The sequence below is a fragment of the Cupressus sempervirens genome, chromosome 5 (genome assembly GCF_028749045.1).
Source record: "Cupressus sempervirens isolate cs-2001-9-10 chromosome 5, ASM2874904v1, whole genome shotgun sequence".
In the NCBI taxonomy this organism is placed as follows: domain Eukaryota; kingdom Viridiplantae; phylum Streptophyta; class Pinopsida; order Cupressales; family Cupressaceae; genus Cupressus; species Cupressus sempervirens.
This window is the reverse complement of record NC_143122.1, coordinates 128,921,580-129,065,758: the sequence shown is the minus strand read 5'-3', so window position 1 is coordinate 129,065,758 and position 144,179 is coordinate 128,921,580. Positions and strand designations below refer to the sequence as shown.

The following is a 144,179-nucleotide window of genomic DNA, read 5'->3' as shown; positions in this document are numbered from 1 at the left end:
AGTCACTTTGCACATCACTTTCAAGTATTTCATCATCTCTTCCATGTGTACTAATTTCAGAATCAAAATGTGCATTATCTTCATTCTACAACTTAGCTTCTGAATGTAGCTTGGCATTCACTGGCTGTGACTTGACTAATGCTAAAACTTGTTGTTGATTTCCAATTTGATTGGTAGCATTATCTTCAGTAGGCATTCCTTGATAGAAGTATACAAAAGATTTATAATCTTCTGGTTTCTTGGATTCATCAACTTGAACTTTGGCATGCTCATAAAAATTTACATTTGCAATCTCCACAGTCTTATTAGTGTTAGTGTTCAAACACTTATATGCTTTGCTTCTAGTGGAGTATCCAAGGAATATGTCTTCATCACACTTTGCATCAAACTTGCCATTTCTAGTATCTTTAAGAATATAGCATTTACAACCAAAAACTTTGAAATATTTTACATTGGGTGAGTGACCATACCATAATTCAAAAGGTGTTGCATTTGTACCTTTCTTGACTTGTACTCGATTCAGAATATACACAGCAGCACTTACAACTTCTCTCTGGTACTTCCATTTTTCTCCATCATCAAGGTTCTAGCATAGTCTATCACTAATCTATTCCTTCTTTCTACAATGTCATTCTGAGGTGGAGTTCTTGGAGTTGATGTTTGTCTCTTGATTCCTTTGTCATTGCAAAATGTCTCAAATTCTTTTGATGTAAACTCTTCTCCTCTATCTGATCTCAAGCACTTCAGACTCTTTCCTCTTTCCTTCTCAATCCTAGCCAAATACCACTTAAACATTTGAAATTCATCAAATTTTTTCTTTAAAAACATGGCAGTCATCATCCTAGAGTAGTCATCCACAAACAACATTATGTATCTATCTCCTTGGTAGATTTGCACTTCTATTGGGCCACATAAGTCGGTATGGACTAGCTCTAATACTTCTTTGGAAATGTAGACTTTGCTTTTGAAACTTGACTTGGTGATCTTTCCTAGTTGAAATTATTTGCACATTGTATTTTCAAGCTTCTTCAGCTTAGGCAAACCTTTGACTTTCTTCTTTTTGCTAATGCTAATCAGATTGTCAAAGTTAACATGACACAACCTTTTATGCCATAACCAAACATCATCAAGTCTAACAATAAGATGGGTTGTATCTTCCATATCTAGATAACAAAAATTACTCCTAGTTTGTTCTCCTTTTCCTATTAGATTTTCATCAGTGTCATAGATTTTGGCAGTTTTTTTTCCAAATTCTACTTTGTAACCTACATTTCCTAACTGTGATACACTCAGCAAATTGTAGTTCAATCCTTCAACATAGTATGGACTATCATATGAGATTTTCTCTATAATTTTAATAGAACCTTTTCCTTTGATTTGGCATGGAGCATCATTTCCAAATCTAACACTATTTCCATAATACTAAGTAAAGGTAATAAACTTACTTTTGTCTCCTATCATGTGATGTGAGCATCCATTGTCTATGATCCACTTGTCATTTTTGTTTGCATAGGTAACCAGTTTTGTTGCTTCATCTTCACCTGACTCATCCTTCATGGCTACATAGACTACCTCATCATCATTTTCATCAGAGTCCTCTTCTTCAAAAATATAGCACTTTATGCCTTTCTCTTTATAATCTCTGCTATCATCTTCTCTTCTGTTCTTGTTCTTATTGTCTTCTCTATTGTTCTTCTTCTATGTGCATCTTGCAACAATATATCCTAATTCATTGCAATTAAAACAAATGATAGGAAGCTTACCTTTGAATTTACCTTTGCCTCTGTGAAATCTTCTGGCTAGTAGTGCTTGCAATTGTTCCATGTCTTCTTCATCTGTGTTGCTATCACTGGATACATATTTTATCTTTTTCTTCTTCTTCTTTGGTTTCACCTCCTTAGTGTCTTTAAATGATAGCTTGGCCTTGAAATTAGATTCAAGGTTCCCAGGTTTGTAGTTATCAAAGTTGGACAATTCAAATATAGTGAGTGTCCCTATTATTCCTTCGAAAGTTAGTTGATTTCCTGGGACACACCTTAGCTCTTGGATGGCTGAAACTCTAATAGCATAGATGGGGAGCAAGGTTCTTAAGTATTTGGTATTAATAGTATCATCTTCCAAATAACCACCCAAACTTCTTATTGCACTTACCACTTCTTTCATTCTAGAGGCATATTGAGTAGCATTCTCACCTTCCTCCATTTTCATGTCATCAAACTTTCCTCTAAGCTTTCTCTTTTTTCTCTTTGAACATTCTAATCTCCTCCATAAATATTAGTAAAGGCTCTCCACATCTTGAATGCAGAGTCACATCCTTTGACGTCATCAAATTTAGCATAGTTGAGGGCAAAGGCAATCTCCAACATTGCTTGATTGTGCTCCTTCTTTTTCTTCATATCTTTTGTAGTGGGTACAGTTGGATCAACATGTTCTACTTTAATTGAGGTTTGTGCATCATCACTTATTGATCCTAGATGCAGCTTCATCAACCTTTGCCATGCAGTGAAGTTATCTCTGTTAAACTTGGGAACTTCTCTCTTGGACATCTTGATCTTCTTGCTTCTAGTACTTTTAAACTAAATTGGCATATGGCTCTAATACCAATTGCTATAAATGCTTTATAATAATTGAGAGGGGGGTTGAATCAGTTATTCAAGGTCCAAATGTCCAATTAAAACTTTTTCATCAAGTAAAGTGAGCCTACTAAACTGTTCATGCATCCAAGCTCAAATTTTTCCTACTTAGCAAGTTATTGTAAATCAACATGCAAGCATAACACATGAAAGGTCAACACATAACATAGTGATTTATGTGGAAACCCAATTTGGAAAAAATACCAGTGACATGGTACTCAATTCTCACTCTTCTTAAGTGATGCCCTGTTAAAGGCTACAACACACTGTTAAATGTGACATGGTTAAAGGATTTAACCACCCTATTAGAAGTGGGTCTGGTTAGAGGACTTTAGAACATTCACTTGGAATGCCACCTTGTTAAAGGATTTACAAATGGTTGTTAAACCAACTTAAGTCCATAGGATTTTACCTTAGCTTGTACAATTTGTTAGAGAGTAACAACAAGGGCTTTTAACCTGATACAACTCACAACTTAACTTGTAGATTTCATATCTCTGTTCAGCTCATAACATTGCTTGCTTTCAGTCTCTGTAGCTCTGACAACTTATTCTCCTTTCAAGCATTGTCTCCTTGAGTCTTCATGCTCGATGTACTAGTGCAATCTCCTATATGACCACTTTATCAAAGTAGAGTCTCTGTGCTCTATTTTTAATACCTTCTCCTTGACATCCTTCAGCAACTTTGCAGTTTGGCACCCTAGCCACTCTAACTTCTTGGCTTGTGACTCCTTAAATAGAAGTTTGGAAAATGCTTTTCCCACTTGATTCTTCCCTCCTTTAATTTTAGTTTGAATGGATTAGGTAGGATTCATTGAATCTAACCCACATCTTGTTCCTTCTAGAAACATCATAAAGAATCCTCTTAAATTTTCTCAAAAATGGTTTATCTAAAATTCTGTGCCACCAGCTCATCACCCTTATCCTCCATCTAGTTCACAAAATTCAAGGTAACAAAATTGTCAGCTCAGATCTGGTGAATCTTTGACTTTTCACATAACGCATCAGCTTGGCACTACTGAAATTCTAGTGCTCGGCACATACTATGTTACTCGGTACCAACTACGTTTACTAATGCTCAGCACCTACTGTGGATTCACTCGGCATCTACTAAGTCTTCTAATGCTTGGCACTTGAAGTTTGCTCGGCTCCTTCTATATCACTCGGCATACACTAGATTTTTAATTTGCTTGGCACTAACTAAAAATTTGCTTGGCATGAACTAGCTTGCTCGACACTCACTAATGAACTTATTTAAGCTTTGCAGATAACCTTGTTACAACTTATATTCTAAAGTTTCTAAGTGTAGCCAATCTCTGTATCTTCAAGTATTTTATCAATACATCATTTCACCATTGTCTTAATTGATCCTTGCACTTCATTACAAAACCATAACCCAACCTTTCCCTTAGGTACTTTTGTTACATCTTGTTGATTAAATCCTCTTCATCAATCAACTAAGTGATAGTACTTGGATCTTATAAGTAATTGTCATTCCATCAAATAACAGGTTTGACATCAGTGACAAAACAATGATTGAAAGCATTCTTTATCAGCAATCTTCCTCTTTGATAGTACTCTTTTTCAATCAAATTTCCAATAGATGATTGATACCTTACCTGAGCACTCTGAAGAAACATCATCCATCCTAATCGAACCAACCAAAAAGGTCAACATTGGTACATAGCAGGAACCAAGGATCATCTATTTGGCATAGTATTTAAGCACAGAGGAAAGAACCACATTCATTTTCTTCTTCAAAGAGAGGCAAATAAACTTTGCATGGTCTTATGTAGACATGCTAGGATTAAACCCAACTTTAAACCTTCATCACCTCAACATTTCTCTAGAGGTCAAGCCAGTAAAACAAAAACTCAAGAAAGTACATCCCCACGTAGCTCTACTCGTCAAAGAAAATTTAGAGAAATTGGTTAGTACCAACTTTATCTGACCCCTAGCGTATGTGTTATGGATATCAAACATTGTACCTATATCAAAGAAGGATGGTAGAATATGCATCTGCATTGATTTTCAGGATGTAAACAAAGCATGTCTAAAAGATGATTTCTTCCTTCCCAACATTAACACCATTATAGATTTGACAATGGGTTATTCCATGTTTTCACTTATGGATGGATTTTCAGAGTATAATAATTTTAGGATAGCTCTAGAGGACCAAGAGAAAATAACCTTTACTTGTGCATGGGGCACATTTTGTTGGAATGTGATGCCCTTTGGGTTGAAGAATGCAGGGGCCAGCTATCAGTAGGCCATGACCACTATCTTTCATGACATGATGCACATCTTTATGGAAGAATATGTAGATGATATCCTTGCCAAATCTCATACTTAAGAAGAATATCTCCCCATCTTGGACAAGATATTTACTTGCCTAGAGGCATTCAAAGTTGGGCTAAATCTAAAGAAATGTGCTTTTGGCGTTACATTTGGCAAGCTTCTAGGATACATTATCTCAGCCAAAGGATAGAAGTTAATCTTCAAAAGGTACAAGCCATTGTTACCATGCAACTACCGAATAACCTTAGTTAGCTATGTTCTCTCCAAGGAAGGCTTCAATCAGTCCATTGTTTCATTTCCCATTTAGCAGAGAAGTGTGTATCTTTCATCCACGTATTACACAGAGACATAATTTTCAAATGGGATGATCGATATCAGAAAGCTTTTGATTTACTCAGAACCTACTTGATGAATTCGCCTATGTTGGTGCCTCCAATGTCACACAAACCATTACTATTGTATATGTCCCTAACTAAAAAATCAATTAGAGCCCTCTTAGCATAAGAAAATGACCAAAGAAAGGAAAGGGCCATTTATTACATCAGTCACACCCTAGTCAACTATGAGCTAAATTACTCCTTTATTGAAAAGGCATGTTTAGCCATTGTTTTTGCTTTCCAAAAGCTATGCCATTATCTTTTGACACATAAGGTCAAGCTCATCTCCAAGATTGATCCCTTCAAATATATTCTTAGCAAAACAGCATTAACAAGCAGATTGGCCAAGTGGGTGATGATCCTAAGCAAATTTGATATCAAGTATGTCAATAGGAAAGCAATAAAAGGATAGGCCATTGCTGACCAATTGGTACATGCACTTATAAAGAGCTCAAATCCTATCTTAGCTAATTTTTTAGATATGCACATTCTTCAAACAGAGCCAATAACTTGGAAGTTCTATTTTGATGGTTCTTACATACATCATGGTTCATGCATTAGTATTTTGTTCATCAAGCCACTGGGTGTTACCATCCCCAAATCCTACAAACTAATTTTCCCCTACACCAACAACATGGTAGAATATGAAGCCTTGGTCTTAGATCTCAAGCTTGCTTTAGAATGAAAACTAACAATGCTAGAAGTTTACAAGGATTTCAAGTTGATCATCAATCAAGTCACTGACACATATCAGCCAAGGATGACAAGTTATTGCCTTATAAACATATGGTTGAAACACTTAAGGCATGTTTTGTTCATATTACTTTTGAACAAATTCCTAGAGACAAGAATAGAGCAGTAGACACCATGGCCACCTTGGCCTCCTTGCTTCAATTACTGAAGCAGCACGAGTGGTATGAGTTCTTAGTAGAGGAGGTGGTTCAACTTGAATTTACTCAACCTAATTCCCTTCTCATTCATCATTTAGACGCTCTTGATTCCCTCTGGTATAACCCCATCATCACTTACCTCTATGATAACACCATCCCCTCTGACCTTTCAGGAAACCAAAGAAGTAATTTCATTTGATAGACCTGACACTACACTTTGGTGACTGATATGTTGTATAGGAAGGGTCTTGACAGTTCTTTGTTTTGATGTCTTGAGAAGGACGAGTTGAGAGTCACTCTAAAAATAGTCCATGCAATGATTTGTGGGACACACTCCAATGGGTTTACAGTAGCAAAGAAGATTCTTAGGATCAGTTGTTTTTGGCTAACCATGGAAGAGGATTCTATCAACTATGTCAAGACTTGCAAAAAATGTCAAATCCATGGTAACCTTGTTCATGTGCCTGCCCAAGAGCTCAACCCTTTGGCTACACCATAGCCTTTTTATCAGTGAGGTTTTGGTTTAATTGGAGCGATCCACCCACCTTCCTCTAATGGACATAAATAGATTATCACCACCACAAAATACTTCACCAAGTGGGTTGAAGCAGCACCACTTGCTAACTCTACAGGAAAATAAATCTCTTCATCCTAAACCATAACATATGTCGATTTGGAATACCTCATGCCATTCTCACTGATAATGCCTTGTACTTAAGAATCAAATAATTAACAAATTATGTGAGAAATTTCACATTATACACCACTCCTTATCAATTTATTACCCCCAAGGCAATGGCCAAGAAAAGGCAACCAACAAGACCATTATCAAAATTCTCAAGAGAACCATCAACGATATTGGTAGAGATTGGTATTTACAGTTGAATCCTACCCTCTGGGCTTACAGGATGAGTGTTAGGACACCTACAGGTGCAACACACTTCTCTTTGGTTTATGGTTGTGAAGCCATTCTTCCCTTAGAGGTTGAGATTTCATCCTTGAGAGTTACTCTTCGTAATATCCTATTAGATGAGGACTATAGAGTGGCCCATCTAGAGAAGTTGGAGTTATTACAAGAACATTAGCATATGGCAGATGAACACCTCAAAGCATATCAGAATAGATTATCAAGACATTACAACAAAAAGGTCAAACCCCATGTCTTTCAGGTTGGTAACCTAGTGCTCCAAGAAAACCCAAAAAACCAAGCTACTAGGGAAAAGAAAGGAAAATGGGAGGCTAATTAGATTGGTCCTTACATTATCACAGAATCTTTTGAGACAAGTACTTACAAACTTTCAAATTGTGACTGCACAGACCTAGCAGAGCTTATCAATAGCATTCATCTCAAAAGGTTCTATGTCTAAAGCTTTGAGAAACACATCATCACCAAAAATACCAAAAAAAAATTAAAAAATTAAAAAACACCAAAAAAAAAAAATTAATCACCTAAAAATACCTTAAAAAAACACCAAAAATACCAAAAAAATTGGTGAGAAATGCCACCTTTGGTTTCAAAAGGAGCAAGAGATAGCACCTTTTGACTTCCCTAAACAACACAAGTCCTTCAATGTTGAAAGACACTCTAGACAGCACCCAAGCAACTTCCTCAGACACAAATTTTTCTTGTTTGTGGCTTACTTAGCACAATTGAGTTAATTTCGCACATACCCAATTGAGAAATACTTGTGGATTCCAGTTCAATGGTTTCTTGGCATCAGACACAATTCACAGCAGTAGAGATAGCCAGTATAACAGCACCAAAGGGAAGCAAAATAGATCAAGAGAAACATAGAGTCAGATTATGTATTGAGATACCATGGACATGAATTGCAAGAAAATTAGTGCACCTCTTAGTTATTCGCCATGGCCAATAATTCCCAACATCAATTTTAGCTTTTTATTCGATCCTTTTATGTTCCAAAGATCCTTTTTGCCTTCATCATCTCCAATATAGCTCCTTGAGCCCACTCTTAGCCCCTTTGGCCCACTTTGGTCTCCTTGACTCTTTAGTTGCCTCCACACGGTCCTAGCTATCTCCATACTCCAACAAATCTCACTCACATCCTCGCTTCACCCCCACCAGTTGGAAAATTGTCAAAAACTATCAAACAAATTCAAAAATTGTCAAAAATTATCAAAAAAATTCAAGAATTGTCAAAAATTATCAAAAAAATTCAAAAATTGTCAAAAATTATTTAAAAAATTCAAAAATTGTTAAAAATTATCAAGAAAATTCAAAAATTGTCAACAATTATCAAAAAAATTCAAAAATTGTCAAAATTTATCAAAAAATTTCAAAAATTATCAAAAATTATCAAAAACATTAAAAATTTGTCAAAAATTACCAAAAACATTCCAAAGGGGGTAATAATTGCCAAATATAGCTAAAAAATCAAAAAAATTAACAACACCGCAAAATTCTAGTTAAACATACTTTGTTTCAGCTCAAATAAGCTATTTAACTATGTATGAATTATTGATGAATTTTTCAAATCAATGGTGAGGCCCACTATATTGGAAAATATTTCAATATTTTATAGCATGTTTTATTACCCCATTACCCCAAGCAAAATAATATAGAGTGCCTCAATGACATTAAGAAGCAGCGTAGTTATGTCCTGAAACATCTCGCTAGGTTTTGGAAAATTTGGCACAATACGAATAGTGCAAGAGCCTCCAGTAAAGTCCCCTCTTCTTTCCTATTGTCAAGAACAACAATTCTCGAGGATTATTAGTCTTATTTATGTTGGAGTGGCCATGATTGATTAACATCCTTTCAACAAATGTATCAATGTTATCCTGAAAAGCCCAGATAGCCATCAAACTCTTTCATCAATACCTAACAGGGGGCACAAAATAAGTAAGCATAAGTTTGAGAGATGGCCATGATCTCCTCTCCTTTTAGGCCCCTAAGGTGCCTTTTTCGGCCCTCAAACACTTTTCTTAGGCCAAAGTGCCTTTTTCAAGGCCCTCAAATGCCTTTTTAGGCCAAAGTGCTTTTTTAGGCCCCTTAAAATGCCTTTTTAGGCCAAAATGCCTTTTTCAAGGCCCTGTTTCGCCTTTTTAGGCCAAAATGCCTTTTTGAAGCCCTATTTCACCTTTTTTGGCCCTCAAATGCCTTTTTAGGCCAAAGTGCCTTTTCAGGCCCCTCAAACAACTTTTTTAGGCCCCTCAAGAACCACTTCAAGCTCCTAAAGCATTTCTTTGGGCCTAACTGCCTTTTTCAGGCCCCCAAAGTGTCTCTTTAGGCCCAAATGCCTTTTTCAAGGCCTTATTTTGGCCTTTTCAGGCCCCCAAAATGCCTTTTTAGGCCCAAACGCCTTTTTCAAGGCCCTATTTTGGCCTTTTCAAGCTGGTAAAATGACTTCTTAGGCCCTCAAACACCTTTTCAGGCCCTAGATGCCTTTTTCAAAGCCCAAACATCCTTTGCAGACACCCAAGCTCCTTTTTCAAAGCCCTTCTTGGCCTCTTTTGGCCATCAAAGCCTAACTTTGGCCTTATCCTTGTCTATAAAGGCTATTAATATATACAAACTTATGCCTCACAATTGTGGTTTAGCACTTCCTATATTTTCCACCTTAAATGCCTCGGCTCTCCAACTGTTACACAAATTTGTACTCATCTTTCATTAGGAGCCCACACAGACATTCAGTTCCCCACATACAAGCGAAGGTTTGTCTTCCTCTATAGATCGTATTGTCCCCACTTTTATGAAGATTGACACTTTTCTAAATCTTTTCCAAACACCCAGAAATATTTGAATATTCCCAAAAATTTCAAAAAGATCCACAAATTCCTCAAAATTTTAAAAACATCCAAATACATCAAAAAAAATGGCAATGTTCATTCAACATATTAACATTACCACCAGTTGTCCTTTTTCTTGCTACAAAAACAAACACATATTTTATTCTATTATGACAGTGATGACAACATTACATTCCAATATCCTCCTACAGATCATTTATTCTAGCCTCCCTAGGGGAGGTGGCAAGACAGAGTGTCCAATAAATGGTGTTTCTTCAGACCTAGCTCCCGAAGAAGAAGCCCCTAGCATCAATCCTCTATCTACCCACACCGCATCCATGGAAATTGAAAACCTACCACCACATAACTTTGCATTTAATAATTGTGCAAATTTTCTATCCACATATTGTGTCTCCCATTGGTTCTCATTTGAGAATACCTAATGATAAAGTCTCATATAATAGGTAGCTTCCTGGTGTACCTTTGTCAACCATTGCATATCCATGAACACATTCTCCACCAGCTTGTTTATTCTTGGTACTGTGATTGCTCATTGTGCCACATCCCACTCCTACTACATTTGATCAGTCACCATTTGCCAATGCTTTACATCCACTTTTGCCTCACCCAACCGCTGCTGCAACTATCTCAGCTTTGACTCACTCAATGCTAATTGCTCCTGCAATTTCAATGATAGGGAGTTCAATTTTGTAATTGCCTCCCTGAATGAATCAGACTACGACTGCAACAATACTAGCTCATTTTGAATGCTCTCTAATCCCACTTGTGCCATCTTTAGGGATTCCTATAATCTTTGAGCTCATAACTGGTCCTCCCAAATCCTTGCATCATTCCCTTCTGAATGCAATTGCTCCACATGCAGTTTCACTTCTAGTGATTGTACCTACATCTGCTCCATATTCACCATCGCCCAGAGTCATTGTGCCTCCATTTTCACTCCATCTTCTTGCACCTTCTCCATCAATCCCAACAAAAATGTGACTTCATGTTCGGCATTTTCCAATTGGACTCTCTCTAAAACCAACATTCTCCATAATTCTTCCACATTGCTTGATGATTGGTCTCCACCTCCCACCTCTAGCCGCAACTCCTCTACATTTACACCACTTGCTTCCCCTTCCATTGATCCTTCTCCCAAAATTTTGAGGCTAATCAACTGACATGCTTCACTCATCCCCTCACCCACACTAACATTTTTTACCTCCCTCAAAGCTTTTCCTATAGAATTTTTAGGAGATTTTATCTCCCCTGCCTCCTCCTCCACTCTAAACATACTCTTTGTCATCTTGGGTGGACTATTCTTTGCTTGCATCATTAGCTCATTGTCATCCAATACAACCTGCAATGCGTGTTGCTTTGTAGTCCCCAACAACATCATTAATACTAACAAGGGTGTTTCTTTTGCCCTAATCCCTGCATCTTTAGGTTGTGCCAACCCTCATCTCATATGACTTGATTCACCTTGCTTTGAAATTAACACTTGTAGTTCAGACTAATACACCAACTCCTTAGAGGTTTTCCAAATGCACTTTTCTCTTTTCCCTTGCCTAATCCACCTTCCCTGGCTAGCATCACCCTCCTATTGTGACTGATTTGGTGAGCCCAACATTCTTTCACTCACATAATTCCTTAGACTTCTCAATCAACTCAATGACCATGTTATACTCTTCACCTTGCTTCATTCACTCTCTATGATATCCACCTATTTATGGCCATCACTTGCCTAGACTCATTCTTTACTAACCTTACCATGCATCCACTCTCTGCTTCCCACTGCACCCTAACAAGTACACTTTCACCATTCCTGCACCATAATTATCACCAAAAAAATTTGGCTGACATTCTTTGCCAACAAACACTCCATGCATTCTACTACAGATTTCCCATTGACACATTTCATGATTTGTTGCCTAACCATTACAAAAAAATTATCCACAGATTGAACAAATTTTACACTACTACACACAACTATCGGCACTACTAGTTTGCAAGTACTGGTTTTTCTACTATTATGCACTTCTAATACCTTGATGATGTACTCGACTAGAGGTACAAGATGAAGTCATGATACTTTATTTGCTTTTGATTTTTCATTGTTCAACTCTAGTGATCCTTTGATTTTATGCATTATTGGTGTCCACTTGTAAGCACCTCCTCTCATTTGGAAAGCCATGTGTACCTCGACCAATTTTGTATGATATCTTAGGTAAAGACTTTATCTGACATATAATTGTTTGCATGCATATTTTTTTATTTACTATGGCTATAGCATTTGTTTTTTTAATAAGTCATCATACTTTTCATGTACATCATCCATGATTGGTGGTACTTCTTAGCGTGACACAATATTCATATCACCATAGCTAAGCTAGTGGTGGTTGTACTTGGATACTTTTTATTAAACGCTCTATGATGATAGTTAATTCGCATCTCTTTACAATAGAAGCGATAGTTAGTTGCATTCATTTAGTTTGCATATCCATCTTGGGTCTATTGCAAACACACAGTTGGCACATAAATCAGGATAACACACACACAAGTCTCATCAACAGTGATCAACAAAAAGGATAAACAATTCGAGTAAGGCTACCAACGACAAGTCACAAAACAACATACTTGTGCAATGATTAAAACTCTACTATTGTGTACTTGGTCTCATCACAACACTACCATCATGCATCACACTTCATTCTCGCCTATCCTCTATCCCACCTATTCCATTATGTGGCTTTCGAATCTCAAGCAATTATAGTCACTAATTCATTACACCATTCATCACATCTTATGCGTTCACTCCTTGTTCTATTCTTACTAAGGTCTCAAGTTTCATTTCATGGCTTTTGAATTTCAAAAGTTGAGTCCCATCCCATGTCTTTTCATCTCTAGTACATTCATTTCCTTCCATTTTTCACTTTCATTCACCTTATCTTCTCATCTCCCTTATAAGTTCCATTTCATTTCATTATATTCCATTTTTTTCACATTTCATTCCCTCTCATTTCACTTCATTTTATCACATTTCTAGTACATTTCATTCTCATGTCATTCCTTTCAATTTTTTATTCCATTACATTTATCACATTTCCATTCATTTACAAATTTCATATTTCATTCTCATTTCATTTCATTCCATTCCATTTCATATTTCCTTCCCATTTTATTTCATTCCATCCCATTTCATTTCATTCCATTCCATTTTGTTTCATTTCATTTCTTTCCATTTTTATCACATTTCATTCCATTTCATTTTATCACATTTCTATTTCATTTCATTCTCATGTCATTTCTTTCCATTGTTCATTCCATTACGTTGTATCACATTTCCATTCATTTACACATTTCATTTCATTTTATTACATTTCATTTCATTATATTCCACTCTTTTCACATTTCATTCCTCTCATTTCTTTTCATTCCCTTTCATTTTATCACATTTCATTTCTTTTCATTTGATTTCATTTCCTTCCATTACATTTATCACAATTCATTACATCACATTTCATTACACCAAATCTCATTTGATTACGTACCACCTTTCGTTTCATTTAATCACATTACAACTCATTTTGTCATAGTTCATTAAATCAAATTTCATTTCATTATATTTCATATTATTACATCACATTGCATTATATCAAATTTCATTTCACCACATTACATTTCATTTCCATATATTTCATTACATCCACATATTTCATCACATTCACATATTTACTACATTTTCGTTCATTGCATTTTATTTCATTCATGCATCTTGTTACTTAACATTTTTGTTCATTTACACATTGTATTTCATATTATTACATTATGTTGCATTACATCAAATTTCATTTCATTACATTTCATATTATTATATCACATTGCATTATATCAATTTTCATTCCTGCCTATTTTCATCACATTTTCATTCATTACAACTCTTTTTTTTTGCCATTTCATTCCTTTATTCATTATCCACAGATCGTGCTACATTAATTTTATATATATATATATATATATATATATATATATATATATATATATATATATATATATATATATATATATATATATATATATATATATATATATATATATATATATATATATATATATATATATACACTACTACTGTATCCATCAAACCATTACATGCATACATGAGCCCATGATATAACAAGCATACACGCCTGTACATCTATAAGCTCAAATAACTCATAAAGCAAAAGATCACACAATATATCAAAAGAATCAAATCAACATGAATATAAGATGGACTACATCAACAGGAAGATCCAAATGATCAAATGACATGCACATCAAAAGGTCACAATGTCTATCCACATGAACATCCAAAGATCAACAAGTACCTCTGCATGAATATCAAATGAACATCAAATGAATAATACTACATAATGATGAGTAATGCCATAACACATAATATACACTCATTCATATGTAGGTAGCTGACCCAAAGGTCCCTGCTCACTGGGGGCACTCCTATGTGGTGCCTACTTGATCACGTCTATCATCACTGCAACATGTATAGCTATGGCCATCTAGCTAGTCAATGCCCCATCTATCCTTGGTGGTGGTGGTGGTGGCCTCAATGTCATCACCGCTATAAATTCCTGTAACATACTCACCAACTCACCCATCCACACCTCCATGGCACTCATTTGAGACTCTAAATAAATAGATCCTCCTTGTCTCTCTAGTGGTGGTTGCACATCTAGTGGCAACTCTTGATGCCCCTATAGTTGTGGATCTCTGATCGGGACCTATACTCCTGGCCTCTATCACTGAATAAACTAAACATCATTAGGTAACCTGGCCCTCACATGCCCTGTCCTATCCCACTGATCAGATCCTACACCACTACCCATCCCTCCTCTCACCCTCACACCTTCATGGCCCCAGATCCCTCCAAACTTCCCTGCATGCGCACCTCCTAGCCTCTGTACTGGACCTCATACAACACCCCTCTATGGTAGTACCACTACTAATTGGCCTCGACCTTTATATCTTCCCCCATGATCTAACCACACCTCTTGCTCTCCCTCTGGCTTGCCACCTCCCTCTACCTCTCTCCAGACCACCCTCATCATCTCCATCCTCCCCTCCACTAGAGCATGGGGGAAGATACAAAGGGCGAGGCCAATTAGTAGTGGTACTACCATAGAGGGGTGTTGTACGAGGTGGCTCATCAATGCTCAGAATAGGTTTTGTTGGATCTGTGTATCTCAAAAATGGATGCTTACAAAACCATCGTGAATAGTCCCCCTCCATCCCTACATCTACCTCTCCATCTCACAATGTCCATGGTTGTGGCATATCTATCATCTGTAGAAAGGCCTCCATGCAAGCTGCATACTCTAAGGTCAGCCCCTATACTTCCCTCTCTAATTGAACCTAAGCATAATGTGCTAACCCCTGTGGCATGCCCTACTGCCAACCAAACTATCTCACAACCTACCTGAAACAAAATCTCTCTATCATTGTGGGAACCCTGCCAAGAAAATACCTTGAGCCAAAGAAATATACCATCTCATCCTCATCCTCGGCCCACGACTCAATAAACCTATATGGTCTCCATATGACCTCATCAATGTCATCCAAAATCTACTGCCAATACTCTATCTTGCCCAAATGGGGACGCATGATCACACCGAAGTAAGTATATATATAAGGCATATCTTGAGGATGTCATCGCACAAATATAGGCCAAGTAATGGGTAGATGCTCCCATGTCCATAGCTATAACAATATCACACTTGCTAATAGCAATGAAGCTCTATAATATACAACCTAATGCAAGTCATGATATAAGTGGGCCAAAATGCAACTACCCCATACAAATCTTTGTGGTTGATCAATCATATCCTATATCAACTAGCCGCATCCAACTGGACATCCCTACCCTCATCTATCTGGCAACATAAACCCCCTATCAATCTAGCCAACACTGCCTGCAATGGCTCATACTGCAACATCTAGAACTAGGATACACTATCATCCCCAATGTTGTCATCTCCAAATAGATCTCTGAATGCAATGCCATCTGTAGTCTAATCATAGTACACCAAATTTCCCACTGTTGGGATCCACAATAATTGATATACATCCTCTGGTGTCACAATCATCTCACCCATGGGCAGGCAAAAGGTGTTGTGGTTCGAGTGCCATTGCTCAGCCATAGCTATCAATAGCCCTCTGTTCACTCAAAACTAGGGCATCTATAACAAATAGGGGAACCCACATCTATCAATCACCTACTACTCCTCGATCGACAATTTGCCTACTGCCTCTAGGGGCCATGGATACAATCATTGTACCATGAGCTTTCGTCTACATACCTTCTTTCATCAAACAAACAACAACATCAATTTTCATCCTAAGTGATCATCCTACATCAATCTCTAGCTAATTAGCTATTGGTTCTATCTTGAACCTGTAACATTGTCCTTCTCTATCTTGAGCAAGACATGTTTGTTTCCCTACTCTATATCTTAAGCTTGAGCATCATTCTTTTTATCACTTTTGTTAGTTTGATCCTACAACATCACTTTTCGGCTACCTAATCACTATTTTTTGTTTGTTTGTGACAAATCACTACCCCACAAACCTAGAATCTAGTCTTTTGAGTCATCTTATGTTAAATCAAGGCTTCACAATCAATTTCTTCCCTTCAAGTTCTCATTGATGCCATTTTAATAGGTACATGCACTTCAAAATCAATTTTTACTATTTCATGGGACAAATGTGCTACAAAACATAATGGATGCACTAAAATTGCCACATGCATTGTAATAAGCCTTAAAAGCACTATTCTATATCTCTGATGTGTTATAGGATGGCTATGCACTATTCCTATGCTCATATGCGCTATTTGATAGTGCCTGAGTGCTATTTGAAATAAAGTGTTAAAAAATAATGCATATGTGTTATACAATCGATCAAATGCACCTAAAAATTTGAATGTGCTATTTACGGCTACATATGCACTATTTTCCTAATAAATGCATTATTTTGCTCCTATGCTAGGGTTTCGTATGCATTGAATCATTCATCGTATGCGCTCAAACATCATTCAAAAGTGCTATAATATTACAAATGCACTAAAAGAAACTATAAATGAGCTAAAAAAGCTAAACTGTCACATTTACCACAACAATTCACACAAAATTCAAAAAAACTAGGTACACATGCAAAAATCTTAACAATGGAGGATCAATGACTTATCGGGGCACCATAGTTTGCTGGTTGCTCATACCTGTGACCCTGCTCGAATATGTGCTCTCGTAAAGGGACCACCATCCTTGCTAGCTTAGAGCTCCAAATTGCCAAATGTCAAAAGAGAGTGTGAAAATAACAAGGATAAAAGCCCTTTTGACCTATTTAACCCTCCTTAGGGGCATTTATATCACTTTTTCACTCTATTTACCCAACATTAGAACCTTTTTGCTCATTTTTGTGAATTGGGTATTGTATTTAAACCAACTTGATCCTCTTTATCCACCATGTATCAAACATTTCAAAAATAAAATTTGAACCTCCTTAATTTTTGCCCATTCATTTTTTCCAATTTCATTTCTAAGGGGCAGTATATCCATATCAAATTGGGGCATCCAAATTAGGGCATCAAAATTTTTTGAAAAATCAAAAACATTCTACCCCAGCAAAAAATTTTAACATCAAATCAACCAAAACTAGGGTATCCAAGTAAAAACATCGCAACATCAATCAACAAAATCAACAATAATCATACAGCAAGCCATCAATGACAACCAGACATCATATCAACCTGTGAAATGTCAAAATGTCATTGAACAAACATTCAATCATCAGAATTTGGCCTCAAATTAGAAAATCAAGATAGTCTTTGAACTAATATGCTTTGCATATTAGCTCAAAGAGGGGCATTTGTAGACACCCAAAAATTGGCAAAGACTTAAAACACCACAAATCTCGATCTAACAATGCAAATTGAGAGGAAGATAGCAGACTTTAAAATTAAGGATTACATCAAGTCATTAATAGATTAAATCATCTATCAAATTAATAAGACCTAAACCAACTTTAAAAAGAGGAGAAAAACAATTCAAAATCATAAAATGAAATTCAAAAAGGAGAAGGAAAAAGACAAAATTTTAAAAATATATGGAACTTTTATTAAATCAATAAATCCATTTATCCTCACAAAATGAAAATCCTCCTTTACATTTAAAAGAATTGAAAAAAATCCCCATTTATCCTCAAAATCAAGACTTTTGGACTCTTCATCTTTTCTCTTATGAGATATTTTCAATTTCACATTCACTCACTAGTCAAAGGTAAAACTTAGATTCTTACCCCAACCCCTTTTAAAATCCTATAAATAGAAGGAGAATTCAAGAGCAAAGGGACCCAAGTTTTAGGCATCTATATTATAGGCATATTCAAAGTTGTCATACTAAGCATATTAGCATTGTTATTCTAGTAAGTTTATGTCATTTTGATGGCATTTTAGCTTTGTTTTCATGTTATTTAGTATCATTTTAACACAGTTTTAGTTCATTGCATATCCATTTTGGTAGTATTCTAAGAGGTGTTACTCACATATAATCTACATTTGCATCTTAGATCTTGTATACATATCAGTAAATCTGCATTTTAAGCATACTCTCATTCTAGAACTATCGCTGAGATGTTGGTCTAAGAGCATTCTTAGTAGTTGTAGTTAGGGAAACATGGGATGTTTGTAGAGTTTACATTTAGACAATGATTTATTGGGTTTAGTCTAGTTCTTTGTCATTTTATTTGCACCATGCATTAAAGTTTCATGAATACACGAATATATTGTGTACAGTAACCTTTAACAAGGTTGACCTTTCACAGTGCATCACTTTAGAAGAGTGAAAAAGAGTAGCATGTTACTGGTGATTTTTCTCAAATTGGGTTTCCACGTAAATCATTGTGTCAAGTGTGCTATTGAATTTTGTATGTTTCATGTTTACATTTCTGCAAATTGATTTTATAGTAACCTACAAGTTTTAAGTGATTGCATAATCTTATGGATGCATGCATAAAGATAAATGTTTTATGGGTTCACTAAGCTGTGAAAAGTTTTATTTATATATCTAGACCTTGGATAACTAATTCACCCCCCACCCCGCTCTCGGTTATTCTAAAGAATTCCAACATATCCTAATACTACTCTCATTCTATTGAAGGATTCTATTATTCATTAAGATCACCCTCATAGTTTGAACACATTTGTACAAAAGGTTCATGAACCCCTTCCACTCAAAATGGGTTCTTCTATTTCTCTCAAGTCTATTCCAATTCATGGTCCTATCAATTCCTCTATATTATATATACCTAAACATGGACTCATTTCTACTAGAAATTCTCATCCTGGTAAAAAGCATTATCGATTCAAAGGGTCAAACATTAAAGAAAAAAGTATGTTAAAACATTTTTATGTCTAATGAAATACTAAAGGCCATGACATCAATCCTAAAGCTCACTCTCAAGGTGTTGGTATCCCTTCCAAATCTATTTCCAAATGTATACCTCATTCTTCACCCCTTCCATCTATATTAGGTCCATATGTTCCTTCATTCACTAGTTCACAATCCATTTACCCTTTCCCATATGTGAGTTAGCAAAGGTGCACATCTTGAAAAACCTTCCACCCACCCAAAATAACTCCACATAAATCTTATGTGTCGATTAATTCTAGCCCCTTTCCAAGTAATTTGGATGCCAAACATAAGGTCTATAAGTCAAGAAATCCACATATAGCCAAGGATCAATATGTTCATTCTAATCGACATGTCAAAGTAAAGAAAAATATGATCCAATAAGAAAAATAAGTATCAAAAAGGCCACAAAGGCCCATCAATTGAAAAGAAAAGTTAAAAACAATATGAGCTCCTAAATATCTTTTGTAAACAATGCAATCAAAGGACCCACAAAATGATTACAAGTCAAAAAATGTGGATTCCCAAGAAGCTCCTTCAAGCATAAAGTCCTAAAGCAAGATCAAAGTTGGCATCCAAAATAGCTATCCCTCCATCAATACTTCCATCTTCCAAATTCATTTTGGGTCCTTGTATCCTAGAATCCATATCATTTTGATAGGGATCAGTATCCTTCTTCACTACTCCCAATCTCTCTTAACACTTCACAAGGCTCTCTTCTAGGTCTTTCTAAGGTTCACTCTAAGACCCCACTCTGGGATCTCAACCTCCTACTCCACAATGAGATAAAGGCTCAAGCTTCAAACCTCATTCCTCACATCAGGAGCCCCACCAATGTTGTAATAGGATTGAGGGTTTCCATTTGAATGTATTTGACCAAGATTAAGGTTTTATTTCTCACAAATATTCATAGCTTCTTATACCCTCATCTAGGGCTAGTAGCACTTTATACCAATTAAGCCTCCTAATTGGGTTTCTTGCCTGTAACTTTGAAACATTTTAAACAAGGACCCTAATAAATCACATTTAATTATACCCTTTTTAGAGTTCTTGAAGATTTTTAAGGTTTTGGATCCTCATGGTGTCCTTATAGTGGCTTCCTACAGATAGGCCTATTTACAAGGATTTTTTCTATTCAATGATAGTAGTCACTTTATTGGCTTCAATAACCAGTGAAATGGATTCACCAAGCCTTATCCCTTGGTACATTCCAACTTCAAGGGATCTTCTATTGAAACAAAAACTTTGATTTTCCAAACTAATCCACTAACCTCCTTATTCATCTTATGATGTCTCTGCAATTTCTTAGGCAGTTACATAGGACTTAGTTAGGGCTCGATAGAAAAAATGGAAAACCCATAGGTACAAACCCCAAAATCCATATTCATAGATTAAATGCAATTCCCCTACATATTCTAGAACATCATTCAAGTCCAACCACTAGATTTTATTTTAGAGCTATTATTGTATTGGTTACCCTATGAAGACTAGTGAATAGTGACCAAACAAAGAATTTAACTTTCACCTACTCAAACAAAACATCAAAAAATCAAAATGTAGCACAAGAAAGTAGACACAAAACACTAACTAATCATGATAGTATAAATTCCAAGTCAATCCATTGGAGTGTAGATGTGTGGGTTGAAAACATGATTGTAACTAAGTTTGTAGATTAATTGTTGCATTCACTTCCCAAATATGTACAATAGTAATTATAACCCTTAATTTTGATAAGGAATGGACTTATATAGCTCAAGTGTTTGTGCCCTAGCTATCTAAACTATGTTTTAACCACTTCTTAGGTATTTTCTCAAAAAAAATTCAATGTTATTATGACAACTTTGCAAAGTTACAAAGTTGTCAATGACAACTTTTGCAATTTTTGCATTTGGAGAGTCATATTACTCATAGAAACTTCCAATGGAAGTATAATGGTCTTAATGACATATTAAACGATGCTTATCATATTTTTACCAATTTTTGAGTCAAAATCAAAGTTTGATCCAATTTGACTAGCTAAACATCATTTACCCTTATAAAGTTAACTTGGACCATTCAATTCCAATTCACTCCAAAATCCTACCCAGACATCCATCCTAAAACATACTTTGTACTTTATTCTTGTTGTGATTTGGAGACTAATCAAACTTGAAGATTTATTTAGTGTAGTTTCTCTTGAGATTATTTTATTGGGGTTTGGGGGCAGTGCCCCTTGTAGGGTCTTGGGGTAGCACCCCAGGTGTGCTCCTTGTCACGGTAAAGGTGGAGTTGAGGGGAAATGCCCCCATGGGATTTTTTGGGGGCAACGTCCCTAAAGCCAAAAATGACCTTATATTTTAAAAGGTGTTGACTACTATTTTCATATTGGATGACTTATTATAGCCCTAATTTTGTAAGTGGCAAAATCTTTTATAAAATGGCTTAGGATTAGGGATTTAATAATGTATGGTGATATTGCAGCTTCTTGCGGCAATATTGAGCTATCAAGGATTGTGCATTAAAATCATTGGATAATAATAATATTGAACTTGTTGTTGGTGGATGTAGCCCATGGATTGAGTGAACCACATTAAATCTTTGAGTCTTGTGTTCTCTTCTATGTGATTTATTATTTTTTGATGTTGGTAATATTTGCATGTAACTTTTATTGTTGTCTGAGATTAATCGCAACAATTCTAGTCCTCTGTGGTGTTGAAATTGGATTGAAAATATCATTGAAAAAGAGATTGTTAAGAAAGAGATTATTGAAGAAGACTATGTGTTTCAATCATTATTTTGTCACTAATGTCAAACATACTATTTGTTGGTAAGATAATTGCTTATAAGATTCAAGTACTATCACTTAGTTAATTAATGAGGAGGATTTGATCAACAAGATGTAAACAAAGCACCTAGAGGAAAGGTTGAGTTATGATTATGTAATGAAGTACAAGGATCAGCTAAGATAGTGATGACATGATGTATTGATGATCTACTTAAGGTTACAAAATGGTTGGTTGCACTTAGAAAGTTTAGAAGAATAAGTTAAACAAAGTTTGTCTGCCAAGCTTGACCTAGCGGACAATAGGTGCCAAGAAAAGTTAGTGCAAGCCAAGAAAAAAGTTAGTTGGAGTCAAGTAAAAGCAAAATCTAGTGGATGTCAAGCAAGACAGTTGATGCCAAGTAAAGTTTAGTTGACGTCAAGCACCAGTAAACTTTAGTTAATGCCAAGTGATTTTATAGTTGATGTTGAGCTATGCAGTATGTGCCAAGTATCAAAAGGTTGATAATGCCGAGCTACTACATTATGATAAAGATCAAAGATTCACCGAATCTAAGCCTACAAGTTTGTTTTCTTGAAACTTGCAAATGAGGAAGAAGATAAGATTGTTGAGCAGGTGGCATAGAATTTGATGTAAACCATTTTTAGGTGAATTCAAATGGATTCTAGGAGAAGTTTCTAGAAATGACAAGATATGGGGTAGATACATTGTATCCTACCTAATCCATCCAAAACCCTAATTTGGACGATAGATAATGAGTGGAAAAATATTCTAATTTCCTATTTATAGGAATATCTAGTCATGAAGCAAAAGAGGTTTGTGTCATGTGCGAGAACCTAAGGAGGAAAAGAAATTAAGAGGTTTCCTTCATCAAGTGACCCAAGAGAAGAGTCTACAATGGCATATTAAGCAAGAAGGCTTAAGGTGATGAATTCTTGAAGGGTGAACAAGCTATTAGAGCTGAAAAGTATGAAAGCCAAGTAGAATTGAGGACTAAACAGAGATTTGTAATCTACAAGTGAAGTTGTAAGTTGTATTAGATCAAAGCTCTACTATTACTCTCTGACAATTGTATCAGTCTAGGGTAAATCCTTTGGATTAAGGTTGACCTAACAGTCATTGGAAAATCCTTTAATGAGGTGGCATTCCAAGTGAATGGCATAAAGTCCTCTAACAAAGCTCACTTTTAATAGGGTGATTAAAATCCCTTAACCGAGTCACATTTAACAGTGTGTATTGTAACCTTTAATAGAGTTGGTCTTTCACATGGCATCACTTCAAAAGAGTGAAAAGGAGTAGCATGTTACTGGTGGTTTTTTCCAAATTGGATTTCCACATAAATCATTGTGTCAAGTGTGTTGATGAATGTATTGTTTTTTATGTTTTACACTTCTGCAAATTGATTTGATGGTAACATACAAGTTTTAGTAAATACACAATGAATGCATGCATGGGTATGAATATTTAATGGGTTCACTGAATTGTGAAAAGTTTTATTTATACATCTAGACCTTGAATAACTAATTCAACCCCCCCCCCCCCCCACCTCTCAGTTATTCTAAAGTAATTTCAACAATTGTTATCAAAGCCATCTACTTAAGAGGACTAGTTTTAAGGTACTAGAAGCACAAAGATCGAGATGTTTAAAAGAGAAGTACCCAAGCTCAACAGAGATAACTTTCCTGCATGGAAAATTTTGATGAAGCTACACCTTGGAGGGCTTGGAGATCATGCACAATCTACCACTACAGTGGAACATGTTGATCTAGTTGGAGCCCTAACTACTGAAGATATAAAGAAGAAAAAGGAACACAATCAGGCGATGTTGGAGATTGCCTCTTCCCTGAGCAATGCCAAATTTGATGATATCAAAGGCCATGACACTACAAAGCAAATGTGGGATGCCCTAAACACCATCTATGGAGGAGACAAAAATGTTCAAAGAGCCAAATCTGAGAGCCTTAGAGGTAAGTTTGATGATATGAAAATGAAAGAAGGTGAAAATATTGCTCAATATGTTACTAGGATAACAGAAGTTATTAGTGAAATAAGAGGACCTACTGGACATATAGATGATGATACTATGTTAAGTAAAGTCTTGAGAACATTACTATATATCTATGCTATTAGAGTTTATGCAATCCAAGAGTTGAGATGCATTCTAGGAAATGATCTAACCCTTGAAGGTTTGGTAGGTAGACTCACTACTTTTGAGCTATCTAACTTTGACAATTACAAACCAGAGAGTCTTGAGTCTGGTTTCAAAGCTAAGTTGTTATTGAAGGACTCCAATGAGGTGAAGCAAAAAAAGAAGAAAATAAATATAAAGTATGCATCCAATGACAGTGATATAGATGAGAAAGATATTGAACAATTGGAAGCACTATTGGTAAGAAGATTTCATAGAGGTAAAGGCAAGTTCAAAGGTAAGTTACCCATCATTTGTTTCAATTGTAATGAAGTTGGTCATATTGTTGCAAGATGTACACAGAAGAAGAACTACAGAGAAGAAAATAAGTATAAAAACAAAAGAGAAGATGATAATAGAGATTACAAAGACAAAGAGAAGAAGTCATGCTACATTGCTAATGAACATGATTCTAATGAACATGATGATGGAGTGGTATATGTTGTAATAAAGGATGAATCTGATGAAGATGAGGCAATTACACTTGTGACTTATATGAACAAAAATGATAGACATATCATTGATAGTTAATGCTCACATCACATGACTGGAGACAAAATTAAGTTCAGTACCTTAATTTGTTATGATGGAAATAGTGTAAGATTTGGTAATGATGCTCCATTCATGAAAAAGGAAAAGGCTCTATCAAACTCACAGACAAGATTTCATGTGACAATGCTTACTATGTTGAAGGACTAAATTATAACCTATTAAGTGTGCCACAATTGAATAATTTAGGGTGCAAGGTTGAATTTGGAAACAAAATTGCCAAGATATATGACACAAATGGGAAACTGATTGGAAAAGGTGATCAAAATAGAAGTAATATGTTCTATCTGGATATAGAGAATGCTACTTGTTTTGTTGCAAAATTTGATGATGTATGGCTTTGGCACAAGAGATTATGCCATGTTAATTTTGATGACTTAGTTAGTATCAGTAACATGAAGAGCATTAGAAGATTGCATAAGTTGAAGAAACCTGATAATATAGTGTGCAAACAATGTCAGCTAGGCAAAATGCCAAAGTCAAGATTTAAGAATAAAGCTTATACCTCTAAAGAAATACTAGAGATTGTTCATACTAACTTATGTGGACCAATTGAAGTACAAATCTATAGAGGAGATAAGTACATAATGCTATTTTTTGATGATTACTCTAGAATGATGATAGTCATGTTTGTGAAACAGAAATTTAATACTTTTCAAATGTGTGATGTGAATATCAGGATTTAACTGTGTGATTTTGAGTCAAACTCATTGACCCATGTTTCATGAGTAGTGATTCAACATGAATCCATCTCTCATGAGAATAAATGGAACACTTAGCACTCATTGGATCTAGGTGATGCTCACAGGGGTGAAGCACCGGGACTTCCCAGGAGGTCACCCATCCTAGTACTACTCCAGCCTGAGCGCGCTTAACTACAGAGTTTCCTCCATAGTTAAACCCAAAGCTTGCAACCCCATTTGCAAAACCTTCACCAAGTTTAAGTGGTATTTGGCTAGAGTTGAGAAAGAGATAGGTAAGATTCTAAAATGCTTGAGATCAGATAGAGGAGGATAATTCACTTCAAATGAGTTTTAGATGTTCTGTAATGATAGAGGAATCAAAAGACAGGCATCTGCCCCTAGGACCCCTCCACAAAATGGAATTGTCGAAAGAAGAAATAGGTCTATAATGGATTGTGCTAGAACACTTATGATGGACAAAATGTTGCTTTGAAATACTAGAGAGAAGCTGTAAGTACTGTTGTATATACCTTTAACCATGTGCAAGTCAAGAAAGGTACTCATTCAACACCTTTTGAACTATGGTATAGATATCCACCCAACGTAAAATACTTTAAGGTATTTGGAAGTAAGTGTTATATTCTTAAAGATGTTAAGAATGGAAAGTTTGAAGCAAAAAGTAAAGAAGGTATATTCCTTGGATACTCCACAAGAAGCAAAGCTTATAAGTGTTTAAATACTAACACTAACAAAATTGTCAAAAGTCCAAATGTGAACTTTGATGAATTTATAGAAGTATATGTGGCTAAGCCTATGAAAGAACCACATGAATACAAATCATTTGTATAATTTTATGAAGAAATGACTATTGAAGAAGATGTTGCAAATCAAGTTACAAATCAACAGCAAGTATCAGTGACTATTGAGTCACATCCTGTGAATGCCAAGTTGTATTCAGGAACTGAGCTACATCCAAATGCCAAGTTGCAAAATGAAGAAGATGCACATTCTGATTATAAGATTAGTACACATGAAAGAGATATACACAGTGACTCTGAAGCTAAGAGACAAAGTGTTGAAACAAGAGTTGAGCCAAGATTGTTTAAATATGTCAAAAGACATCATCCTACTGATCAAATCATTGAAAATAAAGATGCTTGGCCAATGACAAGAAATAGAATGAGAAGTGAATCATGTTTATTAAGCATGAAAGAGCCCAAAATAGTAAAAGATGCATTAGAAAATGATGACTGGTACAAGGCCATGGAAGAAGAAATTCAACAAATAGAGAAGAACAAAATATGGAGTCTAGTTCCTAGACTAGAAGACAAAAATATGATTGGTACCAAGTGGGTATTCAGAAACAAGTTTGATGAGAATGGTGAAGTCACAAAAAACAAAGCAAGATTAGTTTGTAAAGGAATTGATTATGGGGAGACATTTGCTCCTATTGCAAGAATGGAAGGAGTAAGAACTCTACTTGCTTATGCTACATACAAAGGTTTCAAAGTTTATCAGATGGATGTTAATTCTATATTTTTGAATGGCATACTAGAACAGGAAGTCTACATAGAACAACCATAAGGATTTGTTGATGATAACAATAAGAACATGGTATGTAGACTGCACAAAGCCCTATATGGATTGAAGCAAGCACCAAAGCATGGTATGAGAGACTTCATACTTATCTTGTGAAGATTGAATTTGAAAGGACTTATGATAACAACAATCTGTACATAAAGACCAAAAAAAAGAAAAGGTATTTTGCTATCTGAAATATTTGTTGATGATATCATATTTGCAGGACAAAATGCTTTATGTAAGGACTTTGCAAATCAGATGAAGCAAGAATTTGAAATGTCTATGTTTGAATAAATCAAATCTTTTGTGGGATTGCAAGTATATCAGATGAAGTATGTTATATACATCACTCAATCAAATTATGTTAAAGAGATATTGAAGACATTTGGACTAGAGGATTCCAAACTAGTAAGTACACCTATGGTGATAGGACACAAGTTGTCAAAGAAAGATGACTTAGCTAAGGTGAATCAAACATTGTACAGGTCTATGATTGGAAAATCACAATATGTAGGACGTAGTAGACTTGATATTGCGTTATCTATAGGGATAGTTGCAAGATTCTCTACTAATCCTAGGGAGAATCAGTTAATGGCTATGAAGAGGATAATGAGATACTTGAAAGGAATAGAAGAGTTTGGTCTATACTATAAGAAGAACGAAAGGTTTGACTTAAGAGCCTACATTGGTGTTGATTGTGCAGGAAACATTGATGATAGAAAGAGCACCAGTGGTGGAGCATTTTTCTTAGCCAAGAGACTAGTTACATGGACAAGCAAGAAACAGAGTTGTACTTCATAATCTATTTCTGAAATAGAATATGTCATTGTTGCTATAAACTGCACAAGCATTTTATGGATCAAACAACTACTCAAAGGAATGAAGGAAGAAATCTCAAAACTAATGACACTTTATTGTGATAATACAAGTGTTATAAATATATCAAAGAATCCAATGATGCACACAAAGACAAAGCACATTGCAATCAAGTATCATTATATAAGAGAATTAGTTCAAGACAAAGAGGTGAATATGGAATATGTTAAATCAAAGGAGAAAATTGTCGATATCTTCACAAAGCCATTACCTAAGGATGCTCATGAGTATCTAAGAGGTAAACTATGGATGATACCCCTATCAAAGGCTATCTAAGAAATAGAAGGAGTGCCCTACATCAAACAAGCTGATGTTCATATAACACAAATTGATGCAGTGGATCTTACTTTAGGAACTACCTAAAGTAATCACAAAGCTAAAAATCAAATTAGTTACAAGCAAGGTGACAAAGGGATAAACTGAGAAAACTGCAAAGCTTATATTTTCATATTTTAAGGACGACAAGTTTTTGGTATAAGTCTTTGGCATTGTTGTCAAAAAGGGAGAAAGTACATTAAATTGATCATGATTAGAAGAAGAGTTTTATTGATCAAGTACAAGAGATAAGTGAGAGAAAGTCCTAAACTAATATGTTGATTAGAGAGGGAGAAAGATATCAAGAATCGAGTCAAAACAAAGAGGGAGACATTGATCAGAGAGCCAGAAAGATCGCATAAGAGGGAGATACTCTACTAGTCAATCTAGTATAAAAGAAAGAGGGAGAAATCCTAATCTACCTAGTAAGAGGGAGATAGAAGAAGGAACTCAGAGGGGGTTTTAAGAAAGAGTTTTGTAACCTAATTAGAAGATGGAAGTTGTTGATAGAGAGAGGAATACAAGTTTTCTTTTTGGTATTGCCTTACTATTTTTACCTAGTTAGATTGGTTGAACAAGATGTTCATCTGTTGATTGACTTGGTTGATTAGTTTGGTTTTCCATCAATGCCAAAGAGGGAGATTGTTGAAATCTGATTAAAAATCATTGAAAAAGAGATTGTTAAGAGGGGGATTGTTGAAGAAGACTATGTGTTTCAATCATTGTTTTATCACTAATGTCAAACTTGTTATTTGTTGGTAAGACAATTGCTTATAAGATTCAAGTACTATAACTTAGTTGATTGATGAGAAGGATTTGATCAACAAGATGTAACAAAAGAACCTAGAGGAAAGGTTGAATTATGATTATGTAATGAAGTACAAAGATCAACTAAGACAGTGATGACATGATGTATTGATGATCTACTTAAGGTTACAAAATGACTAGCTACACTTAGAAAGTTTAGAAGAATAAGTTAAACAAAGTTTGTCTACCAAGCTTGACTGAGTGGACAATAGGTGCCAAGAAAAGTTAGTGTAGGCCGAATAGAAAGTTGATTGGAGTTGAGTAAGAGCAAAATCTAGTGGATGTTGAGCAAGACAGTTGATGCCAAGTAAAGTTTAGTTGATGTCGAGCACCAGTAAACTTTAGTTGATGTCGAGTGATTTTACAATTGATGTCGAGCTACATAATATGTGTCGAGCATCAAAAGGTTGATAATGCCAAGCTACTGCATTATGATAAAGATTGAAGATTTTCCAAATCTAAGCCAACAAGTTTGTTTTCTTAAAACTTGTGAACTAGGAGGAAGATAAGATTGATGAGTTGGTGGCACAAAATTTGATGTAAACCATTTTTAAGTGAATTCAAATGGGATTCCAACATGTGCCAGTGTTTCTTAATGGGAATCCTATAGATTTTTTTGAACCTTCAAGGGGGTTGAGGCAGGGTGACCCATTATCTCTTATTCTCTTTATTATTATGGTTGATTGCTTGGGCAGATATATCAGGAAGTTGGTCTCAAAAGGGAAAATTCAAGGTTTGAGACATTCATCTCATCCTATTTTCTATTCTCACAAACAATTTTGTGGATGATACCATTTTCCTTGGTAAAGATGATGTTAGGGAGGTGAGAAATCTTTAAAAAGCCCTTAATCTTTATTCCTCTACTTCTAGATAGCTGATTAATTGGAACAAGAGCTCTTTATTCTTTATTAATACTCCTTCTTTTAGATAGGGAAAGATTGTTAATATTCTTGGTTGTTCTATAGGATCTCTTCCATGTACTTATCTCGGTCTCCCCTTGGGGCTTGCTCCTTCAAATATTTTTGTTGGAAATAGGGATTACTAAAAGGGGGGGTGAATCAGTAATCTACAAACTTTAGTCACCAACTGGATATTATTTCTTATTTTAAACCATGTACAACAAAGCAATAAAGTAATGTTGAAAAGTTACAGTAACAATGCATAAAGATAACTCATAACACCATATTTTGTTAACTAGGGAAACCCTGGCCAAGGGAAAACCTTGATGGGGATGATACCCACTAGATAATATACTAATATATAAGTTCCTTGTTAGAGGATGGACCCTATTAGGAGTCAATGAGAAAATTTAGTATAAGGAGTCCCCATTATGAGACTTTGAATCCCTGTTAGGAGTTGTGGTACAATAAATGCAAGATGAGCTCAGTACCCAAAATCTACTTCTAATTACAAGAAGAGCTCATTGCCCAAACAAGTAATCAGATTTCTAGAGTATAGGTATTGTATCTTCTTTTTTGATTGATCTCTAATCTTCAGCTTGATCTCATATCACAAAATAGCTTATACAAAACTTTGCATTTATCTCTTTCACAATAAGTTTGCACATCACAATATTTGCATGACTTACATCACAAAATTACACTTCTTATCGCAAGATTTCCTTTGCATAAATACCATGCCTTTACACAAATTATTGTTGGGTCAGTTAAGACCAAAATCTACTTTTCCAACTTAGAGTAAATATCTAGGATGTTAGCCCTAATTGGACAAGTAAAGTAATTATCTTGTAAACAAAATAATCCTTACTTCAATTCTGCTATCCTATTTCACTTCAAACATGAGTATCTCTATTCTGCATAGTATGTACTAACTTCCAAGGTTATACACATCATCATCAACATGTATACTATCTCCATCTAACTTTGGTAGTTATAAATAAAACAATACATTGTTGTATACCAAATTCTATACTTAGACAATTTTTTGATTACCAATCACTAAGTATCTTTATTTATGAGGTTTCCTATAAGCATGTACACCATGTGTTGCCATAAATGAAAACAATTACAATCTTTATTAGCCAATTGTCAACAATCTCCCCTTTTGACATTGATGGCAACAAAATAGGGAAAATTGGCTAAGTAACAAAAACTACATAAACAGTATAATAACATTGCATCTATTATACTTGTCCATCTTTACATATACTCCCCCTTACAATGTACTTTACAATATTAATCTTCATTAAATGTACTTCTACCATTAATAATTTTCATGTGTACTTCTCCCCCTTTGACATCAATGACAAAGGTCAAAATGTCAAAAAAAACTATCCAAAACTATCAAAAAGTGTTGTCCTTCCTTAAGCTAATAGGATCTTCATGCAATCATCAAAGTTTGCCTTAAAATTATCCATAACCTTAATCCATGTGTCCTTGGTGGATTCAACTGAGCTGAGAATTGCACATAAAGCATATGATTCAATCTCAACTACATTAAGATTTGAAAATAAAAAGTTAGAATATGCATCCTTGGCCTTGACACATTCCTACAACTGTTTCTCAAAAAAAGATACTTTCAGGGAAATGGACTCTCTAAAATCCGATATTCTCTTCAAAATTTGTTCCTTCCAAAGTTCAAGTTTACTAATATTATTGTGGATGCTAGCCACTTATCCTTTAAAATCATCAACTTTGCAAGATGGATGTTGGATCTGGTTGGATAGAGCCTCTAGCCCACTCATCTTTTCTTCTATCTAAATGTTAATGTCCTTAGTCATTTTGTATAATAAAGTACACTTAGTGTGCAATATTTTCCCATCTTGTTGACATTTGTGAAGTTCCTTGATACAAGTATCAAGACTAACCAAATCATTCTTAATGTTCTAACAAATGGTGCTAAACAAGTTAGCATCATGTGAAATTTGTGCCTTTGCTTCTACAACATTTAACAAGTTAGTAAACTCTTCATCAAATGATTTTAGCACTACCTGTGCCCTCTGTTCAAGATTTGATTCTGTGTGCTATACTTCCAAAGTATTGTGCAGTCTGTCAGTAACCTCCATCAAGGTTTTTTGCAAGCTCTTTACTATTCTTTTCTTCTAAATAAGCTTTGATAGGGATGAGATCAAATCAGTTTGATCATCATCATTAGATGCTAAGCTGGCAAGTGAAAGTAGAGTAGATGAAATAGAATGTTTAGTGTCATCCTCCCTTTGCTTCTTGGCTACTTCTTTCATTCTTCTCTCTTCTTCTTCTTTCTCTTCCAATCTCTTCTTTTTGTCTCCTCTATTTTCTTTCTTATTTCTTCTTCTACTATTCTTTTCTTTTCCTCCTCTTCCTTTCTTCTCTTCTCATTCTCAAGCAATTTATATTTGGCCTCTTCTATTTTCTTCTTTTCTTCTTCAAGTAACCTCTTTTCTTCTTCAATTTCTCTCAGTTTGTCTTCAACATCCTTAGTATTAGGTTCATTCAGTTCGAAACTTTCAAATGGATTAGTATCATTAATGTTAATGGTAACATTGGTCTAATCTATCTATATAGTGTCATCACTCACTAAAACTTTCGAGGTTCTAGGTGATGGAGAAGATGTTGCCTTTGATTCTATCAACATCTAACTGATAGTTGTCACAGTCTCGCTTCTTAATTTATCTTTTTCACCCACCATAAATAGAAATGGTCTTACTTTATTTCTTAAGTAAGGTGTGAGATTATTCAACAATCTCTTAATCTCTTCTTCGTCATCAATCTTGCAAATAGTTCTTAGCATAGACTTCCCAAAGTTCTAGATCTTCTTCTCCTACTGGAGCCTTCTTCTGAATAAGTCTATCTTAGAATTTTTGGTTTACTAAGCCCTCAATATCCTTTAATTTCATATTATTTGCTATGATGTATCTCACAGTAGAGATATCAATCTGATCCTTCTCAAAACTATTATACAAATCATAAATTTTGTTAATCTGAACAAAGTTACCTTCATTAGCAATAGTTGTATTAATCTTTTCTATCTTTGGCTTCTAAGGTTGCTGAGATTTTCTTGTTGATTGCTTTGATGATGTTACCTTCTCTTCTTGCTTAACCTCTTGTTCTTCTTCCTCTTCATCACTGGACTCAACAATTGTCAACAATGTCTTTTGCCTTTTGCCTAGTCTGGTGGCTTGTTGGTTTACCCTTTTGTCTTAGTGGTTACAGCTTCCACCAATTTCTCAAATTTTCTCTTCAGCTCACTAGGTTGCATATTTGACATTGTTGCATATGGAATGCTTTACTTTGAAGACATCTTTACTACAGATACTAACAAAGTTTGCACATTTAGTATTCCTTGTTTCATAGGTTTCCTAACTACCTCAAATTCACGCTCAATCATATTGGCCTCTAATAAGGCTTTCTTCATAATAGACTCTATCTTCCTATGTGATGCCTTCTCCAAGGTTGCTTGATGAGCTGATTGGGTAATCACATCATAAGTTCCAAATCTGTATTCTTCTTTATCTTTCTCTTATTTCAATAATAAATCAATATAACTAACTATTGTATCATCATTCAATTTGAAACCCAAGGGATCAAGAAATGTTTCCTGAGGTTCTATTGCTTGTATATAAGTATAATCTGTATCAACCATAATGCAAATGTCTTCTTTAAATCTATCTATAATTGTAGGTGCAATTTTGAATCTCTATCTCATTTCATTCTAAAATGTTTTCATTATCAAGTTTCCATTATCCAATATCTTAGTTGTAGGATGCCTTTTGCATACTTTTGTGATCTTCTCCATTGTACATCTATCATTGCTCATTATCTCAATGACTGATAAATATGGAAATCTTTTAGGTACATGAAAGAATATGTGATTGATCAATGACTGAAATCTAAACACACCATTCTTAGTGCTCTTGATCTTCTCTAGGTTCTCTAAGAGTTGCATTCTCAGAATTTCACAAAGATTTACTTGTTCCTTCTTTACACATATCTTATATGTTGCATAGATGAATCCGACTGATAGTTCATAAATCTTTGAGCTTGCACATACATAGTAAGCAATGATTCTACTCAAAAAAATTTACATTATCTTACTTGATGGTGCTGATGACCATAGCCTTTCCATTATACACTACTTTAGTATAACTCTCAACTTTCTTCTTGACCCTTTTCTCACCTATGGGTACACTATCTTGTTTACTAAAACTAGTTACCTCATGAATTATGTCAGCAGAAATATCAATTACATTATCTTGCATCCATAGTTTCCCATCATGTATCCTACTTAATATGATCTATGTCCACTCATCTGTGTTAAATTCATGGTAGAAATGATATTTGAACAAGTCTAGTTCCCTTAAATGTTCAAATCTGAGCTTCATAGTCATGTCATGATTAAAAACTAATTACATATCCTTGTTCATGTATTCACTACCAATAAACTCAAATTTACTATTAAGATAACTTCCTACATCTTCAAGATATACTATGTTGTCCAAAGTGATTGATAACATTGAGTTAGGGTTTCCTTTAGTAGGTTTTACAAAAACAACCTTCAACTTAGATCTATCCTCCTTCTCAACATTGTGCACTACTAATGTATCCGTAATTCTATCAAATATGAACTTTTACCGAACAAATTTGTGGAAAAATTATAAAATACCTTTATCTAAAAATAGGGTTTGCTTTGAAATCACCTTGACAAGTCACTTCTAGGTGCTCTTCACTTTGGATGTATTCACAATGAAGTGAAAATCGATTTTGTACTCCATTTATTCCATCAACTTGAACCTGCATCAATTGCATACTTTGTAAATATAAAAACATTGTCAATTACATTATGTACTCAAATAACTGCTCAAGATCATTTATCCAATCTTCAGATGCCACCTAAGGTTTTCCATAGCTATTTTCCATCATGGAAAAACTCTACTGAACTTTGCTTCATGAAATGCTTTGCAAAAACATACTTTTTATCTTCTATTACAAAATTAACCTTTTCTATGATGCCAATAACTCTAAATTCCTTCATAACTTAATTAGATAAGCTCCAAATTACAAATGATCTTAGGTATCATCTTAACATAACTAGATAGACCTTTCCCAACTTTACTACTTCTAATTTAGTTTCTAGTTAAAGTTCTCAAATTTTGATGTTGTGAACAAGCTTAATTCAACTTAGTTGAATCAAACTCAACAACTGACTTTGATCTTCCTATCTCATCGTCATCTAGCTTTTCCTTTGAGATATCTACTCCTTTTACAAATGCCTCATTAAGTTCTTCTCGAAGTTCATTGACAACATTTTCTTTGTTCCTCATTGTCTCTATTAGTTATGGAGTTCCTTTTGTCATTTTTGATGTTCTTTCCTTCATTCCTTCCATTCCCAAAGTTTCTTCCATTGTTCCTTCTATCTCCAAAGTTTCTATCCATTCTTTAGTACTTTGTTGTATATCTAAAGTTGTTGCATAACTGACATACTAGTGCTCTATTTCTAGGATTCTATTGATCATCGGGTTCATGACAATTTTGAGCAATGTGTCCTAAGTTGTTACACTTATAACACATGATCTATCTTCTATCTTCATAAGATCTTCCTTCTCTAAATGTCCTTTCATTAGATCTTCTTCTATCTGCAGGGTTAGTATTTCTAGACATTCTACTATTCCTTCTATCATTATCACACTTAGGTTTCCTACAATCAATTGCTTTATGACCCATACCATGACAATTATGACAATAAAAGTCCTTAACATGATTAAATGACTTATTTGTACAATCTTTTTTCATATGACATATTTCATTACATTTAAAACACTTGCATCTAAATTCATACTTGGTTTCCTTAGGAGATTCCACTTGCTTTGCTTCATTCAAAATTTCAACTTCCTTGTTTTGCTCAACTTCTTTAGATTTATCAGAAGATTGAATAGATTCAATCTTATCATCAAATTTACATCTTTCTTTCTAATCTTTTCTAATCTTAGGTTTCTTTACAGACATGTTAATTAGATAACCAAGACCAGACTTATCATAAGTAGGTCTCTGTATTGACATTGAGTCATCAAGTTTTTCTCTACTAGAATAAAACTTCTCAAGCTGCTACTTGGACTAAGTTAATTCATCTTTTAGAATAGTATTGTACGTATGAAGTTCTTCATGATCTTCTTTCAATGTTTCAAACTTAGATGTCTTCTTTGCTAGACTAGTTCTAAGATTTGCATTCTCAATCTTCAAATTAGATTCAACTTTTCTAGGATCATTTCTCAATGTCAACTTCACATTCATAATCTTCAATTCATGCTTCAAGATTCTATAGATTTGAATAATGATCATCACTAGTTCTAGATTTAGTAGATTTAGGCTTGGATTCAAGATGTTCAATCTTCTCCTTTAATTGACCAATGTATACTTTGGAGGCTTCGTATCTATCCTTTAGCTTATCTCTTTCTTCAGCAAGGAGATCAATTTGTTCAAGAGCTTCTTCAAGGTTCTTCGTCAACTATTCCATATCCATAGGGATCTTACTTAAGTTGTTAAGCCTCTTCAAAGTACTATGCTCTGATACCAATTGTTAGAAATATGGATTACTGAGAGGAAGGGGTGAATCAGTAATCTACAAACTTTAGTCACCACCTGGATAATATTTCTTACTTTTAAACCATGCATAACAAATCAATAAAGTAATGTTGAACAGTAATAGTAACAATGCATAAAGTTAACGTGTAACACCATATTTTGTTAACTATGGAAACCCTGTCCAAGGGAAAACCCCAATGGCGATGATACCCACTAGATAATATAATAATATATAAGTTTCTTGTTAGAGCAAGGACCCTATTAGGATTCAATGAGAAAATTCAATATAAAGAGTCTCTATTCGGAGACTTTGAATCCCTATTCAGAGATTCAAGCCCTGTTAGGAGTTGTGGTATAGCAAATGCAAGATGAGCTCACTGCCCAAGCATGCACTTCTAATTACAACAAGAGCTCATTGCCCAAACAAGTAATTAGACTTCTAGAGTATAGGTAGTGTATCTTCTTCTTTGGTTGATCTTTGGTCTTTAGCTTGATCTCAAATCACAAAATAGCTTATACAAAACTTTGAATTTGTCACTTTCATAGTAAGTTCTCACATCACAATATTTGTAGAACTTACATCACAAAATTACACTTCTTATCACAAGATGTCCATTGCATAAATATCATGCCTTTACAAAAATTGATGTTGGGTTGACTAAGACCACAATCCACTTTTCCAACTTAGAGTAAACTTTTAGGATGTCAGCCCTAGTTGGATAAGTAATTATCTTGTAAACAAAATAATCCTTACCTCTAATTTCACTATCTCATTTCGCTTCAAACATGAGTATCTCTATCACTTTTCGGGCCCTAGAGAGTTGGTTAACCACTTTTGATGTGATGCCCTAGAGTCTGTACTGACTTTTGAGGTTATACACATCATCACCAACATGTATACTATCTCCATCTAACTTCTCTAGTCATAATATGACGTCAATGTCATGGATTGTAGATGATAGAGAGAAATGTTACAACCAAATATTGGAAGGAAGCAATCAACACAATAGTTCATACCTTGAACAAAGTTCAACTAAAGAAAGGTATAGATCAAACACCTTATGAATTATGGCATGGTTATAAACTTAATGTCTATTATTTCAAAGTATCTGGAAGCAAATGTTATATCCTAAAAGAGTCAAGGAAAGGAAAGTTTGGTGTAAAAAGTGATGAAGGCATTTTCCTAGGATACTCCAACAAGAGCAAAGCATATAAATGTTTGAATCTTGCTAGGCACAAAGTTATAGAAAGTGTACATGTTAAAATTGATGAGTTGCAAAAAAGAATGAAGAATAGAGCAACAAGGAACCTAAGAATTACATAACCTTTTTTTACTTTGAACTTGATACTTTACCCAGCATTCAATAGATTACCCCACCCAAGTCTAGAGTGTCAACCAAGTTGCATCCAATGTCAACCAAGTTACAACCAATGAAACTCGAGTTGGAGACAATTTGAACTGAGTCTCAAATAGATGAACTCGAGTCATAGTTTGTGGGAATGGAGTCTCAGACAACAGAAATAGAGCAAAATTTAGAAATTCATAGAACCTTTAAGCATGGTGAACCAAGTGGATCCAATCCAAAATCTAGAAGTAAGATATTTGTACTTGCTAGATATGTTAGAAGGCATCATGGACCTAACAAAATAATTAGATATTAGACATGAGGCATAATACAAGGAATAAACTAAAAGGTACATGTTTGCTTACTAAATTTGAACCTAGAACTATTAATGATGCATTGAAAAATGAAAGTTGGATAGAGGGAATGAATGAAGAGATTAAGTAAATTGAAAGGAACGATACTTGGATTCTTATTCCTAGACCCAAGGATAAACATGTAATTGGTACTAAGTGGGTATTCAGAAACAAATTGAATGAAAATGGTGAAGTATCAAGGAATAAGGCAAGGCTAGTGTGCACAGGATGCACTCAAGAAGAAGGCGTAGACTATGTAGAAACATTTTATCCTATTGCTAGACTTGAAGGAGTCAGAACACTACTTGCATATGCTACATTTAAAGGATTCAAAGTGTATCAAATAGATGTAAAATTAGCTTTCTTGAATGGAATTCTAGAAGAAGAAGTCTACATTGATCAGCCTGAAGGTTTCATTGATCCAAACAAAAGAGACATGGTCTATAAGTTACACAAAGCTTTATATGGTTTGAAGCAAGCTCCTAGAGAATGGTATGAGAGACTTCATGGATATCTGGTAAAGATTGGTTTTCAAAGATCCAATGATAACAAAAGTTTCTATAATAAAGAGGGATCAATGAACAAGATTTCATTAGCATAAATATTTGTGGATGATACCCTATTTATAGGTCACGATGACTTATGCAAGTCATTCTCTGAAGAAATGATGAAAGAGTTTAAAATGTTAATGTTTGGAGAGATAAACTTCTTTGTTAGTTTACAATTTCATCAAATGACGGATGGCATTTACATTACTCAACCAAAATATGTAAAGGAGGTATTAAAGACCTTTGGAATGGAAGATTCCAAACTAGTTGGGACACCTATGTCTACTAAACATAAGTTATCCAAGAATGATGATTCAAAAGAGGTAAATCAGACTAACTATAGATCTATCATTGGCACAATTCAGTATGTTGTTCATACAAGACTTGATATTGCATTAGCAATTGGTATAGTTGCAAGATTCTCTACAAATCACAACGAAAATCACACGATGACAATCAAAAGAGTCATGAGATATCTAAAAGGAACACAAGACTATGGTTTATGGTATAGGAAAGGAGGGAACTTTGAGTTGAAATTCTTTACTAATGCTAATTGGACTAGAAGCATTGATGAGAGGAAGAGCACTAGTGGAGGAGCATTCTTTCTTGGAAAGAGTTTAATATCTTGGACAAGTAAGAAATAAAATTACATCTCTCAATCTACAAAAAAGGTAGAATATGTTGTTGTAGCAATTAATTTCTCTAACATAATGTGGTTCAAGGAACAATTTGTCATGCCCAAATTTTACAAGGCAAAGCACAACTATTTTTTTAAGGGTAACATTTAGGATATAATGTAAGGGACTAAACATTTCCATACCAGGTTATGGAAGGCCAAGAATTTGGAGCACATATCAGTTATGATTATAGGGTTGCAACATACACTCAATCTTTAAACAAGTTGGACCTTGAAGGTTCAACTTTGATTGGCATTGAAAATCAAAAAAGTAATTATGTTTTTATAATACCATGATTAGATGTAAAGTGGTTAATCTCTATTAACTTCTCGATATTGGTATATACTGAGGTTATAGGTTGTCTTGACATGTTATTCAACCTAACAAAATTTTGTACTTGCATTAGGATATGGTTTCATTTTAATGGTGTGCTTATTGTCGATGCAAAAGTATATCCATTATGCTTGAGATTGTGGTTATGATTGGATTGACTCACTAACATAATGTGCACCACTACGCTATTAATCCTTGAATTATGAGTTATTCACTATTCCTAATCTATCACTATATAATTTTCTTTCCTTTCCTTTGATATGCATCTTTGTCAAAACATTAGATTTTGGTTCATTATAAACGTGTTATCGAAACATTAGATTTTGGTTCATTATAAACGTGTTACTTCCTAACCCTTATTAAAGTTTATATTTTTATGTAACATCTTACCCGACTTCCATCTACTAATTATCTTTAAATAACAATGCATTTTCTTTTACCAAAATCAAGTGTCCTCTCCTAAATTACAACATCAACCTTAGTTTGAATCTTTTGCAGCTTACCCCCAATTAGTGAAATTATACAATACCAAATACTATACCACTTAAACTCTACTACTCATAATATTATACACATGTATTTTTCTTTTACGTAATACCCACTAAGGAATACTAAAATTAAATAATGCTTTGACCCAACATAAACTTTTAGGCAATATCATCTCTAATAATATACTACTATAGAAATGTATTACAATTAGAAAACACTCATTTTAATTCATTCTTTAACTTACCATCTAAGTTACACTACACACCTAAAAAAAATTGTTAAAGAATTTCTAACTACTCTATGTCATATTATCTATTCTCTGATGGTCATACTCTTCTAACTAACTATCTCACTCTATAAGTATATTTTATTAGTTACTAACTATCCCACTTAATAACCTACATTCTAAATAGTATCTACCTTCCTACTCACATGACCCATCACAAAATCCTAAATCCTTATCCTAACAATTTACCCTAAGCCTTGCATGAGGGTAAAAGCACAAACCTGTGTCACCTTTTATAAAGAAATGTGATATCAGAATGTGACAATTCAACATTAATGACAAAAAAAATGGTATTTGTGTTTAAAATATGAAGATGATGTAAACTGATGAAATGTGTAGAATTGTATGAATTTTATGCCTATAATTTTTATAATTTTTTTGACTAAGAATTTATTCATTTTATTTTATTTTGAAGTCCCTTTTTTAACCGTAAAAAATATAGGATGTAGTTCCCGTCAAACAAGTATGCGCAAATCACCTTTTTTTGTTCTAATTTGAAAATATTTTATAGATAACATGTATAGTTAGTGCAAAAAAAAAGAATAATTATTTTTGATATATATTTTCTTTGTTATAAGTACTCAAGTTTGACCTTGTTAGAATCCAACAATTTTTTCCTCCCGTCAAAACTTCCCTATCAAATCTATACCTTCTTGAAAATAAATTACATATTCGTGAAGAGGATTCTCTCCTCTAGTGATAAATTTTTTTTTTTTTTTTTTTTTGATATGATTTACTATTTCTTTTCATTTTTTGAGAGAGCATCTTCTGAAATGTTGAAATATCGACTTATAATATTTTGAGATTATAACATATTATAACTAATCAAAACACTCAAAAATTTATATAATGATGATATTGAATCTAAAATCTATAAAAGGGTATTTTTAGTTTTTTTTTAAAATTGAGTTTTGATAGAGAAATGAGATTTGACCAAAACAGGTTTTTGTATCACAAACGGTGACACAGATCTATACTTTTACCCATGACTCTCCTCTCTATCCCTTTTCTCTTCTCCCAAAGTCCACGTGACCCTCTACACTTGTGCCTAGCCAACCTTAGGGGAGATCTCAAGCTCATGGCCCAAGTTGGATACCTACTCGTGTTGGTACTTGACTTGACTTGTGCATGAAGATTTAAAGAAGAGGATGTGAAACATGGGGAGAAGGGTCAATTTCCCAAGTCATCCCTATTTTATTTGAAATTTTATATTGTTGTTTTTGTCCAATCTGACATGTATGCTATACCCTCTTAATGCCTTCCACTATGGGTGTTAAACCATCCAATGGAATGTACTTGGAAATTTGGACATTGTTTTGTTTTTTAAATAAATCCGAGTCTCTTATTTTCTTATGTTACAAAGTGTCCTTTCTACTCAAGGTGCAATTCTTTTTTTTAAAGCCATTTTAACCACCTTTTTCTAATGTCATCCATCCCAAGTTTATTTCAGTGCCCAACGTGAAAGTGGTATGCTTGGAGGATGATGAGGTGATGATTGGGTTTAGAATACTCCCCTTTTTTTTATGTTAGGTCCTTTGTTGCTTTACTTTATGAGAAGAGATTTTGTGGGGATATTTAGGTTGATTATTTTAATAGACTGTATTGGATAGTGGGCTATTTTTCCACTTCTCATACAAATTCTAGAGGCCAAATATGCATGTACGTGCATGCACCTCTATAGGTTTGACACATTTTCTCCTATACTCAATTTAAGAGGCCGTGAATATGGGTTTAAGGGTGATTAAATTTGACTACTCTATTTCATTTATTTGTTGGTTTGATGTCCTTCCTTTGCATCTATCTTCTCCATTGGATAATTAATGTTCACAAGAATAATAAAGTGAGCCTATATAATGCATTTACACCATATAACTTATACTATTCCTATTGATGAATAAAATCTATATGGAATTACATCATTAGCTTGCAACGTAGTGTAAAATTTCTCATGCATACCTATGACTATTGCAACATAAGGAATTTTATTGTCACTGTATCGAATTACATATCATGAAATCTTTACCATGAAATCACTTATGTTCTAAATAGGAATACTATTACAATGAATCATCCACATGAACATTCTCTGAAATGTAACTATTGATTGAATCATGAATATACATAAGGAGGAAAAACTCATTTACATAACTTCAACATAGACTTCATACTAGTGGTTATTCCCTTACATGAACTACTTCATTTCTATATAACTTATGAATATGAAACAATCTTTCTGTTGTACTGTGAACCATATACATAGCATCACATTTTTTTTTTAATTTTTAACCTCCACAATACTAAACAAGAATATGAAAATCATTTCCTCATAAAGTAGGACACAATCAAAACACATTATAAATGACACGGGAAGGATTGATTTCTTTGACTACATGGTACTTAACAACTCTTGATTCTTCAACAATGCCAAGGGTAAATCCCTAACTTCTTCATAGATCTCATCCTCACAGCCCTGCAAAAGAAACATAAAACCAAGAACCATGGAGGGTCACCTCCCATCCTAGGCTTCTTTGAAGCCACCCACCGAGTAGGGGAAACAAGACTCAAACAGGTTACACTCATGTAGATAACAATGCATACAACATAACATCACAATACATAACAATCCCTCTAAGGCTTAACATAATGATTCACCATTCAAATCATGAAACAATGGGTGAAGGTGGGCTCTCCAAAGAGAAGAATGCCATATCCATATACACATATAAAATCTACAATTGCATAATGCCTCTTCTAGGCTATCAAAATGTATTCTCCTCATCACATCAACACACTTATACCTCCCATAATACAAACAAGGCATATGGCTTCAATGGAGCCCATACTCCATGAACAACAAAACCTTCTCCAAGAGGAGGAATATCTCAACTACAATGTTGAGCCCAACTAACCCCTTCACCTAAGGCATCTCTTCCCTCCCCAAGGTGAGTGAAGCCTTCACACCCATTTACAATTCAACATCCCAAAACAAAACAAAGAGATCAAGAAGGAAACCAAGAAAATATATGTAACACAAATCAAAATTACACCATCACAACACAATACAAGGATTCAAAATGACAATACATGAACCCATAGCAACAATACATGCTTTCAACATCATTATGCAAATGCAACAGATGGTCATGGTTTGAGCACCAATCTTGGTCCAAGCTAAAGGTAATGATAGATGATGAAGAGCTCCCTTCTTCTTGGTCTCCTTTCCAAAAACCCTAGTTGTCTCTAAACTTAGAGAGTGGGTGAACACTTCACTAGTTTGTCTCTAATTCATTCATGAATATATATTTACCACACACATGCAAGCTTACATTTACGAAATGAAACACATCACAACGAGGCTTTTGAATCTTCCAAAGATTTGCCTTGGCTAAACCATGTTCACATGAGTTTGGACCTTGTTTCCCCAAATAATTCCATGTTTTAATTGCCTACACACTAAACTTGAACATCAGTAGCCCAAAAAAAAAATCATATAAATTGCACGTATATTAAATAATTCGCCTTAATGTCATAATTAATTTTTTATTTTCTAACCATTTTCATATAAAATATTTAAAGCATTAAAATATTAGAATCTAAATATTGATATTAATATCAAATAAAATGATCAACTAACATTCTAAACCACATCATAATCCATTTCCTATCATAATGATGAAAAGTTGAATCTCTATTGTTAAATCATCCAACATGAGATTTAGTTCTGAACACATATCTTAGGTCAAACTCATCAAAATGTAAACATCACAACTAATACCCTTTTAATTCAGTTGAATATAGTTTGATTACTAATAGTACATCATTATCATTGTGAGATAATACCGTATAAATTACATCAATTATGTTAGGTAATAGGATGTTTGCATAGTCATGTCTCATAGTTTCAAAATCAATCATAGAATAAAACCATTGCATTCTGTTAGTCAATATGTTATATCCATAGGAAACATCACATCTTATGTATCATTCACCACAACATATCCATCTAATACTACTTCCACAATAATTGGCTTATTATGTTTATATCATACTGAGTTCTACCATGTAGACCCTTATCCAATTTTGATAACAATTTCCATCTATACTATTGGTAGTTCTTACAAGGGTGGTGTTGATTCATATTGCTTAAATAATTCATTATCCTAATAGATCATAAAATACCATGAATCCATTGAACTAGTTTCTAGGTTATGACATTTCAAACCTTTATTCCATATGGTCTTAACTCATCAACCTAATGCAACTAAATAGGTTATTTAACCTAACAATAACTAAAATCTATATCCATCTCAAGCAGCATCTTGTAGTTTATTATTGATAAGTAAATTATCCCTCATGACTTACATAAACTCTAAAACCTCCTTACCCTCATTTTATCATAATATTTAAGGATAACTATACATATAATTCATGTCCTTTTCACAAGAACTAAAACATATCATCTAATGTCCTTGCTCTTTCTAAATCCTAATCATATCCATAACATTTAGGGTTTGTGATAAGGTACTAGGGAAGGGGCCTTGCACAGTTATCAAGAATGAATGAAGAAATCAATGATCTAGTGGTTATCTATTGTGATAACACAAGTACAATCAATATATCTAAAAATCGAGTGATGCACACCACGACAAAATATATTGCAATCAAGTATCATTTTCTAAGAGAATTAGTTCAAGATAAAGAGGTTATATTGGAATATGTTAACACAAAGGAGAAAGTTGCTGACATATTTACCAAACCATTACCTAAGGATACATTTTTGTATCTAAGAAGAAAGCTAGGGATCATTCCTCTATCTGATGCTCACTAGAGTATAGATTAGTGATGTGTCAACCAATATATGTTGAAGATCTATCAAGTTGAGGCAAATAAGTTAGAGCTCATTGCATATGCATTAGTACATTAGGTACATTGTGAAATCAAAATGTCAAGTCTTTGGCATTTGATGTCAAAGAGGGGGAGAATCATGTCATGTATTCGTTAAGGGAGAGATTGGTGTAATCAAAGAAGAATCAGAGGCAATAATCTGCAAGAGGGAGAACTTGATCTGATGGAGTCTAAAGATAAAATGGTAGAGGAGAATCTCAGAGGGGGTTCTCATAGATGGATACAGGATCAAAATGAAGCTAAGCATATTATAAAATCTTATAAATCATTTGATTGCTCTAAGTTTTCTTTTCTTAATTACATGTTGTGTTGTCATCAATGCCAAAGAGGGAGATTGTTGATAATAAATATTCAATTGTATATTAGCATTGATGCTACACAAATTTTATACTCTAATCGAGCATTGCCAATTGGAATTGAGTTTAGAAGAATCCTATATATGCTGATCATAAGTTTAGAAGAAGAAAAGTTTAGGGATTCCTATGTAAGCTAAGTCAAGTCAGTTACCAAAGGAGTTCAATGTAAATCGAGTTAGGTCGGTTACTGTTGTCACAAAAGTTTGCACCCTTGTCCAAATTTTTTACCTAAGGACAACCTTGTGAAACATGGAAACAACCTCCAAGCTATGGGACTTGAATTGTGAGGTTGAGTCTCTAGAGAAGGTTGGCTTCCTTTGCTATCAGGATGCACCTAACTACTCTTGGAGAGGAAAAGGGAGAAGGAATGCATAGAATCCAACTATCTAATCTATTCTAAGGAGGTGATGCACCAAGATATACTGATTGATCTTACCTCTTCCAATAAATGCATAGTTGACTAGTTATAATATCAAAGAATACAAATTTAGAATTTGTTCAATCCAACAATCACATATAGATCAGACAACAAAAGAATGCTATAGGAAGAAAATTCACTTAATATCATTCAAATGCCAAATAGTTACAATCATGCAAATTTAAGAATATAAACAAGAAACATTAACTAGAGGCAAAAGAGTCTTGCACAATGTATTAATGGTTGAAGAAGATATAGAAGAGGATTACAATAGCTTAGAGGCACAAGAAAATTATGGTACTATGCAAGGGGAGAAATACTAGAGAATCAAAGAAAATATCCAACAACAAAGATTATAAAAATTGCCTTTATAGCTTAAGCATAATTGAGGTATTTTCTCCTAGAATCCAAGTTCAACTACTGCCATTAAGTGCCTTAGAGAACAATCAAGGCGATCTAAACAAAAGATCTACTCGAGTACACTTGCAAAGACATGAAAATAATGGAAATCATGACTTGAGCAAACCCTAAAGTGATGAAAATAATGCCAATAAATGCTAGAGCCATCAAAATAGACAATCAAGTGGTGGAAGGGATGCCCTTGCATCATTTGTAGCACAACAATAACTCTGGAGTGGTTGGGATCGATTAGAAGATCAGATCTCATGAGAAAACCCTATCTTTCCTCATCCTTGGTTCATAAATCAACAAAGTTAGCAGGTCAACCCAGTCACGCAACTAGAATAAGTCACATGGGCCAACCATGCTATTTCTTTTTGCCATCCCATAAAGTCTTCACACATTTGACCACTTTAACCAACTAACCATGCCACCTTTTAAACTTAATTGTGATGACTTACAATACTGTCAACCTTAGTTGCGACGTTAACTTAACTGTGATTGCCTTTCAAACTGGGCCTGTGGGGACACATGGCAAAACCTCCCTATGTCGCCATGACTAAAGTTCGATCATTTTCCCATAGCGACATAATGAAAGACATCAATCTTCTTCTATCTGATGACCTAGAAACATGTAACCAATTCACTAACCATGCCAAAATCTAAACCAATTAGAACTCATCCATACACCAACTTATTTGATAAATATTTGCTTTTGTGACCCACCAAGGGAATGACATCATGCGATACACGCGTCATAATGTCGCTATGTTTCCTTCCATAAGATCCTTGTAACTTTATAAGGAAACAAGGTGACAATCATAGATGTTAGGAAGATTTGACAGCAAGTAAAAATGCACCAAAGGAATTGCCCCACACCTTGCGTAATCATCACCTTAGCTAATGAGAAACCAGCAAACTGCCAACGTGTTCTGACAACTACCCAGCTACTCTAACAAGAAAGGGTCCATCAAAACCCACGTGTTGAGCTATTGCTATGTCACATAAAATAACTCCCTTGCATCTCTGCATAGTGACATAACAACGACTATAAATCATGAAAAGATTTGACGATGGAGAAGTTGTGGGCCCATAGAAATATTAAAGCATGAACTTAATCTTGTTACTTAGGATAAAATGTGTATAACCAAAGTATTGTCGCATGCCCTAATATTTGAATTTTCAAATGTATGAGCATTAGGGTATGTTTAGGTCTTTGAATTCAAATTTTGGCGAGAAGGCTTTTCTGGTTAATAGTTACCAAGGAACTCAGTGGTAATTGAGTGACCTAGTCTTAGCTGACTTCAATAGATTAGTTTTATTTATTAGTTGGTTTGGGCAAGCCGACTTAGTGGATTTTATTTCTTTATTTGAAATAGTATTTAGGTCAACTTGACATTGGGTTTCATATATATGAAAGGTCAAGTTATGGATTGAAATATGAGAAAGTGGTGAAGAAGATAAGATGCAAATAGAGAAGGATATCTAATTAAAAGCAAAGTATCCAAGGATATGCAAAGAATATTTTGATCAAGGAGGATCCTGAGGATAAGCTAGAATATTGACTTGAATCTACAATCTAGTTGCTTCATTAATCAGGTCAATCATTGTTACTCTCTAACAATTGTAGCAATGAAGCAATCTCTTAATATAGTTAACTTAACAATCATTTTGTAAATCCTCTAACTAGGTGGAATTTCTAGATTGAAGTATCTTAAGACATCTAAAAAGGACACTCCTAACATGGTGATTTAAATCCTTTAACATGGTCATACCTAATAGTGTGTTTTGTAACCTTTAACAGGGTTGGCTCCTAATAGGGCTCACTTCAAAAGAGTGAAAAGTTGTAACTAGTTGCATTGGTGGTTTTCCCAAATTGGGTTTCCATGTTAAATCTTGGTGTCTCATGTGTTCATGTTATCTGCTTATTGATTTATCTTTCTACAACTAAGTTAACAAAGGTTAATGCACATTAATATATCATATTGCTTTGTTAAACGAGTTACAATGAATATTTAGTTCTAACCGAGCTGTGAAATTAAAGGAAGCTTGTAATGAAATCTAAGGGATTTGGAATTTTTTTAGTGGTAACTGATTCACCCCTCCCCTCTCAGTTAGTTCTCTCATATTTCCAACACACCCATGCTTACAAAATGTATCCAAATTGATGAAACCTTACCCATCTTAGCAGTTTTCTTGTTTCAAAAAATTCTACTCCCTCAACTGCAATCACCATCACAAGTAAGAAACAAAATAGGGATTTTGATTGGGCCCAAACATCTCCTCTGAGACCAAAAATTGAGGCTAGCCATGAGCACTATCAAAATTTAAAGTTCAAAGACTTTTCCTAAATTTGTAAGATACACTTTAGAGGAGCACCACTTGAGACCCCCAAATCTTTTATTGGTAGATTTATAGTAGTCATGCAACATTTTGGTAGACAATAGTAAATCATAAACTCCAAAAAGATCCACAAAATATCGGTCATTCTGCCCCAATACTTTACCATAGGATTTGGGCATGCGTCATTTTGCAAGTCAAATAGGTTAAAATTGAGGAACAAGGTTGAAAGCTTGTCAATATTTTATTGTAGCATAGAGGAATAACCCACAAGTCATTCAAAGACACTGACAGAGTGTGAGAGTTGTAATAGAGAATGGAAATGACAACTTGAATATCCATTAAAAGAAATATAGAAGCAATCTACAAGATACACTTTAGAAGAGCACCACTCAAGACCTGCCAAATCTTTTACTAGAAGATTTATAATAGTTGTTGTTAGAGTAATTAGTTGTTTTCACTAATTAATTAAATCACTTTGATTTAATTAATTAAGTTGTCTATTACTCTAGTTTTCTTGTAGGTGCATATAATTAATATTTTATTAATTATATTGTGCAACCTAGCTTTTTTAGGCTTTAGGTTACCCTTTTCGAGTTTCGATCTCCTTTTATAAGGATTGATCTCTTTGTAAATTTATTATGAAGATCCGTTGAATAATATTTTCTTTGTCTAAGTTTTTTAGATCAAACCCTTGCCTCTTATTGTCTTTTTCTTATCCGTGATAGGTTTTTTGCATTCTGGTTTTCTTGGGCTTCGTGGATTTGTTATGCACTTTTGCTCAAATCCTACATGGTACCAGAGCCAGATTTGTTGTAGCTTGTTCGGTGTTTTAAGAAAAACGGAGAACAAGGGTTTGGCATATCAAATCTGGTGTTTTTTCGGGTTATTCTGAGAAAATGGGGGGGTCACTAATTTTTGGAGCAGTTTGAGGCTAAATGGATGCTGCCATTAGATCTGGAAGGCTGTTTACAGTCAAGATTCATATAAAAATTTTGTTTTTTGGCTTCCGTAGCATCAAGCAAATTTTTTTGCCCCCCGAGAGGTCGTACGGACACAATTTTTGAGGGAAAAAGAAAGAAAGTATAAAAAGGTGACCGCAGGCACTGTCACCCAGCGGCCACCACCGTATTGCCACCACATGGCTCGTGCACCACCACCACTAGCAGCAACACTATGGAGCCGCTGCAGTGCCACCCACCAGCCTTTGCCGCTCTGCGGCCACCTCGACGTTGCCCGTCCTCCTCCTTCGCCACGGTGTCACTGGCGTCTTCAACCCCTGTGGCCATCGCCTTCCTGTGGTCCTACCTATTCAGTAGCCTGCCTGGCTTTTTCCAGCCAGTTAGCACCATTCAACTTGTGCCCCGTTGGCACCTGCCACGTCTGCCCACCACATCACCATTTTGGGCCTGCACTGCCACGTGGCAGTCGCTTTTTTGCTGCGATGACCCCTTAGCCATCAATTTTTTTCTCGTAAAATGTTGACATCAGCATGATGTCAGTACTGCATCAGCACACCTGCAAGCTCTCCAGGGTCCCTTTTTGACCTACTCACACTTTTTTGGCCATATCTTGAGCATATGGAGGCATTTTTCTGATCTGAAAGAAGTGCTAGAAGCTGGTTCTAAGACAGAGAGAGTGGTGTAGGAGTTTTTTTGGTTTTGATGCATTTTAGTTTTCTATTTTTGTAGTGAAAGTCTAAAGTTTTATTTTTGACTCCAACGAGCGTTTCTTGTGTGTCCCATCTTCGTTTTTTGAAAACGTGATATTTTTGGAAAGCTGGTTTTGTCTACTTTTTAGAAATGATGTTATTTCTTCTAGATTTTGACCCATGCTCTTTATATCATGTTTTAGGCATTTTTTCTCTATGATGGATATCTTAGGTGTTTCAGGTCCGAGGATTTTCTTAGCATGTGATCTTTTGTTTTGGGCTGTATTATCTTTTGTATGAGCTTTTTTCCCTTTCTAATCATTATTGATATTCATTGTAAGCATCTTTATGCAACGCACTGAGATAAAGTGCTACTCTTGCATTTCAGGATCCTTTTCATCATTGTGATTCGTTGTACTCGCACTATTTTATAAAGTGCCATGGGGGGATAGTTGTTTGCCGCTTATAGGCCCTCTTTCTCTTTTGCCTTATGCAATGTCGATGACACATGCCTTTTTTCGTGTCTATACCTCACTCTCGATGTGTCTGGTTCCTATGTTGTAGGAGATTTTTTGGCCCACCTTTTCAGTTGCCTGTCACCTCACGTGCCTTAAGGGGCGGTTATATTGTTGTTCTATGCTTCTTTGGTTGATGGTTCATTAGTGTGAGCTATGTATTTAGTACCTAATCCTACATACTAGGCGATTGTAGTGGTTGGCTACCTATGCATTTCGGTGAGATGAATCATCTACCATATAGACATGCTCAATTTATGCCTTCTATTTCCATGGTGGTTCTATAGATCAACATTTTCGACAGAGTTTTGCAGCTTCTTCTGCTTCAGTGGTTCTCTTCATGATCTCTCTTTGTTCCTTCTTTTGGAACATTCTTTGCTATCTATTTTTGGAGTAGGGTTTTTCCCATGTGGTTTTCTCTATTTCTCTAGTTTACAGAGATTTCCTTGTATTGGGTACCTAATCAGGCCTTGTTGTCGGGACCCACTTTTTTGCTTTCATAGCTGTGCTAGGTTAGCTTACCTCCTAAGCTTCACTTAAGGGGGGGTGTTAGAGCAATTAGTTGTTTTCACTTATTAATTAAATCACTTTGATTTAATTAATTAAGTTGTCTATTAATCTAGTTTGCTTAAGCTATCTTGTAGGTGCATATAATTAATATTTTATTAATTATATTGTGCAACCTAGCTTTTTTAGGCTTTAGGTTACCCTTTTCGGGTTTCGATCTCCTTTTATAAGGATTCATCTCTTTGTAAATTCATTATGAAGATCCGTTGAATAATATTTTCTTCATCTGAGTTTTTCAGATCAAACCCTTGCCTCTTCTTGTCTTTTTCTTCTCCATGATAGGTTTTTTTGCATGCAGGTTTTCTTGGGCTTCGTGGATTTGTTATGCGCTTTTGCTCAAATCCTACAGTTGTGCAACATTTTGGTAGACAATAGTAAATCATACACCCCAAAAAGCTCCACAAAATATTTCTCATTCTACCCCTTACTCTACTATAGGATCTAGGCATGCATCATTCTACAAGTTGGATAGGTTAAAATTGAGGAATGAAGTTGAAAGCTCATCAATATCTGATTGCAGCGTAGAGGAAGAACCCACATGTCATTCAAAGACACTAATAGAGTATGAGATTTGTGATAGAGAATGGAAATGATAGCTTGATTCTTCATTGAAATAAGTACATAGTCAATTTGGGAAGGAAAGATAAAACAATTTTCTCTAGGCATGAGAATCTCCTCACCAATTACTTATTTCACTGGCTAAAGACACCATTGACACGAGCCATAAAAGAGTAAATGTAATTTATCATCTTTAATCACATCTTCAATCAAACGTTCACCATCCTCGGCCACAATAAAACTCTAAAATTCGTAGGAGTATACTCCATTGTCTTCACAAGATTGGTCAAGTTCCAATACTTGGGGAGAATTCATAGACTTAAATTTTGGATGTATTTTAGGAAAATGTTACAAAATATAGAGGCTTTTAATGAGCACAATAGTGCCTTTCACTTATGTCAGTGCTAATTGGTCACCATGTTGCACCTTACATAAGCCTCAATATAATCTCTTCCAAATAATATTGTTGACCTCTTCCATTTATGTTTGTGGCCAAATTGGAATCATAATTACCTAATGCCTTTACATTGCAAGCTCATACCCCCAAAATGAGAATGAGAATGGATCACAATCATTATTTTGTACCGATATATTTACTTTAATTTTCCATTCTCCAGTGGAAGGTTTAAACGATTATGTCTTTTGGATTACATAAAGATTTACTCTTTCTCTCAATTCTACTCACCCTTAATTGCTTCAAACAGTGATGAAAAACTTACTTTATAATTATTAGCAAAAGTGGAATCTAAAGATTGATCATCACATTTCGGTGTTTGCTAGAATGTCGGCAACATAATTACCCTCACACAAAGTATGGGATAACACCAATGATTTGAATTTGTCCATAACACTCTAGGATTGTTTCAAGATGTAAGCCAGTTTCCAATTTTCAAAAGCTCTTTTTATGCATGCATTGATTATTACCATCAATTCCCCTTCTACATGCAACTTTTCCACTTGAAACTTTCTTGCTAACATAAGTCCTTGAAGTAGAGCATGAGCTTCAACCATATTATTCATGCCTAGAGGGATTGCTTTAGCCATATATGCTATTGGGACCCCTCTATGATTATGAAGAACAACCCCAATCCCACAAGCTCTAGGATTCCCCCTAGAACACCCATCAAAATTAAGTTTAACAAAGTGAGGAGATGGAGGGATCCACTTTACCCCAGCTCTAAATTTTGAACTCTTAAAGATATTATTTGTGACTAAACTCACTAGAGAAGGTAGAACAAAACATTTATTATCTACTAGAATATCCCACTTCATGATAACTAGGTGTTCTATTGTATTTCTAAGAAAGGTAGCAACCACTTCTACAATGGATGAGTCTATTATCTTTAACATTGAATCCACCAACAAAGATTCATTTATGAGAATTCTCTTGTTCCTTTCCCACCAAATTGCCCAAAACTACTAAGGCAGGAGCACATTTCCATAGACAAGAATAAAATGACATGGGGGATAGAATTGACCAATATTGAAACAAATCCCACAATGTGAAAGGAAGGGGCATTTGGATTTGAAGGTTACGTAGAAGATGAATCCAACATTGTTGAGCATATTCACATCAAAGAAGAAGACGATCAACTGTTTCAATTTTTGGTTGACAAAGGATACACTGAAATGCTTGAGTTATGTTTAGTTTTTGCAATTTATCACTGGTGAGGATCCTATTCTTAAGAGCCAACCAAGAAAAAAATTCAGCCTTGGATAATACTGGAAAATTCTAACCAAAAGTATAGGCCCTACATTTGATCCTTTCCTCTTCAATTTTTCTTAATGCCATATACCCCAATTTGATAGAGTATATTGCATCTTTGCCTGGGGCCCATATCACTGAATCTTGTTGATTAAAAATGAACACAATTTTGCCTTTCATTAACTGTTAGAATAAGGATTTAAATTCCAAAGGGATAGGGAGGAGAAAGGGATCCTTCCAAGAGGCTCTACCAGAGATACCATCTACCTCCTCGATGCAATCACAAACATAAACTCCCCAATGGGATTGGAAATTTTGGATGTAATTTTCTCAAGGGAAAGATCTAGATAATGGAGGAAAACCACTCCAAGAGTCCTCCCAAAACTGAGCATGATCTCCCTTATTAACTTTCCACATGATGAATTTTGTGATCATCCCTTGAGGACATCATAAAATTACAAATTGTTGATCCCTATCTTGGGTCTAAAATTAAAAATACCCTAGTATTCTCTTGAGAACCAAAATATTTGCTCTACATAATTTGGCATCATTTACTGTCTAGTTTTTCATACATTTGACAAACTAACTTTCCCCCAAAAGCTTTATTTCTTTTTTCCAAGTCATGAATACCAATTCCCCCTTCTAATTTAATAAAAGACACATCCTTAAGGGAGATTAAGGGAATCTTAGCTTCACCATTTATATTATTTGACCAAAGGAATACTCTAATTAGTTTTTCTATTTGCTTAATCATCCCACTTGGAGCTTGAAGAACCAAAAAATAATAATTTGGAATTGTGGACAAAACTAATTTAATGAGTAAAATTCTACCTAAAAGGGAAAGCCATCTAACTTTCAAAGCCATTGTACATTGCTTTATTCTATCCACCATAGATTTCCAATACAATGACTTGTTTTCTTTCGTGAAAAATGAAATACCAAGATATGTGGAGGGAAGACAATCCTGGGAGAAATTCAAAACTCTATAGATTCTATTGGAAATAACTATTTTTATATTGAACATATAAATTTTAGATTTAGCATCATTGATTTTCTATCTTGAGAAAGAAGAATATAAATCCAAGGTCTTCTTAATTTCTCTAACTTCTTGAACATTGTTTGCCCCAAATAAAAGTCTATCATATGCAAACAAAGAGTGGGTTACTGATAAAAAAGTTCATGCAATTTTGATTTCCTAACGAAATCCCCTACTCATGACTATTGGTAATGATTTTGCTGAAAGCCTCAACCATGAGAATAAAGAGAGAAGGGAAAAGATGATCTCCCCGATTAATACCTTGAGAGGATTTGAAGTAGCCTGCTGGAACTTCATTTATAATGACTAAACAATGAACTCCATAAATACACGCCTTTATCTATTTACACCATTTATCCTCAAAACCAAAAATTTTTAAAACTTGAAGAAGAAAAATCTAATTAAGTTTGTCAAATGCCTTCATCATGTCCAACATGATGACTAATGCCAAAGTTTGATTCTCATTTATCGAATGAAGAGCCTTGTGAGCCATCAAAGCTCCCTCCATGGTTTCCTTACCCAACACAAATCCACCTTGTTCTGGTGAGATAATCCTCTTTAAAATTGGCTTGAGTCTCAAGTAAATAGCCTTTGTAAATATCTTATAGACCATATTGTAAAGAGAGATGACTCTAAAATATGCAATTTTTTTGGGTTCATCAACCTTGGTAATTAAGGAAATGTTTGTAGAGTTGAAATTACTTAACATGGCCCCATTCTAACGAGACTCTTCCAAAGCCAAAAGGAGTTCCCAACCAATAACATCCCATCATCTTTGAAAGAAAAGGGTTCCATCTAGACTTGGAATTCATGAACACTATTATTGGAACCAATTGATAGATGTGGGGGACCTAACACATTCTTAAAGAAACAAATGCCTTCTTGTTGTATCTCTTATGCATTTGTAATGAGTTCACCAGACTTAAAGGATTTAACAGAGAAAATGGAATTAGTCGCTTTACATTGTTGGGCAGAAGCATGGAAATATTTGGTGCTCTATCACCTTCGTCTAACCAAAGCTGTTTGCCTCCAATACTCTTCTTCTCTACTACACAATTTTGACCATTCTTCTTGATTTTCTCTCTGTCTATACATAGTTTCTTGATCTAATCCATTTGAAATAATGAACTTATTTATTTCTTCCATTTCCTTTTTAACCACTTCTTTTTGGACAAAAACATTCTTAAAAAACTTGATATTCCAATCTTTAATCTGGCCTTTAACAAATAGAATATTTTTATGAAATCTAAACAAATTAGAACCTTCAAAGAGTGAGGTAGCTACCCACCATTGTTTTAGAAGTGACAGAAAGTGAGGATGATAGAACCAAATCCTACGGAACATGAAAGAAGGAGAACTCAACTTCGTCAAACACAATTGAACCAATAAATGATTTGAACTGGGAAAAGATAATATCTCTGTGGATATTGACACCTGCTATAATTTCCAATCTTGAGAGATGAGGAATCTATCTAGTCTTTGTGCAATCTAATTGAACCAATTCCATCTATTAGTTTAAGTAAAGGAGTCATTTATAGGTTTTATATCTTGTAAATTGTTCAAATAAATAAAGCCCTCAAAATCCTCTAGCACCTTGGGAGGTAGAATTATACCTCCCTATTTCTCTGAAATACTTTTGATGGCATTTAAATCTACTCTAGTTATGAAATTTTGAGTAGTCCATTTGAGAACAATATGAGTAATTACCTCCCAAACTTTTTGTTTTTCTATAGTAGGTGTAGGACGATACACATTAATAATTGTCAAAGTAAGATCAAAGTGCTAAAAATTTAATAGCTTCCTGCCAACAAAGTGCTAAAAATTGAATAGCTTCCTGCCAACACCTTGCTCGACAAGGTTCCCCACAACATACTTTGGATTCCATAAAGTGGTATTGACACCAAAAGCACTTGAACTCTAGAAATTAGCTGATTTCCAAAGTGACCATTTTGCTTACAATTTTTCATAAGAAGCTAGTAAGAGCTAGGTTTCCTAGAGGAGAATAATATCATACTAGGAGGAGTCAAGAAAAGTCATGATCTGACCTCTTTTGTCATAGGCATTAATGCCTCTGACAAAGTCCATGTTATGATCTTCATACTTCCCGAGGAGAACATTTTGTTCTCCCCGATGATCTTTTAACTGTACCAAATTTAGCCACAATTGTAGATTGAATCCCTACTGTAACTTCTTCTTTAGCTTTTGTACTCTTGGATTTTCTCCCTTTTGTTTTTGGGGTAGGGATCATTGTCTCTTTAACAAGTGGATATTGTCAAAAAGATAAGGATTGAGTGAAATCAACTAAGGAGTTTATCTTATCTAAATTAATTTGAGATACTTTACAGGGCTGAGATTTATCTAGATCCTCCCTTAGTAGAGAATCCACTTGACATAAAGGAATGTTGGATAAATCCTTTAGAATTTTGATAGTCTCATTTTCTCTTGAAAAAGATCCTCCATGAAGATTTAGCAACTCTTTTGTTTCGCTTTTCTGAGAAGTTGGAATTGCTACACGTTGGTTGAAACTTCATTAATGTTTTCTAAAATTGACAAAGCATTATTCATGACTTTATTTGTTAGGCTGAATGCATCACATAACTCATCTTGAGGAGGAAAATTCTCCAAATTCATTGGCAATGTATCCACAAGATCAAAATTACTGAGATGATTTTCCTTTGCAACTGCCTCCATCTCCTCCTAAGCTATAATTTCATATTGCTCCATTGCCACAAATTATGCTATTGCATTTGCCAATTGATTTAACTCCTCTTCTGACTTCTTACTCAATGATATGTTTTGAAAAGGGTTGAACACCGAATCCAATAAATATTTAATTGGCCTTTGCCAAAACATTATAAGCTTGGTTATATTATCTTGAATTTCTAAGGGATATCCAGGAATCAAAGAAGAAGAACAAGGAGGGGAATCACACCCTTTGGTTCCCACTAGTATAGATGCTCTAGGAGAGCTGATGACATGATTAATCTTACTCTTCACAGAAATACAAAAACATTATGAAGGTAAGTGAAAAGGAGAAAATGATCCTTAAAGGAAAGAGTGGAAGAAATTATCCATAAAATGTTTGGGGTATTCTCTAAAGATGTTTCCTTGATTATTGAGAGAGGAGATAAGAGTATTTGTGCTCCAACCTCTTGAGATTTACTCTTCCATTTCAAAAGTTTTGAAGATGCATTAAAATTACAATTGACAAAATTATTCTCCAAAGAAAAGGAAGTAATTTCCTGAACCACCATGTCTTTCTCATTCTTATCTCTCAGATTCTTAATTTGCCCCAAAGGAAATGATGACTGTGGATTGACATTTTGAATAGGTGACTCCTGGATAGTAGACTCATGAACATCTTGAATTTAGGTAGAGGTGTTTCTTTGTAGATACATGATTTCTTCTAAAGAAGTCTGCCTTTGGTGCCCCCTAAGTAGATCTCTTTTCATAACAAGTTTTCTCCTGCACTTACTTGCATATGGGCTATGATCCTCACAAACCATAATATCCCGAGATTGGTGATTAAGACAAGTTGAAGTGAGATGCCAAAGAGGAGTAGAAAGACCTTGAATGGTAGTTGCATCTTGAACAAGGAGTTGTTGACTCCAGATCCCCCATTGTGAATTTATTAGAAGCTTGCTGGGAGGGGGCTTTGAAGTTTTGAGTAAAACACAGATTTGAATCAATAGATGAATATTTTCAAATGACATGTAATCATATCTGATGAAGTCACCCATCTTGTTTGTTAGAATCCCAATAATCTCAAGATCTTTATATTCTAGGAGTAAATAAAGAAGAGCTAACCAATGGGACATACAATGTGTTCATAGTTATTCCCTTTGACAAAACTTTGGTGTGAGAAATTAAATGTGATATATGTCTATGTTACCTAGTATATTGTGTTTTTTTTTAATACACAACTTTGTTGTGATAAATTAAATGTGTTGGTTGCATAATTAATTTTGTACAAAAATAATAATACAAATAGGTGTAGTACTATCTACATTTTAATTTTTAAAGATAGAATATAAAATTATTTTGATTTATACTAACTATAAATATCAAAGCTTTTATGGCTCATGTTGCATGCACAAAAGCTAAGTTTTGACATATTCCAACACTACAATAGATATATTGTTGGTGTACTTGTGTAAATGTAAATGTAAAGGTGAAGGTGAATGAATTCTCAAGTACACTTTCATTAAACCAATTCAATATATCAAAATAAGTTTTTGGCAACCAAGATTGAATTAAATGATGAATGATTCCTCTCATCAATTTTAAGTGTGTATATATTTTAAGAAGCAAATTAGATGGAGAAATTTTCTAAAAATAGTGAGTTGATCCTTAACAACAAATTTAGAAGTCATTTGCAATTATGTGTAAAAATAAATAGTTAAAACTTTTTAGAAAATTATAATCTAATAAATTATAATATGTAAAATTTAAAGAATCTTTCTTATAATTAATACAATATGTAACAAAAAATTAAATTATGAGAAAAAATTCTAAGAAATACTTTATTTTAAAAACTTTTACTTCCATCTTAAATTTGTCATTCTACAAAAATATAATCTCATAGATATCAAGAAAAATAATAATTACTAGCAGTCGCATGCTTTTGTGCATGAAACAGGAGCCGATAGGATTTTTTTTTAAAGAAATTAAATAGATTTATGATGAAAATGTTAAATAACAAATTGAAAAAACTAAAATAAAAACATAACAATTATTTAAAATTTGTCATATTTTCATTTGTTTGCTTATTCTTTAAACATAAACCATCTTAAACACTTTACAGTTTGTAGAAATAGAGGGAAAATTAGAAACTTACAAAGAAGAAAGAAAATTTAGAATAAGATTGATAATGTAATAGAAACTTAATTTTCTAAAAATGAAATTTTTATCATCAGAAAATCTTAAATAATCTTATTAAGAAAAAAGAGTAATTTAGACTAAAAACTTAAAAAATTAGAAACTTTCCTGAACATTGATAATGCAAGGAAACTTCAATTTTTAAAAATGATTTCTTGACATCATCAAAAATCATAAATAATCTTATTAAGATAAAACATTAATTTAGAGTACAAAATAAATTTATAGACTATCAAACAAAATTACAATAAGAGATTTTTACTTAAAAAATTTCACATAAGTTTATTACCATTACAATTTCCTATTTTCAATATTTTATTATCTTAAAAATAGAAATTTATGTAATAGTCAGATTAGTCAGATTCCTTTTTATCTAAGTTTTGAAGAAATATGCTACTAATGGTAATCTAATATTTATTGTTAAAATATATTAAATGTAATAAAATCGTATTACAACTATCTAGTAATTTTTATTTAAGATAACTATTTCATTATATATTCTTTTCTTCTCAAATTGATACATATTCCATTCTTTTAAAACTCTATACCCTATAAATTAGCACCATTTAATCTGAATGAACATATGCACAAAGGACATAATACTTAGAGTTCACAAGATTGAACAAAATGAACAAATTAATTCATAGAACAAAATTGTGTATAGCATTCAAAGGAATTATAGTTGAAAGATTCAAGGCCATTTTTTCATGGGAAATTGATCATAACAATTGAAATAAACATAATTTCATAAAGAAGAGAAAGCACAATGGTTAAACTTAATAATAATCATGTTTCATTCATAAAAAATATGCTTTTACCCACTTTACATCCATAGACTTTTCATGTTTTGCAGGCTTTTCTATATGATCTCTCAACGATTATCTAGTAATTTTCAATATAATTTTTGTTTATTCCAGTGAGTACTAAAGAAGTGATACACAATTCCCATAGAAAATAAGAAACATATTAGAAAAATTTTAGTAGTATGTATTTTACACTTTTTCTAAACATATTATATAAATAGAGGAAAATTGCAAACTTGCAAAGAAAACCAAAAAATTGGAAATATTTTCTAGGATTGATAGTACTAAAATAAAATTTAAATTTCTAAAAATGAATTTTATCATCTTTAAAATAGACAAAGTCTTACAATAGATCCTTTCAAAAAATAAATTTCTTAATAAAGAATTTCAACATATAATATAACTTAAATAATGATTTCAACATCTATATATCAAGTTCAATGAATAAATAGTTAAGTATTTGAAGATATGAAATATAATACAATATTTTTATCAATGTTACAAATAAACATATGAACATTAAAATCAATAAATAGATAATTATATATACAAAATCTAATCAGATAATAAAATTTACTTGTTTAAAAAAAAAATTTAAACAAAATAATATAATAGTCCTAAATGCTCAATTTAATTGGGACCCTTATAAAATTAGATCCAAAACAAATTTAAACCTAAAACTAAAACAAACTCAAAACTATTCTTAAAATATGTTATACAACTTCAAAATTTCTTGGTCCTCTTCAAGAATATAGTCATTTTGTATGCTATATTTTCTAATGAATATGAATCATTTCTTGGTCTTTACATGCAGCAATTTCCTCCCTCAAAATTTGATATCACAAATTAAGAAGACTATGTGAAGGTAATTTGATGCCTGAACAAAGTAATTATTTCATAAATAATGTAAAGGAACAAACATTTGGGATTCAATATAGTATTTTCTATATTAGACAATAAGTGCATAAAATTTATCAAAAATATTTGCCAACTTTATGGAATCCTAATACAACTTTTATCCCTTGTATGGAAAGATTCCCTTTTAATTTCGAAATATTAGGCTTTGATTTTTGCATGCCTTTATCCCTTGTATGGAAAGATTCCCTTTTAATTTCGAAATATTAGGTTTTGATTTTTGCATGTTTATTTTTTTAGAAATTTTCTAAAGCAATTGGTTTTAATAAGTATATCATCGGAAAATCAATCAGAAAATTATGCTGAAAATTTCTAAATAATATCCTATTTTATGTAGCAAGTTTTACTTCCTATATATAGCTTTTTTACTCCATAATAATGATTGGAATCGCTTCCTTGGAGTGAGGGCAATCACATTGTATTTTTTATTTTATCGCTCACATCATTCCAAAACCTTTGGAGGTAATGATTTCCGAAAAGATTAAACACTTAAATCCTCCGTACTAGTTCTGGCCAATTAGCCTTGAGATTATAATCTTATTATATTGCCCTTCAAACCCTCATTTTCCTGTAGCAAAATTTGGCAAAATTCATCGCAGAAATTCATTCAATTGATTGCAGACGATAGCAAATATAGAAAGAAAAATTCATGCGCATCTTTGAATTTCTTGTACGTTATTTTTTTTTTGGGTCTAACCTGACTGACAATTTATTTTTTCCAGAAAGGCTTTTGCAATTCTGCTCCCAATATTTTGTGAGCGGCAGTTGGACATTTTTGTCGCTGCATTGAAGTGGCAGCTGAGAAATCTTATTTTACCAATCGCAGATTTATTTCTATATTATTTTTGCAGGAGGCGTTGAGTTCGACGAAATACTTCACTAAAAGGTATGTATGGTGTTTCAATTTTTTAGATAGAATTAGGAATAGGAAAAATGCATTTTTTGTTTGTCTCGGAGTTTAGCATGTGAACCCGAAATTTGAATTCCACTACTAGATTTTTAGAAATTTCACTCGTTCTATTCCAATTGAAACCCTTACAGTGGCCAATGCTGCCAATTCTTTTCCGTACGTTTGGAGCAAGTAATTGAAACCCTAGGCGACAGATTCGTGCTTAGTTGTTATAATATAGACATTGAATTGAAACCTAGCTTACAGCATCCTGCTGCATTAAAGCTGTCAATCTATTCCTACATATTTGGAGTGGTGTACAACTGTCAACTTGAAGTGAGTAGATTTCCTCAATCCCAGAGTAGTCATATGCTGCTTCTAGATTTGATTTTGTGATTGTGCAACTATCAAAAAAGAGTTGCACAATCGAATCCAGAAGCAGCATACTGATAACTTTCAACTTAACGCGTTTTTTGGAATAGGCAAACTAATCGCTATCTCACAGCACTTTTATGGTGCCAAAATATTCTAACATTTTTGAAGCAGCTAAGTGAGATTCTAGTTTACATTTTCTAACTTATTGTTAATAACGACTATTGTATGCAATTGAACCCTTAGCGCCAGAGTATGCAAAATTGTACTTTTTCTGAACTCTAAGTCGTATTGGTGGTTCCTATCTATTTACATTTTTGGAGTGGCTAGATGAAACTATTGTGGTTTAAATTACCTGATTTATCATTATTTAATGATTTAAATTATGGTTTCTATATAGTTCCACATTCATTGGAGAAAAGCCTATATGTAAAGGCTTAAAGATGATGTAGTGTGTTTATATCCGTTTTACTATATTTCAAAGGAACTATGGACACACATCTCAAGCTTAGAAGAAAAGTCACCTGCTATTGATGCCTTGTGTGCAAGGCACCAATAAAATGTCCACACCTTGAATCGTGTTGACGAAAACCAGAGAATAGCAATCATTAGCTGGGAAGTGCACTTCAGCCTTAGTTCAGACATGCCACCACTGTATGGTAAATCCTCACCATGCTTTCCTGGTGGCATATTGATGAAAATTGCAGAGAGCAACACCAATGGAAAACTGCAAATGTAAACAGCACAACAAAGAGCTAAAGCCAAGCTAATATGCAGTGAAAATAAATCAACTCCCCTTTTTAAATATTTGATTCTCACAAGCCATGCACAACAATAGCATATCTATCCCATGTGGAACATGCGCTCTACACGCGAGGCTTTATATGAAGTACTATTGGTGTCCGAGTTTTCATAATTCTATGCCAATGTAATATAAGACATCAAAATGATGGAGTGCGGAAGATAGGAGTGGGTGGCAGAAATATAACAACGCATTGGCTGCAAGGTGGTCTCAAATTTGGTATTTGCCATAATTGACAGTAATGCTAGACAAGAAGGGAAATTGGGAACTACCAACATCAGCTAGAATATCTACTAAATGGTTACTTTTTCTAAAGCAATGAGAAGTAATAACTTTACTGAATATATTCAAATCTCTTTCCAATTGGCTATGCTTCCTTGATGATACTCATTAACGGCCAATCTTTCAAACCATCCTTGAGGCACCCAGTAATAATGACAAGATAATCTTCATTGACATCCAAATGCTTACAATTCAAAGATTTATCCAATTTTAAATCATCATGAATGCTAATTTCTCTGCTTCATTATTAGATTTATGGCCAAAGAAGCGAGGCCCAGATTACCTTTAGCTGCGTCATCGAGGTTGAGTATTAAGGAGTCTTCCTTTGGGGGAATTTGATGGTTTGCAAGGGGATTCTTGTTTTTTTCCAACTACCCCATTAATGAGGGAATCTTTTAATTTTTATAAAAGATACTAATATATAATAGGAAACTTTAGTTACTGTACCTGCTAGAGAAGGTATTTTTTGATTTACATCTGAAAATGGCAGTTTGAATGTTTGTAAGCACCATCAATATTTTTGATGGTGCCAATAGATATCCACATGTTTGGAGCAACCAATTGAATTTTAGTTTTCAGTTTATAACTTATCTTTATGTACACTAATAGTATGCTACCTAAACTCCAGGTTTAGTGTCTTCAAGAGAAGTACTTTGTCATTTTTGGTTTCACTAAGAAAAGAGTAGTTTGAAAATTCCTAAAGTCAATAGATTCTACTGAAACCTTGATTAACAAAATTAGACATTAATGATGGCACCATTCCATTACATTTCTTGAATCACCATAAGCAGCCATAGGGGCATCCCTTACAAGAGATATTCATTATAACATACTTCCTACACTACGCTGAACATGTTCATTTGTTTACAATTAAGACATGTAGCTTTTGATTGTTGAAGATTATATAGAGATCTATATCTCTCAAAATATTTCCTTATTACCGTTATTGTCACCTTTAGGTGAAAAGGACACTTATGTTTAATTTGTAATATTAAATGTAAATGACGTGTCATTCACATGCATTGAGGCATGAATATTCGAAGAGTTATAATTGAAAATAGGAGTTCTGGGAATCTCAAGAGACCTTTCGGTTATAATGTGAAGAGTCTCTCCTATTGTTATATATTCGCATCAAGCAAAGGATATTGTACACTTGAACTTTTATTATGAATAAAATGATCTTTTGTTGTGTGGCTGGGGTTTTCCCTTCATTCTAGAAGGGTTTTACTAGGATATCTTCTGGTGTTGATTTTCTCTCCTATGATTTCTTTATTACTGTATTTCATCTTTAGTTTTTGGGCTCTAGTTTTAACATGGTATCAGAGCCAAGTTGATATCAGCCCGTGGAAGTATGTTGAGTTTTCATCTTTAGAAGAATTTATAAAATTGTGTTTGTGGTCTGGGTATATTTTCTTCTTTGAATTTGATCAAGAGTTGTTTCTTCTATTTAGCATATTTGATCTCTAGTTATGATTTGTTGGGAGTTAGTTGATCTCTATTGGTCGGTCTTCTCATTTGGTATAGCTCTCGAGCTTTAGTCTTTTGGCTCATATAGCTTTGTCATCTCCAACTATTGTTACTTTTGTTCCTTAGTGTCCGATGATTTCCCTATTTGAGCCTTATTGTGTTATGCATGTTGTGCATCGATGAAGATAGCAGAAAGGAGCAAACTTGGCCTTTACATGATCAAATCTATCATGCTCAAAGACTCAGGAAAGAGTCTTTTTTTTGGGAGGTCTTTGGACAATTTTGTTGAGTTAGTTTTCTTTATTATTAACTTTTTTTTGGGTTTGGCTTCATTGTCTTTCGTGGCTTGTACTGTCAACTTTGGGTGTGTAGTGGTTAGTTATGGTCCTGTTGAGTACCTTCGAGCAGATTTATGTTTATTATTTCAAGCCTGTAAGATCTCATTTTGCATCGGGTATTATATCTTGGACGATTGTGATCTGTCATTAACATCTATTTCAGTTATTTGACTTGTGTGTAATGTTGATTCATTCATCGGCTTCAAGAGTTATGTTGTGGTCGTCGCATTTCAAACTTGGCCTCTTTAGTGTTGAGAGTGCCATGTCCTAGCATCGGGAGTTTAACTGTTGCCAACGTATACTCCCATCACATCATCTCTATTGAGTATTGGTATTATCACCGCATTTGATTACCGTGTGCCTTTGTAGGAAGAACTGTCATTTGGTCTTGTGTTATCAAAGACTATCGTCGGACTCTTCTTTCTTTAGTGGGTCTCCAATATTGTTTGTAAGAGACATCGAAAGGGTCGTGTAACGACAGATTTTTTCTTTCATTTGGAACTCACTCATCTTTGTAATTGCCAACCATGACATTGACCATCACCGTTCTTTCAGCATGAGTGATGATAATCACAATTGGTTTCTGGGGGTTTCGGCATGCCTTGTTCTGATGTTCATAGCAATCTTCCTTTCGAGGGAGGCTTCAAAGGATTGTTCATTATTAAGAGCAATAAGTAGATGCTGAGGATTTTGGAGTCTACCAAGTCAAATATTAGCTTACCAAGGGAGTCGGAGCAGCTCAGCCTCCAAGGTGCTATCCACTTTCTGGCTATGAAGGAGAGGCCTAGGCAAGGCCTTTGTTTGTGAGGTGAGTTAATAGAAAATAAAGAGCAAGTGCAGTAAGAGGAGTAATGAGGATGAGCACGGTGGGCAAAGGCGGCACCCCGTGGGCGATGAGGGCGTCGGTGTTAGCTTTAGGAGGCAAATACAAAAAGACTTGGTTGAGCTCAATGATCTTCCCCTCTGCTCTGCCGGCCCCAAAGGCAACAATCTGTATCAGTGGACTTCTACAATTCTGGGCCCTCAAGAATATGGTTTTATTCAATATCAATTTGATTGGCATGTTGATGCCAATCATCGAAGGCGGAATATAGCATTCCTTCAGAGGCAGTTTGGACTACAAAAACCTTCTTGAAATGTCAATCTTTGCCATCGGCATCGTCATCTTGCTTGTCTCTTTTGTTGGCTTGATGAGCGTTTGCTGCAAGAACTTTGCATTTTTGGGATCTTCCTGGCACCGTGCGTGTCTCTCTTTCCAAGCAGGCACTCGAGCCTTGCATATTGGTCTTTCTTTGTTTGAAGTGTATCGGGTCTATGCTTGGGCTTCGTATTCATCATGGAGAGTGTGGGGTGAATCATCTGTGTTGATCGTTGCATTTGTATCAGGCTACTCATCTGTGTGTTGCGGGGGATGATATTTTATTATTATAAAAATAAGTTTTTATAAAGACCAGACTACATAAAGATAAGTTTTTATAAATTTTTTCATTTTCAGTACTCATCTCCTTATATGATAGATTAGTTTACTAATCTCTTTTTGTTGCAGGATGCAACAAGAAAAGCTATGATCAAGAGGGAGATGTTTTAGCTTCAAAGGGAGGCTTCATTATTAAGAGGAGTGTATGGAATCTCCTTCATTCATATATATGCTTGTAATGCTTATGGAATTTGACAAATTTGAGACTTAAATGAAACTAAGTCTTTTTTATGCATATATCCATTCTTGTGTGAACAAATGTGATTGTAAGATCAGCTATGATAACTCTTTCACTATGCGATAGTGAATATCATGTTGAGAGAGTCCATGATGTCATCACATTGAGAGTTCTGTGATGGGAGTTGGATGTCATGTTGAGAGATTCCATGACAATTCATGTTGAGAGAGTTTGTGATTAAAGGCTTAGTTGCGAGTCTTACAAATCTATCATGTTGAGAGATTCCATGATAGTTCACCTTGAGAGAGTCCGTAATTAAAGGCTTAGTTGTGAGTCTTACAAATCTATCATGTTGAGTGATTCCATGAATATGAGCAATTGTTACAGGTTTGCATGTTGAGTAATTTTCATGTTGAGCGATTCCATGAATATGAGCAATTGTTACAGGTTTGCATGTTGAGCGATTCCATGAATATGAGCAGTTGTTACAGGTTTACATGTTGAGTACTTTTTATGTTGAGTGAGTCCATGAATATGAGCAGTTGAGAGATTCCATGAATATGAGCAATTGTTATAGGTTTACATGTTGAGTAAGTTGAGCGATTCCATCAATATGAAAAATTGTTACATATTTTCGTGTTGAGTATTCCATGAATTTAATAGGATCTATGAGGTGAGATTTTATCATTGACATTTTGGTTGCAGTCGTGTGTGCTTGTTTAGTGAAAGATCTCTCTCTCTCTCACTAAGAGGGAGTGTTGATCTTTATCTCTCAAAATATGGACGTTATTACCATTATAATCACTTTCAGCTGAAAAGGACACTTATGTTTTGTAGCAAATGGATTTTCTTCACTTAAAAAGAATAGATCTAATATCTGATTTCAAGTAAAAATGAAAGTAATACTTCAACTAACTACTGAAACATAACATTTTAAAATCCATTTCATGAGATATTAACTGAAGTAACAATCAACTGAAATAACATTTCAATTGAAATAGCATTTCAATTGAAATAGCATTTAATTGAAATAACTACCAACTGGAATAACCGTCTCCTATCATAAAAGTAAATTAAATTATTACCATTCATACTATGATACAAGAGGAAGTAAATGCATAGCAAAGATAGAGAAAGAACATACAAAAGTAACTGGAGAGTCTTTAACTGGTTGTGCAAGCCTTGACTTTCGGATAAGAGGAGAAGCATTAACTTAGGTTTAACCTCCCAACTGCGGACCATATCCATCCTCACACAATATTTTTAAAAGAAAGGCCCTCCCTACCTCGAGGCTAGGCTTGGGGCACTACTAGTCCAGCTATCCGAGCAATACCGGTGTTTAGAATGTCTGCACAGTTATGGATGGACATGTTTGAATAACTGGCGTTACTAACATCATGTGATCTTTAGAAGGCAAGTATGCCTTTAACAACCTTGGCCAAGGTTTTTGGATGAGTTTCTAATACCCGATCACCACTGCTCAACTTGACAACAGGATAAATTAAATGGGCATGCATGAGCTATTAAATGATTCCTTTTTAAAATTAATATATTTATTGTATCACATCTGATTTAGTTTTCATGTTCTTGCAGATCTTTCTCTCACCTCTTCACCCTCTTTCTTGGCCATCTGGCTGGGTGAGTCCTAGGTGTCAAATCTTTGAGTAATCCAACTCTCTTGTTGAACCTCAGCTGGTGTAAAGAATAATATAAATTCAATATTGTCATAATACAGTTTTTATGACCCGAGAACTTCTCTTTAAGGACTTACACAGAAATGGTTTGATTCTGGAATTAGACTGTAATAAGAGACGTTTGGGCATAACATATACAATTGATTTCGACTTAACATGGAAAGGATGAACTCATCGAATGCTCTATTCAATGCTGCAATTGAACAATGACATGGAATTCATTGACACAAATCTTACTGTGGTAATTTTGAATGTAAATATATAACAAATATGAATTGAAACAGCCGACTCTTCTTGACGTGCGTGTTTCAAAGTGCAGAGCTCAGATAAAACAATGACTACAATTTGTCCTCAATCATTCGCAGCAAATAAAGAAGAAAGAAACATAAGATAGCAAAGGTATAAAATGCAGAACTTGGGTTTTTGGTTCTCCTAATTTGTATATAAAAGAAGACATTTGAAAAATTATGAAGGCTTCCAAGAAGCCGTGACTCTTAGAGCAGTTATAAAAAGAAAGAAGAATCAACTTCTTGAATCACTGATAAAAAATGCAAAGTGTACATTCTCGCCTCTTATAAAGATAAATAATTATGAGGAAGAATTCAAAGGTGACTTATTCAAAAGGAATAAATTATAATTTATATTTATATATACATATTTGCACATATATATTATTTAGAAAGGTAGCATCATATTATTATTTGTCCAAGGTTGTACCTACTAAGGTATGCATATCAAAATACACGTATCACTTTGGAAGATTATTTTATCTCCACATCTTCTCAAGGTATACACATATTTAGGTATACATATTTTAATAGATACGAGCTTGTATAATTTAATACTATGGTGGCACCCTACTTTTTATACCTATGTGCACGTATATATTTATGTATTATTTGAAGTGGTGAGAAAGTCAACATAAACCATTAAAGGTATATACTTTGATTAAATTAAACTGTTTAATGTTTTAATGATTGTCCAATAGCTCATGTGTGTCCAATGATCGTATCCTGTTATGCAAGTCGCTAGGTCCTCACTAAGATAGTTAGAGGTCATACTTGTCGATTAGATAAATGGACTAAGGTAGTACCCCATTCCGTAGATCCTGTTAAACAATGCTTCTCCCCTTCGTCTACTCCTGCAATCACCTGTGCAACATTTTCCACAATAATAACAAGTTCCCATGATAAATCCATAATTACAGTTAACATAGATAATAATAAGGAAATTAGTTAATAACCATAATTCCGAAACCAAGCAATTGCTAACTACTATCATCAACACATGACAAGTAACAGATAACGACCATCATCATTAAATTGATAACAACCGATTTCATAGGATACTATGGTTATATTTAACTACCCTTTTCACATGGATAGGAAAGAAAAATCCATTCAACTCAACAGCTATAATAATTTTAATTAGGTCAAAATTTTGGTATGTAACATGTTTAATTTATAATATTAAATGTAAATGACATGTGTCATTCACATGCATTGAGGCATGAATATTTGAAAAGATATAATTAATTATAGGAGTTATGGGAATCTCAAGAGACCTTTCAGTTATAATATGATCTCTCTCCTATTGTTATATATTCGCATCAAGCAAGGGATATTGTACACTTGAACTTTTATTATTTAATAAAATGATCTTTTGTTGTGTGGCTGGGTTTTTCCCTTCATTCTAGAAGGGTTTTCCAAAGATATCTTTTGGTGTTGATTTTCTCTCCTATGATCTCTTTATTACTGTATTTCATCTTTAGTTTCTGGGCTTTGGTTTTAACATTGATGACCTGAATGCATTTGGAGCTTGGCAGACCCAAAAGCTGGCTTGGTGACCAACTGGATTTAGAAGAATTGCCAGCTAGTATATATAGTTCCTTTGTTTCTTAGTGTTCACAATATCAACATTTGGTTCAATTTCATTTGAACCATAATTAATTGGAGTGCCACTCCCACTAACTGTGTTATGTGCATAAGCTGGTTCAATCTCATTTCAAACATTTGACAAAATGCCAAATCATTAACAACAGAAGGAAAATGATTTCACAAAACTTAAAACAAACAGTTGCTAGATATGCGTAATGTAAATCAACTTATATCAATCTCATATCCAAGCGGGAAAAAATGCCATACCACCATACTGGGTTCCAGTTTCCGTACCCACATCTGTATCGAAATTGCAACTTAGGGCTCAAGATTCCTAGTAGGGTATCTAATGACATAGGGGATGTTGCTTTATAAACATGCCCAAATAAAAAGGGTTTTTATCCTACCATGCATGCTGGTAACAAAGAGGGTCTGTGGGGTTATAATTTTGTGGTCTTGAATAGCATGCAGCTTATAGAAAGGTTGGGCTTCTGAAAAGAATGTGATTTAATAAAGTTGCCAAAGGTCATGCCTCAAATTTGCAGGGTCCACATCTAGAATGATGATGCTCAATACCAAAAATAATGCAATCTTAATTTTTTTTTAAACTGTAGAAATTAAAAATGTCTCCAAAAAATGGCACTAATAATGTAGATGCATATTTGGTACAGAATGTCCAAGATGCCAATGAATGGACAAGCAATCCTAGGCTTTTTGGACATTTCAGACATGAAGGTAGGGTCAATTTGGCCCAAAATGCATGAGATGTTGAGTGATTTATGGATCCCCAACATAAAACCCTTCTTTAAAACCCTTGCAGATCTCATCTCTGAAGCCCAAATTGGACAAAATGAAAGGAATGATGAGCAACATTAGAGCTAAATTGGGTGCTACTCTGAGAGACACCACTCATAAATTCAAACCAAGCTATCAAATGCAGCGCCGGGGTCTTTTAGGTGTCAGAGAAGGCTTTTACTGATCTGTTTTGGAAATATGTAATTTTGGTTCTGCTTGATTGCCTGTAGCGACAGTTGAAGAGGATGGATCAGCAGGAGAGTGCTTGATGGTCACTGGGGAAATGCTTGTGAGAGAGAATGACAGGAAGATAAAAATGGAGATAAAGTAGCAATATGGATTTCTCTTCCAGTCCTCCAGAAGACAAGCCAGCCAGTCTGACAGCTCTGTTCTTGGAACAGTGCTCCCAGAAGACATGCAGCCAACCTGGAAGTTCTTTTTTTGGAATAATGCAAGGAGAGGACTGAAATGTTCTCATATTTATGCTATACCTTGTCACGCTATACCTTGTCACGCTAGCACAACAGAGCTCTAGAGCATCATGGAAGAAGCAGCTAATCCTAGTCAGACTTTTGGGAATGCGTCTTCCAAATCATGCTAAGACATATTGTAGACAGGTCATTATGCAATGTGAGCCACTATTCATGTAATAGATCAATGAAGACTGACTAGAAACCATGCAGTTGAATCCCAATAAATTAATCACATGGTTTTTTAGTTGGTCACTTAATAAGCTGCAAGACAAGTAGTGGATTTAGAAAATAAACTTAAAATTTGACAGGCTTCTTTTTGTTTCAGTTGTTTCGTTTCAAGGAAAAAGAGTATAGATATGTTAATAGTTCCTTTCAGATTTTTTTTGGAAGAAGAGCTAATCCTTCTCCTTGTTTCCTTATATTTTTTCACAAAATTTGCAAGTTTTCTTACTCTCATTATGTACTTTAAAAGTTTAATGTACCTAATCAGATTTGCTCCTTGTTTGAGTGGGATTTTGTCTTTGTAAATTTATCTATTCCAGTAATATATTATCTTGAACTGTTCTTTTTTAGAATAAATGGAACATTTCTAATTTTTTAGAATTCACTCATATGTATTGATTTAGTCTATATTAACATGACATTATTCATTTTAGGGAGAAAATATACTGGATTTGGTTGGAAAGATCATATGCAAATTCTAGATGAGAACCAAGAGATTATTTAGTAGGAGAAATATGATCATGGTTTGCCAAGGGACAGCATTTTGTAAGCTTTTTATTTTGGAAGCTAAAAGCAAACTTTTGTTCATTTAGCTTCAAGTGAAGAAGTTGCAGAGTGATTTGAAAATGGATCGGCTTTGAAGAAGTGTTGAATGTGAGCTTTTGTAACTCTAAATGCGCTTTTTGCTATTCCTTCCACATTTCATTATCAATTAGACAATAGAGATACAGGTGGTAACTTTGTGCTTTTTGACAGCCCAGGTTAGAACTTTTGTAGAATTCCAGTGGAAAAGTTTATCAGAATGCAGACTCAAGCACATTTACCCGGACAGGCTGTTGGTGACACAGGAGGACAGATACCTGGCTTGACTTCACAGAATGGAAGCAATTTATCTTCACATATTGGAGGCTCTTGGAGGACATGGAAAGGGGGCAGTGATTTAACAAACATTCGAAATTGTATGTTAGACAAAATGTAAGTTAACAATGCCCCAGAGGCAAAAAAAAATCGTCAGTTAGAGCATTTGTGTGTAAGCACTAGGGCACATATTTATCATGGCTTTCTCAGAGTTTTTAGTGTACTTTCAACTTGCCTTTGCACTCTTAAATGTTGAAAGTCTCAATCAGGTGTGCATACAGATGGTACCTTACCAAGTGAGCTGTATGATTTTCACTTGTGAAAGACTTTCAACTTTCAAGCAATAAACAGTTGCGATTGTTTTAAACTCTGTTACATGTACTAGTGTTGTTTTTCATCCAAGTGTGGCACTAGGATGAATATGCTTTTGAGTTTTCAATATATATTTCTATATCTGCAATGCTGTGCAAATCTCATGAACAAATTGCTTCTTTTCAATGCTTCTCAACAAAATGTCTCTTGCTGTCTAGAATACATTAATGATGTTTATTTCTGTGCAGAATTGAACTTCTCAAATGGCGTAAAAATTCCACTGGATTGGAAAAACAACTCTATAATGTTGCAAGGCGTTTGGAGGAAGGTTTATTTAAAGAAGCTACTTCAAAGGTTTACCTATGTCGATAACTATTACATTATAGTAGCCTGTAACATTGTTGAGCAAAATTTCAGTTCAATGTGCCAATATAGTTCTATATGACATGGCTGTTTATGTAGGAAGAAACTATCTTCAAATACCCAATTCAAGATTTCCCAGTTTTTATTAGATTATCATTATATTTTTAGACAATATATGAACAGTTTGAATAGTATTTTATCTATAATATGTCATATTATCAACTGTAATCAAATCTGGCTTTCAATTGTTTGATTATGCTTTTACCAATGGTACTATAGTTAATAAATATTAAATTTCCTAGGCAGTTTAATTGTATGGTTTCAGAGAAGAATCATTTGTTACCTATACATAATTAAACATTGTGTCTGACTTTTTAGTTGTTGTGCCATTGTACCTTTGTTATGTGGGAATGATGCTTGATAGAAAGGAACTACGATGTTCTTCTCAGAGTATTAGTGTCTAGTCTTTCGTGAACAAGGATATGCTCAGGGTTGACAAAAGCAAAAAGCATCTAGACTAATAAATTTAGGTCCAGTGCTTAAATTGGACTCTTGAAAGACATTGTTGCAAAGACTACTTTGCTTGTTTTGTTTATTGTTTAGAGATCTAATTTTCTAGGGTTGTTTTCCCTGCCACAAATTTGTTACAATGATAATTGTTGATTTTATTGAAAGTATTTAGAATCTAGATATATAGGCAATTACATTGTTGTTGTTTCCTAACGGAACAATCGAATACTGAAGACAAAATTAGAAATGAATTTAATCTACCTAAAAATCCATTCTTATTATTATTATTTTTGATCGGTAAGAGGCCGAAGCCAAGAGTAATTATTATATGTTTTGATTAATTATTATTATTTATTTATTTAACTCGAGTAGATTCGAACCCAAGACCTCCCAAATAAGAGGCTGACAATTTACCGTTGTGTTGTAGGTTCTTGCCTTACCTAAAAATCCATTATTGACCACAGTTGCAGATTTTGTCCTCCTAAAATAACTTTAAAATTGACTCCTTTTGCCCAAGATTGAGAAGAAATTAGCAACCTAGAGTTTGAGAGACCTCCATTTGATGGATGATCTTCCTCTGAATTTCAGAGGTAGAACTCCCTCTTATGATGTAAATTGATTTTTTGGTATGCTTTTAATCAGAAAGCAGAGAAGGAGAAGTAATTCACCTGTACATAATTATTGTACTGATGCAACCATAATTTCAGATAGAGCAGAGAGAAGACAAAATGACTTAAAGCTCATTCTATAATATATCATATTAAAAAGAAACAGGAAACAGGTTTTAATAATTTAAACCCAAATGAACAAGTACTGTAGAACTCAAAATTTGTATAGTCAAATGTCTGTAACTAAATCAAATAGACAAGTACCATGAGAGAATTGTCATAACACAGAATTTAATTCACAATACAAGAAGAATATAACAAATGCACAGTTTTGATATTTATTTCCATTCAAAAGTGCTCAAAAGCAGAATGACACAAAGCTCAATTACTTTTTGCTACCAAAAATGGCTACATCCCAGAATTTTTATAGAGCTATCTTCTCCCCCGTCTTCACTTAAACTTTCAAAAAGCCTATTTATACAAAATGGAATTGTTCATTCCCAAAAATAATGGTCATTGAAAGTGACTGGGATCAAGAAAGAACCTTGGAAATGAAAACAATTCCACAACTCAAAATTTACTATTGCTACCACTAATTACAAAAGATTCCACACTCGCTAAACTAGAGAATTAGTTACCCCATCTATAGTGGCTTCGTCTATTTCTAGCTGCAATTCCATGAAAATACTATGAAGCTCTATGCATTCTTCTTCTTGCTCTAGATCAAAGTTTATGAAATTTGACATAACTTGTATGTTTCTTTCATGAATCGAGCATATTTGAGAGATGATATCAACTTGTTCCACTTCGGACGAGGTCAGGTCAAGTTACACAACGGGCATATGCTGTTCATTCTAGGTTTCATCATTTGTAGGGATCCCCATTTCGGGAATTTTTTTTTTGCTTACTGAAAATTCAACTTAGAAATGCCATCACCATTACTTGTAGCAAGAGTTTAAGCCCATTTAATTGCAATGGCAGATAATAATAACCTTTCACTTTTTAAAAATCACATTGCCACCTTATTATATGCATTTCATCACACTTTCCATTTTAGAGTTGTACCTTTCCTGGATTTGAAAAGATTACATCTTGTGAAATGCAACATGTAGTGTAGTCGTAGGGATAGTTGATGGGAATTATTTACCAAGTTGGCAAAACTCTAGTTTGATTACTTGTTCGACCTAACGACCATTTGAAGAAGAGCTGCATTGTTGACAATCGGAGACCTATTCGGTACTTAAAGCTGTTGTATAAGGTTAAGTAGTTTGGATCTTGAAGTCATGACAATGAGGGATTGACATAGTAGGTGAAATCAGTGCCTTTATTAAACTTGGCAAACATGAGTTCAAGTGCAAATTTCTAACAATTCAGGTTAACTAGGTATGTAGTAGGGAGGATGAGGTCGACAATGAAGATTTTGAGCCTGGAGGGATAAAATAGGGTCATGAAAGGGGCAAGACCGAAAATTTCAAAATTTCTGGTAATAGCAAGCTTTGATTGGGGACCAAGACTGGAAGGACGTAGAGAACCCAAAACATTGAGCAAAAGTTAGTGTCTTGTCAATTAGGCTACAAAGACGGGGAGTAAGGGAAAATAAGTAGTTGATTGTAGAGGGGAACTAGGCAAAGCCAAAGGCTCAACAAACTACAAACTTACTAAAATTACAACACACCCAAAAATTTATTTACAGACGAGGGGTTAATCCCTCTTTATTCTAGAAACACTTCAGGCCATTCATGTGAAATCATTGGTAGGTTGTGACAAGTATTCACCTTTGTGAAACAAGGAAACATGACTGCATAGCAAGATCAAAGAAAACCATTAGACGACGACAATAATAGTGACCAACAAACTGAAAGGAAAAGAGGGGAATCCATAAGCACTCATATGCCCAAACAACCATTTTTCGTCATAAACCTCTAGAGCATGATGGATTAATCTCATTGCCTTAGGTGCAACTTTTGTAAGATTATCAACTTAATTAGGAGGTAGGAAAAGGACACCAAGAATTATCAACATGTCTCCTGAATCAGAGGACAAATGATTGTCCATGCACGCCATTATCAATTGAGAGTGTTGAATGTGACATTCCATCATTATGGGGTCAAACTTGCTTTTCGTTAGTTCATCTCTTTTGAGTTAAATTAAACTATCTAGTGCTTCATCTTCATTCATACAATTGGACACCCATTAGTAAGATTTCAAGAAAGGATCTTATGTATTTGCATGGATTCTTTCTCATGCGAAAGATTCTCTGTGTTATGAAATCTCACTAACTCTTCTTGCGATTCTTCTTTCTTATCTCTTTGGTGGGGAGACTTTAAAGATAAGGGTTTAGCGGGGTACTATAAAAGAACTTTGATTGATTAGCTTCATTCACAACTGTTACACTCCTGGCCTCTTTTTTGAGTTTGAGATTGTTGTCTTCAAAAACAAAAGTTTCTACTTCTAGATTCTCGTTTTCCTTTTTAAAAGTAAAAACCTCTAACTCAGAAGAGGATGAGCGCACCGATATGACATGACTTGTGCCTTTTTCTTTAATATAAAAGTAATCTATAATCTATAATTACCTCAATCTCCATCTTTGTGATGTGACCTTTTATGCCCTTGCTATGCACCAAATTTCTTCATCTGTCCTTTAAAGATGCTGATTCAGAAGGACAAGTTTATGTTCTTCTGGCAACATTCCTTTGCAAAAATACTTATTTTTGCATGCATGTCATGAAAGGTGTGTCAACTCTTCATCTTTACTTTGGTGTAAGTTTTTCCCTTGCCGCAAGTTGTTGACATGGCACAAAAATGACTCATCCCAGGTCAGTGAAAGTCCTTTTCACCAAGAGCAGAGAATTTATAAGACACCAGTCTCTCATTTTCAGGTTCTTCTTTCAACAATTTCAATCTTGTCAGGAAGCCAGAAGCTGTAAAATCTTTTGTTCCAAATCTTTGAGCAGATAGTACCTACTATGCATGCTCCTTAACAATAATGCGAATTTGTTGTTTTCGGACAAATGCAGCCTGTTTTTCTCAGCTTCAATAATTCCATCTATAAACGCATTCCATAATGAATCCAGAACTTCATTGTCATTTGCTAATATTTCTTGGGCTTGATATTAAAACATCTTTCTGGGGTTTTCTTCAAGAAACAGACTCATGAACCTTCTTTTCTGAAAGACACCAAGAAAGCACACTAGTCTTTAAAATTTTTCTCGAACAAAGTCGCCAAAAATCTGTTTGTTGCAGATTTTTTGCTCCTGAAATAACTTTAAATTGATTCCTTTTGCCCAAGATTGAGAACAAATTAGCAACCTATAGTTGGAGAGATCTCCATGCGATGGATGAGCTTCCTCTGAATTTTAGTGGTACAACTCCCTCTTATCGTATAATTGATTTTTGAAGTTCTCTTTTAACCGAAAAGCAGAAAGGAGATCTGACAATCGCACATAACTTCATACATATGCAATCATAATTTCAGATAAAGAAACAAAAAGATAAAATGAGACAAAGTTAATTCTCTAATATAGCATACAAAAAAGAAAGAGGGTTGGATAATTTAAACCCAAATAAACAAGTACTCTAGAATTCAAATTCTTCTAAAGCTAAACATCCATAGCCAAATTAAGTAGATGAGCACCATGAGGGAACTGTCATAACACAGTTTAATTCACTATATAAGAAGAATATAACAAACACATAGTTTTGATATATTTTTCCATTCAGAATTGCTAAAAAGGAGGACACAAAGTTCAATGATTTTCCCTACCCAAAATGGATAGATCCTAAAATTTCTTTCTTAGAGCTATCTTCTGCCCTTTCTTCATTTAATCTTTCCAAAAACCTGTATCCAAAAGGAAACTGTTCATTCCTGAAAATAAAGATCTTTCAAAGTGACCGGTACCGAGAAAATTGCAATTAAAATAGTTCCACCACTCAATTTGCCATTACTACCACTAATTACAAAAAGATACCATGCATGGTAAACTAGAGAATTAAACTGTCCCTGATGCAGGGACTTTGTCTGCTTCCAATTGCAAGTCTTAAAAAAAATTTATGTAGCCTGGCACAATCTTCTTCTTCCTCTAGAGCAAAGATTACTTTGCTATATTCGACATAATTGGTATGTTGTTTCCATGCATTTGAGTGCAATTGAGAGATGATGCAGGTGCGTGCATGGTAAGAGTGTCCCTCTGGCGTCTTTGACTTGGAAACTTGCCTGTGCCTCTGTAGGTAAACCTCTTCATTTTACAAGTGATGAGTTTATGTAGTTTAGGGGAGCTCTGCTGTCTAACGTGACAATGATCCTTTGTCCTTGGAGGGTTCCCCGTACCTTGAATACTGTAGATCTTGGGCTGCTGGCTAGGGCGATAGTTCATCCTCGCTGTACTGATGCAACAATCTTCGTCGTACAGTTTAGGCTGACCACCTTGGGGTCCTCCTAATGGTGACCACCCTTTGTGAATAAATCTTTTGATCATCCTCATCATTGGATATGACTTCTATGTAGTGTATTTTCCCTTTATTGAGGAATCTGTGCCTTGGTTCCTAGGACTCCTTATAGGTGAAACATATTTTTTTTTTTCGGAGTTCCTATCTAGTAGCTTCATCCAATGAAGGCTTTTTTGGCAGGGTTTTGTTGTTCTTGTCCCTCGGAACCAATGACAGTTTGAAGTGGGAGTAACCTCGGGAAGAAGATTATGCCATACTCCGCGCTTTTTTTATAGCCTTTGATAGGGTAGTGAAATGAAACTCTTTACCCAACCCCTCAGTGGTTTTGTCAATCCATCCACGAATAATACTATCCGTCTCCTTTCAGAGATGTCCACAAGCAGTACAAAGAGTTATTGGAATTCAATGATATAATGGTCAATCGATTCCGTTTGCCTTAATTGTGCTAGTTCCTTAAAATTGAGTTCAAGATCTTTGTCGCCAAATTTGTCTATTAGTTTTTTTGTAAAATTGACATGAGTGCTTACTTGGTCATGTCCACGAGTAATCATGCCATGATGCTACCCTTCATGTACCACTCCCTCCGGGTGGAGTGCGACAATTTACCTACTTCCTCCTCTAACATTGGGTTGAGCTGGAAGTAGGTATAGGCCTTCATTCCCCATGCTGATATTGATCCAAATCTGTCAAATGGCTACATATTTACTTTACTTAATTTCCGTTTGAGATCATTGAAATACCCTTGATTTGCAACCCCCAAATATCTCATTCTTAATCTTGCGTAATCTTTGTAGGATATATTCTCTTCCAAATTTGAATTCTTCCAATCTTCTTTTAGTTGTTCTTGAACTTCCTCAAAGGTTGGTTCCCTTCCTCTGTGCAACATCTCCATTCATGGAGAAAAACTTGGCGTGGAAGGTCAAGGGTGTGCCAAATGAGGATTTGCCTTTCTCGAAATTGAATCGTCATTGTGACCATTTTCTTCGTCATATATTTTGCTTCTGACCAATTTTCGTAGAGTTTCTCCCATCTACGCTTGATTCCTTGAAAGCTCCCTCAGTAATGCCATGACTTCAGCGGGAGTGGGTTCTTCAGAATCTCCCATTCTATCCACTCAGTGGGATCTCCTTTGTTTTCGGCTATATATTTTCATTGACTTTCCATAGGTTGGCAAGATCATTGGCTCTGATACCACTTGTAATGTTCTAGTGTCCATCTGAAGCCAAACCGAGGCAATAGAGAGATTGTACAACAACAATGGAGATAGGGAGTCCTTACATTTTGGGACAGAATCCGTATGGTTGGTATAGATAGTTCGTATGACGGAGGAGAGTTACTTGTACGGTGGAGTAGGTAGCCGTGGGATGTACGACAATGGAGGGGTGTTCATATGGTCTTAATGATGTACGATTGAAATGGGTGATAGAGTATGGTGAGGAGCAATTGGTATATGAGGGAGTGGGGGTTATGGGACGAGTCTAGGGTGTACGAAGAATGTGGGAGGAGGTATGACTGGGGTTGCCATATGGTGGGAGGAGCCTAGGAGGACGTGGGAGGTATGTAAGTGTGGTGCTTGTGTACTAACTTGCCAATACTTATTTAGAATCAAGAGGCTTAGTATTCACCCATACAAGGAATAAACCAAATATAACAAAATTACCGTAACGGAAATGATATTTGCTATAGAGAGATAATTTATCGTTGAATAGTGAATAGTAGATAAATTTGCAAACAAGGATGGTGCTTGACTTGCCAAATCCAAGCAAAGTAATATAAGGATGGAATAGGGTGAAAGTTGAATCCCACTAAAACCGGAAAAGCCAAGTAGGGAAGATCTTTCTCTTTCGAAATGGTGAACAATACTAAACTCCAACAAGAATTCCTATTACAAAGAAATAATCCAAATCACATATCCAAACAACTCGACCTCACGGACATATATACCCTGTCGAAGGAGAAACTATGTGCCGATAGAAGACACGACAAATGCCTATGACAATAATTAAAAATAAAAATGGGTTTGAGATATGCTAAATCAATCGATCCATAAACAAGTTTTAATATATTGTTTATTTTATGATGGGAACATTACACACAATGTCATTAATGAAATCATATAATATATGATCATTATATATATAATATAATATAATATGCTAATGTTTAATTATTAGTAATCTAAAGGTATACTTATTTTTGTATTAATAGATAATAACGTATATCGAGTATATACAAATTATTAGTCATTTGTTAACAGTATATAGAATCATAGATATATACTGGTTATTATATATCATATTTTAATAATATAGCAGAATGTGTAATTTAAAACCGTAATAGAGGAAGAAATTAAATTATCTGCCCAAGGAAGATTGCTGTGTAAAATCTATATTTGTCAATATTTTGTGGGAGTTACTTGTGCAGCTGCCTTGTGAGTAGGCAACGTGAGTCATAAGACTGCCTTGTAGAGATGTTCCTAGCAAAGAGCTTTGAAGTGAAATGCCAATGGAGTGAGGTTGGAGACTATTATATCCATTTACAGCATGCAAAATTGCCAATACAGGAGTATGGCAGAAATTTGGGTGAAATGCATTTTTTAATGTGATTATTTTGTGTTTAATGTTTTTTTGGATTTTTTTTGATGTGAATGATTGTGGCTTCTTGATTTGGCCATGCTACCCCAAGTACGCTGTTGGTATGTTTGAGATATATCCACAAGTTAATTGGTGTGGTTGAGCATTCTCTAGCCATTCCATCCACTTATTGATATCTTGTAATGCAATATGCTAACTTGTAGGTCACTCGCAGTAGTTTTTATATTATGATCCTTAGTTTTTTCCATGGTTTATTGAACACTTTGATAGAGCCTTTGCCCATTAAACATAAAGTGTACTTGGAAAAAACATGGAAGGCTATAATGGACACTCAAAAAACTAAAATAGCGACTTAACATAAAAACCCAAAATGGGGTATAACCAAACACCTTCCTCACCAGCTATAGTGGATCATGAAAGAACCAAATTATGAATTTGGGGAGCCTATATCAACTGGCTTATCCTTCTTGGCAGCAACTTGGACCCTTGTCTTGAGGATTGAATGTCTTTGAACTTGAGAAATACCATCCATAGAATTTGCAAGCAGGATAAACAAACTCAAAATATTTATGAAACCATCATGCAAAATGAGATGTATATTATCCATGTACAAGGGAAACACCCCCTCCTCCAAGCTTTCACAAAGAAGAACAATTTTCTCATGGACAAGCATATTCCATTCCTTAGTCTTAGAATCTAGGGCCTTGGCAAGTTTATTGCTAAAATCCTCCATAATGGAGGCTTTGGTCAAAAGAATCTTCTGTATTACTCACCTTGTCAATGCCTAAGTTTTTCTTAACAAATATCTACTTTAATAGAACTTCTGTGCAACTGATTATCCAAGACTACCCTGTCCTTGGGTGAATCCTTGAAAGAGTGTCCATTCTATGTGCTGGAAGTTCAGAGGAGTCCATTGCTCAAAACATGGATTACAAGAAAGCACTTTATGAACTAAAAATGGCTGGTGGTAGGGTGGTTATCTTTGCAGAAATTCCCAAGATCCCTAGCATGTCAGTCCTGTATGATGCAAACCAAAGAGCAATAATCTTGACATGCATGAGTATCCTTCTTGAAAATCATATGGCACTTTCAAAATCATGCAAGCAAGCCAAATAGTCGCCAAACAACTGTGAGGGGGGAAACACAAATTACAGCAATACATTTCTTAGAATATTTACCTATTTTTAGTCTGATATTTTTAGTGTTTCTTAGCTTCTTTATTAATGATTATCTTAACTTTAAGAAGTTGCCATTTTTAGTGTCGTTTCTTTCAGTGCTTTAGCCGTGTAATACTTATTTAAGGAGCCTTCATCTCTTCTGTTTAATACATTGGATTACATTGAACTATTTGAACAAACTTTAGCTTCAAGAGGAATGTCAGATAGAAGAAGAGATGAGAAGCTCTCCCAATCCTTCATAAGGCCACTAATTTTACCCAGAGAATGGAAATTCATCAATGCCTGCATTAGCCAGGCAATCAGCTGCTGATTTCATTCCATACAAAAATTGTCTGAAAATGATTTCTTTCAAATTCTGGCCCAGAAAGGGACTTCAATTTATGTCCATGATTTTGTTATATGTCTCCAATTGTTGGAGTAGTCTTTGGCCAGATTGACGCTAACAATCTAGGAATAATTGTCTACTTCCTACAATCCAAAGCAGAGCCTATCCCGAGGCCCTCCAGCACCACCAATTTTCTTGCCCTGTCATTCAGTTTGGACCCATGAAAGAAGAATCTACCCTGCAGGAAAAGGTCCTGAAAACAGCAAACCACTTACCCCTGCTCCAGCTAAACTCCAGTTTGTTAATGTCTTGGCACAGAAATAGAGATAAACAGCAATAAAAGACCAGAAATAATACAGAAAAGATGCAAAGCATTTATCCCAGGAAAACTTTTCCACATGAAGGGAAAAACCCAGCCACACCAGCAAAATTTCTCTATTATTGATAAAAAAATATTCAGTACAAAGCTTTCAGCTTTCACTTGACTTATTTACAAAATACCAAGAAATCATATAAATAGATTGCATAAGACTCTTCATCTTTCACACAAAGGTCTCTTTGAGTCCCACAAATAAGACCCATCATATTTCCACATATTTAACACTTGACATTTCTATATGCATGCTTTTTTGCATGACATATGCCACATGTCTTTTTGCATAATATTAACTTAAATATAATCACAAATATCTGTTTCAGCTGAAGATGACCATAACAGTCATAACAAACATACATTTATCTCATAAAAGCAGAGATGAAACTCTCTATCACAGCTACAAACTTAAACACTTCCTCATAGCAAGAGAGAGATCTTTAGTCAGGCATGCACACATAGCTGCAACCAAAGACGACAAGTTGACATAATATAATCCACCATATATAGAATGAAGTCACACACATGAATTTCACCATGCTTGCTCACAGAGGGTAGAACAAAGACTTTTATCTCAAAAAACTTTTTCCAGAGAGAGATATATTTCGACCATGCCTATTTGCAGAGGGTGGTCCACTGTACCTACTCGTAGAGGGTGGAACGAGGACTTTCACCTCAGTCTTCTTTTAGAGAAGACTGCATTTCCACCATGCCTACTTGCAGAGTGTGGTCCACTGTAGAGGGTGGAATGGGGGCTTTCACCTCAAACTTCTTCTATAGAAGAATGTATTAATAACTGAGATTTTTTATCTACAAAGACTCCCTCTCAGCAGGGACAATTTTAATAACTGAGATTTTCTTTTAACAGAAACTCTCTCTCGGCAGGGACAACTTTAATAACAGAGACTCCCTCTCAGTAGGGACAGCCCTAATAATAGAGACTCCCTCCCAACAGGGACATCTTTAATCATCACAATAAGATAGCTGACTATTGTATAAACTTGCAAAGGGTTGAACATCTCCCTCTGTCACATAATCTCTCTCTGAAGTTGAATAGTCCTCTCTAAATATGATCTTCCCCTTTTAATAAAGTGCCACTAGTTTAGTATCAAGACTGTAAACAATGTTACAAAATCTCTTAATATCCCATTGCACTTGCAACCATGAGAGATTTATAATAACTCATAAGATCTATTTATCAAAGTAAAAATATACTCTCTTTCTAGTTAGATACAAAAATCATAGAATACTTATCTCTTTGAAGTTTGATCTCAACACACATACATAGAAAATGCAGCCCAGCATTCATATGAACAAAATATGTTTACTAAATAAGGATGTTACCATAAAAGATTTAATGAGAATTGGGATCTTCCAGAATAACCTACCTTTCTCAACATCAATATAAATTTTACCACCAGAACAATAATACTTATCTCCTTATCATCTCAAAATCCGCCTGTTGGCTTATTCACAACACCTCTATTAAACTTATGAAGGAGCACCACAACCTCCAATGGTGTGGTTAATCTCTTCAAAAGACTATGCTGCAGCAATTCCAACATCCTCATATACCAAGGGCGATTGACATAAGAAATTCCACTCACTTATTTTATGATTCAAACTTGTTCAGATCAGCTGGGAACCCTTGGATACCTCCAAAGAATGAATTTGCAGACTCCAAGCTTAGAAAGAAAAACTTACAAATTCCCACATGTCACTTCCAAGTTGGGCACTGCCTGGAAGAAGCGATTTGAGCTAAATAAATAAATTCCAAATCAAAATTACTTATTACATATGCACCCTCATCATCTAGCCATAAGTAAACATTTGAGACAACAACTAGCTTTGCACATCAATATCTATTTTAAGGCAACTTTCTAGGTGCTGCTTGACTATGATAACTCTGGCAGATTCAATAGGATCATCCCGATCCTCCACTTCTTGAAGTCTATAACTAGAAGATTGCACTTGGATGAATGACTGTAGAAACACTGTTCATCATTCATAGAAATATCTTCATGTATTTCTCCACTTCTTATTAAACAAACTTCTATGCAAAAAGAAAAGTTTGATACTTAAAACAATTCTAATAGCAACGTTGAAGAAACAAAATCTCAGAATGATCGCTACTGAACAACCTTCATACTATCTTTAATGACAATGACATGTTGTTTGAAATTAATAATATTCCACACAATATGCTACGACCTTAACACCATAAGCTACTGAAAGTTTGCCCATGCTAGAAATCACAGAAACTAATACGGTCACTTCCTAGATAGCAAGCACTACATAATATTTACAAGATTGATAATGTGACCTATACCTCAAATTGTGTTCACTGCAACCGATTGGGTCCTTGACATATTATGAATTTGACTGGATTAACTCCTTGAAGATGTTACAAGCCTGTTTTTGCTGATTGTAGCATCAAAATATTCTAAAAAACATGATCTCAGGCTAGACTTCTGTTGAGAAGCTGATGATCTTTCTTAAAAAATCGATGAAGAACCTTGACATCCCAGTTGGATGGCGACTCTGAATCTCCCACAACGATAAATTGCCAGCCCATCAAGGCAGTTTATGAAAAAGAATCCCACGATAGTTATTTTATGTGGATCATCTTTCTGCCATGATATACATCATAAATTGACTCAGAAGGGGTGTCCGTTGCAAATGAGACAATACAAGGTATGGAAGAAAATTATGGCAGCTTGATCCTGACCATTGATTCATTGACCTATTCATGTTTTTTTGACGATTCATATTCCACAGCCACCACATCGTTCATGGAGGAAGTGATGAAGGAGCTCAACTTTATCCATGTGCATGCAACGACAACATGTGAAGGAGGTGGAAGTAGAGGCGACAAAATAAATGATGAACAACAGTCATAGAGGGACGCTCAAGTACAACCTCCTTCACGGGACTCCATCCCAATACACATGCACATCCACTGCTTCCTCAATAGATTGCTCAAAATGTGTAAATCTAATGCATTAGTACCATACACAGGTTGCGACAAAGAAAATTGAATAAAGATGCATATCGCATATTCTTCCTCTGTGATAATCATTTTGTTTTACAAGATTGACGGCTTTAGCCAATGCAATCTGCCATGTTCAACAACCTTTCCAACAACGTCAAGAAGTTTAACTAGAATAAACTTGATCCTACTAGTCTCAATATAAGAGCCTTAGAATTTCTGGGAAATAGAGAGCTCCTCAATGTACAAAGATGATGACGCTACGAGTCCCTGCATAGGGAAATACTCTTTAACTTTCTCGAACTTCATAAGCCTGTATCTTGAAACTTCACGATAAAAGAGAAGACTCCCACAAAATACCAGGAGACGACGGCTACAGGTATTGTTAGTATTACATATATAGTGGGCCATGATGTACTATCTCAAAGATCAAGCAGATATATAATACATGAATAAATGAAGGGAAACTGATCATAGCACAACCAAGGTAAAGAAAAACATATGACATATACAATCAGGAAGGTCAAGATCATAACTCATTATTCATTCTAATGTGAAGATCAATAAAGCATCAACCGCCTGAATGAAGAAACAGTCTTGCTACTCGCAGAACTTGAACACTCCTTTATGATGATATCAAACTAGGCTCTGATACCATGTTAATGTTTTGGCCCAGAAATAGAGATAAATAGCAATAAAAGGGCAGAAACACAAAAGACACAAGGCATTTATCTTGGGGAAACCCTTTCACATGAAGGGGAAAACCCAGCCACACCAGTAAAATATCTCTTTTATTGATCAAGAAATGTTCAGTACAAGCATTTCAGCTTTCAGTTGATTTATTTACAATATACCAAGCAATCATATAAATAGATTGCATAAGGATCTTCATCTTTCACACAAAGGTCTCTTTGACTCCCAAAAATAAGACCCTTCATATTTTCACATATTTAACACTTGACATTTCCATACGGATGCCTTTTCGCATGACATATGACACGTGTCTTATTACATAATATTAACTTAAATATAATCACAAATATCTCTTTCAGCCGAAGATGACCATAATGGTCATAACAAACATATATTTATCTCATAAAATCAGAGATGAAGATCTCTATCGCAGCTACAAACTTCAACTCAGTTCACTCTATAAAAACTTAAGGAGGCAGGTTTGAAGATGCAGCTTGTTGCTTGTGAGTTTGTCAATGACCCTAATAATAGAGACACTAGGGTATGCTTGGTTTCATATTGTGTTTACCCCTGTTTCCTACAAATAAGTGCTCCACGACTGTACATACGATAGGGTTAGTGTTAGGTCCACCAAAATCCATGCTTCGCCATAAGTTCGACACCTAATTCCAGGTTCTCTCATGGCCAACACAAGGGGACTAGGAGTCTGTAGGATGGAGGATGACCTTATTGTAATGAATTTTTTCCGTCAGTCTTCCATCTTATTTAGCTTAATGAAATATGAGCAGTTCTTGGCTGTGGAATTCACCAAGCATGGCACAGGCTTGAGTCTTTGTCTGACTCCTAGTAGTGGCTCTCTCTCATGGAAAAAAGGGGACTGTCCCTACAAAAATCAAATATGAGTAGTTTATAATTTTTGCCATCTTTCTTTTGTAATTTATTAACATGTTCCAGTACTAAAGTTTTTTGATCAGAGCAGAAACTATAATCTGTAGTATCTTGTAATAATGCCCTTTTTTTGACTCTTTTAGGGTGAGTCAGATGCATTAATTTACTTTGCATATGAGCATATTATTTCTTGCTATCAGTGCAATTACGTAAAAGCAAGTATGCTACCTGCTATGAGGTCCACTTATATATTTGTACTGAGCATTTCGTATGTGTTCTATTTTTCTTTCCCAGGAAGAGTACATGGACATTAGGACTTTGGAAACGCGATTGCAGAATTTTGCTAAGCGTTCTCAACATGGTAATTGTAACCAAAGGATTGTCCAACATTCTGTATCTTCTAATGGAACTGTGGGAATGATGATTCCAACTCCAGGTATGGCAACATCCAGTGGGGACAATTCCACGATGCCAGTTCTTGGTTCCAAAAGTTTGATTTCTAATCCTTCTGGCATGGAATGTATGTTACCCACTGGTAGTGGGCCTGATCATGTACATTCTAACTCATTTATAGCAGCTGATAATAATTCCAATAAAATGAATGTTTTGGCTAATTCCGGAGACAATCTGTCATCTGTTCCGGGATCCGTAGGTGACATGCCTCAATGTCAGCAGGGAGTTGGAGGCATGTCCATGGGTGCAGCAAACCGGGTAATGCCTACAATAGGTTTCACGAGTCAGATGATTCCAACCTCAGTGTTAGGAAAGTCTCTCTCCAGTGGAATGGGTTATTCAAGTGTTAACTACTTAGGAACTATTCCGCAGCAAACTACTGGGGTTGCAAATGGGCACTTCTATCATAATATGAGTGGTAATAACTTGAAGCGGAATAATTCTTCCTATGGTTTAGTAAATGGAAGCATGAATCGCAGGATACATGTGGCACAAAATAATCAGAATTTGATGAATGGTACCACAGCATCATCCAGTTCGGGATGCTACCTAAATGCTTCACAGTATGGTAATGTGCAACTGCATGCTTCCTCAGACCAGAATACCAGTCAGCAGTATAGACAAGGTCTTTTGCATTGTAAGTTGTATATTGCTTTCTTTAAATTTTAAATGCTTTTCATAATTGAAACTTTTGCATATCTTTCAGGATCGTTATAATTCTCTTGAACATTTTGATTTTACTTGGTTTTAATTCATTCTAAACACTGACATTGCAGCTGCAATGGCCAATCCAGTTGTTCCATCATCTGGTGATGGTTATGCGATGAACGGAGCTGATCTTGCAGGTTCTGCAAACATATATGGACCTGTATCGCCCAATGTGCTTCCAGTAGCATCTAGTTTGAATTGGAAATCATTAGGGTTACAATCAACAAGGATGATACCTGTTCCTGGATTGCCTTCACAGCAACAAACATTGCCAGCACTACAGCAATGTCAACAGAATCAATCACAGAAAATGAGTAGTCCGCATGGTTTATCATTCTTGCCAAAGGGTCAATCAATTCAACCAAAGCAGCAGAAGCTAAGGTATCAGCAACAACAGAGTCACCATCAGCAACAGCTACATACATATCAACAGACACACGTGCATCAACAAATACAACACAGTCAACAACAACAGCAACTACCTGTAGAAAGAAGAGGTGCACTTCATGATCAACCTGAATTTATTATCTCTGGTCAGAAACAGGCAGGTATTAAAACACATCAAAATGGAGTCCTAAAAAAAGAATTGGAAGAAAATGAAATTCTTTCACTACCAACAAGCCAACAGCAGCAGCATACTGTCAGTAATCCAGCACAGCAATCTGATGAACTTAATGATAACTCTAAAAATTCTCAGCATCTCAATCAATTACAATCTCAGAAATTGCACAAGCTACAGGATTCAAGTCAAGATCAACGAGAAGAGTCTAAAAATCTCTATAATGATGACATTGCAGCTCAAGTTAAGCCAGAAGTCTGGTCGCAAGGGGAGTGGGATTTGCAAGTGCAGGAGAAACAACATCTTCCACAGCAAAATTCTAGTATAATAAAGCAGGGACAACCATTGCAGGAAGAATCCTCACAGCTAATGGATCAAAATATGACACAAGAACAGAAACCATCACAAGAGGTTCCAGGAAATGCTATTATTTCAAGTGCAATATCCCAACCAAGGCCTAGGACTGCTGGATCTGCTTCTGGTAGCATGCAGCCCAGTGCTAGTTCTGAACAACAGAAAATGCAATATTATAAGCAACAAATGTGGCTGGCTTATTTGCACCATGTCAGTAGATGTAGAGTTCCAGAATGCCGAACTCCTAATTGCATTGTAGGACAGGAGCTGTGGGCACATGTTGCTAGGTGCCATGACATACAGTGCAGTTATCCACGCTGTCGTGGATCACGGAAGCTTTTAATTCATCATCAACAGTGCCAGAATAATAGTTGCCCTGTTTGTGGGCCTTTTCGCCATTATATTATAAAACAACGTGCAAATGGCTATTCTCAATCATTGAATCTTGGAGCACTAGATTGTATGAATGCTGTGCCCAAATCTTCAAATGTCAATAGTTCAGTTGGAACTAAAATAAATTTGCCAGCGAGTTCTGTAGCTTCCATGCATGACTCAGCACATGAAGAACAACGTCCAAGCAAAAGAAGGAAGTCTGAACCTTCCTCTCCAAGTAATGCACATCAGGAAGTTGAAAGTGCAATTGTATCTGTTGCAAGCCCAAGTGAGGCGCAACCAATTACACAAATGCAAACTCTAGATTTTGGGTCAGGTGGACATGATCTAGGAATGATGAAATCTCATGTACTAAAGTCATTCAAAGTAGAATCGGAACCTATGAAGATAGAGCAAGCTGTGAGTCCACAACAAGGATCTAGCCAAAAATCCTGGGAATTCAAGAATGATATTTGTCAGAATCCACATGCTGAGCATGGGCATAAACAAGAGCATCAGGTTAAGGCAGAATCTGCAGTGAATCTTTCTGGAAATGTCTCTGTGCAAGTTAAGCAAGAAGCTGTGCATGTTAAACAGGAAACTATATTGGATATCCCACCTGCTGATTGTTCAGCTTTGGAAAAAATTGGTAAGCCAAAGATCAAAGGTGTTTCTTTAACAGAGCTTTTCACTCCTGAGCAGATAAGAGAACATGTTAAAGGGCTGCGACAGTGGGGTTGCCAGGTCAGTATGAAAGCTGCTTGTTAGTATGGCATTTGCTTCCTGTTAACTGATGAATGGTGTAATTATCTAGCCATTAAATGAATTCAATACATACTTTTATTATAAAAATATTAGCTATAATTTGTCTCGAATAAACTACTCAGTTGTTCTAACTATAAGTTCTTATTCTGCCATAAATTAAATATGCTGTTTTTATCTTGATGAATTTGTATAATCATTAATCACTTAATGCTCAGGGTTACCAAATTGTTTCTTAAGGGTCTTATCTGGCTTCTTCTGGGATTTTTCATATTTTTATAACCTTTAAATATGGTTCAATCAAGCAATTTCTTGTGATACAGTAAATATAGATTCCTTGATATTTTTTAATGTCTTATTATGTCCTGTTTAGTTTTTATTGAGAAAGTAATAAAAAAATGGGTAAATATGAAGGATAGGTTAAATTCAGTTGCAATTTCAACACATTCTAGATATTCTTTTTGTGGTTAGCAACTGCCAACTTGTTACATGAGAGTATTGAGTAGTAACATTTAGTCTACTAGCTTTTCTACACCAAAACTGAATTTAAATGTAGAAAACATGGAAAGTAACAGGTAGCCTATTGGCAATTTCACTGATCTTTGCAACACGATAATATCTAATTTGAAAACTACTGCAAAACAAATCTGAATAATTAACATTATATCCTCAAACACTAACAATATGCACGACGAACTATTATTAAGGAAGGAAACTGTTCTGCGACTCACGGAAATGAGCTATATAAATGCTAATAAACTTTTTTTGAATACAAGTCATGTGGACTTGAACCCACCAAGGAAAAGGCCGATCCAACAGTAGGAAATCAGTTTACTTTGCACCAATGTTTCCAGGAGCTACACTATTTTGCTTGTCCAAGATTAGTTTGCTAATCCAGTATCATCAAAGTAAACAAAATCTTCAAGTCTCACCGGATCCAGGAATATTGGTTTTCAGATATTCCTTCATCACATTGTTGCTATGTTACTGGAAAAGAGAATCTTAAAATATAATGGAAATGGCAATGAGATGAAAGATCAGGTCATGCTGAAGAAAAGAAATAGAAATGGTTTTCTATACTTGTGCATATATTTCACAATTTCTTAATTTTTAAACATTATACCTGTTGAATATAGAGTGGGCATATAAAATGATAAGATTTTGAATTCAGATATACATTTTGTGGAAGAAAGGTTGAGTTACAACTAGGAAAAATCATCTTTAACAGTCACTTTATTAAATAAAATAATATATTAGTCACTTTATAAAAATAAAGTAATCCAATTGTGGCCCTGCAAAAATTAAATGTGGCCTAAACTTCTAAATAGAGGTTGGAATTCTTTATAAGGAGGGTTCCTGGGGCTGTAGTAATGCATGCTTTATGGATGTGATGTGATGAATTTGTGTGATGATTTACATGAAGCTGAGGACGAAAACTTTCAGTAGATCTGCAATGGAGTTCAAAGTTGGTCCAAATTGTGCAGTTTCCATTGGATGTAAACTTGCAGGGACAAGGGTATGATGGGCAGCATGGAGTATGTGAGATTGGTGAGTATGCACTACTATGTTGGTCGATTTTCAGTTTATACTATAAGTATGGAGTTATGGAATTGTGATGACATTCTTATGAGGAAACATGATAGTTTTAAAATTTGGGACCCATTGATGATTGATCAACATGATAGTGGGAATGATTCTGTTAAGGTAGATATGATTGCTGCAAATGTAAGTGTACTGCCTTTTTTAATGTTTTTCAAATGCAGTGATCTCTCTTGCATTTATATTGAGTGTGAGACAATTGATTATATATATATATAGATGCATATATCTTTGAATTATTATTATATTAATTTTTCCTAATACAATTTCAGACATCTCTCTCTCTCTCTCTCTCTATATATATATATATATATATATATCTCTTCAATAGTTCAGTCTCATAGGATTTATCTGACTGAAGCTACAAAACATCAACACTCCCTCTTAGCTAGGAAGGATAAACATATGATATTATATTACCTTAGCGTAATATCAACAATGACATGTTTAAGGATATCCTTGATCTTAAGATATTCACCATTAGATATCATCTCATGACATTAGGAGTAACGGCCTCGGAATATCAAGTCGCATGATACTCACCAAGTACTCCATATTATGCAAGTAACTGGTAAATTATTTGATGTATTAACAATGAGCGCAAATGCTCAATAAATAGGTTTACAATATTTACAAAATGAACAAGTTTCTAAAAAGAAATTGAAGATAACATCAAAGACGGTCTCATCATCTAAGATTACAATAAAGTACATTATTGAGCATTGAATAAATGAATAATTAATAATAAAACATTATTTTAATACCCTCACTTAATTCTCACTCTATCAACAACACCAATAAAGCCCCTGAATTAGACAAACTTATTTGGACTGAGGGACTTGGTGAGGATATTTGCTGTCTGATCTGCACAACAACTAAATGGATCTGTCTTCAACAAGCTGCCAAATGAAGTGAAATGAGTTTCCACATTCTTGGTTCTTTCATGGAAGATTGGATTCCTGACAAGCTTGAGATAAATGCATATCCGCAAGCATCCGTCGAAGCTAAACTACCTCACAAGTTGCTTTAATAGCTCCATAGTACTTTGCTTCTGTTGAGGAGAGAGCCACAACCTGCTGCTTCTTACTAGTCCATGTGATTGCACGAAATCCCAAATTGAATCTGCCCAATTTGAATCTGTGTAACCAAGAAGTTGAAGATCTTGATTGGGAGTGTACAATAGTCCAAAATTAGAAGCGCTCTTCACATAATGCCACACACACTTTGCTACTACCCAATGATCAGCCTTGGGGGCTGTCATGAAGCGTGAAATGTAGTTCATTGCAAAACTGAGGTTAGTTCTAGTGATAATGAGATAGATGGGACTACCCACTAGTTGCCTAAACAATGATTCATCTTCTACAAGTGAATTGGGCTTAGCTGACAACTTAAGCCCTTTTTCCATGGGTGTGGAGGCAGGTTTGTAAAACTTATCCAGAAGGCTTCGAGCATACTTGGATTGGGAGATGAAGATACTTCTCTTTGTTTGCCAAACCTCAACACCGAAACAATAATGGAGACATCCTAAATCTGTCATGTCAAATGAGCTACACAAACGCTGTTTGAGCTCACTAATCAACTGTCTTGAGTTGCCAGTTATGGTTAGGTCATCAACATAGACAACCACCAACAAAATCTCATTACCAACTTGTTTGACACGCAAATAAGGATTAGATGGACATCTTTCATAGCCATGATTTGTGTGGTACTTATCAATCTTGATGTACCAAGACTAGAGCATGTTTTAAGCCATAGAGTGCTTTTACCAGTCCGCACACCTTGTGTTTTTGACTGACAACCTTGAATCCTGAAGGCTGAGTCATTATAGACTTTCTAACTTTGTCTCGAGAAAAGCACTCTTAACATCCATCTGATAAACTTTCCAACCAAATTGGGCTGCTAAGGCAAGGACAAGCTGAATGGTACTCATCTTGGTTGTAGGAGCAAAAGTCTCCTCGTAGTCAATGCCTTCCTTTTGTGAGAACCCCCTTGTAACGAGATGAGCTTTGTACTTGGCAAGGGTTCCGTCAGCTTTGTATTTCACCTTATACACCGATTTCTAGCTAATGGGCTTCTTCCCTAAAGGAAGATCAGAAAGGACCCATGTGCAATTCTTCTGAAGACTGATATTCAACTTCCATAACATTTTTGCACTAAGGTATCCCTTTAGCCGCTAAATATGTTTGAGGCTCATAAACATTGTGACTTTTAGCCATGAGAGAAAAACTAATTGTATGTTGTTGTTTGCTCTTGTTTTTGGATGATCTAACCCTCAATGAGCTCATCATGATGAAGATCACCAATAGTCTTAGCCCACCATTTAAGCCGGAGAGTAGAAGAACCAACATCAAATCTAGGAGCTAGAATTGGTACTGGATCTGGAACAGGTTCAATAGGTGGAAAATTACCATCATCCGAAGGAGACTCAGGTTGAGCATCTTCAAATTCAGAACCTGCATCATCAAAAGGGTTAATTAACAACTTGCTAGCTTCTATAATAGATCCCTTTGCATGCATTGACAATATAATAACCCTCCTGACATGTTCCCATCAGGTTAACATATCAGAAGACAACCCCCCAAATAAAAGCCTTTAAAGGCCAATCCTGAGAATTCTGCACAGATGAGGATGGGTGGAAAGGTCGACATGTTTCATCAAAGACAACATCCTTGCTGAAGAGAAGATGATCAGTGTCTACACCTATCAATCGATAAACCTTAGGGTTGTCACTGTACCCTGTGAACATAAGCTTTTCACTCTTGGAGTCCAACTTGGAGCGCTTGGCATCTGGAATCCATACATAACCTAAAGAGCCAAAATTTTTGCAGTGACTAATCCTAGGTTTGTGACCGGTCCAAACTTCTTCAGGAGTCTTTCTCTTAACAACTTGTGTAGGGGACCTTAAAATGAGCTAGACTGTAGTGGAAACTACTTCTGCCCAAAACTTATTAGGAATATCTTGTATTGCAACATGGAATGAGCCATCTCAACGATAGTATGATTGTGCCGCTCTACAACACTGTGTTGCTAAGGAGTGTGGGGTGTGGTTAACTGACGTTTTATACCATATGTTTTACAGAAATTGGAGAATACGGTGGACCAAAATTCCCCCCGTTATTTGACCTAAGAGTGAGTAATCAACAACCAAACTCTTTCTGCCAAGGCCTTAAACTTTTGAAATACTATAAAAGCATCCGATTTCTGTCTAAGAAAGTATACCCACATTCTACAACTAAAATCATCAACAAAAAGCCAGAAGTACTCACAACTGTAGAAGTTGTGAAAGCCAACTTAACAGTTCACCAAGATCACTTGCATGCAAATAACCTGCTGAAGAGAAACCAAAGAAGGAAAGATAGGGCTTGGAGAATCTCAACGGTGTGAGAGAAATTATATTGCAACAATGAAAAATGAAATTGTTGTACAAAAATACAATGGGAGAGCCTGTTTATAAAGGCCTCTAGGAAGCTTCTAGAACAAGCTAGAAAGTGCTAGAAGATAAGTGTGACAACTAAGCATACGTCCACAAAAGGTAGATTATCCTCCATGTAGGTGAGAAGATAAGTATGACTAGGTAGGAACAAACTCCCGTGTTGTCAACAACTCCTAGATGACACCTAATAACTAAAATGCATTTATCTAAGTAAACTTATGTAAAGCGTAAATAATAATTATTTACTCTAACACCCCCCCTTAAGTGCAACTTAGGGGAATACACTTAAGCTTACAAAAGCTAGGATGAAATGAAAAATGGGTCTTGGCAACAAGGCCAAGAAAGGTACCCATGTACAAATGCAAAGAAATGCAACCTCTGAAAATGGGGAAAGAGGGAAAACCTTATGGGAAAAACCCTCCCCCAAAAAGAGGTGAGTACTAACATGCTGAAATAACATGAAGGAAGGCCTCAACAAGACCCCCCAAGGACAACTTCCATAACCCCAAGCATAGATCGCAATTGAAGATAGCGTGGCGATGCAAAAGTTTTAGTGAAGATGTCAGCAACTTGCGTATCAATGGGAATGTACTCCAAAGAGATAACACCATCTTGAATCAGTTGATGAATGAAGTGCATATGCAGCTCAATGTGTTTGGTGCACTGATGCTCCATCGGGTTGCAAGAAATGTGAATGGCACTTTGATTATCGCACTACAAAACAGTGGGACGATTAGGAGGAAAACCAAACTTAGTTATCAACCGTCGAAGCCATAAAATCTCTTGACTAGCAAGTACTGCTGCCCTGTACTCAGCCTTTGTAGATGAAAGTGCATGAGCATGCTGCTTCTTGCACAACTAGGTGATAGGACCAGAGCCAAGACAAAACACAAAGCCAAAAGTAGACTTCTGATCATCGACATCACCGGCCCAATCTGAGTCAGTGTAGCCAACAATGTGAGGAGTCCTCGATGTGTAATGAATGCCATACATAAGTGTGCCCTGAATGTATCTCAAAATACGCTTGGCAGCTTGGCAGCTTGCTAGTGACTCTCATGAGGATCCTGCGAAAACTGAGAGACAAGGCCAATTGCAAAGGAGAGATCAAGACGAGTGTGTGTTAGGTACAAGCAGCTGCCAACCAACTGCCGATACAAAGTAGCATCCACTGAAGGCGAAGAGCAGGAGGTAGACAAAGTGACACCCGGCTGAAAAGGTGTTGGAGTAGGCTTGCAATCAAGCATGTCAAAGCGTCGAAGCATGTCAAGAGCATACTTCTGCTGATAAAAAAAATCCTAGTAGAGGACTGAACAATTTGGAGACCAAGAAAATAGTGGAGCAAACCAAGATTAGTCATCTCATATTGGTCCATCAATGCACGCTTAACATCCTGAAGCATAGAGGATGAGCTACCTGTGAGGATAAGATCATCAATATATAGGACAAGAATCAAAATCTCATCTCCAAGACGCTGAATGTACAATGTAGGATTGGAATGGCAGCGGATGAAGCCTATAGAAAGCAAAAAAGAGTCCATCTTCTCATACCAAGCCTGAGGGGCCTGTTTGAGACCATATAATGAGCGTCGAAGTCTGCAAACCAAGGAGGAATCTTGCACAAATCCCGGAGGCTGCACCATGTAAATCTCCTTAGTGAGATCACTGTGCAGGAAGGCACTCTTCACATCCATTCGAAAAATAGGCCATCCTTGTGAAGTTGCGAGGGATAAGACAAGGCGGATAGAATTCATCTTGGTGATAGGGGCGAATGTCTCGATGTAATCAATACCCTCAACCTGCGAAAAACCCTTCGCAACAAGACGAGCCTTGTGCTTATCAATCGAACCATCAACAACATACTTAGCATGATAGATCCATTTGCATTGCACTAGCTTTCTTCCCTTAGGAAGAGTACAAAGATCCCGAGTATGATTCTTCATCAAAGAAGAATACTCCTCCTTCATGGCATTGTCCCACTCTGAATGTCCTATCACTATTGTAAATGTTTGAGGATCATCACTAATAGCATGATTGAGAAGACTAGAACCCATAGTATGAGAATGGGTGCGACGGGAAGTGGAAGGATCACCAGCAAGAGATCCAACCGCATCAACTGTAGCTCGAGCCTATTTAGGCATCTGTGGAGGATCCTGTGGTGGAGGTAAATGGGGATCACCAAGATCATCATCCTCTTCATCTGTGAAACAGACTGGAAGAGAGGAGGGAGTAGTGGGAAGTGAAGTGGGTGCTAGAGGCGGGGTATGAACTGTAGGAAAGCTCTCATCAAACTGGACATCCTGTCGAAACAGGACCTCTCTGGAATGAGGATCAAACAACTTGTAAGCCTTAACATCCTCGCAGTAGCCAACAAAAATGAGTGGTTGGCTCTTCTGTTCCATTGCTTTCCTCTGAGTGTCAGGTACAAATGCCCATGTTGCACTCTCAAAAACTTGGATTGTCGATACATCAGGCTTGACATGAGACCAAGCGTCCTTAGGAGTCATATGTCGAACTGCCTTGTGAGGCATCAGATTCTGAATATAATTGGCACAATTGACTGCCTCTACCCAAAAACATGAATCCATGGACCTGGACTAAATCATACAATTAGCCATCTCCCGAAGTGTTATGTTCTTTCTCTCGGCCACACTATTCTATTGAGGGGTGTAGGGCACTGAAAACTGATGCTGAAGACCATGTTCAGAGCAAAAATCCCTGAAAGCTTGGTTCACGTACTCACCTCCATTATCCATGCGTATCTGCCGAATAGAAAGACCAGACTGCTTCTCTACAAATGTCTTGAAGACTCGAAATGAATCAAAGACATCAAACTTGTTCAAAAAGTACACCCATGTGCCTTTGGAAAAGTCATCAATGAATGTAAGCACATATCTGGCACTAGAAAAAGGAGTAGGAAACGACATGAGGTCACTATGAATCAACTCCAACGGCGCCAAAGCACAAGTGGCTCGTCCATGTGGAAAAGAATCCCTATGTTGCTTGCCAAGTGCACAACCCTAACAAACACCATTTATACAAGAAATCTGGGGAAGCCCAAGAACAAGTGCTTGTGTGCTCATCTGTTGAAGATATCTGTAATTGACATGGCTGAAATGCTTATGCCAAAGTCTGCTTACGAAATCTGCATGTGCAACAAGACATGAACTTGTGTCATCAAAAGACTCAAATCCATTAAATCTGTAGAGGCGAGATGCAAAGTCAACACTCCCAGTAGCCACAATCATCTTAGAATCATGTAAGTCTCGAATAACCACATCATGTGGTGAGAACTCAACTGTCTTACCAGAGCCAGAGTGGCAAATCTGATAGATGGACAATAGGTTCATCGAAATGTCAAGGACACAGAACATCCTGAAGAGAGCCCCTGGCTAGTGCAATAGTACCAAAACCCATAACAACAAGTTGTGACAAGTTCCCAACAACAATCTGTGAGGTAGCACAAGGAGCAAGTGAAGTGAGCAACTTCCGAGTGTTTGTCATGTGGTGAGAGGCGCTAGAATCAAGAATCCAGGTAGGCCTTGAAGTCGTAGCTCGAGCAGAAAGAGCATGACCTTTCCCTGCAGGGAGGGATGCAGACTTAGGAGCTGAAATATGATGCTCTTGCATGGCTTCCTCTAAAGCCTCCAAACGCTTCCAACACCTAGAAACGGGATGTCCATCCTTGCCACAAAAACTGCAGGTCTTACTTGATTTCTTCTTTCTCTTGGAGGTAGACCTAGCAGACTTCGAAGAGTCTTTACCCTTTAGAGGGTTAGCATGAGGTTTAGGATTAGTTTTTGGTGTATCTTTCTTCGATTTGGCTTTCTTCTTTGATTTCCCTTTAGAAGATTGAGCAACCAATGCTTGGCTGGAAGAGCCAGAGGCATCCACCTATTGGATCTTTGCCTGTTCCCATGTCAACCGATCACAAAATGTCTCAAATGAAGGCATTTGATGTCTGTCACCCAAGGCATCCATAGTGGAGTAGAAAGTGGAAGAGAAGATCTGATACTATCCTCGCAACTTTGAGAGTATTAAAAAGATACACTCATCATCTGTTTTGGTTTTTCCAAATCCCTGCAAAATTTTACGCAAAGATTTGAACTTCATCAAGAAGTCTTCAATAGTGGGGAAGCTGGTTGGTGTCAAAGAGGTCAACTCTGCATCAAGCTGAAGTGCTCGGAACTCATTCACTGTGCCAAACAAGGTTTGGAATTTGGTCGAAATAGCCCGTGGAGTGGTCAAACCATCCAAGTGAAACATTTGACTATTTGAGATGTTCAGTGCAATCAATCCTATGGCTTCATCCATTTTGTTCCTGTGCTGTAGAACCTCAAAAGGGCGCTGCAGAGCAGGTTGGTTCACATCTAGACATGACCATAGGCCTCATGACATGAGAAGCCTAGTCATTTGTGCTTTCCAAGTGTGATAGTTGTGTGGCGTGAGGTGGGTCATAGAAGGATCCGACATTGAGAGAAGAAGATGGAAGCAGAAGGGTCTTATTCTGAAGTAAATTACAGAAAAGAAAATGTGCCCCCCCCCAAAATGTATAAAGATATCCCTCAAATACCAAAAAACAACTATAGAAAGCACAAAAATTGAGAAAAGAACCTGGATTCCGAATGCAGAAGAAACTGAAGCCTCTACTTCAATGCCAAAAATGGGAGCTCAAATGAACTTGGAATGAAATGAAACCAGCATCATTGTCTCCATCTCTTAACCAGTGTTTCGGCGCTTCTTTCGAATTGGAAAAAGACCTCCGCATGCTCAAGTTATGGCAAAAAAACCAATTGCTGCTCCAAAAGACAACCTCACTGAAAAATTATAGACATGGCAAAAAATTTGACGGTCGTATGGCCGTCAACTGGATTTTGCCGGAAGAAAATCCAGCTGCTAGAATGTTGACATTAGTTGTTGGAAAATGACGTCAGCAAGGGGGCTTGATCGGATGATGTAAGCAAGCTGGAAGATGACGTCACTTGTCGGAATGATGTGTGCAGTTGGGTTGCTGACATAATCTGCCAATTATCTGATGTAAGCTGTTGGGTATTTGATGCCACTGGCGCAAAGGTGGCCGAGAGGTTGTGCCATCGACGAAGGCAGCTGTCAGGCGGTGGACTAAGGTGGCACCGTGGTGGAGGGTGGTGGGCCGGCGGTGGCTGCGAAGCAGCTGCTCTGCGGCGGTGCTACCCACGGAGGCAGTGCCAGGGCCGCTCGTTTGCCGTGCTAGGTGGTGGCTGCTTTGCGAATTTTTTAATTTCTTTTCGCAATAAATGTGTTTGTACGACCTTTCAGGGGGCAAGAATTTTTTGTCTCAAGCTACAGTAGCCAAAAATCGAAAATTTTATATGGATTCTCATTGTAACAGGCCTTCTAAGTGCAATGGCAATGTTCGTTTAGGCCGAAAGTGCTTCGAAAAAATGCTCTTCCTCCCAATTGAAGAAAAAATCACAAACAAACTATGGTTTGTGTTTCCAAATCGTGGCTTCAAAAATCCTTCAAACTAGGAAGCAGCAAGGAGGCTCTGGAAGTTGTGAAAGCCAACTTCACAGTTCGCCAAGATCACCTGCATGCAAATAACCTATTGAAGAGAAATCAAAGAAGGAAAGGTAGGGCTTGGAGAATCTCAACGGTGTGAGAGAAATTATATTGCAACAACGAAAAATGAAATTGTTGTACAAAAATACAATGGGAGAGCCTATTTATAAAGGCCTCTAGGAAGCTTCTAGAACAAGCTAGAAAGCGCTAGGAGATAAGTGTGACAACTAAGTATATGTCCACAAAAGGTGGATTATCCTCCATGTAGGTGAGAAGATAAGTATGACTAGGCAGGAACAAACTCTCGTGTTGTCAACAACTCCTAGATGACAATTAATAACTAAACGCACTTATCTAAGTAAACTTAAGTAAAGCGTAAATAATAATTATTTACTCTAACAACAACCAGTACTAGAAGGTGTATGCATTGGCCCACAAACATCAACATAAACCAACTGAAGTACCTTAGAGGCTTGTTGTGAGTCACCTTCGGTGAATGGTGTCTTGTGTTGCTTTCTAGCTTGACAAGTTTTGCAAACACCATGATGTTGAGTCTGGATCTCAGGTAAACCAGCTACAAGTCCCTTCCGAGCTAACTGAGAAAGATAGTGCATATTTAATTGCCCATACCGCTGATGCCAAAGAATGGTGATGGAAGAACTTTTGGTTGCCATTGCTAATTCTAGAGAATCTTCACTATCCATAAGGCGGTAAAGACCATGATCCTCAATGCCAACAACTATAGCAGTCCGAGTCTCCCGATCAATAATCGAGTACTTGTGTAAGTTGAATACAACATCTAACACAGGAGAATGGTGCATGATCCGACTGCTGAAGAGAAGATTTAGTTCCATGCTAGGAACATAGTATATATTGAGGAATATGAGATCCCTCTCACCAGAATGTACTTGAACAATGCTCTTATCGACAATTGTGTATTCTTCTCTTCTAGAATAATAGAAGTTTGCGAACCAATCATGTTGATGAGTAAAGTGGTGCGAAGCACTTGAGTCAATTTACCAGGCATAAGACTTCACATGATTTGCAGTTCTCTTAGCCATGAAGGCATAAAAGGTAGATTCTTTCTGCTCAGTGTGCTCAGCTACATGCATGTTTTGCTGAGACCCTCCCTGCTTTTGTTCAGAAGCCAATCGCTAACGACAATCCTTCTTGATGTGACCATATTTATGATGGTAATTACATTGTATGTTCTTTTTCTTAGAACTATTCTTAGGTTGACCTTAGCCTTTTTGTTGCGAAGGTTGACCTTTTCTTTTGTTTTTTGGTTGAAAGTGTCTTGCAAAAGCTTGCTCTATAGAAGATGAAGGGCTAGTACCAAAGTGTTGTTTCCAGTGGTCCTACTACAGAAGCTTGGTAGAGAGGGGTCCTGTTGGCTAGTAATGTTGAGAGTTTCAACAAAATGTTCATAAGACCTCGGAAGGCTCTTCAAGGTAACAACCACCATGTCTTCTTCTTCCATCTTTTGACTAACTACCTCCAACTGATCATGAATTTCCTTAATCTTCGTTAGATGTTTTGTAAGGATATCCTCTCATCCACATGAATGCACGACTTTTATCAGATGTTTCATTCAAGGCCTTCAGGTGCTCCCAAATCTTAGCAGTTGATTTTCTAGAGGGAACTTGTGGAACTTGTCATTTGTAACGGAAAGTTTAATGAGCATAACAGCTTCACGATTGCACTCATCAAACTTCTCCTGATCTTTATCCACTATGGCCAGGTGCTGAAGGGTGCCCAAGACAATCTTTTCAAGACAACGATTTTCAAAAATGGTCATCATTCGTTGCTTCCAACTGTTGTAGTTTCTGCCATTGAAATGCTGATTGCCTTCCAACATGATGTTGGTCAATGAAGCCATCTTTTTGTTTTTCGAGACATGAAAAACAAGAGACTATGAAGATGTTGATTGCACAAAATTCTATGCATGAATTTTAATGCACCAAGATAGGTACATATCTCAAATATGTTGGCACAAAAATCAAGGCATGGATTTTGAGACAAAATTGTTGAAGACCCAAAAATATCCAATGAAGACCCAAAGAGATCTCAAAAACTCCAAAAAGAATCCAAAATCAAATTAAAATTCCAATAACACAGAAATCAAGGCACAAAAATTGAGGTACCTAGAAAATTTTGACAATGACCTAGATGAGATCTTGAGAAACCATCAAGAATTTGCAAGTAGTTTTTTACAATGATATAGAGCCTGATAATTTCGAGAGAAACCATAGCCATTTCAGGAAAAAAACAAAAAATTGCAACTGTAAAAAACAGCAGATTTGGTTGTGGATCGAATACAAAAGGTTTAAAAACCCTAGAAGGCGCCCGTAACTATGAAAATCAAGTTTGAAAAATGCAGATTTTGTAGAGGAAAATTGCCGACACTTGGTCGTGCGAGAAATAAGGAGAAATAGGTTTGGAAAAATGATGCGAGTTGCAGAAAAATGCATCTGCAAGAATGACAAACAAAGATATCATGTTAAACTAGAGAAAACACACCCAAAAACTGATGCGAGTTGCAGAAAATGGTTTTTCCCAGCGTCCAAAACAAGTCGCAGACCAAAAACAACCAGTAGTGGACGGAGTTTGTAGAGAGAAACGACCTAATTGACGAAACCCACAATTTTCTTGCCCACGACTTTGCAGAGATATTATCACAACAAAAACCCTATTCAGGTTTTAAAATAAATTTGTGGACTAAAATTCTAACGAGCCCAGGCTGAAGAAAATCAATTTCGAAAAATTTAATGCAAATAATATCATAAGAGAAAGTATAATTTTTTTGAAAAAACAAGCTCGCTTTGATACCATATTACGCAAGTAATTGGGAAATTATTTGATGTATTAACAATGAGCAAATATGCTGAATAAATGAGTTTACAATATATACAAAATAAGCAGGTTTCTAAAAAGAACTACATATAAGATCAGAGACAATCTTATCACCTAAAATTACAATAAAGTACATTATTGAGCAATAAATAAATAATTAAACGTTATTTTAATACTCTGAGTAATGGCCTCTTGAATATCAAGTTGCAGGATATTCACCAAATACTCAAAATGTCCATAAGGCATGTGCACATGTATCCTCAATAATACTTACCATACGAACATGCATTAAACTTCTCTCTCATTGAGAGATGCATTAAACAAATATCAACTTGTTGATCTTTTCATCCAAGATTGCTTATGATAAACTATCAGACTCCCCCTGAATCTGATATCAATCTTCTAAGCTCCTTGTCCAATATTACCTCTGATGAAATGTCAGACTCCCTCTGATTAAATATGATCAATATCATCAAAATTCAACTGAAACACATCCTGTATCTGTTCCCTCTCTTTGTCTAGTCCTCTCTATATCTTTTAGATAAAAGATTCTATTTGCATCATTTCCTAATTTGAATTTTTGCATGTAATTTGGAACAATTTCAATGTTCTTCTTCTGTAGAATTGCTAAAGCCCCACATAGATGTACATGATTATGTAATGTTGAACAACAGAGGTAAATTGCATCCAAACAACTTTATGATTCTATATTCATGACTCCCAATTGCAAGTCAAGATTTAATAGATCTGTTGTTGTATCACAATTCCTTGACAATAGATCTTGAGTTATAGTGTTCCCAAATTGGCTGCGATTGGAATTTTAATTTAATATAAGAACCTGACTGCAATCATTATTGTCTCTTCTTTGATATTGTTACTAACGTTCCATTCCTCTTGTCTCATTTGGCATTCTTCTCAACTGATAGAGTTCCGTGTATGTTTGTTTGATTTCTATTTTTATGTATAATTTAAACAAACATTGCCATTGTTTGAGTTGTGCATATGTCTTTGATCACCATTTGTATATATGTTAATAAATCCTTTCACAGTTTCCATCTTCATAGTCACTACTGTTATTTTTTATCATCGAACTATAATGGCTGCTGTCTTCTCATTGGAACATATTGGCTGCCAGATTACACTTAGGACGGATACCCACAATGATTGTGGTGTTCAACATTTTATTTTTAACTCATTGATGCTTTGACATGTTATGCGACTGAAGATTTCAGTATAGAGCACACGGCCACTTTAATATTTAAGGATAATGATCTTTGTTGAGGCAAGATTGTAATTCACCATTTTGATGGCAGTGGATAATTATATTGTTCGTTGCTACTGCCTCCAAAACTGTTATGTACCACTTGTGAAATCACCAAGCATATTTCCCTTTTAATATGATTGTTTTAATATATTTTTCCTGTAGAACTCATTGTCCTTAAATCTTACCGATCACGATATACTATATCTCTCGGTTTTGTTGCTTAGTAAGGGTTTCCTTTATTGCCTTGACTTTATTCCTTGATTGGTTCAATCCCCGTAAGGCATAAATTTCTGCAGAATGTATGTGTGTATGTATGTGATCTTTGAATTATTATTATATTAATTTCTCCTAATACAATTTTAGACACACACACATAATAGTTCAGTCTTTAGAGGATTTATCCGATTGAAGCTACAAAACATCAACAGATTCAGAATGAGAGCTTTTAGGTTTCAGCAATGCTGATTGTTTAGAGTGAAGCAATAGAGTGATATAGTGTTGGTCATATTACTAGTTTGGGATCGTAGTGGTTCAATGACAAATTGCTTGAGGGCAAGCAATGTTGGGGACAAAGGACTGTAATGCCCCCAAATAATTATAATGTGAGTTGAGTTAATTGATTAAGTTGTCCAAAAATTGATATTATTTTAGAAGGGAAGACTTTAATTGATTAATTCTACCACAAATAAATTAAAAATAATAAAAAAGTCACTTGATAAAATAAAGTGCTCCAATTGTGGCAAATATTAAATGAGGTCTTGAAAAAATTAATTGTGTCTGTATCTTATAGATAGAGGTCGGAGCTCCGTGTAAGGATTTTCTGGGGCTATAAAAATGCATGCTTTATGGATCTGATGTGATGAACGTGTGAGGATTGATGTGAAGGTAAGGATAAAAACCTTCAATAGATCAACATGGATTGGATGAAAACCTGATTCTTTCGAAGGATGTAGTTGCAATGGATGTATACAATCAGGTCAAATTGTGTAGTCTCCATTGGAGGCAAATTTGTAGAGTTTGAGGGTTTGATTTTGAAATAAAGCACGACATCTTATTTCTAAGCATTCTCAAGTACAACAGAAGAAAACACAAATAATTAAGACCTAATGCTATTTGTCTTGGGAATTTGATGCCAGTTTTGAGGGAAGCTAGGGTTTGAACAAGTCTGAGATATTTTGGTATTTATATTGCATATTTATTTCATGTTTACTCAAAAAATAAACCTATGTTCCATGGTGTTTAGGAGTCAGGGAAAGGGGTTTAGCAAAGGACATGTTTCTGGGACATTTCGTAAAGGGCCAAAAATAGGGGACAATAGAGAACAATGGTATATATGTGTGTGTGTATGTGTGGGTGTATATCCATATCCATATCCATATCCAATTTGACAATTTCAATGACGCTAACTAATGAGAAAGGTCAACTCTCTAAATTTATGAAGCAAAATACAATATTAACAATCATTCATATGAAATCCCCAACTAGGATGAAACATTCCCTGCACTTCAAATACTAAGAATTAAAGGCACTTTTTTCTATGCAGTAAGAGCATTGACCTGTAATATAAGCCCTGTGAACACTGAAGACTGAAAGTAGAAATTAACATCAGCTGAAACTCTATTCTTCCAAGAAACTCTATTCTTAGAAGAATAGAGTTTCAGAGTTTCGTTATTCTTCTAAGAAAATAGCTCCAATTGAAACACTATCTTTGTGGTAGGACATCACTTAAATTCATACAGTATTTTTAAATTTTTATGTAGAAAAGGATTGTGATTCTCTGTGTTATCAATTTGCCATTCTAGTAAATTTGTGCCTGATGGTGACTTGTTTAAAATGTGAATTCTCCCTCCGGTGGCAATCCAATACAGCTGACTTTTGAAAGTGATCTATATAATTTTGACATGGCATAATTTTTATGTATATAGTTTTAGGGCTTTAAAGTGCTTTCTGTTGTTTTTACAATCTTAGTGATTTGCATCTGGAACAGCAACCCATGAAATGAAACACAATGCTCCAGACATGGAACAGTTGCTGTTGCACAGCCTACTGGTTTCCATTCAAAATGAAATGCATCATAGCATTTTTCTCAATTAGCCAGGGATTAAATTTGGAAACTGGATGAACAAATCAACCCATCTACTCAAGATATCTTGTACATGATGGTAAACACTGGACATAAATTTACTACCAGCCTTTCAGGACAGTAAATACTGGACACAGAAATATACCCTGCCTAGGTGAAGTCTTTTTCCTTTCTTCTGGCAGGCATTTAGTATTGTGATTTGTGCTGCTCTCTATACCTTTCATGCAGGGGGTCTATCCAGGACATAATTCTTGACATGAAGGGAATCAGTACATCTTTCATTTTTTTTCACAAATTAGATGTGTTTTGCAGATCTTTAATAAGCCACATTTTTGCAGCTTAAACTTTCCATGACACGGTGGCCATTGTGGGATATATTTTTCTGTCTGAATGAGTGTGCCAGGGTAAACAAAAGATGACTAATTAAGCAGAGCTTAGAGAAAGTCAAGCACTTCGTAGTGTTGTAAAAACTCTCTTAGCTTTATTAAGATCTGACCTATGTTTATGAGTCCAAACTTTTTCAGCTTCTGTTGTGTCGAAACTATGTTTTTCCTCCCAGGGGAATAAACAGAAGAATATGCAAAGAATGTCTGATGTCAAGCCTAGGCTTTTACATTGGCTAAACTTACAGTAAGAAATGAGCTTACAGGATGACATACAAATCTACATTGCTTGCTATCAAGGCACCCTGCTTCACCTGTTGGCCCAAACATAAAAGCAGCAGTGCTATCCAAAATTATAAAGTTAAAGACGTTTTCCTCAAATTGATGAGCCACACTTGATATGTTTACTTTCACTGCAAGTTCAATGAAGGAAATGGCATATGATGGCCTCTACTGCGGCTAAAGCAATAACTGAAGTAAGTAATCAGAGTAATGAAGACATTTCCTAGATAAATAATTCGATGGCTTGTATTAAAGTGGCTGTCTCCCTTCCATAATGACGAGTCTCATCAATGCCTTTCCATTCAATTGTTCATGCAAGATTAATTATCGGAGATGGCCAAACCTGAGGGATTTCATTAGTCTAGAGGAGAACACAGATAGTTTAAAAAAAATAAATTAATATTATATTATCAAGCAGACTTGCTGGAAACTTATCTTCTCCCATTTGGATGAAGTATCTGTGATTTGATACTGGATATGGGTACGATGTCTGGGATACAGCTTGGATACTATATCCCGAGTCCGGACGATGCATATGCCATCCTATTTTTAGGCCATATTATTGTGTCTGGATATGGCACCATACCCCCAGGATCCATGTCAGGTTTAGAGTTCTGAGAAAACATTCGAACCTGCCAAAAAATAGAAACAATAAAAAATTGTCAGTTTAGAGTTTCTGAAATATATTCAAAATTTGCAAAAAATAAAATCACACACACACACACACACATGTATATATATGTATGTATGTATGTATGTTGAGATGTATCTAACAGTCAATATCTGTTCCCATATTTGATTTGTGTGGATGGAGGCCACACCTCAGAAGCCATCTGGTTTAGAGTTCCTGAAAACGCATTGAAAATTTGAATTAATTTTTTTTTAATCTGTTGTCTGTGTTTTCGCTCTTTGACGCACATACACACACCTATATATATTGTTCACCCTACCTGTATTAAATGCTGTTTCCATTTATTGTTCCTCTGTGGACATGCTTCGTTTTATTCATTTAACAGTTACATTAACTCTGTGGCATTACTCATTCTTGTCATCACAAGTTACAACAGAACCTCCAAACCCATATTGTATTAGTGTAAGTCATACTTTTTCTAAGTCTCACAAACCGTTGAACTTGTCAATGTTGGCTATTCAGTGTTGGTCTTTTCTAATGCTACTCTCAAAACATACCAATAGAGCTTGTTATATTCAATTTTGAGGGTAAATTCTCAAGCTGGTTTTGTGAGAGTATTTGGTGCCCCCATTCTCCTCTATTTGCATATTGTTTACCATAATATTGAAAGATGCAGATTATGTTCCCATGTCCGTGATTGTAAGCTTCATATGATAATTGTTTGGTCTCTTGGAAAATGTTAATATCCCTGATTAAGCCTGTAGTGATAATCTGCAAGTCAATATTTACCTTTGAGTTTGGATTAACAAGGTTTGACTTTCTAATGATCAAGATATCTTGCCTCACGCCCACAACTTTTACCAAATTAGCAATCATAGCGGAAACAAAACCAGCATCTCCGTAAACACATTTTGCTAAATGACACCCACTACTGAACTGGGCTACCTGTAGAAGTACCGGTACTCTTAATTTAAACCAACTGGGGTTTTGGGTGAATTGCATTTAACATTGCTGAAACTGTAATGGCAAATCCTGTCCAGGGTAACACGAGAAACTTTTCATGCAGAAAACGTTCAATTTTTGGTAAGTCCCATAGGATAATGTAAAAAACTTTTAAGTCTATTGATTACTCAATTGTCCGAAACTATTTTTTTATGATAGTTTATATATTGCCTACGCAATAAGCTTAAGATATTTGAGGGAATAGCAGATGAAATTTTATTTTAACAGAAGAAAATGTGGATTTCCTTCTGACCCAGCCTCCTCTTTTACATATTTATTCTTAATGATAATTGCATTCATATTAACTATAGTTAATAAAAATGTAAAGTTGATAGTGGAAATCTGGAGTATGCCTTTTTAAAAAACTACTAAGTACAGATTTTAGTGTTTTTTAAAGGGCAATTGAGTTTTAGAATAGAACCTTTTGCATGTCATGAACCTTCATTTTCTACTTCGGATACAATTTTGTAAATGTCATTTCTTTTGTAACATGTAACTAAGATTTTGTTGTTGACAAAATGTCTTCGGATTTTTTTTTATCACAGAGCAAAGCAAAGGCTGAAAAATATCTGAATATGAAGCTCCAAGCGACTGGTGAAACATGCCAGTTATGTAATTTAGATACAATTACATTTGATCCACCCCCTATTTATTGCTCACCATGTGGGAACCGCATCAAACGCAATGCATTTTATTACCTTTTGGGAGCTGGTGATACAAGACATTGTTTTTGTACAGCATGTTATAGTGAAAATCGAGGTGAGTCAGTCAAGATAGATGGAAATGAATTTCCAAAGCTGAAGCTTGAGAAGAAGAAAAATGTGGATGAAATTGAAGAATCGGTGAGTGTGTGTACATATTCAGAGTTTTAGATTTGGAATAGCTAATGAAAATTTGCTGAACCTAGCTACATTTATTTTGCAGTGGGTGTGTTGTGATATATGTGAAAAATGGCAACATCAAGTATGTGCGCTTTTCAATGGTAAAAGGAATGAAAATGAGCAGGCAGAATATACATGCCCAAACTGTTACATGGAGCAGATAAAGAGAGGTGTACGGAAACCATTACCACAGAGTGCAGTTCTCGGTGCAAAGGATTTACCAAGCACTTTTCTGAGCGATCACATTGAGCAAAGACTTTTTAGACGTTTAAAAGAGGAGAGACAAGAAAGAGCAAAAGAGCTAGGGAAGAACTTTGACGAGGTAATAATTTGATTGCTATGTGCTTTTAACTGTTAGACAAATTTGACTGGAAGTTAAAATGATGAAATAACGTATTTTGTTAAACTAAACCTTGCTTGGAATTTGATAATGTGACATGGTTATATTAGTTAATCACTAAATACTCGAACATATAATCTGGACAATAATTTTATGTAAATCAATGTGCAACTAAAATGCCCAATGTCACTGACCATCCAATTTTAATGACTATATCAAACTCAATTACGTGCTCTGGATTAATTTAGTGCCATATAATTTGTTTGCAAAAGTCATGTTCAGCACTGTCGTATGGGTTTTTATGATTATGCAATGTGATTAGGTCTCACTTTTAATTTGGCATTGCAAGTGGTTTGAGTGGTTATCTGTGTGGACTAACTGAATAAGGAGCATTATTTTTATAAATATCCTTCTGTACCCAGTTTGGAAGCTTTTAATGAGTCTTTTGATCACATCTATTACTATTTAAAATTCTTTGGTTAATAATTTACTTACATTTAAATTTTCTTTTGATCTTTGTCAGGTGGCAGGAGCTGAGGCTCTTGTTGTGAGAGTTGTATCGTCTGTTGATAAAGTACTAGAGGTGAAACAGCGGTTCTTGCAAATGTTTCAACACCAAAACTATTCAAGTGAATTTCAATACAAGTCAAAGGTGCAGACATGGGTTGTTGATTCATCTTTGTTTCTCATTTCTTTACGTTTTAGGTAGACAATTATTAGCTATAATGAAACAAAACATTTTTTGAAGTATGTAACATTCCTTGACACGTGGCACAGGTCCTCCTATTATTTCAAAAAATTGAAGGTGTAGAGGTCTGTCTTTTTGGTATGTATGTGCAAGAATTTGGGTCAGAATGCTCTGATCCAAACCAGCGACGCATCTATCTCTCCTACTTGGACTCTGTGAAGTATTTTAGGCCGGATGTGAAAACCGTGAATGGCGAAGCTCTTCGTACCTTTGTATATCATGAAATCTTGGTAAGTCTGGTTAAACCTAGCAAGAGCATCCTAGTACCTATAGGAAAAGTTGAGTTATATTTTGTGTTCATTAAAGATGATAATATATGGGTGTTGAATTATTGATAGCTGCAAGATAGATATTCGTTTCTCCTATTCCGCTGTGAATTGTCTATGTTTGATGATGCTTTCAGTCAAGGAAGAGATATTATGTCCATTGGTGTCTTCAACGCTTTATATTTTCCTCCAGTTTGTGTTTCACTTCCAGCTTTTGTATTTCCTTTAGTTACTGGATCATCTATGTCATATGATCTTTGTGTATTATTCCCGATGATTTGGCAGTGGAAATTTATGATTTGGCTTGATTAAGTCGTGGCATCAATTACTCTTAATGACCGTCAGTGGTTGCTTATGTCTCATTAAATGTTTATAATTGCTGCTGCTCATCTCCTTGTAATGGACGCTTGAGTTGGTTGCGTCACCTCAATTTCGTTCTATGTTTTGTGTTCTCTTGTGATGTCAGGTTCAATACAAGTGCTCTCTGAATCCATGTGGGTTGCATGGTTAGAAGAAAGGTTATGGAATTTGAATATGTTCCAGTCATTGCATTTCATTGACAATATTGATTATTGTTTGAATGACCAAATGATGTTCTGCCTTTATTTATCGTGTCTCATATAATTCACATTTTGGAGTTCCATATCATATCTATGGAAAAACTTTCAGTATATATTTTATTCATCCTCCACAGAAGCTTTTGTGATGCTCAATGTATGAACAGTTGTATATAGTCTATTTGAGTGTTTTTATATATAGGAGTATTGTGAGTTTTGAAGGTGATAGTCTAGTGAAGCTGGTGATTTTTTTAGCTTTAATCATCAAGTGATCCTTACATGTTGAAGACATCATTAGGGATAAAGATTTTGCAATTGTTTTGACAAATCTAATAAAGGAACTATCTTTCAGTGGGCTGGGTTGTTTCCCTTGGCGAGGAGGTTTTTTCCTAGGATAAATACATTGTGCAATCTGGTTGTATTGAATTTGTGTTTTCATTTTTACATTCAAAAATATTTCTGGTTGATATTTTAACATGGTATTAGAGATGGTCTAAGGAAACGATCCAGAACTAGAAGTATCAAGCTATTTATGTGTTATTTGGTCTACCTTCAGTTGTTCGTTTTTCAGCTTGTGACAACACTGAATGTTTTGAAAGTTAAAGAGTTAGGTGGCTCTTCAAACTTCTCTTCATGGAAACCTAGGATTCTAATTGCACTTGACGAGAATGACCACCTTGACTATGTCAATTCTGATGTTGTAGAGCCATCTAAAGAAGTTGAAAGAACTCAAGGGAAAAACAACAAGATCTTGGCAAAGAAAATTATGATCAATTCAGTCAAGGATCATTTGATTCCCATTATCTTAGAAGTGGATTCAGTCAAAGAGATGTTTCAGATTCTCAAGAACTTGTATGAATTCAACAATACCCATAGAGCTCTTGGTCTTAGACGTCAACTTTTGTGTTGAAAAATGGCAATAGGTGAATCAGTTGTTTCATATTTTATGAAGAGTAGAGAGTTAAAGGACCAGCTCAGTATAATTGGAGTATATTTCGTAGTTAAGGATTTAGTTATGCTTGCCATGTATGGACTTCCTTACTCTTGGGAATCTTTTATTCAAGGTGTCAGTGGGAGAGATGAGCTTCCTAAGTCTGACAAGTTTTGATTTGATTGCATTCAAGAAGAATGCAGATTAGAAGCTAGGGGAAATGGACATAAAAATCATCATGAAGATGATCATGTACATACAACCCACACCTCAAAAGGAAAAGGGAAGAAAGCAAATTTCAAAATATCTAGAGATAAGAACTTTGAGTCAGTTCCTGACCCCAAGAAAACGAAAAGGGATGTTTCTAGGATCCAATGCTTCACATGCAACAAATATAGACACTTTGATAGAGATTGTATCTCTAGACCGAAGCCTCAAACAACTGCTACAAATGTGGAGAAGAGATTGTACCTATAGATCAAAACCTCAAACAACTGCTACAAATGTAGAAAATTCTTCTCCTCAAAGTGAGTCAAGTGGAAACACTGAAGGATGATTATATATTTCTGCACTTTCTAGCAATGTTCCGACAAACAACAATGCATGGCTGATTGATAGTGGAGCATCTCGTCATATAATGGGTTACTGTGAGCACCTCGTTAACCAAAAAGAAAAAGATTCTCATATTCAAGTTATCATTGGTGATGATGCAAGCTATTTTGTGAAGGGTGTTGGGTCTACTTCATTCCAGCTGGATTCTAGATTTCCTCTTCACTTGAATGATGTTCTCTTTGTTCCATGCATTAAGAGGAATCTGATTTCTATAATAGAACTAGAAGACAAAGGTTATCAAGTTGCCTTTGCTGATGGAAAAGTTCTTGCATGGAAGAACTCTACTTTCAATCAGCCTGTGAGATTGGAGTTCATCATGACAGTCTTTACAAGCTTTCAGCCTGTCCTATTCAAGCTTTAGCTCATGATTCTTCAAGTTCAAGTGAACTTTGGCACACAAGATTTGGACATCTACATTTCATGAGTTTATCTTATATGGAGAAGATTGTGGTTGGTCTTCCAAAGTTGAACCGAAACCATGAAGGAGTTTGCAAGGGATGCACACTAGGTAAGAAGATTAAGAGTACTTTTCATAGTAGTAAATGTAGAGCAAAAGAAATCCTAGAGTCAATTCATTATGATTTATGTGGTCATATATTAGTTACTTCTCTCAGTGGTTTTTGGTATTATGCTACCTTCATTGATGACTTTTCCTGTAAGTGTTGGATCTATTTGCCGATGTCTGAAGAATCTGATGAATTACTGTCCCGTTTTAAAGAGTTTAAACTTCAAAGCCCCTGTTGAAAATTTATGCAATAAAAAAATAAGATTATAAGGTTTGATAATGGAGGAGAATTTGTTTCTGGTATTTGTCATAACTTTTGTGTTGAAGTCGGGATTAGGATGGAGTTTTGTGTCCCTTATAATCCTTAACAAAACGATGTAGCTGAAAGAAAGAAAAAGACAATTGTTGAGGTAGTGAAGGCTATGATTCACGATCAAAGCCTTCAAATATTTTTTATGGGCTGAGGCGTGCAAGATAACAATTTACATTCAGAATCGTAGTCCTCATTAGATTCTAAACCACATAACCCCGAAAGAAGCTTTTACAGGTATAAAACCAGATATCAGTTATTTTAGAATCTTTGGATGCCATGTTTATAATCATGTTCCAAAAGAGAAAAGAACAAAGTTAGAACCATCAGGAAAGAAAGACATCTTTGTTGGTTACAGTGAATCTTCAAAAGCATATAGAATCGCCCGTGGCTATACAGCCACGAAAATGCACTTCCTTTACATTGCTTTTTCTAACTTTTTAAAAAATTAACTAAGTCCTCTCCTTCATATGGAAGTGCATTTTCGTGGCTGTATAGATGTTGCCTATAGAATCTACATTCCAAGTCAAAAGAAAATTGAAATTAGCAGGGATGTTTCTTGTGATGAAGATGTAACTTGTAAGAAATCCAAAGAATCTAACATGAAATCTGGTAGAGAAGACTTTGGTCATCCGCAAGATATAGATATGGCTGATCCGGATTCACCTCCAGAGATTTATAGGGAGATTACAAATTTAGAGGAATCTGATGATCCTGTTGATCTAGTAGATTCTATAGATACTTTTGTAGGTCCTAGTAATACTTCAGCCAACAAGAAAAGACCATTGTGGGCCAGGAACATTATGGAAGAAGCTGAAAAATTTGCAACCCCTTGTGGCACTTTTAGAGAGTATAATGCCTCGTAAATTTGTAGGTTATGTATCGTTGATGACTCACATTATTGCATCCGAGCCTTCCAATTTTGAAGAAGCCTCAAATCAATAGAGTGGAATTATGCTATGATTGAGGAGTATCAATACATCATTCAAAATGACATGTGGGAGATTGTTCCTAAGCCAAAAGATAATTGGTTGTTTCATCTAAATGGTTGTTTAAGATTAAGCATGCGCCTGATGGAAGAATAGAAAAATATAAACCCAAGTTTGTTGCCAAAGTTTTTGCACAAAAGGAAGTTATGGACTATAAAGTGATCTTTGCACTAGTAGCTCATTACACTTTTGTCAAAACCATCATAGTTATAGCAATAGTGAAGGGTTGGAAACTTTATCAAATGGATGTAAAGATAACCATCTTAAATGGGATAATAGAAGAGAAAGTATATATTGAGCAACTAGAGTGTTTTGTGATTCATGATAGGGAGTCTCATATTTGTAGGCTAAAAAAGGCCTTGTATGGTCTTAACTGTTAAATTTAACTCAAAAATCAAAGATAAACAATATTAAGGAATAGCCAAAATGGATACAAGAGACACAAAATTACCCTGGGAAAACCCTTCCAAAATGGAAGGGAAAAAATCCAGCCTCACAACAAAATACCACTTTATTGATAATAATTTTTTGAAGTGTACAATGCTTATTGCTTAATGCAATATATATGAAAAATAGAGATCCTTCACATTACAATCGAAGTTCTCTTAAATTTCCCAAAACATGACTTCGTATTTCCATATGCATGTCTCAATGCGTGTCATAAGAGACATGTCTCAATATTTAATATTACAATAATTATCATAAATGTCCTCTTCAGGTGAAGTTGACCATAATGATAATAACAACCATATTTCTAGAGATAAAGATCTCTATCACAGCTAGAATCTCCAATTCTTCCTCTTAGTGAGAGAGAGATCTTTAGCTTATCATTTACATAAGGCAGCAACAAAAAAAATGTCAATAAATTTTGATCATATGATCGAAAAACATAATTCATGGAATCACTTAACATGAAGTAATCGCAAGAATCACAATCAACTTTCATCACGGACTTTCTCAACATGATGCTGTCATGGAATCTATCAACACGACAAACCTACAAGAATCACTATCAACTTTCATTACGAACTCACTTAATGTGATGTTGTCATGGAATCTCTCAACATGACAAGTTAGTAAGGTTTACAATCAATATTTTATCACCAATTCTCTCAACGTGATACTATCATGGACTTTCTCAACATGACTTCCAACTCCCATCACATAATCTCTCAACGTGACTAAGTGAAATGGGGGCTGCGCCTATCAAGGCACTTGCTATGGTTCGCCTTTTAAGCTATCTAAAAAGAATCGAAAAAATGGAAGAGGATAGATGGCCGAAAGTTGTCTTTAGGGACACACTATGTAAGCGAAAAAGGACATGGATGCAACAAAACATCAAGTGGATGAGTAAATGGAATATTCATTTCAATATGTGCCCCACAAATAATAAAGAAATAAAGGTCTTTGTTATGGAGAAATTCTACAAGAGAAATTGGGGAAGCGAGATTGGGAGGAAGAAACTATATTATATAAATGAGTTCAACCCCACTTGTGATCAACTCGAAAAAGTGTACATAGGAGCCAACATTTCTTAGAGAGCTAAAATTCTTATTGCTCAGCTGAGAACCAACTCTCACCAACTTCGTTGTGAGACCGGGTGTTGGAAGAGGCCAAAGGAGGCTTGGGAAGAGAGAATTTGCAGATTTTGCAATTCTGGGAAAGTGGAAACTGAACAGCACTTTATTCTAGAATGTGAGGCCTACAAGGATAGCAGGGATAAGTTTGCGGATACTATATGTGACAGTTCTTGGCATAACCTGTTCAACGAAGAGTACATTGAGCAATTGGGGGGGCTCATCATTAGTCTACACAAGAGGCGAACAGCGCTACTTAAGTCTGCTTGAGTTGTCTTGCTGTCCCATAGGCTATTTTTAGCCTCGTGGACGTTAAAATTTTATCTATCTATCTACATCATGGACTCTTTCTACATGATGCTCACTATGAATCTCTCATAAGTGAAACAGTTATCAGGTTGATCTCATATTTATTTCACTTAAGAAGGAAAATCACAGTTGAGTCTCATTTCCATCAAGAGTCTCAATATCTTGCAATATCAATAACTTATCATAGAGGAGGAAACTCATTAACAACATGCATACAATGATTAAAATACCCTCTCTCTACAAAAGATAGTGATGTAACCTCCCTCTGAGGCTGAACATCTCTCTAAATCAAAAGCTTCCTCTGAAGACAAACATGAATCATCAATGCAATATCCTCATTTCTTGTTGTTGCATCCTCTGCAACCAAAAGAGATAAAGTAACTCATAAGGTCATCCTATTAGAGAGACCAAAGCAAATTGCATACTATTTCAGTTACAAAATATAATCATATAATACTTATCTCTACAATTATACAATACTTCTGCAACCTGCACACAGTCCAGAGTTTTTCATCTGTCACATATGATGCACAAGAATACTCAACAGTGACTCCTGTATCACACCTGATACAGAGAGAAGTTTTTCTGAATATGAACTATGCTGCCTCAAACTTGTCTTACATAGCTGGAAATACTATAAGAGTTTGCCAAGTGATGGACATCAATTAGTTAGAATCTCCAACATTTAGTTTCAAATTCCCTCTTTTGACCAATTAGATGTTTGCTTCCGCAAAAATAGTACTTCAACAAAGTCAATTCAACACAAATAGTAATCTAGAACCTTGAAAAATAAAAAGAATAACAACAATGTCTTTCTACTGCTAACTCAAATAAGAGTCTATGTTCAACACCAGACACTATCACATTCAGCAGATGATAGGTATGCCAAAAAGTAGGAATTTCAACCAAAGCCAAGAAACATACGACTCGAAAAAAAACAAAAAGTAGCCTCCCCTGAAAAAGTCACACAACTCCTAAATCTCTTTTGAGCTGCCCATCTAGAAATGCAAGGAGAGAAGTGAAAAGCACACAATTATACTGGGAAGGGGGCGAATCAGTATAATAACAATGATTCCAATTTAAAATTTTTACCCAAATGATAACTTCAAATACTGAAAATAAACAATTATGCACATGAACACAATGACACAAGATTTATGTGGAAACCCAATGTGGGAGAAAACCATGGCAAACAATTTCATTTTATATAAACTTGTTCATTTACAATGTTTTGTAGGCTCCAACCTACTAGAGGCTCCAACCCCTATGATTATGAGCACCAACTCATTGGAAGCTCCAACTCCCACACGTCATAGGCACTGATGTACTAGAAGCACCAATCCCCACTGCACACAAAACTTTTTTTCCACCTTGGCAATGTTGCTGTCTTCAACTGATGATGGACAATCTAATCACTTCTTTATTCTTTTCTTTATACTTCTAAGTCTGCATATACATTCCTCCTTGGTTTACATCTGCATATTCTCCTATAACTATATACATCATAAATTCTCCTTTTCTACTCTTTCACACTTTTCCTTATATATATATACATAACTTTCATATCGCATACATTAGTTTCAATATAAACGTAGAATGCTTCTAAGTATACACCTTTTCAAAAGGTGTATCTATTTTTTATCACTCAGTCAAATCTTCCTGTATGTAACCAAATATTTTTCTCTTAATGCTGACTTCTTATTCACTGCTCTTCCTTCAAATTTTGCACACCCAAATGATATGTTTTTCTTTCTTTTTAGATTTTTTATATTTCTCATGAATGATTGTGACTCATCAAAAGACATCTCTTTTCAATTATGTTGCATTTTCTGATTAGATTAATTAATTTTTGTTATTATAATTTCAGAAAATAATACTAAAAGAGTTTGCTCTAATACTAAATGAAGAGCACACAATTTTATTGAGGGGGTTGAATCGGTATAATAAAAACTATTCCAATTTAAAACTATTATCCAAACAATAACTTCAAATACTGAAAATAAATAATTATGTACATGAACACAATGACAAAAGATTTACGTGGAAACCCAATGTAGGAGAAAACCATGACAAATAATTTTTTTTTGTATATACTTGTTCTTTTACAATGTTTTGTACGCTCCAACCCCTATGTTTGTGAGAATCGACTCACTGAAAGCTCCAACTCCCACACTCTGCAAGCTACCAACCTACTGGAAGCATCAACCCCCACTATTGTCTTCGTGAGCACCAACCCACAGCACACAAAAAATGTTTTCCACCTTGGCAATGTTGCTGTCTTGTACGGATGATGGACAATCTAATCAGTTCTTTATTATTTTCTTTATACTTCTTCTTAGGTCTGCATGTATATTCCTTCTATCTAATATAACTGCATTAATCCTTTTGTTTTATTTTGTCTATCATTCACTCTCACTTTCTTTCTACTCTTTCACACTTTGCCTTAAATAGATTAACTTTTATATCACATACATTATTTTCAATATAAATGTAGAATGCTTCTAAGTATACACCTTTTCTAAAGCTGCATTTATCTTTTATTACTCAATCAATTCTTCTTTTATATAACTTCATATTTTTCTCTTAATGCCGACTTCTTATTCACCACTCTTCATTTAAATTCTGCACACCCAAACGATATGTTTTTCTTTCTTTTTATATCTTTCATATTTCTCATGAATGATTGTGACTCATTAAAAGACATCTCTTTTCAATTATATTGCATCTTTTGATTTGATTAATTAATCTCAATCTCATTTTAATCACACTTTTCATAAATTTTATTCTTCTTTAATTTCTCCTTGTCTTCTAGGATGCTGGTGACTCATAATTTATCTATCTATTCACATATTGTTCAACTTCTGCATTTTCAACATCTAACGTCGCATTGTTTATCGTTGCGTACAAACATTTATCCCAGTATCTTCAGCTTCTTAATCAATATTACACATGATTCTGATTTTTTCCTGCTGTAGACTCCAACGTTGAGACTGGATGGCTACTGTCAATTCTTTTTTTTGAATAATTTGTCTCTTACAATCGTATCTGGCAGTCTTTCGAATTTGAGAGTGATGACATCTGCCGTAAATAAATACATTATGCCACTAATACTTATTCCTTTATTGATTTTGTCGTTCCTTCAAAAAATGTTATTGCAGAATGTAATTTACTCCTGTTGTTGATCAAACTGGCATATGAATCTGTGAACCCATATCTGCAATGCTGCACCAAGTACCTATGATGATTTTTTCTTCTTCATCCATTTCTACATTCTTTCGCTCTGTGACTAAAATATTTGCATGAGTGGCAACATCCATAGAAGTTATGTTGGAGTTTGGATGTATGCTCCTGTCTAAGAGGAAAGACTTTTCTGATTTTATTCTTCTTTTTATCTTCATCTCTGATAGGATTTATCAACACTTCAACATCTCTTTCCAGTTATTTCTCTTTCTTAGATGAATTTGTCATACCACTTCCTTATTGGATGAAGCCTTTGAATGTACAATCATGATTCTTCAAACCTCTTTCATATCCTACCCAATTGAAGAGCACACGATTATATTGAGGGGGGGAGGGGGTCAGGGGCGGGTCGGCGGTGGTGGTGTGAGGGTGAATTATTATAATAACAAATATTCTAATTTAAGACTTTTATCCAAACAATAAATTCAAATACTGAAAATAAACAGTTATGCACATGGACACAATGACACAAGATGTACGTGGAAACCCAATGGAGAAAAACATGATTTTAAAATTTTCCAACCCCTATGTTTATGAGCATAGACTCACTATAAGCTCCAACTCCCACACTTCACAAGCAACCTACCTACTAGAAGCACCAACCCTTATTGCTCTTTGTATTTCCATACTGGTTTATTACATTATCTCTTAGTAATCAGATTTGCTTGAAATAGGGCAGCTTCGGATTTGGATTTGGATTCGATCCTAATCTTAGGGCCCATTTGGTTGCTGGAATATAAATTAAGCATTGGTATTTGGAATGCTGGCTTTGGGATTCTGGAACTTGGAATCCAGATTATGATTAGGGAATCCAAATTGGGACTGTTTGGTTGACTAAGAATTCATTGTGAGAATACATATTTCCTCCGTTTGGTTGCACATTGTGGAATTGGAATACTAGCCAAAATAACATGCAAAATATTATCATCCAGCTATAGCATTATCATCATGCAAAAAAATTCAATACTTATTTGGTTTGTTGAAGTCCAAACATTTTTAACAAATATAAAAAGATTAAGTCATGTTGAAAGTAAACATTATCATAACGGATGAGGATGAGATTGTACTAATGGATACTAAAACTTTTATGACTCTTGCTCTATAAAAAAAATACCACTGATTATAATTCACATAATTACTGATATGAAATATGTATATTGTTCAAGTCTCGTTGAATGAATCCAAATCACAAGAATTGATGAAATAAGAGTCAGAAACATCCCATTAAAAAATATATATTTGTAGAGATCCAATAAAAAATTTGATCATCACAACATTCAAACTCATAGGTGCAAAGTCTAAATGTTTATATTAAAATTTTATGAAATCTTACCTGGAAACACTTTTACGCCAGCAAAAAATCAACAGAGTAGATTGTTTTTGTCCTGCATACGATTCATTTAACTGAGAAACAATGTATGTGAAAAAGTTATTTCACCAAACTTTTTTGCATTAACTACTAAGGCAGATCAGGTGGAAAAACCCTGATAAATTACTCAACAGTGACAAATATATGAGCAAGTAATAGCGAAAAATTTTCACCCCATTTAAAAAAATTAAATTTCAAAAATTAGTGCAAAAAAAAGTGCCCCCAAATGGGCATCCGGAAGTCAAACCCAATTAAATTTTACTTTAGTTGAAATCCTCATTTTCAAAAAATGGGATTTAAAATGGGAATTAAAAGGGGAATTCCAAATAACAAGTATTTTGAAGGAATTTGGAATCCTTCTTTTGGGGGTCAAATGGGGATACCGGATTCCACTTTTTCCCAATTCCAATTCCGATTGTGCGGACCCAAACAATGGATTAGAATTTTTTTAGAATTCCGAATGCCTATTCCATTCTAATTCCAGCTACCAAACGGGCCCATAATTCGCACCTTGATCCGAATCTAGGGGGATCCACAGATAGGATCACAAATCCTGTTTGAAACTCGCATGAATCCGTGTAACACGAGGATCCCGAGCGTATCCACGGGAATCCATGGGCAAGGGTTTGTAAAATGTGGGCCCAACTTGAAAATTTTGTATTTTGTAATAATTTTTTTTCCTCCAAACCCTAAAAATGACCCTTTTATTCAACATGTAAACACATTTCATGTCAAATTTGCTCTCTAATAGTTGCAAGTTTGAAGTGAAGTGCTTATATTCAAAGGAGATCGATTGTGGAGTTACAAATACCTTGCTTGTATTTAGTTTTAAAATTATATATGTTTCCCTCATTTTTTAGTATATATAAACACACAAACACACACACACACACTCACACACACATAGACATAGACACACACACATAGACACACACACGAGTTACAAATACCTTGCTTGGATTTAGTCGTAGAATTATGTACACACACACGCACACACACACGCAAATCCACGGATCCGATTCACGTACCCAAATCGGATTTGTATCCCGAATCAGCAACTAAACATTATTTCCTTGGGCTAGAGTTATGACAAAGACCAAACAAAATCACATATTGAATAAGGGAAATAATGCTATTGATATTTTAAAGAGATTTGGTATGTTAAGACACACACACACACACGAATCCACGGATCCGATTCACGTACCCATATCGGATTTGTATCCTGAATCTGCAACTAAACATTATTTCCTTGGGTAAGAGTTACAGCAAAGACCAAACAAAATCACATATTGAATAAGGGAAAATATGCTATTGATATTTTAAAGAGATTTGGTATGTTAAGAGTGTAAGTCTATGGTGATTCCTATGGAAGCAAATCTGAAGACATTACATGAGGTTGCAACTGCTTCACATTTAGTTGATCCTACTATGTACAGATAGTTAACTGGCTCCTTAATGTATTTGGTTAACACAAGGCCTGATATATGTTATGTAATTAATACCTTGAGTCAGTTTATGTGTGATCTAAGGAAAATTCACCTTCTGGCAGCCAAACACATTCTGAGATATGTCCATGATACAATGGGATATTGTTGAAAATATTCTTCATGGGTAGAGTTGAACTTGCAGGGGTTCCTTTTTTCAGATTGGGTAGGGTGTGTGCCTTTCAGGAAGAGTACTCCAAGATGTAGTTTCAGCCTAGGTTCAACTATAATTTTTTGGTACAAAAAAAAAATCTTGTGTTGGTCAGGTACAATTAAAGAAGAATATGTTGCAGCATGCATGGCTGCAAGGGAAGTTGTATGGCTTCAAAAATTGCTTGCAGGATTTTTTGAGCAGCCTTTGGAACCTACAGTGACTATTTGTGATAACCCAAGTTGTGTGAAGCACTCAGGTAATCCAATTTTTCATGATTGAACCAAACATGTGGAAATTAAATATCATTACTTGAGAGATATGGTTCAACAGAGAGCAATTGAACTCAAGTACATTCCTCCAAGAGTGAGGTTTTGTTATTTCTGGGAAATGCTTGGTATTCTGGAGAATGATGCTCTTGCTGAGAGAGACTGTCAACTTAAGTAATTCATTGCACAGTGTTAATGAATTCTTCTTTGTGAGAAGTCCAAGGTACAATCCCTTGTTAATGATTTCTTCTCTTTGAGATAAGATCGAGGTACATTCCCTTGTTAACAAGTTCTTTGTGAGAGAAGTTCGAGGTGCGATCCCTTGTTAATGACTTATTCTCTGAGAGAGATGTTTGAGGTGAAATCCCTTGTAGACTCTTCTCTGAGAGAGATGTTTTAGGTGAAATCCCTTGTTCCACCCATTGGCAGTAGCCATGGTGGATTCATCCTCTGGGAGTAGCCATGGTGGAAGTAATGTGGGTGCTCCATGACTTAATTTTCTGTTTTTCTATTTCACTCTCTAGGAGTAGCTATGGTGAATATTGTTACGCTCAGATAACAATTTATTGAAAAATATATGAAAAGATTTTTGTTGACATTCTCTTTGGTGACACTCTAAAGAACTCCCTCTTCCTAAGAGGGAGTATTGAATTATTGATAGCTGCAAGATAGATCTTTATTTCTCCTATTTTGGTGTGACTTTTCTATGTTCGATGATGCTTTCTGTTGAAGAAGAGATTTTATGCCTGTTGGTGTCTTTAGGACTTTATATATTCGTCTTTTTTGTGCTTCACTTCCTGCTTCTGTATTTCCTTTAGTGACTGGACCCGCTATGCTCACTAAGCTTTGTGTATCATTCCTGATGTTGAGTTGGCTTTGAGAGTTTATGGTTTGGCTTGATTATGTCGTGGCATTAGTTGCTCTTCATGACAATCAGTGGTTGCTTATGCCTCACTTAGTGTTTATTATTGTTGCCGCTTACCTCCTTGTAATGGCTGACACTTGAGATGGTTGTGTCGCCTCAGCTTTTCTCTATGTTATGTGTTCTCTTGTGATGTTGGGTTCAACACGAGTGTGCTCTGAATATGTGTGGATTGCACAGTTAGAAGAAAAGGTTAGGGATATTGAATGCATTCCAGTCATTGGGTTTGATTGGCATTATTGATTATTGTCTTTGAATGATCAAAGGATGTTCTCCTTTGATTTATTGTGTCTGTCAGTTCACATTTTGGAGTTTGTATCATATATCTGGAAAATTTCTCAGTATATCATGTGATGTACTTCTGAGCTATTTAAGTCCAGAATTATAATATTTTCCTCAGCCTTCTCAGAAATGTTTGTGATGCTCGATGTATGAGCAGTTTTATATAGTCTATTTGAGTGTTTTTAATATTTATATATAGGGGTATCATGAGTTCTGAAGGCAATACTCTGGTGGGTTGTAATAAGCTGGTGATTTATTTAGCTCTGATCATTAAGTGATCATTGTATGTTGAAGACATCTTTAGGAGCAGGGATTTTGTAATTGTTTTTACAAATCTAATAAAGGCAAGGAGGGTTTTTCCCAGGATAAATGCATTGTACAATCTGGTTGTATTGAATTTGTGTTTTCATTTTTGCATTCATATATATATTTCTGGTTCATCTTTTAACAGTGGGGAAAACCGATGCCTATAATGATCAATAATTGCAAGAATGTTCATGTCTCCATGTTAGGTTTCTATGTACCAGCTTCTATAAATAAAATAAATTTTCAAAGAGAAAGGTGGAAATATGAATACTTCAAGTGCTTAAGATAGTTGAGATCAAAGTTGCCATGGAGATTTGACAGTGAGGATTTCTGAATTATTTGATTGTTGGACAGATTGGATATTTGGAGTACTGTAAAAGACGGGGCTTGACTAGCTGTTATATTTGGGCCTGTCCTCCACTGAAGGGAGAAGATTATATTCTCTATTGTCACCCTGAAACACAGAAGACACCAAAATCAGATAAACTCCGTGAATGGTGAGTAATGATTCTCTCCAGTCACAATAATCTCTGCAAACAAAAGCACAGGAAGCCTTATTTATAATTTATAGAACTTATGCTCTCAGAATTAATTCCGTTTCAGAAATGTTGTGTTTATGTATGTTTATTCTTTACATGTTTCAAGAGGTTCATGGTTATGTCGCATCTTTCTGTGTGTATTCTATTGTCATTGTCTTGTCTGAGATGAAACTTTATCAATACATAATGTGATTTCCAAATAATTTTTGATTATTTATGCTGCCAAAATTATTTAAAGATTAATTGGAAGAAGTGTGTGGGCTAGGTATCTTACGATGCTACGTAAGGCCAGTAAGGAGGACATTGTGGTGGATGTAACAAATATGTATGATTACTTTTTTGTGTCTACTGGTGAGCGGAAGGCTAAAGTCACTGCAGCTCGGTTGCCATACTTTGATGGAGACTACTGGCCCGGGGCTGCTGAGGAAATGATAATGCAGTTTCAGAAGGAGGAAGCAAATGTTCGGAGATACCAGAAGAACAAAAAATATATGACAAAGAGGTCATTGAAAGCTGCCGGACAAACTGATGTTGCTAGCAGCACTTCAAAAGATGCTCTGTTAATGAAGAAAGTAATTTATTAAAGTTTTGTTGTTTTTATAATTGTAGAATAGAAGTAATAGCTTTGTTCACCAGGAATATGCAAAATTATGATTTTTATTTGTGCTGTATATTTCAGCTTGGAGATTCTATCCATCCAATGAAAGAAGATTTCATTATGGTTCACTTGCAGCATGCCTGTACCCATTGTTGTTCGTTTATTGTTTCTGGGAAGCGATGGGTTTGCAAACAATGCAAGAATTTTCAACTTTGTGAGAAGTAAGCATTTTGTTCTGCTATTCTAAAGCAATATGAGCAATTCGATACGGTGGTGTTAAACTAAATGTTCACTGTGATGTTGGTTATTTGATTCTATTTTATTAAAAAGAATTAAGTATTAATGCAATTTGTTTGCATGTATATACGCATGAGATATTCATTAATTCAGATTGCCAATGAATTGGATTCTCTTTAAAATAAGTTGCAGATAACTAGGCATACTATTGAATTTAATTGTATTTTGTTTTGAGTCACGTCAAAGGCCTATGAAAATTAGAAGTACACTGCCAAGGCCCTAAACAATTTTTTAAACTATACATTGTTGGTTTTTCATACTATTATCAATTTATCCTATCATTCATGTATTTTCCGAAGGATCACAATTTAGAAACAAAAAAAAATTTGTTCCTTCTTAAAAAACATTATTATTTGAAATATTGAACTTTCATTAGTTATGAAATGCCTGTGATTTCAATTATTTTGCCTGTTTTTTGTTTCTAATCCTTGTGGTTCCATGTGGAATAACTTACAAAAACAATTTGATAACAAATTCAATGTTGATGTTCCTTACCATCTTTCACATATAACCTTTAATATGCTGTTGAATTCAATAATTATTGTTTGCTTTGCAGACTCTTTTGTTGTTGATTGCTAAGCACAACTTGGTTTGGCACAAATTTGTATGTTTTGATATATGCCTATATTTCATCTATGCTTACAATAAACATGCACTATTTGTAGTAGCCATAATAGCCTAACATAATATATATACCTGTTGCTGAATGTGATTAGCATGATTAGGGAACATACATGGAAACTTCTTAAAAATATTGCCTTTTCAGTTTTTTATATAAATAGGGACAATGAGATTATTGGATCAGTGTATCTTGTGATATTGTATGCAGTGAAACATTAATGATCAAGAAAGTTTTATGGACCAATTGACAAGGTATGCTTAATTTTACTTTCCTCTCATATAATTTGCAGATCTGTTATCATAAATTTTTTGTCCTGGCCACTGCATTTTGTACTCCTTTAGTGACTCCTAGATTATAATAAATCAACGAGGTTCTTGGAAATGTGAAAAACTGAGAAGTGATGAAAGTATATCAAATTATCCATGTATTAAGAAAAAGTAGCAACAATTATAGATAGCTGCCATAGGATCAGACAGCTAAAATGGCTAATAAAGTCTGCTATATGTTTGGAAAATTGAAATAAGCAAATTTTGATATAGTTTAGGAAAATAACTTATAACTGAAAACTATTAATTATATCATTATTTTTGACAAAACATATTTAATTCAGGAATATGATTTTGCTTAAAATAGTACTCTGTCCATCCTAGCTAGCCTTCTTCAACCTATTGCAAACTTGAAAATTATAGCAGGCAGGAACAAAGAACAAAGCTGAACTTGCTCCCAATTACGGTTGATGGTAGCTCAATGGAACCAAGCTGGTAATAAAAACAGCAGCTCTGGACAATGCTATACCATCCCCATCCAAGCCATCATCAGCCCAAACTATTTGGTAGCAAAAAACATGCCAGAAAGGCCGTAGTGCTAATCAATAATCATAAATCAACTGGGAAAATGCTCAATTGCCAGGACTAAGCTGTTGGCTATCTTTGGCTTGAGATCCTTGTTAATATTGATAATAATAATATATATCAACTTGTTAGTGATCCATATTTTCAGAGCTTGGAATCTTCTCATAAAAATATTATTGAGAACGCTTTCTCTCCATCTTTGCAATGGGTATTTCTATATCCTGTATTTTTTTTTCATTCATCCTCACAGAATCCTCAATCTCGTTTGACAGTTAGCCAATACCTACCTTGCCATAGGGAATCAAGGTCCTCATTTTATGTCAGTAATTTACAGGCATACCCTTCAGCTCGGACTTGCAAGGACCAGTGAAAAGATCTCAAACAGATTTTGGGTGGAGGAAGTGAAAATGGAATGTCATACCTTTTGAGAAGAGTGCATCAGTGATATTAAGATTCAAAGAAAGGTCTGAGCATAATATTGGAATTTCTTCTCTAACTTTAATTTATAGAATACTTTGGATAAATGGCACGCTTAGTGTGACAATCGTGAGGCGAGTTTTGATGAATTTCTGATCTTCCGGTTTTGCCGAGCGCTAATGAATTTTCAATCTATGAAAATGCACATGCCATAGATACAGTTGCAAAGATCAGATGACATAGAGAGTTGTGCCAGAAAATTCACTTCCCCAGTATAATAGTAAAATGGCCATAATTTACCTAAAGGATAATGTGAAGAGCAATAATGAATATGATTAAGTGAAAAAAATGGAATTGATATGTAGCCTGTCTTCTTTCACATGTGGCTGTCCATGTAAATCAGCATATGCCAAATTCAATAGCAATTAAGGTGAATTTCAAAATCCACTACAAAACCTTCCTCTTGGTTCTTAAGTTTACTTGATGTTTGTGCCTTCTTTTTCCCCCTGGCCAGACCTTTTACTGCTTTTATTATGGTTATAGTCTTATGGAGTGCTTTAAAAGGATGGAGCCTGTCCATCACACTTCACTCTTTAATAATATAAAAGGGTCAAGTATCCTGCATTATTTAACCTTCTAAAAAATTAAGAAAGTCATTTTAATGGCACATACTTAAAAAACTAATTATGAAAACTTAATATGCTAAAAAATATTCATCCTATATAGCATAATGTCTTTAGCGTATTATGTAAAAACTAAAAAGAGAATTTATTTTTCATAAATGACATACAAAAGTATGAGACGACGTGGTTCTGCTATCTAATCAAACGGTTCAGATGTATAAGAAAAAGACCTTGTTGATCAATGAGCATCTAGAGAATGTACATATTTATTGGAGCTCCTTTACCACTGGTTTATCCATAATAAGATTCTACCAGAGCAAATAGTAGTAAGAAGGCATTCGATTCCTTGAAGGAGAACTTTTTGTTATGGATTTAGCAGTCAACTTGCTCATAAAAGGTCAGATATCATATTAAACATCCCTGTATGATGAACTTGTGTAGAATTGGCTATTGATATACTCTAGTCCATATATGGCCTTTCCATGTCAAACACATTGCATGGCTATTTGTTCAAGAGAAGGTTTTAAACTTTTGATTAACGTTGAATTCGGCGATCAAATTTGGCACTCGATTGGATCATAAGGTGTGTCTTGAATCATCGAATTATCTTTTTTTACACATTTCCACCAGAATATTTATATTTCAACTCTGCAATTATTTGAAAGGCTGAATGTTTTAACAAAAAATTACTGACTAGGATCTTAGTCAGTGAATGACTACATTGTGTTAGCATCCATGTGAGGCACATAAAGGGCTTGCTTGGCAGTTATAGGAAAGACAAGTCCACCAGTTCATATTTTATGGTTTTGTTGTTTTCTGTCAATACAACAAAATAGGGGTGCTGAAAAGTTTTGACATTGTTGGAATCGTGTGCAATCGAATCCAATGAGTTGTGTGAGCATCAAATATGATGAATTAGAGCTTCACTGCTTGACCATGTATGCCTGGGGCAATCAAGGAGCTAATGGAAATATGAATGTTTGTTGGAGAACTGTTGTGATGCTGAAGATGATCAATGTAATATGATGCCCGGCTTCCCCACTTTCAGAAATAATTGTCCCCACCCAGAGAAGTTGAGAAGGAAAATTTGCAAATTGTTCGGCAACTTGAACTTTGGTGTATGATTTCCTAATTAGGTGACTGACCAAGATTTGCAATTTGGTAAATTATGATTTCTTGATCTCTTGATTACCTTGATGTGGAAACTAGATAATAAAGGTCCATGCATTCTACATAGAATACTGGGTACAGACCACAACGAGATAGAAGACTAAGCTAAAAAGCATTTTTCTTTAACTATTCCTAGTAATGTTGCATTGTCTATAACTATTAGTGTGGATGTTGTGGTAACTTCCTATGTGGCTTTCCTTGCAAATTAAGCTACACTATATCACCAGCCTACAATTTGTATGATGCTCTTGCTGATTACAGTTTTATTTAGCATTGGTTTTCAGTAGAATGTTTTTAATTTTTTTTGGATGTTCCAAATATACGAAATAAACTGAAGTTATCAATCTTGGTATGGGTTTGGTTATGATAGTATGGCAAATTTTTCCCTCCTTGGATAGGGGTTTGGGTTCAGCTATATATAAATATAAAAATAGCCATGTTACCCTGAGTTTTTGGGACAGGGCTATGCGAGAATAAGTTTCCGAGCCACTGATTATTGAGCCAGTTTTGTGGATTACTATATAAAAAACAGGGGAAATTTGAAGTATAGAGTGGAATTTTAAATATTCCCATGAAGAAATGGATAAAACACGCACACACACACACACACACACACACATCTTATAGAACATTAACATATTTGTGTTAAATTGAGAGTTAATAAGAGTCAAAACTAACAAATTAGTAAAACTTGAACCCTTATTCAAATCACTTTCTCTATGTTGGTAACAGGTTCCTTGAAATCCACCTCTTTGAGGTCAATGTCCAGATCTTCCTTGTCCTCTTTCAAATTTCTCGCCAATGATGACTTAACAGTATAATGAACATCAAATATGACATGCCTAACGTTGTCTATTGTAGTCTTTGTATACTAAACAGGTTGTCCACTCTATCAAACAAAATATGTGACTTTCACACCACTTTTGGAAATGGAAGAGCCTAGTGCATCGTCTCTGTGTGCCTTTCACCTTTTCTTGGTAAGTGGCAAAATAGATAAGATAAAATGAGATGTCCACTTCTTCTGGATGTCCATGTTTATACCTGTTTTATTACTATTGCTTTTAATGAGCCATATGGATCACAGCTCCTTTATTAAAGGAACTTCTGTTCCCACAAAGATTTATGGTTAGGTTGTAGAAATGTCTCCTATTTGTGTATCTGTGTTTTTATCTCACGCTGGAACAAAAATTCCTTGTGATACTCAAAGAATGCTGCAATTTCCTTATTACTTTCTTTCAGCAAGTGATATATGAGCTACAGTGAATTACATTATGAAGGAATAATAATATACATGCTTGGAACACTCTACACATGTTCATATGCTGTCCATGCTCTATTTTAAGAAGTATGCATTCAAGAACTTTAGCATTGCTCTTCTATGCTACCAAAACTTGCTAGAAATCTACTCCATGCAACTATTGAGATTACGTGTTTACAATGCCCAAAAATACTTCTTAGTGCGTTGCTTAACAAGCGTGCACATGATACAAAGTGCAGAATTTGAATTAGCACTTGTCATGTTTCCCATACAACTTTCATCCCCTGCTTATGCAAGTGGAACGAAATTGTATTTTTCCTCTTCAGATACATGGATTCCAATATATGGAGTCAATTTGCTACAAGCTGCCTATGTGCTTAACAACCAGTGTATATCTGATATGACACCCAAGAACATGCATTGTTGTTGTCCTTGTTTTAGCCATACTTCACTGTTGCACATGCAAATGGAATAAAGCTGCAGTTTTCCTCCACATACACGACTTACAACATCTGAAAATAAACTGCTACCCATGCTCCCAACATGCATACATGTGATACAACACTCAAGGACATGAGTTAGTGCTGTCCATGCTAACCATACATGTTTCATTCTATACTTGCTCATACAAATGGAATAAACAGCACTTCTCCTCTTCATGTATGTGGCTTATAATACATGAGAATGGATTGTTAAAGGCTACCTATCTTCTGAACAAGAATCATACATTTGATACAACATGCAAGAGCACAAATTGGCGCTGCCCATGTTAACCATACATACTTAATCCTTCACTTAATCATGTGAATGGAATAAAGCTGTACTTTCCCTTTACTCACAAATGTACAAAATGTGAAAACAAATTTCTGCAAACTTTGCATGTTGCTCTTGCATGGAATGATGCCTTTAAACAACTATCATCTGCACTGCCCATACTTGTTACGAACAACAATGGATGTACAGCTATTTTTTCAAGAGACACGAGGGTTGAAAACATAATTACTTAATCCATTTCGTTTTCTTGTCCTGGGTTACTCTCAACTGGTTTTGTTTTTTAAACAGATACATTCAAGAGGAAATAAGACCACTGGTTACTTAGGTTTCATAACGTTGAATGTTTTACAAAATCTGTTAGTGGATGTAGATAATTTTCTCTTTTGCTATGCAGGTTCAATCAAGTGTTTCTTCTGGAATATTCTTTAGATGTCTGACATCTGTGTTCTTGGAAAACATCTGAATTGGTGATAACAATGATGTATTGTTGTGATTTTTGCAAACAAACTAGAGACACTACAGGCAATTGTATATTTATTTTGAGTTGTTTTTCCACCTTCTTTTACTTGTTCAAATATATATTTACTGTTACAATCTGTGGGCATTGGCTTTTTTTTAACTATTGTGTGCTATCATTGTGGAAGGAACTTTATATTTGCATTTAGATTGACTGACTATTGGCATCATTGTAGGTGTTATGAGGCAGAGCAGAAGCTTGATGAAAGGGAATGGCATCCTGTTACCAATAGGGAAAAACACCTGTTTTTTCCAGTATGTATTCACTAGCATAGGGTTTATTATGTTGCACCCTATTCACAACAGGGAAAGGCACCTGTTTTTATCTTCTGTATTTTCTTTCCATCTAATGAACCAAGTGACTTTCTGTCATGAATATACAGATTGAGGTGCTGAATGTTCCAGCAGACACAAAGGATGAAGATGAAATCATGGAAAGTGAGTTCTTTGACACTCGTCAGGCATTCCTAAGTCTTTGTCAAGGAAATCACTACCAGTATGATACTTTGCGTCGTGCAAAACATTCTTCTATGATGGTACTCTACCATCTTCATAATCCAACTGCACCTGCTTTCGTGAGTACATGCAACATTTGCCAGCATGATATTGAGACAGGACAGGGATGGCGCTGTGATATTTGCCCCGATTATGATCTTTGCAATGCTTGCTATATAAAAGATGACACTGTGAAACATCCCCATAGATTGACAGCTCACCCATCCCTAGCTGACAGGGATGCTCAAAATCAAGAAGCAAGGCAACAACGGGTTCTGCAGGTATGTGTTGCAAATGGTTGCATATTGAAACAAGTTTGCATTTTAATTGAATGTCCTTTTTCTTTTGATTATTGATTATAATTAGAACATAAATGTAAAAACCTATGTCAATCTGGCCAAACTGAAAAATATAGTATGCACATATTTGCAAGAACTGGACAATGATATCACAAATAATGCATTTTGAGTGCATAAATGATAATTGATTAAATTAAATATTCAGTATGATCTTTGTTACTCTTGTTTTTCAAAATCTCAATATCTTTGTCACAGTTTCATTTTGATTCATCGTGATGATGATTTAACAATTACAGTTACTTTTAGAGGATTATTATATTATTTTTATAATCTGTTGAAGCATATAGTATTTAAACGTTTTCTGTAAATCCAACATGTACTAAACAATTTTTGATGTCAAGTAGGAGATATTTAAAAAAACATTTTGAACTCTAGTTTCTCCTTACCGAGCTGCAGACTATTACTCTAGACAAAGACATTATTAAGACTGTTATTGTGTTCCTAAATATGGTAATTCTATTGTATCCAACTCTTATGAGAATATTTCGAGGAAAATTATAGATGAAATACTAAAATGACTTGGAAACTATTTTTCTTTCCTTCTCCACCCTGCTAGTTGTGGAACTGATCAGTGGGTTGTTTCTTTTATGTAGCTTCGGAAGATGCTTGATCTTCTTATACATGCTGCTCGGTGCCTTTCTCCTCAATGTGCTTACCAAGATTGTCGGAAAGTCAAAGGCCTCTTTCGCCATGGCACAAACTGCAAAAAACGTGCTGCACAGGGCTGCAACCTTTGCAAGAGGATGTGGTATATATTACACTTACATGCGCGAGCTTGCAAGGAATCAGAATGTCGTGTTCCACGTTGCAAGTATGCTCATGATCATGTTTACTTCTAATTACTTTTCTTGCAGATAGCATTCTAGCATTCGGTTTATAAATTCCAGTGAAATGTCAAACCTTTTCACAAACAATGCAATGTGCTTAACTTTAAAGTAACATGCTACTTAGTTTTGGGATAACTGCCTATGACAGATCATTTGTTTTTGTATTTTCTTATTTTTCAGGGATTTGAAAAAGCACATCCGGAGGTCTCAAAATCAAATGGAATCGCGGCGTAGAGCTGATGTTATGGAAATGATGAGAAATCGTGCTGCAGAGATTGCTCGAAATACCCATTCATCACATATACGCTAAGCGTGAGGGGAAATTACAAATAAGAATTAATGTTAAAAAAAAGATTTCAAGGCACTCTTTAGTTCTCGGAATTTGTCTGATGGGACTAATTGATAAAAAATTCGTGTTTGATTTTCAAGGCAACACTATTCAACCTCTCTAATTGATACCAGAGCTGCGTGATAAATTGATGCTCTAGTATATTGGTACATATAATACGTTGGCCATAGAGAGCTGTGTAATTATCAATTTTGACACTTAAACAGCTCTCCTCCATTACGAAATTGGCTGTGGTGATTTCTTTCTATAGTGAAAATGGTACAAATTTTTACTTTCATGCCAATAATGAGAGACAAGTGTGCAGATTTTCTTCTGTCGAGCAGTGTTTTGGACTGATTATTCACCATCAACAGAGTGTAAAAATTAATAAGCATTTCTGTTTTCCATGTCAAGAGAAATGACACTGGAAATTTCACTTACACTAATTGTATATACAGGTAACTTGGGCACAGTTCTTGATGTATTAATCTTGGTTGGTTGGTTATTCAGATTTATTGTGGTATTTGTCTGACTCTTTATTTGCCATGCAGTTACAATCAGTCAACAATTGGCAATATTTTGTATGTCACTGGCACCGGTCAAGTATGAAGAGTAGCTGATCAGGCTTTCAGGAACGGCAAAGCTGTGGGAGCAATATTAACATCACTTCAAGAATAAAAACTGAGATTTGCATTCGAATTGTAACATATTTTTAAAATTTGTTATATTCAATTTTGCAGGCTCAATTCTTTGTATAAGCAATGATCTGTAAATTTTCAGCAATTATTTTCATACTAATTTTCAAGTCAAGAGTCAGTTGCACCTATTGTACAAGTTTGTTGGTTGAACACAAGGAGCTATTGCTTTAATGGGTACGGTTGACTTTTGACTTTTTAATTCTACAATATTCCCCATAAAGTGGAATACAAATAATTAGTCCTTGCAAGCATTCCTGACAAGTTTCCCGTCTGTATGTTACGTGGATGTGTCCGCATGTGGTGGAAATTAGTAACAAGCACCTCATTTGTTAATTTTTAGATCGAGGTTATCAATGACAGATAACGAAGGGGCTAAATGCCAAACTTATTCCACACCCATCTACAAAATTGGTTAATATCACTACAAGTGATGTAATCTTATGACACAATACATGAAGTGATAACTTATCACCCATCTGAGGTGGAAGAATGATAGTGTGGTACGATACTTCCACCAAATGTGGACCACCCACTCGAGGTGGGAAAGTGATAACGTGATATGTCCACCAAATGTGGAAATTTTACTTATGGTGGCAAAATGATAATGTGATAAAAACACTGAAAGTGAAAATGTTATTGTGTGTTCCCTAAGTAAGCTTAAATAACATGTTTGTTTAAGGCCGATGGGAACTTATTAGGTACAAAAAATACACGAACACCTCCCTTTATGCGCAATTTAAGGACGACTTTATACAAACAATACAAGAGGGGTCTTGACTACGGTGTTGTCTACGGGGCAACATATATGCACCATTATTCAATGGAAATATAAAAGACTTCCACTATTTAACACTTGGGAGGGGTGCATATATGTTGCCTCGTATCCAATGGCCTTGACTTCTATGCCATGTTAGGTACCCATCTATATGTGCAATGCAATTTCTCACAAATTAAAGTAAAGGAAAAAACCAAATGGGGAAAAAACACCTTCCCGGAAGAGATAGAAAATACAAAATACTCTCAAGGAAGAATGAGAGAGTCAAAACTCCATGTGAGAAAAAAGTCCTCTACATAAGAGAGAATGGAGAAGTCAAATGATCCTTTGTGAATAAGCATTCCATACCTTCAAGGGAGCTTGCATTTGATGGTACTTGCTCATGATGAAAGGTTTAATGAAGGTTAATGCAACCTAAATTGTAGGTCCTTTTCAATGATAACTTACTCCTTTATCTACTTCCAAGTGTAGTGCATATGGTTAATATATTTGGTTTATTGATAATGAATTAGATTCTTCAAGATCTAGGTGATAAACACTCGAAATTTGGGTGGTGGAATGTTGAAACCAAATTAAATGTGAATGTCTTGAAGCCAAAAAGAGCAATGATGAGTTCAACAACTCATGGATACTCAACCTCAAGAACCAAGATGGAAGTGGTAGCCATAGGTTGACTTACAATCATCAAGATTGCCAATCCAATTAAACTTGTATATCCAATCAAGTTTTGTGTTGTCACTATGTAATTGCACAGTGAATCCCATATTGATGTGTACTATGTAATGTAAAATGCATTGGTAGCTTTTTGTGGAAGCTCACATGGTTAATGCATGAACTGTGAAGCTAAGCCAATGAGAAAGGAAATATTAGGGCATGTGTGAGTCAAGTATACGAGGCGCTTAACAAGTTAATGGTACAAGGTGGCACCAACAAGTGAAGTGGAACACTTAGCCTCAAGCTTGAGTTTTGAAAGCAGGGGAGCTAGCACTGTTGAAATTAGAGCTCATCAGTCAGATATCTCTTGTTGAATATTTGACTATGACTTAGGATATGTTTTGCAGTTTAACATATGATTAGATATATCTATATGTAGATCTACATATACGTACATGCAAACATATGCTACTCAGCTTGATTGTCTCATTGTTTTGATCTGGTTTATACTAGTGAACCAATAATCCATTATGTTCTGCATGTCACCATGTCACTTGATCTTATCATTGATCAAACTGCTATCAACAATGGTCAAATATAACTCAAGATCATTGATTGCGACCGGTTGTATTTAACTTGATATTGATGATCTAATCTAATATTGTGTGTGTAATCATGATTAGTTAAGGTCATCCATTGTATGGACATGACCCTATGGACCCAAAGGGCACGCAGAGTCATGTCTATACATTCATACATGACTCTTTCCAAGTTATATATATTGAGAGATAAGATCGATGGAAACACATCAATACAACAAATGTTATTACCTTCAATTTGATACATATGCAATCACCTATTATACAAAAATTAGTGTCATTTACTTGAAGTTTCAGAACAATATTATTTGATAGAAGACTTAGAATCAAAGTCAACTTTGAAGATAATTTTTTTTATAGATAATTCTACCATTGATTATAAAAGAAGATTTTAGAGGCATCTAAATTCACAATAATTAAATTCTACCTTTGATCAAAATTCCTTAACATGGTATCAAAGCCTCGATAGTAGAACAAACCTTTGAACCAACTATGATTTCTTGCCTCAAGATCATTGAAATACCTCCTTACTCAATCAAATCAATCATTGTGAACAATATTAGAGTCGGGGATAGACTAGAAGGTGCCTCCAACTCTGTTTCATCAAAAATTCGAATCACACCAATACTCCAAGAACTTGAATTGGCATCATTTATAGAAGAAAACAAGGAATTACCCAAAGATGAAACAAAATTAGTAACTTGGAAAAGACAAAATAATAAGGCCAAGAAAATTATCATTGATGGGGTTAAAGATCATATTCTTGCATCAATAGCAAAACTTACAAATGCTTATGATGTGTTCAAAACTATTCAAGACACATTTGATGTTAATAATGCCAGCAATCTGCTCATGTTAAAACAACTTCTAAACATCAAGATGGACAAAGGAGATACAATCATTGCCTACTCCAAAATTTTTGAATTAAGAGATCAACTCTCTACCATGAGAAACAATGTTGAAGATGTCGAATTACCTCTAATAGCTCTTAGAGGATTAGTAATATCATTTGAATCTTTTGTTCAGTGCAATAGTTGTCCATCTATACCCAAATTTGATATACTAAAAAATGGATGTACCCAAGAAGAGGCACGTCTAATCTCAAGAGGTATCATCCGTAACAAAGAAGAAGAGATTCAAGCATTGCATATAAACTTAAATGATAAAAAGGGAAAATTCAAAAGGAAGAGAGGGAAGAAAAACTATATGAAAAGGGACTTGTCCAAAGTTCAATGTTATAAATGTGACAAATTTGGACATACTCACATGTATTGTCCTGAAAGGAAGAAAAATCCTATCAACATGGTAGAAGTCAACGAAGTAGAAGACAAGAATGAAAAATATACATTATTCTACCTTGCCTTGTCTAGTGAGATAAACTCCAATAAAAACACCTAGATTGTTGACAGTGGAGCTTTCAGACATATAACTAGATTTAGAGATAAATTTGAGACCCTTGAAGAATATTCAACTAAAGAAGTGACAATAGGCAACAACTCCACTTACCCTGTGAAAGGAATTGAGACTTGTTCAATTGATCTAAGTATTAGAGTTAACTTACACCTAAAAGACATCCTATTTGTTCCTAGAATCAAAAGAAATCTTATCTCTATATCTGGTTTAACAAACCAAGGATATCGAATTGCTTTTCAAGAAAATAATGTCTTATGCTGGATGAAGAATTCAAACATTAAAAATGCTATTACTATTGGAGTTAGAAGAGAAAGTTTATACAAACTTTGTAATTCCACAAATCTGGCACTAAATGTAATGCCTCGCCTGGAGATCCTTGGAACAAGGATTCAATACAAGCCAAGATATTTTTTTTTTACAAGTATGAATGCACATGACAACATCATACATGGATCACAAAGATCGCAACAGAAGACTTCACCACAATCCCAACAATCAACAGATCTCCAAACCCCACTACCAAATTGACACACGAGAACAAAAGCCAACAACCACCACATACAAGATGAGGGCTCAAGAAACGACCACTCATCAACAAAACACCAAGCTGGGGTAAAATGTAGAATCCTGAAATTTGGCTAAGCCTGAAATCCTGAAGCCCTGAAAATTGGCTAAGTCTGGATTTCTGAAGCCCTAAAATTTTCTAGAATCTTTATCTTATCTCTGAGAGGTTTGAAACCTATCTCAAAAGATTCGTTGCATATATTAAAATATATCTTAAGTATAAGGAATTAAATATTAAGTTGATCGTTGGTACTGTCGTACTAGAGACGTCACTACTAAACATGCTACAATTAAAGCATAAAGAAATCTAACATGCTAGTAGAAAAGCATAAGATAATCTTACAGTAGATAACATCACCTATCATATGCTAAACATCAATAAGCAATAGATATGCTACTACAACAATTCACATCATCTAGGCATATGCTAAACATCATAATATGGGAATGCGTCAAATAAACTAACATCATCTAAACATGATATCCAAGCATTCCAATGAAAGCATAAATCAGAAGAAAGCATACTCCGAAACCTGAAGCATCAAGTGAAAACATCTAGCAACGGTTGCACTAGGACAAGAGACCGTCTCTGTACACCGGTCCCTAGCAGTGGTGAAGGTAGCTATGCCTCCCAACTACGTGGAACCCGTAGGTCCACACTTGTCGTGTTGATGGAGATAAAGATCCAACCACAAAACACACAAAACAACATCCATGGCTAACACTCATGCTAGATAGTATGATGGCTGCAACCAAGAACCTAAGACAATGCAAGGAGTACAGGTCCTGGTCAAACACTCAAAAGGCTACTAAGTAGGGACTAACATCATGGAGAGTCACTTGGCATCGGAAAGCCCAAGCTTGGATTGTGCAGATTCAGTATCCCTCAACAAAATGGCTCGGCACAACATTTTATTATCTTTAAGTTTTATTACCATTCACACATTTTATTTAGTTATCACTTATTTAAAACTTCCTATCCTCCACCAACCCTATGGGACTAAGGTCACCAGGCTGCGAGATAGAAGCCCCCTCCATATGCTACCCTACCCTACCCATGCTCATCCTATGACAAGTGCCTGTGGGCATGCATACTCCCATCCCAACCCCAATGATCATAACTTCTGGAAGTACCATGGAAAATTGGGCCTCGCAAGTCACTCGACAAATGTATGTGCACATACTCGTGTGTGGTGCACCGCCATCATGAAGATCATAACACAAGGACAACTTGAGAACATAAAGAAAGAAAACACCCAACTGAAAGTAACATGGGAAGGACATATTCTACACGAATCCCACAACCAATAAAATCATACATCATGAAATCACTTAACCGGCCTCAATTCGAGAGTATGGATTCTACACGAATCCCAATGACGTAACAAGACCAAAAGTCATGAACTCACTCCACCAGCCTCAATCTGAGAGTATGGATTCTACACGAACCCTAGTGTCGATGAAGCAAAAGCAAAGGTCCAAAGACACCATAACAACAGGTATGAAAAACACTCAACCGAACACAAAGTCGGGAGTACAGATGTGACACGCATCCCAATGCAACAAAAAGTGCAATAGTGGTCTGATTGATGTCCAAACGGATCATCCAAGTCCATGACCCACATTGTGCCAAGAAAACTCGAGAAAATAGGGCGGTACGCAAAATGAGGTAAAAACCCCAAAATTTTGGAAAACTTTGAAATTAAAATCCATTTGACCTCTGGGCACAAAAAGTCCAAAAATCCAAAAATAAATGGAATTAGACACCGTATGCAAAAACGACCAGCATAACGGTGTCAAATCCCAAACCCTCATCTCGAAAAATAGGGAAATGTTCGTACCCGCCCAACCGGGTAGAACTAGCATACAAAAATGGAGGGGAACACTAGTTCTCAGCCTCCAAACAAACGACTAACAAAAAAAGAAGCAGAAATAGAGAAAAAACAATAAAACGGAAAAGCCCTACCTCACAGACAAAAGGACAAAACGAGAATCTGAACCAGAAAATAAAACGCTCGCAGAAGTGGCCGAAAATCACGGCAATCCAAAGTTTCTCCGAGCTGGATCGAACGAGCTCAACCTCGCAACAATCCCATGCCTGTAGCTCCCACAACGAACAAAACAATAACTCTTCATGAAGAGCATTTTGGGTTTTACTTTTCAAAATTTTAATTCAAAAGTGAGAAGTGAGGAATTAAATTCCTTTTTGGATATTTATTCACTTTTCAAGTGAATGATCGATTAGGGTAATTAACTAGCCAACCTAGTTAAACCTTGAATCGACCCAAACAAAAATAGGCTATTCCTATAAATAGAAATTCATCTATGGAAAAGCTGCCAAAAATTAAAATAAATCAATTAAAAAGCCCGAAAATCCAAAAACACATAAATTTCTTAATAATTTTCGCGACAATGCAAACCTCTAAATGCACAGACACACTTACTGGTCTAATCACATAATGCAAATGAGTTCGGATTTAATAATCACCAAAAGGTTTAATTTACACATTTAATTAATGATACGTCGACCATATAAGGACGACATTGCTAAAATATGAATGGTTGAATCACTAACTGCATGTGCCATTGCCAGGGATATAAATCCTGCACACTAAACAACACGATCAAGTGCAATTGCATTTAACAACATAGCCAAAGCAATAAATGCATTAAATCACCTAATTTAACCATTTATTTAATTATATT

General features: G+C 35.3%; 1 protein-coding gene across 7 annotated transcripts; it reads left to right on the top strand.

The window, feature by feature from the left end:
* The first annotated feature begins 61,961 nt into the window (after window positions 1–61,961).
* On the top strand, window positions 61,962–137,719 carry LOC149554841 (histone acetyltransferase HAC1-like). 7 transcript variants are annotated; one of them, XM_089828845.1, is made up of 19 exons: window positions 61,962–62,229; window positions 62,490–62,653; window positions 73,068–73,287; window positions 73,395–73,608; window positions 74,052–74,157; window positions 89,065–89,860; window positions 90,000–91,960; window positions 111,591–111,887; window positions 111,970–112,248; window positions 112,790–112,918; window positions 113,044–113,244; window positions 127,451–127,593; window positions 127,901–128,207; window positions 128,315–128,454; window positions 134,938–135,016; window positions 135,145–135,537; window positions 136,209–136,426; window positions 136,623–137,228; window positions 137,322–137,719. In XM_089828845.1, the coding sequence occupies exons 4-18, from the start codon at window positions 73,436–73,438 to the stop codon at window positions 136,750–136,752; spliced, it is 5,352 nt and encodes a 1,783-aa protein (XP_089684971.1). In that variant the 5' UTR covers window positions 61,962–62,229; window positions 62,490–62,653; window positions 73,068–73,287; window positions 73,395–73,435; the 3' UTR covers window positions 136,753–137,228; window positions 137,322–137,719. The 7 variants fall into 7 exon arrangements, with proteins under 7 accessions (XP_089684971.1, XP_089684972.1, XP_089684970.1 ...); XM_089828846.1 differs by having other exon boundaries at window positions 62,166–62,229; window positions 73,390–73,608; XM_089828847.1 differs by lacking the exon at window positions 61,962–62,229 and adding an exon at window positions 62,336–62,437 and having other exon boundaries at window positions 62,594–62,653; window positions 73,227–73,287.
* The last annotated feature ends 6,460 nt before the right edge of the window (window positions 137,720–144,179 follow it).

Excerpts from the sequence above, each read along its gene's own strand:
- LOC149554841 (XM_089828845.1), top strand. The coding sequence starts at position 73,436 with ATGCAGACTCAAGCACATTTACCCGGACAGGCTGTTGGTGACACAGGA. Across the intron at positions 113,245-127,450 it reads TTGTATATCATGAAATCTTG|ATTGGATATTTGGAGTACTG; the intron begins GTAAGTCTGGTT and ends ATTGTTGGACAG. Across the intron at positions 136,427-136,622 it reads TGTCGTGTTCCACGTTGCAA|GGATTTGAAAAAGCACATCC; the intron begins GTATGCTCATGA and ends CTTATTTTTCAG.